The 144,179-nt window shown below is 38.8% G+C and overlaps 4 protein-coding genes and 1 long non-coding RNA gene across 5 annotated transcripts; 3 read left to right on the forward strand and 2 right to left on the reverse strand.

Moving 5' to 3' along the window:
• Positions 1–8,750: 8,750 nt before the first annotated feature.
• Positions 8,751–10,017, forward strand: LOC138912207 (uncharacterized; the record flags this gene model as incomplete). The annotated part of the gene is made up of 3 exons (XM_070212077.1): positions 8,751–8,835; positions 9,269–9,441; positions 9,484–10,017. Coding segments are annotated over exons 1-3 (792 nt in total), but the record flags the coding sequence as incomplete, so codon positions are not given.
• Positions 10,018–51,372: 41,355 nt separating this feature from the next.
• LOC123002546 (uncharacterized) lies at positions 51,373–52,172 on the forward strand. The gene is made up of 4 exons (XM_044392912.1): positions 51,373–51,394; positions 51,452–51,659; positions 51,738–51,850; positions 51,910–52,172. Exons 1-4 carry the CDS (start codon positions 51,373–51,375, stop codon positions 52,170–52,172), a joined length of 606 nt encoding a protein of 201 aa, XP_044248847.1.
• A 78-nt stretch (positions 52,173–52,250) lies between these two features.
• Positions 52,251–95,942, reverse strand: LOC138912208 (putative nuclease HARBI1). The gene is made up of 5 exons (XM_070212079.1): positions 95,798–95,942; positions 53,472–53,736; positions 53,013–53,412; positions 52,855–52,957; positions 52,251–52,797 (listed from the first exon to the last, which is right to left on the reverse strand). Exons 2-5 carry the CDS (start codon positions 53,709–53,711, stop codon positions 52,251–52,253), a joined length of 1,290 nt encoding a protein of 429 aa, XP_070068180.1. The 5' UTR covers positions 53,712–53,736; positions 95,798–95,942.
• On the forward strand, positions 57,379–61,750 carry LOC138912465 (uncharacterized). The gene is made up of 6 exons (XM_070213365.1): positions 57,379–57,688; positions 57,752–57,796; positions 60,946–61,113; positions 61,168–61,351; positions 61,410–61,512; positions 61,566–61,750. The coding sequence occupies exons 4-6, from the start codon at positions 61,317–61,319 to the stop codon at positions 61,728–61,730; spliced, it is 303 nt and encodes a 100-aa protein (XP_070069466.1). The 5' UTR covers positions 57,379–57,688; positions 57,752–57,796; positions 60,946–61,113; positions 61,168–61,316; the 3' UTR covers positions 61,731–61,750.
• Positions 63,802–64,565, reverse strand: LOC108054878 (uncharacterized). The gene is made up of 3 exons (XR_006412140.2): positions 64,368–64,565; positions 64,151–64,314; positions 63,802–64,100 (listed from the first exon to the last, which is right to left on the reverse strand). It is a non-coding gene; the product is annotated as an uncharacterized lncRNA (long non-coding RNA).
• Positions 95,943–144,179: the final 48,237 nt, after the last annotated feature.

The following is a 144,179-nucleotide window of genomic DNA, read 5'->3' on the forward strand; positions in this document are numbered from 1 at the left end:
AAACTAATTTGTAGCAACTGTCCAAAAGGGAAAAACTTTTAGCCGGCGACTTTGACATGTGCCCGAAATCCGATTCGGTGAAGTCCTTTAGCCTTAAGCCAAGCGGTCGCTTATTATCTGCCGCTAGGACGAACGCAGGCACGCATGGAAGGGGATACCTTTCAATGGTACAACTAAAGCAGATTAAAAAAGTTTCAAATTTAAACCGAGCAGTGTATTAATTTATTTAAGACCCCTAAATTATATCCTTTGATGTAAAGCATATGTTTTGTGGCCCAGGCTCGCCTCCCCTTTCCTGCCACATCCTACTTTTTTTTCAAGTCTGTTATGCTTAGCAATCCACACCCACAACCTCTTACTTTTGGCGTATGTAATTACATTTTTACCCCGTCCGCACACTCAAACACACACATTCGAAGGAAAGAAAATCTGAAAAAAGACACTACACAAAAAAACCTCGTGGACCACATTTAAATAAAAAACCTAAAAATTACACATGCTACAATCTTCTTAGTTCTTACAGCAAAGGCATTTTAAGAATCAACGATGCAAGTTCCATTTTTATACCCTATTTTAACTCGAAATTTATTAATCCTTTATTAACGTTAATTAAAATAATTTTTTTAATTTAAATTGTTTACTTACTTCTTTACATATTTAGATATAGTTTTATACCCGTTACTCTTAGAGTAATAGGGTATATTGTATTCGTGCAAAAGTATGTAACAGTTAGAAGGAAGCGTTTGCGACCCCATAAGGTATATATATTCTTGATCAGGGTCACTAGCCGAGTCGATATAGCCATGTCTGTCTGTCCGTCCGGATGAACGCTGAGATCTCGGAAACTACAAGAGCTAGAAGTTTGAGATTTCCCACACATATTCTTGGGCTTCCTACGCAGCGCAAGTTTATTTCAGCCGAGCACCACGCCCCCTCTAACGCCCACAATCGCCCACTAACGATTTTAAAATGTGTCTGCGGGCCACACCTTTAAAGATTTCGGAGAAGTATAAATGCAATTTTGTTGTATATATTTATACCTATCGAAATGTAGAAGACATTTTTCAAATCGGATCATTCATTAAAAAGTTATATATTAGATAGTCGGAACACAAACCCGACTAAAGCGTTCTCTCTTGTTTTAAATTATAATGGTAGCCACTATGTGTAAATAATTATTACAATGTAAAACTGACATTATTTTTGCAATACTATAAAAAAACAAGAGGGAACGCTATAGTCGGGTTGGTGTCCCGACTATTTAATACCCGTCACTCAGCTAAGGGGAGCGCGAACGCTGTACTCGGGTTCGTGTCCCGACTATAATCGTAGCTCAGCTAAAGGGAGTGCGAGGGAGATAGATATATGTAGAAATTTTGATTGCGTATAACTTTTTAATAAATGGTCCGATTTGAAAAATGTCTTCTACATTTCGATAGGTATAAATATACACCAAAAAATTGCATTTATATTTCTCGAAAATCTTTAAAGATGTGGGCGCAGGACCCATTTAAAAATCGTTAGTGGGCGATTGTGGGCGTTAGAGGGGGCGTGGCGGTCGGCTAAAATAAACTTGCGCTGCGTAGGAAGCCAAAGAATATGTGGGGGAAATCTTAAACTTCATGCTTTTGTAGTTTCCGAGATCTCAGCGTTCATACAGACAGACAGACGGACAGACGGACATGCCTAGATCGACTCGGCTAGTGACCCTGATCAAGAATATATATACTTTATACTTTATACTTCCTTCTAGCTGTTACATACTTTTGCACGAATACAATATACCCTTTTACTCTACGAATAACGGGTATAAATATTTTTCTAATTAAGCTCCGATTTTTAAGTTATGCAGCACTTGAGACTCGTTTGAGATATTTAAATATTTGGTATGAAACTTTTTGGAACATCTTGATATCTTTCAGAAAAATATTGAAAAAAATTTTTAATTTTTAAATTAAGTATTTTTTAAAGGAAATGGGTCGCGTTTATCAGAACAACATGATACCTGATCACTGAACACACATGATTACTACACACAAAAAAAAACTTGGTTACAAGTTTTTTTGACAATTTTTTTTTGTGAGTAATCATGATGCAAGAATTTTGCATCAGTGATCAAATACCAGGTAGCGTAAAATAGAACGCTACCTTTTCTTGATACATGATACATGACTTCTGGCATGTATCGATAGGCGAAATATGGACACTTATAAAATAACAATATAAAAAAACAAGAGAGAACGCTATAGTCGGGTTGGTGTCCCGACTATCTAATACCCGTCACTCAGCTAAAGGGAATACGAACTCGGGTTGGTGTCCCGACTAATAAACGTAACTCAGCTAAAGGGAGTGCGAGGGAGATATATATATAAATTTTGATTGCGTATAACTTTTTAATGAATGGTCCGATTTGAAAAATGTCTTCTACATTTCGATAGGTATAAATATACACAAAAAAATTGCACTTATATTTCTCGAAAATCTTTAAAGATTCTTGATCAGCATCACTAGACGAGTCGATCTAGCCATGTCCGCCTGTCCGTCCGTCTCTCAGTTTTCAAGCTATCGGGATAAAACTTTCCCAAAAGTCTTCTTTCTATTGCAGGTAGTATATAAGTCGGAACGAGCCGGATCGGACAACTATATCATATAGCTCTCATAGGAACAATCGGGGGAAAAAAATGTAATCTTAAAAAATCGATATAAAATTCATTTTCTGGTGGATTCTAATGATCATTAGCTTGTTTTTTTTGTCAAAGTACCATCTACCAGAATAAGTTATAAAACAATGATGTGTATAAGAAAGTTAAAGAGCAGTATATTACCTGTAAAATGAGTCATCGATGACCTCAGTCGGTTTACCAGAACTCGAGATAAAAAATAAAAAAGGGCCAAAAGCGTTTTTTACACCTAAAAAAAAATTGACACCATACAAAAAATTATAAGTGCCCAATTCTTAATCAGGGAGATGTACTTTACTGGAAAATTAAGGTTGCCTTCGATTAGGGTGAGGTCGATTTTATTTTGTAAACTAGTGTTATTTATCATTTATCACTGATCATGTTGTTCTGCTGAACGCAACCATTGTAGTCTTTTTAAAAATATTAATTATAAAATAAACAAGGAAGGAAGGTACATAAAAGCTACATTACGGTTAATTTTTTTTATATGTAAATATTAGGGTTGTTCCTTTAAAAGTTACAAGTTTTTAAATAGCAAGAATTTATTTTACTCTTTTGTAATTAAATTATTCAAAATAAAATAAAGGTCTTGTCTCGTATTTGCATTTTTGCTGTTTCATCGAACATGAGAAGGCTAAAGCGAAGGCATCCCGGCGATCCCTGGACAAGAGGACGTCACACGTGTCCTGAAGCAATAATTCTTTTTTGTATTGTTGATTCAATATTGTATTTAAAAAATAAAATTAATAATTATAAAAATTTGTTCATCGTTTTCATGTTATTTGTTCTTCATCGTACTTTTCGTTTTATAGCCATTAAATTGTCTATGAGTAACACTAAAAAAAAACTGTTTTCTCAATTTTATTTCCATAAAATTTTAAAAACGGCTTTTCGTTATGCAGGCTGATAGTATCGTGATAGTTGAAAAAACCTCGATATTGCCGCCGAAAGGCCCCCACTCGATAGTATCGATTGTTCCATCGATGTTTTCACAGCTCTACTACAAACCGTTAAGTCAGGCATATTGTAGTACAAATACCCCGATCGGCTAAGTAGAGTAGACCGGTCCATGTCCGAAGTTAGAGGAGCAACGCCTGCCAGTCGCAGCCGTAATGTGCACATATGTGTCCATGTATGTACATGTGTGGGCGTGCGAGCGAGTGTGTGTTTGTGCAGCGTCACGGAAATAATGAAATTATTAACACTTGAGCAACTTCCGGCTAAAAAACAAAAGCTCTGCCGCAACTACAGGAACGGCGAGGCAGCACACAAAAAACGGTACACACAAAAAAAATTTTCTTGGTAAAATTGACTAACAAAGATAGTTACGTAACTATTAAAATATTTGTTTTTGCTTTGGGTGTGTGGGCTTGCCAATTGTGTGTATTTTGTTGTTGTGGAATAACTATTTACTTAGTAGAATTGACAGTTGATTTTACCAAGTTTTTTTTTTGTGTGTAGATGCAACACAAAAAGCAAAAACATGCGAAATACATTTAATGGACGAAAAAAGGCATATAAACGGCCACAAAAAGGGGATCCATGGAAGGGGATCCAGAGAGTAGGAGCAGTCATAATTGCAGCCAAACTTGGCTTGGTCACGATACAGAGAAAAAGAGGACACAACACGAAAAGAAGAAAAGCAGCGTCGAAAAGGAGCTTCTGCATTTTGCGCCACGCAACAGACTGTAAATTTTTCAAGAAGTCGTAATAGAGCCGTTGGCATATTTTCTATAAACGAATCGTGGCCTTTCATAAATAACATGAAGAGTACGTCTGGATGTGCAAAACATAACAACAGCGGCAAAAAATCTGAAGAGCGAGGAAGTGACGACTGATTCATGCTCATGTATTCTTGATTAAATAAACAAGAGAGAACGTTATAGTCGGGTTGGTGTCCCGACTATCTAATACCCGTCACTCGGCTGAAGGGTGTGCGAGGGAGATGGATATATAATTTTTTTGGATTGCGCATAACTTTTTAATGAATGGTCCAATTTGAAAAATGTCTTCTACATTTCGATAGATATTAATAAACACTATAAAATTGCATTTATACATATGATGAGGTGGCCGCCAGACACATTTTAAAATCGTTTATGGCGATTGTGGGCGTTAGGGGGGCCGTGGCACCTCGATGAAACAAACTTGCGCTGCGTAGGAAGCCAAAGAAGACAGTTTAGAATTATGTTATCCTATAGAGAAATTGGTGCCTTTGTTGGCCCACTCCTCCATCCAAAAGGTTATACAAAATTATAACTCCAATGGCAGTATTCTATCAAAGGCTCTTTCTGGCCGCCCGCCCTTGCTAGGCATTCGCGAACAGAAGACTGTTGTTAAGTCTATTGACTACAGCAAATCAGGCAAAGCTTCAGAATCTGAAGCTCAGATCGAGGAAAATTTTTCCAAATCAGTTTCCGAAGAAACTGTAGGCAGTGTCATAAAAAAGGCTGACTTCCATAGCAGAGTCGCCCATAAGAAACCTATGATTTCTGAGGTCAATAGGCAAAAACCATTAACTTTTGCTAATGAGTTCATATCAAAGCCCCAAGAATTCAGGGTTCGGAATTTAACACACATGTTAAAAACATGAAAAATTGTATTTTGCAGTGTAAGCAAAATTGTTGACATGTGTGTCAAATACAAAAGTGTTAAAATGTGAAAAATAATTGTTAACACACACAGCTCACTTGTGTTTTTACGCAATGTGTTATTAACACGACGTATTTTTAAAACACAAATGAAAGTTACATTTCACTGACAATTACGAGACCAAGGGAAAATGAAAAACCAATATGGGCCATGAAATTTTTATATGTGCATATTTCAGTTCAACATACAATACTTGTAGCGCTAGGAAGAAATTAAACAAAAGTTAAATTAAATTTGACTCGTTAATGTCAAAAACTCATTCTGTTAAATACACGCTGCGTAAAAAACACGTCGAGTAAATAACACAAATGACATGTGTGTGTTATTTTTGTTTCTAACATATGTTTGATACAATTTTTTACACACAAGTCCATAACTTTTTTTGAACTTAACACTTTGACATTTGACATGTTAATAACACAAGTTTTTTACAGTGTGTGTTATTTCCCGAACCCTGCAAGAATTCTGGAATAAAGTCATATTTTCCGACGAAAACAAATTTTGTATATTCGGAATTAAAGGAAAAGTATTGGTGTGGCGGAAAAGCGGAGAAGCCATCAAAAAAGAAAATTTAGTTGGCACCGTGAAACATATAGGCAGCGGAATTATGGTGTGGGGGTGTACTGCGGCAAGCGGCGTGGGAAATTTTCCTTTTATCGAGACCATTATGGACGTAGGAGTCTATATAAACCAGCGGTCGGCACACACATACGCTGACATTTTGTTTTATATTTGTGTGAGTAATTTGCACTGGGCAGCTCATCGATGTGTGTGTGCAGACCGCTGTTCTACGTTATACGTGTGAGAGCAGCGCGTCGGCAGAACAAAACCCTATGCTCACTTAATAGGGCGCTGCCGACCGCTGATATAAACACTACACACAAAAAAAAAAAACTTGGTAAAATCAACTGTAAAAATTGTCAAACAGGCCCCAACCAGCAAAATTGTCAATTCTACTAAGTAAATAGTAATTTCACAACAACAAAATACACACAATTAGCAAAGACACAAACCCAAAGCAAAAACAAAATACACGTAACTATTTTAATAGTTACGTAACTATCTTTGTTGGTCAATTTTACCAAGCAAATTTTTTTGTGTGTAGCAATACCCGAAGCGACGTTGTCCGCTACTATTAGCAAAGCATTTATTGCTAATTATACCCGTTACTCGTAGAGTAAAAGGGTATATTGTATTCGTGCAAAAGTATGTAACAGCTAGAAGGAAGCATTTCCGACCCTATAAAGTATATATACTCTTGATCAGGGTCACTAGCCGAGTCGATATAGCCATGTCCGTCTGTCCGTCTGTCCGTCTGTCTGTCCGTCCGTATGAACGCTGAGATCTCGGAAACTATAAAAGCTAGAAGATTGACATTCAGCATGCAGATTCTAGGAGTTCCTACGCAGCGCAAGTTTGTTTCAAAGGGGTGCCACGCCCCTTCTAACGCCCACAATCGCTTATATACGATTTTAAAAATTTCAATATTTTGGAAAATTAAAAATGTAGTTTTATTGTGTTTATCAATACCTATCGAAATGTAGTATGTATGTATTTTTTAAATCGGACCATTCGTTAAAAAGTTACGGCGGATCAAAGTTTTTATCTCCATCTCCTTCGCACTCCCTTTGGCTGAGTAACGGGTATCTGATAGTTGGGGCACCCGACTACAGCGTTCTCTCTTGTTTTTTCATATATTCAAATTCAAATTAATATTACAGTAAAATCCTGCCTAACCATAATTAAACCAAAATGGTTTAAGCGAATAACGGATCCGCTCGCAGGATCGGTAGGTAAACAAAAAAAGAAGTGCCCCAATGTCGGCTGGAGATCAACAGCTGGAGTTAAATATTTCCGCAAATAAATTAAAAAAAGCACCAAAGGCTCCAACTCTTATGGGTGAAAACTGTGGGTGTAATTTTGGAGGCGACATTTTCCCAGGGCTGTGAACCACTCCGGAGCTGAACCACTCCGAACCGGAGTGGTTCACTTTTTTTTAGAAAACGAACCGAACCGTAAACCGGAGCGCCGAATTTTTTTATAATTGAACCGGAACCGAACCGGAACTTTTTTTTTTGATATTCGGTTCGGTTCACGAAAAATTTATTTTGTGCGTTCGTGTTTTTTTATTCAACAGTGTGGGGGGTTTTCTGATCATATTAACATAGAGTTTATTTACAAAGGGAAATAAAAATGCGCCAATTTTTGTGGCTATGCAATGACTGCATCTAACTCAAACAATCTAATAATATATAACTATCATCTTCCAAAACTTTTCGAGGTATGCCCACATTAAAATTACATGATTATACTCTTTGCCTTAACTGGTAAACACTTTATAAATCATAAATCTAGTAACTTTACTTATAAGTCTTAATGTTATGGTACATATTTCAATGAAAATACATGGAAATAAATGTTGACTTTATTATTTCATTAAAAAAAAATTATTTTTTTGAACCCTGGTTCGAACTTGAACCCTGCTCCGGCAAAAATAATATGGGTTCACAGCCCTGCATTTTCCAACAATTTTCTTCGTGCGCCCCTCGTCTTTAACACAATTTAAAAACAATTTTTTTTTTTAATTTTTTCAAAATATTTGATTTAGAATTGCATCTGTTAGGTGATCCGTTATTTCATCCTAACTTAATCATTACATACTTATGTAAATGCCAATTTATTGATTTGCGTGTGTCTCATTGCGTTTCTCACATGCAAATGTGTCGACTAAAAGTTTTTCCCTGCTTTCCTCTTGAAACCCAATCCAAAATTTTTTTAAAATCAAAACAAAAATTCATTGTTCATTTTATGGGTTGTCTACACACTTTGACTTAGAATTGCATCCATTAGATAATCCGTTCTGGTATCCAAATAGGAAAATTTTGATCAGGCATTTTCAAACCAGAAAAAAAAACATTGGCCGCCTCTCTTTCGCTTCAAATTTGAAAAAGTCCTTTCTACGATTCAGACCCAATTTTTTTCCAGAATTTTAGCTCGTATGGTTTGGGCTGGGGAAACATGACGCAAATCGATATCTACTCTTTTATAGTAATACTCGATTTTAAAGGACAATTTAAAGCTAAGTACTGAAGTATTGGGTCGGTCCTCAACAGAAATTTCTTTGCTTTTATTTATCCATGTTGACACAGCAGCACGGTCCAGAAAGGGCAGCATCCCAAATTGGGGATGACGGGAGGCAGAAAGCCGGCTGCCGATACGTCCGCCACAGATGCGATAGCACTAACGGCACTGCCAAGGCGATCGGACCAACCACTGGTGCAATAAAGCACACATACGCAGAAAGGAGGACTGCCGCTCAGACTCTGCGCTCACATGCAAGGAGCAACATCGCCACACCTTCGCCAGAATGGCTGAAGAAGGTAGAGTGGGCAAAGTTGGTGCTCTCCGCCCTGCTGCATGGACGCGGGTTGCTACCAAGGCAGCGTCAAGGTGGTGGCCTGCGATAGTCAGCGGTCGGCTGATCTATACAAGCAGGCGGCAAGTAAGCTCGGTGCGGTCTACGAGGGGGCGAATATTGTCGCACTTGCCTGGTGCGACGTCCCCAGTAGGCCCCGAGCCCGGATCTGGCTCCCAGCAGCTATGAAGGCCCCGGAGGACATGCTCTACATGCTGCAAGATTGCAATCCGCACCTCCCCACGAAGGACTGAAGAGTCGTCAAGGTGGAGGAGCACGAAGGGGACGTTAACCAGGCGGTTATGGTCCTGAACAAGGAGTCAGTTGCGCCAATAGAAGCGGCTCGGGGCAAACTGAACTTCGGTTTTAGCGCAGTGCAGATGAATTTCTACAAGGGCGATTCAAACGCTGCCGAGGAAGTAGAGGCGCCTGGAGAGCCGGAGGACGGCTATTTCACCAATTCCTCGCTTAGCAGGGAAATGAGAGCGCTGGGACCGGCAATCGACGAGGTGGACCTGAGCGACTCGGAGGCCGACGTTACTGTGGTGGAGGTTACAGCTGGGGTTGTCGCTAAGACTCCTGCAGATAAACCTACACTACAGTAAAGCAGCGTCCGCTGCTCTATCGCTTCGCCTGGCCAAGGGCAAAGCCGACGTGGTCCTAGTACAGGAACCTTGGGTAGTAGGAGGCAAGGTTGCTGGATTAGTACAGGAACCTTGGGTAGTAGGAGGCAAGGTTGCTGGACTAGGAACGAGAGAGTATAAGCTAATGCTTGACCCCAAAGAAGGTAAAATTCGAACCTGCATTTTGGCCAAAAGGCACCTTAATATATTTCTGCTTCGCAATTACAGCAACGGAGATAACACCTCAGTAAGCCTGGAGCTCCAGCACGGCTCCATTAGGCTGCTATCGGTCTATATGGCCTTCGAAAAGGAAGACCCCCCAGACGCGCTAGTCAGAGGACTGGCAAAGGAATGCGAAGAGCTCAAGACAGGTTTGGTAATAGGCTGTGACGCCAACGCCCATCACACCCAGTGGGGTTGCCCAAACAACAACGACAGAGGTGAGTCTCTCTTTGACTTTTTTCTTAACTCGAATTTATTCTTATGTAATAGGGGAAATGTCCCCACCTTCATAACCAAAGCATGCCAAACGATCATAGATCTAACGTTGGACTTACTGGTAAGTGCAGTCACAAACTGGTTCGTCTCAGACGAACACTCCTTCTCTGACCACAGATACATAGAAACTGACATAGAAAAACTGATGCTGCAAGGCTCAGGAAAATACTCTCCAAGACAGCCGCGCCCCTAGGCTATCTCCAGAAAGCAAATGGGTCTTGGTCAGACTCTAGTGACGAGTCCTTAGGCCTACTTCTATATGCTCACTTCCCAGGTAGCCAGCATGTAGGCCAACCCCCAGAAAGGATTGCCGGCGAAGGGATCAATCTAGATCTCCTCATATCAGACCGCAATATTAAATGGGCCATTCAGAGCTTCAAACCATACAAATCGCCGGGACCGGACGGGATAACACCGGCACATATCCAACAAGCAGGACAGCTGGCCATAAATTGGCTCAGCAAAATCTTCCACACCATTCTGGCAGAAGGGGAACTACCAACAGCATGGCGAGAAACAAAAGTGGTCTTCATTCCCAAGGCAGGGAAGGCCACCCACACCACAGCAAAGGACTTCAGGCCAATAAGCCTGACATCTTTCCTGCTAAAGAGTTTTGAAAGACTGATTAGCCCCCACCTGAGAGCCACTATCGACCCGACACAAATGTCAGAGGCACAACATGCCTACACCAAAGGTAAGTCAACCGAATCGGCGTTACACGCCGTGGTAAGCAGCATTGAGAAATCACTCAATAATAAGGAATACACACTGATCGCCTTCCTAGATATAGAGGGAGCTTTCAACAACGTGCTTCCCACAGCAATAACAGATTCCCTCACAGAGCTAGGGGTGGAGGCTCAATTGGTGGGGCTGATCCATAAACTGTTGATAAGCAGAATGGTTACGGCCGTACTAGGGGCCTCAACCCAGACTAGACTAGTAAACAGAGGCACCCCGCAATGAGATGTACTATCACCCCTCCTGTGGAATATCGCAGTAAATAAACTACTGCGAATTCTAGAAGGAGGGGGCTGCAAAGTAGTAGCATACGCGGATGATGTCGCTATCATCTTTAATGGTAAGTATCCACAAACACTGCGATCTCATGACCGCAAAGCTAAAAATATTATCGGACTGGACGATAAGAAATGGACTCGGGGAAAATCCCTCAAAAACGAAACTTGTTCTATTTACGAATAAGTACAAGATCCCCTCACTCAATCACTAAACAATTGTAATCTCTCTCTTAGCGAACACGCCAGATACCTGGGGTTGGTATTAGAAAAGCGGCTGAAATGGTGCCTAAACAATCAAGAGAGAATCAAAAAAGCAACCATTGCACTTTACTCATGTAAAAAGGCAATTGGGCTAAGATGGGGCATGTCCCCTAAAATTGTCAACTGGATCTACTCAGCGGTGGTCAAGCCAATCCTTCTTTACGGGGTGGCTCTATGGTGGACCGCTCTACAAAAACAATGCATCCTAACTTCTTTAAACAAAGTACAGCGAATGGTGGCTTTGTGTATTAGTGAAGCCTTTCGAACTACCCCAAACGAAGCGCTGAACGCGATCTTGAACCTCCAGAGCCTAGACCTAGCAGGCATGGAAAGGGCCAAATCGGCAGTTATTCGACTGAGGGGTACAGGGCAATGGAAAGCCCAACTCTATGGTCACGCTAAGATTCTTCAGCATGACAAATCGATACCGGCAAAAACGGATCTATTTAAAACCCGTGAATACAGTCACACACCCTTCGAGGCACTGATCCCAAGTAGGGAAGAATGGGATCGTGGCCGACCGGGCTCAATAGACGCAATCTGTTTATATACAGACGGCTCCAAACTAGACGGACACGTTGGTGGAGGCATATACTCCGAAGAACTAGAGATCAGGCAGTCTTTCAGACTTCCAAGCGGAAGTGCATGCCATAAGAGAAGCACTCGTCTGTATAAGGGACATAAACGCCCAAGACAGACACATAAACATATATACACTGAAAAAAAAATTCAAGTCAAACGGGATTGAATCAATGCGAAACGGGACTGAAAACAGGGTAAGCCCGAATATGCTAAAATTGATCCAAAAAAGATTGAAGTAATCCCGTAGTTTTGCAAGCCAAAATAGATTGAATTTATCGTTATTGAGTAGGCCGGGATTAATTCAACCCCGAAAATCGAGCTCGATTCTATCCCAAACGTACTACATTTAATCCCGTACAGGATAGTTTCAATCCCGGAAAGCGGGATAATTTTTATCCCAAACGTACTTGAATTGAGCTCGGCCGAGATTATATAAATTCCAATAAATCCCCAAAAACCCAAAAACCAATACAAAATTATGTTTTTATTTAATTTTTTTATTTTAATATTAAACATACTTGATTCTAAACTACATATCATTTTGTGGATATAAGCGTAAGGAAGGTGTTATTTGCCCTTGACTATCAGAAAAGGAGGTGTTTTTGGATATAATCTCCTCTATACGGTCTTGATAGTCGAATATTGTTGTTAGCTGAAGAAATGATCTTTCCTCCGCGCCAGCAAGGGTCACTTTTTTACTCCTCTTTCCACTGTTACTCGATTTGAATTGGGCTGAGAATGGTAAGCAGCAGTGGCGGATCCAGGATTTGGATGTGGGGTGGTGAGTTGTTGTTAAAACAAATTTGTTGGTCAATTATTTTCCATTCCATTATTTTTTCACAAGAGTGAGGCGCAATTTATCCCTTAGGGCCTTAACGTGGATTTGCGCATGTTAGTCAGCATTTTCAAAATTAAATCTTGACAATCTATTTATAAACGAAAATAAAAAACTAGAGTCAAAAAATGGTTTTAATTTTACAAAACAACGCCTTTACATGTTGAACAGCTTTGCCCATGAAAATGTGTATACTTTACCTCATAAACACTGTAATGCTTCTTCTGCTAATAAAGCAATTATTGTTGTATCGTCTTCGTCTTCCAGTTCATCAAAACTTAGCTTGGCCTCACTATTACTGGATCACTTTCCACACAGTGAACTGACTCTCGGACACACTGAATTCAAATAGCACTGATTTATTAAACGTTTTGAATTATTGACGTATAAGTCAAAGCAGTCTACACGAGAAGTTACCAGTTTGGTTCGATTTGAGTTGGGGGTCTTTAATTATCGGAAAATTAATGTTTTGGCTAAGGTTTTCCAATATTTACACATTTTCACATTTAGATGGCGCTACCTTATTAGTTAGTTTTTATTACTGTACGATGCAGTGCCATCTGTTGGAAAAAAAACAACGTTACTCCTTTAGACTAAAAACATTAAACGTGGTAGTAGTGTTTTGTAAATCATTTGGCTTATAAAAAAAAGCAGGTTTGTGAACAGTTTTGAATTCCTGTTGGGATCTTACAAAAATCTTTTTCAACCAACAAGTCGGATCGAATTTTATATGACAGCCCGGAATTTAATCCCGCTCGTATAAAAAAGTCATAATTTAATCTTTTTAGGATGACATATATCTTTTCAGACTTAAAGTACAAATTTTTATTCCAGATTCGGATAAAAAAGTATTAATACAATCTTTTTTAGGATAACATAAATTTCTCGGGCTTAAAGTAATCCCAAAAATACAAAATTAAACCTTTTTTATCCAAAACGGGATTGAAATTTTTGATCTCGGAATAAATTAAAATCAAGAATAAAAAATTTGAATTTAGCACGCCGTTTTTTTTGAGTGTAAAAGTATAAACTCTTTCGTTAAATCTTCCGGGTGAAAGACATGCTAATTATCCAAAATTTTCTAGGCCGAGAGATATAAGATAGGGGACCCCAAATAAGGGGAAAAAGAGATCATACGGTACCAAAATGGACCCACTGAGGTCTAAGTGTGTCAGACGTTAGTCTGGCAGCCGTTTCTAACCTAACCTAACCTAACCTTATCCATGTTGAAATTCGTCTGAACTTGATGCAAAAATTTAGCTCCAACTGCGCAATTCCAACTTGCATACGCAATCTGCAGATGTTCGGCGCCAAAAATCCTAACGGTAATCGCACAATCTTGCATTCCACTTTGCTTTAAAGTAGAGGTGGATAACTATCGATAGTGGCCGCAATCGATAGTCGACGATAGTTTTTTATACCCTTGCAGAGGGTATTAAGATTTCAGTCAGAAGTTTGCAACGCAGTGAAGGAGTGAAACTTTCCCAAAAGTCTTCTTTCTATTGCAGGTAGTATATAAGTCGGAACCGACCGGATCGGACAACTATATCTTATAGCTGCTATGGGAAGGATCGGAAAAAAAAATCGTTAACAAATTCTAGCTTCGGTGTTTTTTAAAATATTACCTTCTACTTTTGGGGATGTTATTTTTTAAATATTTCTGAATTTCGAATAAAATATTTTAAAAATCGTACGACTATATCATATAGCTGCCATAGGAACAATCGGAAAATTAATTGGAAACAAATTCTAGCTCCGTTGGTTTTTATTATATTCTCTCCCATTCTAGGATATGTTTTTTTCGAAATTTAACAAAAATCGGATGACTATATTATATAGGTGCAATAGGGAAGGACAGAAAAATTAATGTAAAAGCAATACAAAATTTAAAATTTTTTGCGATTTGTAAGTTAATAGGAATGATCTGCAAGGGTATGTATATAAGCTTCGGCTGGCCGAAGGTAGCTTCCTTTCTTGTTTTATTTATTTACGATTTTAAAATAAAAGAAAGAAACGAATACGCTTTATTTTAGCCGAGAGTTGTGATGAATGAATGTTAACATTTTTTTCTTTGAGCCAGGTTCGCCTCACCGGGCCGCCTTGCTGAATGTTCTTTCAGACTCCACGGACATAGCCGGAATGCAAAGATATTTGGCGAAATGGCAGGGAAATTCTGAAAAAAGAAGCGCATTATCGATGGCACCATTGATAGTGGATGCAATTAAAGCAGCGGTCGGCAGCGTCCTATTAAGTGAGCATAGGGAATTGCTCTGCTCATCCGCTGCCTCTCACGGACTCTGTAGAAGAGCAGTCTGCACACACACATCGATGAGCTGCCCAGTGAAAATTATTCACACATATATTAAACAAAATGTCATCGTATGTGTGTGCCGACCGCTGAATTAAAGCCTAGTACTCAGTACGACGAAAACTGCTAGCTAAGCATCGGAGCAAGCGAGAGGCAAATAAGTCGCTAACGCCTTTAGCCGGGGACAAAAACCAATGGAAAACTGCCTGTAGGAGTTGCTGCAATACATATCGCCATTCCAACAGCGAATTTAAAGCTTGCGACCCAGGTCGTCTCAACGTTTTGTAATACCGTTACTCGTAGAGTAAAAGGGTATATTGTATTCGTGCAAAAGTATGTAACAGCTAGAAGGATGCGTTTCCGACCCCATAAAGTATATATATTCTTGATCAGATCACTAGCCGAGTCGATCTAGCCATGTCCGTCTGTCTGTCCGTCTGTCTGTCTGTCTGTCTGTCTGTCCGTATGAATGCTGAGATCTCGGAGTTCTAGGAGTTCCTACGCAGCGCAAGTTTGTTTCAAAAAGGTGCCACGCCCCCTCTAACGTCCACAGTTTTGAAGCTATTATGAAAATAGTAACTGATATGTATTCGCTTCGTCAATACCTATCGATTGGCCAAGTAAAAAATTGCCACGCCCACGCTAACGCCCACAAACCCAATAAACGCTTAAACCTGGCCATCGCCTACATTTCCGCCTTTCATGACCAGTAGTACCAATATCTGGCGGTAGGTGGCGCAATACAATATACACAAGCGCCATCTAGGAAAATCTGCCTTTTTTTCTGTGGTCACTCTAATTCACATTAATGTGAACATAATTATGTTATAGCAAATTTTAAATTATTTGAAATGGGGCGCGCATTTTGTCTCTTTTTGCTCGTATACGTTTTTCACAAGTGCATTCACCTGCGCTAGAGAGAGTCGGAAGATGTGCTAGGCAGAATTGAAAGTTCTAGAAAGCTTCTTCTAGAAAGAGATCCCTGGGTAAAAATCGGGCGGCGAAAAACATATTTATATTAAGTTGTTTAGCTGAGTAACGGGTATCTAATAGTCGAGGCACTCGACTATAGCGTTCTTTCTTGTTTAAAATTGGCGCCAGTTGATTGGTTTGCTGAGAGTAAGAACATGCTACATGCATTGCGGATGAACTCCGAAATCTTCGGTCACACTAAAAGATTAATATTTTTCGACTAGTAAAACTCTTAGACGAACTGAGTACTGAGTACTATTTTGCTGGTTGGGGCCTGTTTGACAATAATTACAGTTGATTTTACCAAGTTTTTTTTTGTGTGTGTAAAAACCGATAGACACTTCTGGTATTTTTTTGGTATTTAAAAATGCCTCCATACGGTCCTTTTACCTGGCACGATGGGCTGATGAGCAAAATTACATTTACTAAGTACAATTTGCTCATTCATTAGAGCTGCAGTAAAATGGGATAAACTATTAAAGATGTATTTGGTGGTTGTTGATTGAATTATCAAACTTTTTGCGACTAACTAGGTGCTATAAACAAATAAGAGCAATAAATATTTCAGTGGCCTAGTTACTCTGTCGCGAACTTAAACTAAGCCTTTTAAGAATGTTCCAATGAATGAGCCGAACCATGGTAAAACTACACACAAAAAAATTTGCTTGGTAAAATCGATCATCAAAGATAGTTACGTAACTATTAAAATAGTTACGTGTATTTTGTTTTTGCTTTGGGTTTGTGTCTTTGCTAATTGTGTGTATTTTGTTGTTGTGAAATGATTATTTACTTAGTAGGATTGACAATTTTGCTGGTTGGGGCCTGTTTGACAATTATTACAGTTGATTTTACCAAGTTTTTTTTTGTGTGTATACAAGGTGGTCTCGTCAGCTCTGATGAGGACGTTAAATATGTTTACCTCTCTGTCTCTCTTAAGCGATATAATGAGATAGCTAGATAGAGACTGGCACAAATAACGTCCTCAAAAAAGGTCAGCTCTCGCGACTAAAGCACCTTATTAGTTCCACCATGAGCCGAACAATGTTGTTGAACACCCCCATAAACGCAGTAAATTAAAGTTAGGGATCCTAAAACCACTATTTGATACATATTTACAAACAAAGGAAAAAATATTTTGTTCTTCATTCTTCTTTCTAGTTATGGAATAACTTTAAAGGAGCATCGGATCATCATCCAACGCGTGTTTTTAGTAAGAATATATGTAGAAGCGCTTGTCGCTGGCCAAAATTAATTTTCAAAGCAAATACAAATAATCAACATGCCTAAAAGCAGGCAATAGTTTTGCTGGATATGTACTTATCAGTGGCTGTGAAACTGTGCACAAAGTTACTTAGGCTGCACTATGGGGAAAAATTCCGTTTTTTTGGCATAAACTCTAGTTTTAAAGATAGGGCCTTGAAAATTATAATATATACTCCTTATGCACAAATAGAATTTCGGTTTTTTCCATTTTTTGAAAAAACCTTACGGTTGTAAAAACACCACCCACAGCCACCCACCCACCACCTCCCCCACCTCAACCCCCTAAAAATTTGTAAGAATATTTTTTTTATTAATAAAAAACATTTTTATATAGATAACTTATGTAAGATATAATATTAATAAAATAAAATTTAATTATTCTCCATCGAAACTCTCTGAAACAAGCAAGAAAGTTAAAAAATTGGGTTTGCCATGCCTAGACACCAACTTCAATCATTCTTCTTCAGGTTCTGCTTCCAAATAAACACTATCCAAATCAAAGAAATTGATTTCACCATCTTCGTCTTCCTCCGTACTTTCAATATCGTTTGTAACATCGGAATTCATATGCAGCTAAACAGTGATTTATTGAAAAAGGGGCAAAAACGGGCAAAAAGCAATGATAACACCTGTTTCTTTATCATTTTGTTAATACATTTATATTACAACCTTGCGTCGATCGGCGTAGATTCTTAACTAAAGCTTAACAGAACACAATAACTTTTGTTAGTTTTCGGCTAACAGAGACATACACAAGACATTAAACAACAGGACAATGCAAACAGTTACAACACAATTTGTTTTGAGAAGTATTTAAGCATACCTTGACGTAAATTTTCCATATTTTTGTTTATTTTTTCGCCCTCTGAACACTTTGCACGACGATGGGAAACTTTGGAGTAAAATTAGCGCGCTTTTTTCTTAGAGATGAGCACGTTAATCGATAGACTTTGATAGGCTACAACAAATTATCGGTGGCACGTAAAATTTTTTTTTAAATTGTTCTAATAAGTTTAACCGTTTTACTATTAAAATAAAATATTTGTTTTTTAAATTAGTAACTTTTATTTTTTGCGTTTATGCCAAAAAAACGGACTTTTTCCCCATAGTGGGCTGATTAAACCATGCCACAGTGGTCGGGCTTGTATGGAGCCGCGGCCATAAATACTTCTAGATGTGCTATCGCTATGAAACTTTTACCAAAAATCTAGATAAATATTATAAATATATGTTACAAAAATTGGCCAGATCGAACCACTATATCCTATAGCTTCCATAAGAACGATTTTCTCAGTGGTTGCATTCACATGAAAGAGCAGTCATAAATTAATTCCTTGTAATCATAATAGGCTGAACTTTTTAATTTAAGCTATTTACAAACCTAGAACTGTAATACAAAAGTGTGGGAGTGATTACTTACTCCCACACCCACCTTCCCAAAAAAGTTATAACAAGCAAAACGAACAATAATAAAAAACTATATAATATTTAAATGGTTTCATCAAGTAACAAAAGTGTTGACTCTAGTAGAGTTGACTTTTCCTTATAATTTACTTTTCTTTGTCCACTAATAAATGGATCGGAACTTAAAAGCAGTCTGTTAAATAAGTTTGATGCGATCCTTGAAATTTTGCGTGTATGTTGGAGTCGGAATTTTTTAATGTCCTTAATTCTTGCTTCAGCGGCTTCTTCTGAAAGTTCTCCAATCGAAAATAAGGAATGTTTTATAATGTCAGGAGCATGCAGCAAAACTTTATGAACTGATGGGGGAAGATAAAACCAGGGGTATTTGTCAATCAGCTGTTTTGCGGTTTGAAGAGCATAGTCACCAAATTTTGCTGAATTTATCTTGTAGCCCGAAGATACCGCTTGCAACAAAGTTGGAACTCTGATAATTAAATCTTTTTCAATCCCCGTAATGTCGGCAGATAAATCAGGATTATTGAAAAATTTTCTGGCTGTGTTGCCATCATTTGATGTTCCACTTCCTCCAGCTCTTGGTTTATCCACTATTAGACCCATTTTGTTCCTGAACTCTTTTTGGATACATTTTTTTCTCAATAACATCTTATCTTTAGCCTCTTGTGATCGTATTTGCCATTTTTGTTCGTCCAGTCTGTATGATAAGTGAATAAAATATTCAAAGAATCGAATATACGCATGAAGTGGTGAAAGGCCAAACTTAAATCGCTCCTCATGAACTACTTTTTTTAAACAAATTTCTAGATTATTCATTTCTGTAGGCTTGGCATTACATATATAGCATTTTGTGGATGTTGTATCACTACAGACTTTACCATCAACCATGGTCAGTTGCAAAGAGTGTTCGATTTTAATTGTTCGATTTTGAATTGAAACCATGCTACAATTAAGCTGATCAATTTTGTTTTCGAAATACGCCTCTTCGTCAAGGCAAAGCTGAGTCGTCTCCTTTTTAAATTGGAACCGGATTGGTCGGCAATATCGTGTAGACGATGGCCGTGGATTCTTCCAAACAATTTTTGAATGGTCCGACTTTGAAACGAGTCTAAGGGGCACATATGATGTAACAAACATAGTGCTGTCTGCTAGGTCGCTATCCATCATCGTCTGTTTATATTCAGCATGACCCGTGCTGCCATCAAATCCCCACTTTCCGAACAAAATCAGATGATCATCATTGATATTGTTGATAACCTCAGTTTGAAGATGCAATATGCGTGTTGCAGTGTGATCCAGTGCTGCCATCACTCAGCTTGAAAAACAGGACAAATAAGCCACAAAAAACAGGAAAAAAAAGGACAAAAAATTTAAGAAAAGGACAAAAAAAAGGACAAAAGTAAATGTGCCTACATTTTTCTGTTTTTACCAATGGGTTATATATTTACTTAATATAAATGGATTTTAAATAAAATTTAATTATGTAATGATCTACTGCGCCCGACTCACAACCTTCTTTGTTTGATCATTTTACCATGGTAAATTTTTGTGCGTATACGTAATAATCTAAAATTATTATAATAACACTGTGCAGCATTTTTAGTGCTTTTTAAATTTACCTCGATGGATGCTATATTTTTGGATTCGTTACGCATTCCCAAGTTAAACTGCGTTTTCCAAAAAGTTCCCCGACGCAAGGATTCTTAGCAAAAGGACCTCAAAGTTCGAAAAATGCTGAAATTGGCCAAATTGGATAAGAAAAAATTGATGGTTATGGTTAGCAAAAATAACACTCAAAACCTTTTTTTTGAAAAAAGGATAGATTTCCGGATAGGGGATGTTTGAAATTTTTTCCGGATAAAGCCGTTAAAAAAGCCGTCAAGAAAGAGGACAAAATGGCAGCACTGGTGTGATCCAATCAATTTTGAAGTTCAACTTCTGCATGAGATTCGCTGACAACAATATTATCCGGATAGCTTTTTTGTATAGCACACAGAACTTGGTCATAGCTGGGCAACAATTTATCAGGGGTGTCACAGAAATCTCTTCCAACCGAAGACGGTTGGATTTTGCATTGATGCACGTAAGAACTTTAACGGATTTCGGTTGGAAATAATTTCTGTGACACCCCCGTATGTGATGTTTTTGAATTAATAAATGTTCGTATCATTAAATATTGGTTTTTGGTTAATTGACATTCCATGAAAAGTGCTAGTACTTCTTCAATTTTTATTTCGGAAACGGATTTATTTCCTTGGAAATCAGCCACCCGTAAAAGAGATGCAGCAGACTCATCTCGAATCGCAACCTCTGCAATTCGTCGGCGTTTCGTCCTATTTGAAACCTCAGAGAAATCCTTTTTGGGACGTCCACGAGATATATGGGAAACCTTTGCTGGTGAACAGCATTTTAGATCAATAGTTTGCTTACACTCAAGCCAATCAGAATATTTTACAAGAAAGGAAGCTAGCTTCGGCAAGCCGAAGCTTATGTACCCTTGCAGATCATTCTATTAATTTACAAATCGCAAAAATGTTAAATTTCTTATTATTTCACATTAATTTTTCGATCGTTTCTATCACACCTATATGATATAGTAGTTCGATCTTTTAAAAATTAAAATCGAAATTCGGAAATATTTAAAAATAGTTATATCCCAGAGTAGAAGGGAATGTAATAAAAACCAACAAAGATATAATTTTTTTCTCATTAATTTCAATTTAATTTTTTGACCGTTCCTATGGCAGCTATATGATACAGTGATCCGATTTAAAAAACAAAAAAACCGAAATTCAGAAATATATAAAAAAAAATATTCCTAAGAGTAGAAGGTAATATTTCAAAAAACACCGGAGCTAGAATTTTTTTACGTTTTTTTTTTTTTATCCTTCCTATGGGAGCTATAAGATATAGTTGTCCGATCCGGTTGGTTCCGACTTATATACTACCTGCAATAGAAAGAAGACTTTTGGGAAAGTTTTATCCCGATAGCTTGAAAACTGAGAGACTAGTTTGCGTAGAAACGGACGGACAGACGGACAGACGGACAGACGGACAGACGGACAGACGGACATGGCTAGATCGACTCGTCTTGTGATGCTGATCAAGAATATATATACTTTATGGGGTCGGAAACGTCTCCTTCACTGCGTTGCAAACTTCTGACTGAAATCATAATACCCTCTGCAAGGGTATAAAAATAAACGTTGATTCTGTTCGTTTAACGTTTTGCCAAAATAATGCGAGCTTCTTACAAATGTAGGATATTTGTTTTTTTAATTCCTCCACATCCAGCTCATATCCTGAGTTTTTAAGATCATTAATTAAAACATCCAGCACATTTTTAATTCTTTGGGGTTGAGTGCCGCATTCATTCTGCCAAATGCTAAAAATATGCTTTCGAGAATACTGGTAGTAGGTATTTGTTCCTAATAAAAGAATACATTAATAAAACGGCAAAATAATCTAAAAACATAAAACATATAACACACACACAAACTACAACTACAACTAAGCCACACAGACACATAACAAAAAAGATCTTCCTCCTAAGAAAAGGTTCTAAAATAAATGAGGTTAGGTTGCATTTTTTAATGCCACAAGTGCATCGGCACCTTTCGGCAGCTGGACAAAACATTTTTATAATCTTGAAATATTAATAAAAAACAGGATATAAACATCTTTGGGGGGTAAGCGGGGGAAAGAACTTAAAACTTTACCTAAAACATTGTAATCCACAAAATTTACGAACTAAATAGGACGCACACTTTACCACGTATTTACGCAAAACACAGCACAAGTTATTAATTCATGTAAATGTATAAACAAAGTACATACCGTTATGAACAATATCCATTATTTACAAATGCGGTTAAACCGTGCTTTATAATTTATTATAATTTTTTAAATTCACTCCGTTGCACTGCACTGTTGACAAATTGCAAGTAAGTAAGCACATTCCTCCACTTTACACTCCAGTGTTGGAGAGTCCCGTTAGAAATTAAAAAAAAAAAACTATTGTGTCGTAAAGCTTGGACAATCAGCTGATCATAAAACCGGTTTTCGCTGGAATATCTCAAAATCAATTTTTTGATTTTTGGCCTATGCACTATGGGAAAAAAGTCAATTTTTTTGGCATAAAATCAACTTATTTTACAAATTATTTTTAAAAATAAAATATATTTTGTGAATTTACATACCCTAATTAGCCAAGAACAGTTATCTAAGATTTTTTACTAGCAACACTATAAGGTTGATAAACGAACAAAGTCAGCTGTTTGATTGACTTTGTTGTGTGCGTAAATTAGTGAAAAATCTTTGCAAACTTTCAGTGCTTATTTTGTGGAGCAACAAAATGGTTTATTATTTCTGATCATGTCAAATCGTAGCAAAGGTATTTATAAATGTATCTTAGATTACATGTTTTGATTATTGTGGCTTGTTGTCCAACTGTGAACTGTTTTAAATGTGTATCTTTTTAGCTTAAAACTAACAAGTTTGTTTGTGTTCCGTGGTGTACAACTTATAAATGGCACAAAGTTGCAAAAAGGTAAAAACGCAAAGTTATTACCAAATGTATCCTTAATATCGCAAAACTAATCATTTTTGCAACTTTTTGCACGTTTCTTAAAAAAAATGACTTAAATCCAGCAACTTCTAAACATAAATAAAATATTTTTTTAAATAAAAAAACAATCTAAGTGGCTTTCATTAATCTTCAAAATTGAATTCATGGAAAGGGACAAGTCAAGTGAAAATCCTGGCTGCAAAGGACTCAAATTTAAAGAAGCTGGACCCCCGTTAAAGCTAAAATTGGCATCTGCTCTAAGATAATATTTCACTTTTCTTGTACATGACACCAATTTTTTTTTTTTGACAAATTTTAAAAATTAACGTAAACCGAAATTATTTTACCGTCTTACCAATACAAATACAAATTTTTTAAAATCCCTGCCAATTAATTTGAATATGCGGCGTGGGCGGTGGATGAAAACAATGGTCCGATTCAAAAAGCAACAAAAACCGAAATTACAGCTTTATCTTAATAGTATATATACAAAATTTCTAAATTGTATCTCTAAAACTAGAGTTTATGCCAAAAAAATAGACTTTTTTCCCATAGTGCTATGGCAGCGACCACTGTGCATTGACGGATTTGGTGCGATCCTTTTGCAGAAGTCCTTAGACGACGGTCACATGCATTCGGTATACTTTATGAGTAAAAAGACAAGCGACGCTCAACGAAAGTACACAAGTTACGAGCTCGAGATTCTTGCAGTCATCGAAGCTCACAAGTTTTAAGTATATTTGCTAGGCATTCACTTTAAAATCATAACCGACTGCAACGCCTTCACAAAAACTTTGGAGAAACAAAATCTTTGCACACGAGTCGCTCGCTGGGTCCTATTCTTACAAGAGTACGACTACGAGGTAGAGCATCGATCCGGAACGCGTATGAAACATGTGGACGCCCTCAGCCGTTACCCAATCATGACGATAGCTGACCAAAGTATTTCGATAGGCATTCAAAAAGCGCAGGAGCAAGATGATCATCTCAGAGCGATTTGCGACATCCTGTACGACGGAAAAGATTCCTATAACGACTACTTTCTCAAGGGCGGCGTACTACACAAGCTTGTCAACGACACTGAGTTAGTTGTGGTGCCCAAGGATATGCAGAGGCAAATCATCACGAAAGCTCATGAGAAGAGGCATTTCGCATCGAAAAAGGCCAAGGATCTGATTTGCGCAGAGTATTACATTCCAAGTCTAGATGAAAAAATTCACAAGGTAATAGATTGCTGCATCCCGTGTATTCTTAGCAATCGTAAAAAAGGCAAACAGGTAGGACTACTGCATCCACTGGACAAGGGAGACGTCACTCTACATACCTTTCATGTGGATTTTTTAGGTCCTTTAGACTCGACCAATAAAGACTACAAGCACATCTTAGCCGTTGTGGATTCGTTTACCAAGTTCTGCTGGCTGTACCCGACTAAATCAACTTCCTCAAACGACGTAATCACAAGTATGCGTAACCAAAGTGCAGTATTTGCCATCATCATTTCCGATAGAGGCGCTGCATTTACTTCGCAGGACTTCTTGAAGTATTGCGACGAGGAAAACATCAAACCCATCAAGGCGACCACAGGACTTCCACGCGTGAACGGGCAAGTCGAGAGATTGAACGCCACTATAATATCAGTTCTCTCAAAACTAAGCATTGACGACCCAACCAACAAGCACGTCGACAAAGTTCAGCAGGCGATCAATTCCACATTTGCTAGATCGATCGCTACAACTCCATTTGAGCTTTTGATAGGTTCCAAAATGCGTACCAAAGAAGACGTCAAGCTACAAGACTTGATCAACAAGGAGGCGATAGCAGCGTACAGTGACGAGCGAACCGATTTAAGAAGCAAAGCAAAGACTCAAATTTCGAAGGTCCAGGACGAAAAAAGAAAGACCTACAACTTGCGACGCAAGCAAGCCAATCAGTATGACGTCGGTGACATTGTCGCAATTAAAAGGACACAATTTGGCAGCGGCCTGAAATTGAAACCTAAATACTTGGGTCCGTACAAGATTGTCAAATCGAAGGGCAATAACTCGTACGATGTTAAGAAGATCGGCAATTTTGATGGTCCTATTAATTCCTCGACTTGTGCTGAGTATTTAAAGCGCTGGTCAACACCTGATAACGACGAAGATGCATTCGAGGCGAAAGCATAGCAGGAGGGCCGAAAGTGGGGTGTGTCTGCTTTGGGAGGTTGTCATTCCACAATAAGTTTACCCTAGACAACAACCTTTTTGAGCTAAACGAGATCAACGACGAAATGCAAGAACAGACGATATAAAGAAGTAAAGAAGAAAGACGAAAGACGAGAAGTAAGAGAGATCAAAGACGAACGACGAGAAGACGACAAGAACCAAGGAGGAGTTGAGTTCAAGCCTTTGACAAGAACGGTCCTAAGACGTTGGCCAGAAGACGAAAAAAGACGCGTGAAATTCAAATTTACCAGTGTTAATTTCTTTATACTATACTTAACCAAATATAAACTACAAATAAACTTAAATACACTCAGAAAAAAAATCGACCTGAATTTTAGAAAATCGCCATACTTTTTAAGCCAAAGGCAGCTCGCCTTGCTTTTTAGAAAAAATATTTCTAAAAATTAAAAAAAAAATTTCTTAAATTTAGGGTTAGTTTTTGCAAAATCACTATGGACGGCAGTCCATGTAGTGACGAAGCGCACCAGGAGAGTGTGCGAAGGCGACTACTATTATATAGCCGCAAAATTGAAAATCTGCTGTGATAGTCCGATCGTAATGAGTAATACACCAATCGAAAGGTATTGCAAAAACTTAAAGGATTGCATACCAAGACTTTAAGAAAATCAATTGGCTTGGGGGAGAGAGCGGTGAAAGTGAAAAAGTGAAAATTTCGAAATTTGGAGCTGTTGGGGCCGGTGGGGATAAATGCCCCCTCGCAATGTTTTAGTTGTATTCCTTTTGAAAATACCCGTCGAATGAGGGGTCATTTGTCGAAATCCGACGCTCCGTTCAAAAGTTATAGCCAAAATAAGATTTTCTTCTTCTTCCCAAAATGAAATTTTAATTCTGTTTGTCAGTTTGTCCACTTGTCCACTTGTCCACTTGTCCACTTGTCCACTTGTCCAAAATATGTTTTTTAAGTTCTGAAAATTTGATATGACGTTCATCACATCGATATAAAAAACTTTTGTTCTACCACTTTTGCAAAAACCCGCTAGTTTAGCGGGAAAACAGCTATAAATAGCTAAAATTCGGAAAGCCGTAACTTCTATACTACTAAAGCTACAGACTTGTGCTGCATCTCGTTTGAAAGGTATTTATAAATGCTATAAACGCCTTGTAAATGCAATTTGTGTAAATGAATTAGTTAAAAAGATATGAACAAAAGAAAATTTGTTTAAACTTTTTTTTTAGCTTTTTTTTAATTTTCTCAAAAACGGCTCTAACGATTTTTCTTACAACTTTAAACTGTATAGCCCTTGAGATTCCTTAAATTTTGGTATATAACACATTACTGTAAAAAGTCACGTTTAAAAGTTATTTTTATACGAAAATAGACACTTTTGCCAGCTCGAACAATTAACGCTCCCTGAGTATTGAATTTTGTGGGAGGGTATCCGAACTGTATTTTAGGGTCATGGAATCAGTAAATTTGCACTTAAGAGTTCCATATAGGAATCTTTTGTTCTACGACTTTTGGAAAAAGCCGCTACTTTAGCGGGAAAAAAGCTAAAAATGGCTAAATTTCGTTAGTTTTTAAGTTCTACACTATTAAAGGTACTGACATGTGCTATACCTCGTTTAAAAGGTATTTTGAAATACTTCAACGCCTTTTTAACTTAATTCGTTAAAATACAATTGTTTAAAAATAATGATTGACCAATTTAAATTTAAATGTTTACATTAGCACCTATGAGAGCAAAAGTAAACAAACAAAAACTTCTGATATCAAATAAAAACACCTCTAAACGAGGTAAAAAACTAGTGACGATCGCACCTTCAACGTACAAAAGTTCTGATATCAACTTTTGTGACGAAAAATGATTTTAGATGCGACTAAATAAGTGCGTTACCTAAAATTTATTCATTCGGACGCTACAACAAAAAACTTTCGTGTAGATATTAAATATTTGCTAAAGCGGGCCGAATGAATACATTTTAGGTCACGTACTTATTTAGTCGCATCTAAAATCATTTTTCGTCACAAAAGTTGATATCAGAACTTTTGTACGTTGAAGGTGCGATCGTCACTAGTTTTTTACCTCGTTTAGAGGTGTTTTTATTTGATTGAATAAGAAGAAGAAAAAAAAAATCGGGAAATCGGGAGTTATGCCGACCGCACCCCTCTGTCGGTGTGGGGTGTTGTTGTTGGGGTTCCCGTTTCTCAACTTATTGTTCTCTCCTCTATTTAAACACATGGATGACGTCACGATGTTTGTACACAAACACACTTTTAATCTTAAATTGTAACTGAAATAATAACTGAAATTATTATATTATTTATTAATGATAAACATAAAAATCAAATAACTTACTATCTTGAGAAAAACATTTGGGTCGCTCGCGGGATTCGAACCCCTTACCTCACAGTTTGCAGTCAAACACTCTACTTGCTGCGCCAGGGAAGCATCACGAGAGGCGCTGTACAAAGTACATTCTCATTCTGTTCTTTTGGGTTCTAGGTTTATAGTCTTTTTTTTCCATTATGTGTGTGTTAGTTTACCTAAATCCTTATTTGTATTAAAGTATACATATTAATGCGCAAAACAAAAAATAAAAAGACGCAAAAAATGTCCGCCTCGACGTGGGATCGAACACACGCTTCCGAATATAAGCGTAGAAAACAAATAAACCGCTCGCATTAGACCCCCAGGCTACCGATTGGGCCAATTTTCTAAAATGTAAGGCGATTTTTTCTAAGTTTGAAAGAAAAATTTCTGAATAACAGAAAATTTTTCTAAAAGTGGATAACAAGAGGAGTTGATCTAATCAGGGTAAGTTTTTCTCATTATTTAGAAAAATATTTCTGAAAAATAGAAATATTTTCTGAATTTCAAGGCGATTTTCAAAGTATGGCGATTTTCTAAAATTTAGGGCGATTTTTTTTCTGAGTGTACTTAAACGATAAACTTAAAAATCCCACATATATAGTATAAATATAAATAGTATAATAGTATAAATAGTAGCGACCATAGATGCCACAAGTGTGGAAAGGACCACCACACTTTACTATATAAGGACGACCGATCTTTTCTTTCGACGTTTGCCTGAGTCTGCAATCCTGAAGTTCTTGCTACTTTGTGCGTGTTTAAGAAATTGTTTAACAACGGTTAGAAAGATTTCAGCTCTATATTGGAAATTTGAACAAGAAAGAATTTTTCTTGTTTAAAAGGTGCCTTTCTAAAAAACCCTTTCTTGAAACAAGAAATTTAATTTCTTGAAGCAAGAAAGAAAGCACCTTTGAAACAAGAATCGCCTTTCTTGTTTCAAGAAATATTTTTTCTTCTTTTAATGGTGGGTTTCTAAAAAACCATTTCTTGTTTTAAGAAATTTAATTTCTAGTTTCATGAAATATTTTTTCTTGTTTTAAAGGTGCCTTTCAAAAAAACCATTTCTTGAAACAAAAGCAAGGTCACCTTTGGCAAAAATTCAAGAAAAAATTTTCTAGATTTAACGGAAATTCTTCGATTTTTTTTTATGAGTGTATGTCGGAGCGAGCCGGATCGGACCACTATATCTTAAGGCTCCCATAGGAATATTCAAACAAATATAAGAAAATTAATTGTAACTTTGTAGGAAGTAGGCGTTTTGATTTTTGACAACTTAAAAACAAAATTATCCTTGGAACCGCACTGAGTGAGCATTAAACTATAGGTGTTTGCTTTATCTGCAAGGGTATATAAGCTTCGGCTGGCCGAAGGTAGCTTCCTTTGTTGTTTTTTTTTAAAAAGCTAGTATACAATACTAAAATTAATTTAAAGAAAAAATGGCACTGGAAACTGAAGGCTTTCGGCCAAAAAATGATATTAAATCGTGTCATTGTTCGTTTTGTCTTTTATAATTTTTTTGGTGCGGGTGGAGTTTAGTAATTACTCCCACATTTTTATATTGCAGTTCTAAGTTTGTAAATAACGTACGGTAAACAAACCAGCATGTTAATATTACATAAATTGAATTTTTAATTGCCTTCTCATGTAAACGCAACCACTCAGAAAATCGTTCCTATGGAAGCTATAGGATATAGTGGTACGATCTGGCCAATTTTTGTAACATATATTTATAATATTTATTTAGATTTTTGGTAAAAATTTCATAGCGATAGCACATCTAGAAGTATTTATGGCCGCGGCTCCATACAAGCCCGACCACTGTGCAATGGAAGCGTCTGTGTGCACTTCTGTCTCGAGTTTGTGATTGTAAATGCTCAAAACTGGATTTGCGGTCAAAATCTACTTCAATTGGCTTACTGACATTTCTTCTTTGGGACCCATGACAAATTTTGTGTTGTTCTTCGTTAGATCAGTGAGAGGCTTAGAAATAATGGCATAATTCTGTATGAATTTTATGTTTTTCTTCGTTAGATCAGTGAGAGGCTTAGAAATAATGGCATAATTCTGTATGAATTTCCTGAAATAACCCGTTAAACCCAAGAAACTTTCTAGTTGCTTCAATGTTTGTGGTGATTTAAATTTGGCCACAGCATCTATCTTCTCAGGGGTTGGATAAATCTTATGATTTTCAATAATATGGCCGAGGAATTGTATACGTGTTTTTAAAAAATTACATTTTTTAAGATTCAACTCGAGACCATATTCTGAACAGGTGTCAATAACCTCTCTCAGGTTAAGCAATGAGCTTTCTTCATCCATAGCCGGTATGATGACGTCATCGATGTAAGGCAGAGCGATGCTTTTGCGAGTCAGCTCACGAAAAATTGCGTTAACATGCCGCTGGAAAACGCCAGGAGAGTTTGAAAGGCCAAAAGGTACCTTTAAAAACTGATATTGTCCACTTTGTGTGACAAAGGATTTGAATTTTCGGCTGGGCTCTGAGACAGGAACATGAAAAAATCCATTTTTCAAATCGATCGTGTGGAAAATCTTGGCATCTTGAAGTCTGTCCAGCTGATCGTCGAATAAAGGCAAGGGGAACTGGTCTTTAACGATTACCTTATTGATCCTGCGAAATTCGATGCAAAGTCTTGGAGAGCCGTCACGCTTTTTTACCATTACCACTGGGCTGGTGAACTCGGAGTCAGACACTTCTATGATTCCAGTTTGAAGCCATTCGTCAACCTGCTCCTCTACCAAACGTGTCTCAGCAAAAAGCAAGTGCCTTGGTCTGGCAAGTATCGGGGTCTCGTCCTTCAGGATAATGCGCATCTCGATTTTGGTGGTCTTCAGGTGAAGCGGTTTGTAGTTGTTTATGATTTTGCGTACTTCGTTTTTGGCAAACATACTTGCTTGCTCGTTGATATTAAGTTCGTTGGAATTCTCTACGACGTCGATTTTCATCACGTTGATTATATCATTTTGTTCTACCGGACTCGGCATCTTTCGCACTTGCAAACCGTCGCGATTGAAAATAATTTCAGCATGTAAACAGATTTCTTCGCCGACAATCAATTGAAAATCCATGCAACCGATTGGAACAACGTAAAAGTCCAAATTGAACTCGTTATCGTCAATAAGAATCTTCTCTTTGAAAAGTCCAACTGGATTTATTTTATTGGCTTTGCGCTCGCTACCGAAACCAATTAGAGACACACTACAGTTTTGCAGTCTCGGACGTTGTATACCGTTGTACAGATCTTCGCGAACCAGGTGGAATTTGCTTCCGGTGTCGAACAGAGCTACACACTTTTCGTTAGCTAGAACAACTTCTTTGCTTGTAAGATTACTTTTAGACCGCACTCGATGGGTGTTCACTTTGTTGCTCTCGGCTTTTTCGTTTTCGTTACAATTGCGCAAAATATGTCCGTACTGGTTACACTTAAAACATTTAGTGCCGCGCTCTTTGTTTTTGCAATTATTGGACAGGTGGCCTTTCTCACCACAATTGTAGCAAGTAGCCTCTTTTTTAAAGTTCTTGTTTGGTGCTGGCACTTTTTTGCTTTGAATCACGTCGTCGCTTTGCTTTGGTTTTTCGCGATCGTAAACTTTCTCACGTTCGTTCTTTGTGACGTAACATTTCAGCTTCTCTTTGAACTCACTGATATTTCTGGCACCGTATAGAAGAGTTTTGTTAATTGAAAAATCATCTATGCCTTCAATTACGTATTGAATCAAAACCGAATCACAAATATCACCGCGAATTGCCAGATCCTTCATTCGGTACAAGTAAGCGAAACTACATACACTCGTCCTTTGCGCGTTTGCTTTTGCTCAACTGCTCGTGAATTTGTTTGCTGTTCACAATAGTTTTGAATTCGTTTAGGAGAGCAATTTTAAGCGCATTCCATGTGCTCAAACCTCTCTCACTCATCATGAACAATCTAGCTGTTCCTTTCAGCGATTTTTTCGCGAATATCAACTTCTGAACGTTGTTCCAGCACATTATTAAAGCTTGTTCATCAAACTCAGTTAACCACGACTCGATTGAAATTGAGTTAGTACCGTCAAAGGTGCGAATCGAGTCTTCCACGTCGCGAAAACTAAAAGAAAATCTGGGTGATGCCACCTCGTTGCAAAGTTTTGTCGACTTCTCTTTCTCTGCACTTTTTGCAAAATTCGGGGAGTTTTGCATTCCGTTTTGTTCTGCAACAAACTCGTCGTTTCGTGTGGATCTGCCGCTTACATATACTTCGCCATCTTCGTCTTCGTCGTCTGAGGAATCAATTTCATTGTGTGCGAGAAGCTTTTTTTTCAGCAAATTGCAAAATATGTGCACACAAAAAAATTTTCTTGGTAAAATTTACCAACAAAGATAGTTACGTAACTATTAAATTAGTTACGAGTATTTTGTTTTTGCTTTGGGTTTGTGTCTTTGCTAATTGTGTGTATTTGGTTGTTGTGAAATGACTATTTACTTAGTATAATTGACAATTTTGCTGGTTGGGGCCTGTTTGACAATTATTACAGTTGATTTTACCAAGTTTTTTTTTTGTGTGGAGTCCGACGTCGTCTACGTTGTAGGTGATGTTCAACACATTGCAAATTGATGCCAGATCGCGTTCGTTTAGCTTTTCCTGCACGTACCTTTCCTTCGCTAAGTAATTTTCCGAGCTTTCGTCGAAGTCAAAACCGGAAAAATCTCGAAGTCGTTGGCGGTTGCCTCTATCACCCTCGTTCTCAAAAATGTATTTGTGGAAGGCTAAAATGTTCTTCTTTTTGCTTTTGCGCAAATTTTCACTTATGTGGTCATTTAAGCAGCTCATGGTGGTGAAAAATTAAATTTTAAGTCGTTAAATTAGGTTTTAAATTGTTACACACATCGTTTTTCGCAAATTTGGTACGTCTTCGATTTTTGCTAGTTTTCTTCGCGCGCGTCTTCGGTTTTTCTTTTCACTGGTTTTACTTATCCCCGGCGAGCTCCCAAATGTGGAATTTTTAAGTTTACCGTTTAAGTATTTAAGTTTATTTGTAGTTTATATTTGTTTAAGTATAGTATAAAGAAATAAACACTGGTAAATTTGAATTTCACGCGTCTTTTTTCGTCTTCTGGCCAACGTCTTAGGACCGTTCTTGTCAAAGGTTTGAACTCAACTCCTCCTTGGTTTTTGTCGTCTTCTCGTCGTTCGTCTTTAATCTGTCTTACTTCTCGTCTTTCGTCTTTCTTCTTTACTTCTTTATATCGTCTGTTCTTGCATTTCGTCGTTGATCTCGTTTAGCTCAAAAAGGTTTATGTCTAGGGTAAACTTATTATGGAATGACAGCCTCCCAAAGCAGACACACCCCACATATATACTATAATTATACACAACAAAATTGCATTTATACTTCTCGAAAATCTTTAAAGGTGTGGGCGCCAGTCACATTTTAGAATTGTTAGTGGGCGATTGTGGGCGTTAGAGGGGGCGTGGCGCTCGACTGAAATAAACCTAAACTAGGAAGCCAAAGAATATGTGTGAAAAATCTCAACCTTCTAGCTTTTGTAGTTTCCGAGATCTCAGCGTTCATACGGACGGTCAGACGGACGGACAAGGCTATATCGACTCGGCTAGTGACCCTGATCAAGAATATATATACTTTATAGGGTCGGAAACGCTTCCTTCTCCCTGTTACATACTTTTGCACGAATACAATATACCCTTTTTCTCTACGAGTAACGGGTATAAAAATATATAATCTATTAGTAATTCCATATTTAGTGTTGGAAAACTATTCACAATCACGAAAGACGAAGACAAAGGAACAGCACAACTAGTAAAAAGCGGCAAAAAATTTGTTTTTCGGCCAGTTCTGCCCTTGAAAAATTTATGAAGGTGTTAGTATTTTTTACGATTGTAGGACATCTGCAAATTTCTGCAGTCAATTTTAACACACATGTTACCTAAAACCCAGACGAATTGGCATACCAACAAATTGTGGAATTTTGTGGGATCATCACTAAATCCTTAGCTAAACATAAAAAAGACGTTCACAAAATAGACACAAAACATGTATTATTTCAAATTGATGTAACGAGAACAATTTAACAAGTACGATTATTATACACATCTCGATTTATAGATAATACCTTCAACTTCAAAATCCATATCACAGAATATTAATTTGGACACGAAATATGAGAAATACACGGTTTCAAAGTTTAATGTTGCTGCGAAAAATTAGTGATGCGCGCAGTTTTGCTTTGCAACTTAACACGTGCTCACGACTTTAGGTCGATTTTTAGAAAGTACCGATATTTTTCCAGAAAAGTCTGGTATGCCACGAAGAAGCTTGGGCATTTTAGAGAAAAGTTGCATGCCCTTTGCCCATTTTAGGTTCCGTCGATTTTTTTAATTTTGGCCTAAGGGCGCATCATATATATGTGCATCGTAATTTGATTGAATCAAAGCCTATGAGCTACTGAAGTAATTTGCTCACCTCTATTCTGACTGAGACGAAGCCGACTTAAACGATCAAAATAATGACTAAGTCGAATATGAAGCGCAAGCAAGCAGTGATTGAGCTCGGTTAAGCAGGAAAACCAGCCAGCGTTTCGATCAAAAACAAAAATCAGAGCCAGAGGCATTGCTTACATTGCGGTTCGATTGGGCATGTAAGAGCTGAATGTACACACAAAAAAATTTGCTTGGTAAAATTGACCAACAAAGATAGTTACGTAACTATTAAAATAGTTACGTGTATTTTGTTTTTGCTTTGGGTTTGCGTCTTTGCTAATTGTGTGTATTTTGTTGTTGTGAAATGACAATTTACTTAGTAGAATTGACAATTTTGCTGGTTGGGGCCTGTTTGACAATTATTACAGTTGATTTTACCAAGTTTTTTTTTTGTGTGTAAATAGGAGTCGAAATGCTCATATCTCAAAGAATTCTGCAACTTCAATGCACTGAATATCGACATGGAGGTAATGAAATGCATACGCTATATATGGGCCGTTCTTTACAAACCGAAAAAAAATTTTCACGTTTTAGATTTGCCTGAAACTTTTTTTTAACATGTACTATTTGGAAAATAAGTAATCATATTATATTTTAATATATGCGCCATATTGTTAGTTACAATCGGTTTTTGTAAAAAGTTGTAGCCATTTTTATTTTTGAAATATCGAATTTTTTTAACAAGGCCTCAACTTTTTTTTATGATAAAACGTAGCAGCAAGTAGGCTTACTCTCTCATTCTTATCGGATCATTATGGAATTCAGGTTTTCTCATCGATTACTAGTCCTCTAACAATGTTTAATGATTAAAAGTTAAGTTTTAGGGGGGGAGTACACTTTGAACGTCCAAAAAGTAAGGCATTTTCGTTAATTTGTTTAAGCAATAAAACACTAAGGGAGGGCAAATATGTTATAACCCATTTATTACTCATCCTTCGAACTACAATTTGTATTTTTTTGAACTCGATTGAAGTCTCCCCGTGGCCGGTGCACCTGGTCGCGTAGGCGTCCTCGCGCGAAAGTCGGAAAACGGCGTGGGAAAATACTTCTTCCCATGTGATCCTGGAACATAAATAGAACAAAATCCTGATTAGTAATGAAATTTGGGTTAGAAATACGTATTCCGATTTTTTTTAAATAATTTTTTCAAAAGTTGTGGTTTTAGAAGAAAAAAGTCAGTTTTTCACACTAAAAATGCTTACAAAATCGTGGATTAAAAATCCATTTTTGACAAAATCGAAAATGTGGATACGTATTTCTAAGCAGAATTTAATTCTGAACAAGAAAACCTAGGCGATATCCAAACTTGATGATAACTGGTTAGAGTTATTTCCCACGCTAGTTTGAAAAACACCGTTTCGAGATAAACGCGTTAAAAGATTCAAATGCTCTCTCAGCGCGCCGGTACATGTTTCAGGAAGTCGCTTCGTATTAAGTATTTTGACAATTTCTGAATGACAAAAAGTAAAAAGTCATTTTTATATCTATTAACAAGAAAGGAAGCTACCTTCGGCCAGCCGAAGCTGGCATATATACCCTTGAAAATAAAGTAATGCTCACTCGGTGCAGTTCCAGGGATTCCAGATTCAGCGTTTCTATTTTAATTTTGTTTATACATAAGTAGTCAAGAAAAAAAACGCCTACTTCCTACAAAGTTACAATGAATTTTCTTATATTTGTTTGAATATTCCTTTGGGAGCCTTAAGATATAGTGGTCCGATCCGGCTCGCTCCGACATATGTACTACCTGCAATAGAAAGAAGACTTTCGGGAAAGTTTCATCGCGATGGCTTTAAAACTGAGAAACTAGTTCGCATAGAAACGGACAGACGGACAGATGGACAGACGGACATGGCTAGATAGACTCGGCTATTGGTGCTGATCAAGAATATATATACTTTATGTGGTCGGAAACGTCTCCTTCTCTGCGTTGCAAACATCTGACTGATTTTATAATACCCTCTACAAGGGTATAAAAAACTACAATGTATTTTTTCCGTTTTTTCCTATGGGAGCTATAGGAAGGCGTTTCCGACCACATAAAGTATATATTTTCTTGATCAGCATCATTAGCCGAGTCCTTCTAGCCATGTCCGTCTGTCCATCTGTCCGTCTGCCCGTTTATTTGCGCTATCTTTGACATTTTTATACCCTTGGAGAGGGTATTATGATTTCAGTCAGAAGTTTGCAACGCAGTGAAGGAGACGTTTCCGACCCCATAAAGTATATATATTCTTGATCAGCGTCACAAGACGAGTCGATCTAGCCATGTCCGTCTGTCCGTCTGTCCGTCCGTCTGTCCGTCCGTTTCTACGCAAACTAGTCTCTCAGTTTTAAAGCTATCGGGATGAAACTTTCGTAAAAGTCGTATTTCTATTGCAGGTAGTATATATGTCGGAACCAACCGGATCGGACAACTATATCTTATAGCTCCCATAGGAGGGATCAAAAAAAAAAAACGTAAAAAAATTCTAGCTCCAGTGTTTTTTGAAATTTTACCTTCTACTCTTGGGAATATTTTTTTTTATATATTTCTGAATTTCGGTTTTTTTGTTTTTTAAATCGGATCACGATATCATATAGCTGCCATAGGAACGGTCGAAAAATTAAATGAATATTTATGGGAAAAAAATTATATCTTTGTTGGTTTTTATTACATTCCCTTCTACTCTGGGATATGACTATTTTGAAATATTTCCAAATTTCGATTTTAATTTTTAAAAGATCGACCTACTATATCATATAGGTGTGATAGAAACGATCGAAAAATTAATGTGAAATAATAAGAAATTTAACATTTTTGCGATTTGTAAATTAATAAAATGACACTAGTTTACAGCAGAAATGCTCCCCAGCAATTGATGGCAAATTCTGTTAGTTTTAGACCCCTAGATCACGAAAATATAACTAATTTTTTTTTCGATGGCACAGTTTTTTTTTAAGATTTTTTAAAGTTGGAAATGTTAAATTTCGGACTTTTTTCGAATTTCTTCTTATATCTCGCCAGATATGCACTCGATTGGGCCAGTTTTAGTTTTATTTTAAAGTCAATAGATCAGAGCTTTACTTTGCCATACAGATCAATATGATTGGATGAGTAGTGGCAGCGCAGAAGCTCGACAAAGATGAAAAATGTGTTTTTTGGTCGTCTGTAAGTCGGCTGTATATATCTTAAAAACTCGAAATAAATCCGTTGAAAAATCAAAATGGGTACAAACTTAAAGTTTACATCCTACCGAATAAAACAAGCCGGATATGGCCCAAATCCATGGAAAACTGGATTTATGGTGGATTTTTAAAGTTCGGATTTTTCCACTTTTTTCGGTTGACAGAGTCCAAATTTAAGATTTATCATTGGCGGCGACATGTAAACAAAAATGAGTGGTGACGGCAGCCGGGTCAAAAAAAAACTAAATTTTAAAGCTAGAAAATTATAAAATAAATTTAATTTCTGAAAATTCTTTTAAAAATATAAAATTGCTTGCGTTATGACTGTGAGTATTTTTAATTAAGTACTATCCATTTGGATAGTTCATTCTTATGAGAGAAGTAACCTTAATTTCAAAAATTAAATTCACTTTAATAATTTTCTAGCTTTTAAATAACTGATTTAGCTATTTAGTGACCCGGCTGCCAACACCAATTATTTTTGTTTACATGTCGCCGCCTATGATAAATCTTAAATTTGGACTCTGTCAACCGAAAAAAGTGGAAAAATCCGAACTTTAAAAATCCACCATAAATCCAGTTTTCCATGGATTTGGGCCATATCCGGCTTGTTTTATTCGGTAGGATGTAAACTTTAAGTTTGTACCCATTTTGATTTTTCAACGGATTTATTTCGAGTTTTTAAGATATATACAGCCGACTTACAGACGACCAAAAAACACATTTTTCATCTTTGTCGAGCTTCTGCGCTGCCACTACTCATCCAATCATATTGATCTGTATGGCAAAGTTAAGCTCTGATCTATTGACTTTAAAATAAATTTAAAACTGGCCCAATCGAGTGGATATCTGGCGAGATATAAGAAGAAATTCGAAAAAAGTCCGAAATTTAACATTACGAACTTTAAAAAATCTTTAAAAAAAAACTGTGCCATCGAAAAAAAAATAAGTGCTATTTCTGTGATCTAGGGGTCCAACACTAACAGAATTTGCCATCAATTACTGGGGAGCACACCAAGAATATTATTTTGTAAACTAGTGTGATCTGCATGGGTATATAAGCTTCGGCTTGCCGAAGCTAGCTTTCTTTCTTGTTTTTCGATCGTTTCTATCACAGCTATATGATATAGTAGTTCGATCTTTTAAAAATTAAAATCGAAATTCGGAAATATTTCAAAATAGTCATATCCCAGAGTAGAAGGGAATGTAATAAAAACCAACAAAGATATAATTTTTTTCCCATTAATTTCCATTTAATTTTTCGACCGTTCCTATGGCAGCTATATGATATAGTGATCCGATTTAAAAAACAAAAAAACCGAAATTCAGAAATATATAAAAAAAAATATTCCCAAGAGTAGAAGGTAAAATTTCAAAAAACACCGGAGCTAGAATTTTTTTACGTTTTTTTTTTTTTATTCTTCCTATGGGAGCTATAAGATATAGTTCTCCGATCCGGTTGGTTCCGACATATATACTACCTGCAATAGAAATACGACTTTTACGAAAGTTTCATCCCGATAGCTTTAAATCTGAGAGACTAGTTTGCGTAGAAACGGACGGACAGACGGACGGACAGACGGACATGGCTAGATCGACTCGTCTTGTGATGCTGATCAAGAATATATATACTTTATGGGGTCGGAAATGTCTCCTTCACTGCGTTGCAAACTTCTGACTGAAATCATAATACCCTCTGCAAGGGTATAAAAAACGTAAAAAAATTCTAGCTCCGGTGTTTTTTGAAATTTGTCCTTCTACTCTTGGGAATATTTTTTTTATATATTTCTGAATTTCGGGTTTTTTTGTTTTTTAAATCGGATCACTATATCATATAGCTGCCATAGGAACGGTCGAAAAATTAAATGAAAATTAATGGGAAACAAATTTTTATTACATTCCCTTCTACTCTGGGATATGACTATTTTGAAATATTTCCAAATTTCGATTTTAAATTTTAAAAGATTGAACTACTATATCATATAGCTGTGATAGAAACGATCGAAAAATTAATGTGAAATAATAAGAAATCACTATGGACGGCAGTCCATGTAGTGACGAAGCGCACCAGGAGAATGTGCGAAGGCGACTACTATATATACACGAAGAAATTAAAATCTGCTGTGATAGTCAGATCGTAATGAGTAATACACCAATCGAAAGGTATTGCAAAAACTTAAAGGATTGCATACCAAGACTTTAAGAAAACCAATTGGATTGGGAGAGAGAACGGTGAAAGTGAAAAAGTGCAAATTTCGAAATTTGGAGCTGTTGGGGCCGGTGGGGATAAATGCCCCCTCGCAATGTTTTAGTTGTGTTCCTATTGAAAATACCAGTCGAATGAGGGGTCATATGATAAAATCCGACGCTCCGTTCAAAAGTTATAGCCAAAATAAGATTTTCTTCTTCTTCCCAAAATGAAAATTTAATTCTGTTTGTCAGTTTGTCCACTTGTCCACTTGTCCAAAATATGTTTTTTAAGTTCTGAAAATTTGATATGACGTTCACCACATCGATATAAAAAACTTTTGTTCTACCACTTTTGAAAAAACCCGCTAGTTTAGCGGGAAAACAGCTAAAAATAGCTAAAATTCGGAAAGCCGTAACTTTTATACTACTAAAGCTACAGACTTGTGCTGCATCTAGTTTGAAAGGTATTTTTAAATGCTATAAACGCCTTCTATATGCAATTTGTGTAAATGTAATAGTTAAAAAGATATCATGTTTATGTAAAAAATCGCGTTTAAAAGTTATTCAGAAACGAAAATAGCCACTTTTGCCAGCTCAGAACAACTAACGCTTCCTGAGTGTTTAATTTTGTGCGTGGGTATCCAAACTGTATTTTAGGCTCATAGAATCATTTCAATTGTTTTAAGGAGTTCCAAATAGGAAACTTTTGTTTTACGACTTTTGGAAAAACCCGCTGCTTTAGCGGAAAAAAAGCTAGAAACAGCTAAATTTCGTTAGTTTGTAAGTTCTACACTACTGAAGCTAAAGACATGTGCTATACCTCGTTGAAAAGGTATTTTGAAATACTTAAACGCCTTTTTAACTTAATTTGTTTAAATACAATGGTTTACAAATTATGATTGACCAATTTAAATTTAAATGTATATACTAGCTCCTATAAGAGCAAATATAAACAAACAAAAACTTCTGATATCAAATAAAAACACCTCTTAACGAGGTAAAAAACTAGTGACGATCGCACCTTCAACATACAAAAGTTCTGATATCAACATTTGTGACGAAACATTATTACACTCGTCATTAAATACACTTTCTAAGATTTTCTCATTCGGCACGCTGCCATAGAAAATGCCTATGAAGGTAAAAAGGCTAAAATAGTATGCTAGGGCGGGCCGAATGAGAAAATATTAGAAAGTGTATTTAATGACGAGTGTAATAATTTTTCGTCACAAATGTTGATATCAGAACTTTTGTATGTTTAAGGTGCGATCGTCACTAGTTTTTTACCTCGTTAAGAGGTGTTTTTATTTGATTTAACTTTTTTGCGATTTGTAAATTAATAGAATGATCTGCAAGGGTATATAAGCTTCGGCTTGCCGAAGCTAGCTTCCTTTCTTGTTTTTGATTATTCCTACGGGTGCCATAAGATCCGGCTCGTTCCGACATATGTACTACCTGCAATAGAAAGACAACTTTTGGGAAAGTTTCATCGCGATAGCTTTAAAACTAAGGGACTAGTTCGCATAGAAACGGGCAGACGGACATGGCTAGATGGACTCGGCTACTGATGCTGATCAAGAATATATATACCTTATGTGGTCGGAAACGTCTCCTTCACTGCGTTGCAAACATCTGACTGAAATTATAATACCCTCTGCAAGGGTATAAAAAGGGAGGGTCGGGGATCGAACTCGGTCCTTTTTGTTCGGAGACAGAAGCTCTACAGGCTAGGCTACGTCCAACTGTTAATATTCATGAAATAAGTTTCTACTTGACTCTTTTATTCGGGCGAAACCAAAAAGTTGACATGTTAAGGAAAGAAGAAAAAAATGTAATCTGACAAGAAATGGAATAAGGTAAATTCCAAGTTTTACACTTAATGTTTAGGGAAACTTTAGGGCCATTACGCACCGCCTAAACGATGAAATACAATTTTTCGGTTTTCGCATAAATTTATTGGACACAGAAACCTACCATTTAAGATGCTGAGCTCAGTTGACCTTAAAAAAGTCCACGCTAACGTACATATGTATGTATGTATATGTAAAGATTTATCCTTTGCCGAGCAGCTGAAACGGAGCTTAAAACGCGTCCTAACATGTTAAGCCAAACGTGTTCGAATTTATGCTGGGTTAGTCAAAGACAAATTCTTTTCCTATTACTTTTGCACAACTGAGGGTTTTTTTGAACATATATTTTTGTCCGGATTTTTGGCATTTAGCTTTAGCATGTTAGGGGATTTAAGGCTAGTCTCTGTTCGCAGGCCCGCTATGCGGAGCACTTACTGGTAAATCCATTAGCTCACACACAAAAAAATTTGCTTGGTAAAATTGACCAACAAAGATATGTACATACAGTGGCGGACAAAAGTCTACGGACGACCCCCTTTTTGGGAGTTCACTCACTCCTATTGCTTTTACGGGAAAAGTAATAATGCAATTTTCTTCTTAATGTTATTAATATACAAAAAAAAAAATTTTTTTTAATTCATAAAAAACTTAAAAAGTTACAGACGAAAAACTTAAAAATGGCATTGACAAGTCTACGTACGATTTTTTACATAGAACTTTCAAAATTTTTGCTCAAAAATTACCCAAACCTGCTCTATAATTTGTATGCCCAGGCCTTATGGTGAAAACAATTGCCGGAAAGTATAAAACAGCAGCCAATTCTTAAGGATATGCGTTGTATGCTTAGGATCATTATCCTTTTGGTGGATCGAGATGGTTCCGAGACATTATTTGTCCACAGATGCCTTCAAATTATGATCAAATATGGTCTTATACTGAGAACGAACTATAATACCCTCGACGATGACCAAATTTCCTACTCCCGAGACTTCAACTGTTCCCCACATCATGTCACTCCCACCGAAGTGTTTTACGGTCCAATTTAGTACTGTTGTGGGAGTATGGTGCGAAAGTCTTGGTGTAGGGATAAGTTGAAGTCTCGGGAGTAGGAAATTTGGTCATCGTCGAGGGTATTATGCTTCGTTCTCAGTATAAGACCATATTTGAACATAATTTGAAGGCATCTGTGGACAAATGATGCCTCGGAACCATCTCGATCTACCAACAGGATAATGATCCTAAGCATACGGCGCATATCCTGAAGAATTGGCTGCTGTTTTATGCTTTTTGGCAATTGTTTTCACCACCATAAGGCCTGGGCATACAAATTATAGAGCAGGTTTGGGTAATTTTTGAGCAAAAATGTTGAAAGTTCTATGTAAAAAATCGTACGTAGACTTTTGTCAATGCCAATTTTAAGTTTTTCGTCTGTAACTTTTAAAGTTTTTTATGAATTTTAAAACAAGTTTGTTTTTTGTATATTAATAACATTAAGAACTGTTAGAAATTGCCACGTGGTATAGTGGATTATCCCAAGCAAAGAATTACGCAGCGGCTTTGTAGTTAATGGTTTAATCGTTATAATAGAACTGAACTCGTGATTGTACGAGTATACACACTTAAGAACAAGAGTAGGCAGCGAGAGGGAAAACATATGTTTAAAGCTCGCTGCTCGATATACATACATTCTTGTTATATATCAAGATATTGTTACCGAACAGATTATGTTATGCTTACTGTTAAATACAATTTCAACACTTTTGCTTAAGCTATACATGATCTGCGCTATTGGAATCTACTAGTCCAAGGGCTCTAACAAATTTACAATGCTTTTGCTTACATAAACCTTTTGTTAACAAATCTGCAACATTTTCTTCTGTAAATACATGTTTTAAATTTATTTCGTTGCTCTCAACTTTTTCTCTTACACACAAAAAAAAAACTTGGTAAAATCAACTGTAATAATTGTCAAACAGGCCCCAACCAGCAAAATTGTCAATTCTACTAAGTAAATAGTCATTTCACAACAACAAAATACACACAATTAGCAAAGACACAAACCCAAAGCAAAAACAAAATACACGTAACTATTTTAATAGTTACGTAACTATCTTTGTTGGTCAATTTTACCAATCAATTTTTTTTGTGTGTACATAATGAAACTTTATGTCTATGTGTTTGGTACGCTTATGATGGATCGGGTTTCTTGCAATATGATGAGAGCTGATGTTGTCTCCGAAGATAGTTATTGGCTCTTGGTTTGGCCAACCCATATCCCCCAGCAATCTTCTAAGGTATATTGCCTCTCTAGCTGCAGTTGACAGGGCAATATATTCCGCTTCTGTGCTGCTCAAAGCAACGACGCTCTGCTTCGTTGAAGACCATGAGAACGCAGCACCAGCCAGGAAGAAAGCATATCCAGAGTAAGACTTCCGGTCCAGTTGGTCGTTCGCCCACAGTGCTGCCATTTTGTCCTTTTTCCGGACAGATCTGCCCTTTTTTTAACGACTTTATCCGGAAAAAAATTCAAACATCCCCTATCCGGAAATCTGTCCTTTTTTCAAAGATAAGGTTTTGAGTGTTCTTTTTGCTAGTCGAAAGTGTATAAACCTGCTTTTATATGCTAAAACGCCGTTTTAACCATTATTTTTACAGTTCGGCACTTTAAAAATAATTCTTTTTACAAATTATCAAAGAGATGTATTGCAGTCGATGGACTTTCTTTATAGTACGATTTTTTCTGTAGCAAAAAAATGAGGAAAACACTTTAAAAAGTTCTCAATTTTTACTCTCAGCCTTTTTGTCAGAAAAAAATTTCATATTTGAACGACTCTTATTCGGGTTTGACGCAGATATTGAATTTTTTTGTATTACCAATATAGTTACTTGAAATGCTTTTATTTTTTTAATATTTAGATTATTACGTATACGCACAAAAATTGACCATGGTAAAATGATCAAACGAAGAAGGTTGTGAGTCGGGCGCAATAGATCATTACATAATTGAATTTAATATAAAATCCATTTATATTAAGTATATATATTACCCATTGGTAAAAACAGAAAAATGGAGGCGCATTTACTTTTGTCCTGTTTTTTGTCCTTTTTTAAATTGTTTGTCCTCTTTTTCCCTGTTTTTTTTTGGCTTTTCTGTCCGGTTTTTCAAGCTGAGTGATGGCAGCACTGTTCGCCCAATCCGCATCTGCAAATCCTATTACTGATCCTCCAGACTTCTTGTAGACAATACTCAAGTTTGATGTCCCCGCTAAATATCGCAACAAGTGTTTAGCTGCAGACTCGTGCTCGATGTGCGGATCAGTGTTACGCTGGGATAGCTTGCTTACGGCATGTACAATGTCAGGTCGGCTCAGAACGGCTAAATACATGAGAGAACCGATTAGTAATTGGTACTTGGTGATATTTACCTTAACGCAATCTGTATCCTTGCAGGTAATATGGAATCCAGCGTCTAGTGGTGTTGCTGCCGGTCGGCATGCTGTCATGCCATACTGATCCAACAAGCAGTGAATGTATCTCTGTTGGCAAAGAGTTATACATCCCGTATCGCCATCTCTGTTGATTTCCAGACCCAAGACCTTTTGACCACGGTGATGTCCTCCTCACTTGGGCAAATGATGATAAGATCATCCACGTATACGGCTATGTAGCTGTACTTGTTCTGACTTTCTTTGATGTATAAACAAGGTTCGTTTCTGCTTCTGTTGAATCCAATCCTCTGCAGGGCTTCATCTAATGTGCTGTTCCATGCACGTCCAGGTTGCTTTAGCCCATATATCGCTTTTCGTAGCTTTAATACACAGTTGGGGTTGCGATTGTCAACAAAGTTCGAAGGTTGTTTCATATACACGTCTTCGTGTAGCTCGGCATTCAAGTATGCGTTTGATATATCAACCTGATGCATATTCAGCTGCTTTTCTACGGCTACAGCGAAAAGCATTCGTAAAGTTTCATATCGGATTACAGGAGAATATGTTTCCCAGTAGTCTATACCAAACTGTTGTCCGCAACCTTTCGCTACCAGTCGAGACTTAAACCGTTCGATTTCGCCATCCTTGATTCTTTTGATGCGAAACACCCATTTTGATCCGATGGCCCTCTGCCCCTTGGGCAGATCTGTTAATGACCAAGTCCCGTTGGCCTCGAGCGCATCCATCTCTGCTTGCATTGACGTCTTCCAGTGTTTGCTGTACTGGCCAAACAGTGCTTCAACCGCTGTGTTCGGAGTTTCGGCGTCTTGAAGGCTGTTTATGTTGTTGAGCATTTGGAACTCCTTCTTCGGTCTGCCAGGGTTGCCCGTCCTATTTATTTTCGGCCTTCCAGGACCCCGACGAACTGCATTTTGTGAGGATATCGGCATATTTTCGTCCTGGTTTGGGACTGCCTCGCTGTGTACTTCATCCTGCTCATCAGGATCACTTGCGCTGACAAATATATCCTCCTCTTCGCCGCTGTGTGTAGAATCGCACCTTGGAGAGTGCTGCTGCTGGGCTCCCCTCTCTTCGTCCTCTGGAGTTGTGGATCCATCGTTGTTGGCAGCTCCTTGATCTACTTCCGAAAGACACTCAAGGCGAATGATATTTGAATCGAAGTTGGGTATTTGAGGACTATCATTTTTCTTGGCAAACTCACCTTCAACAAGTTTGACATCTCGTCGCACAATTATGCTTCTGCTCCCTGGGTCATACAGCCGGTAGGCTTTTGCTGCTTGAGAGTATCCTACGAAAATGTACTCTTTTCCTTTTGGTTTGAATTTTCCTCGTGACGTCAAGTCCAGGGCAAATGCACGTGAGCCGAAAATCCTGAGATGCTTCACTGAAGGTAAACGCTTGCTCCACATCTCGAATGGTGTTTTTTCGTCCAGTGATTTTGTTGGGCACCTATTTCTCAAATAGGTAGCTGTGCGTACGGTTTCCGCCCACAAAAATTCATCCAGATTTGCATGAATAAGCAAACTTTTTGCCATCTCTACGATGGTGCGGTTAGCTCGTTCAGCGACACCGTTTTGCTGGGGTGTATAGGGTACAGTCAATTGTCGTTTAATTCCGCAAGAGTTAAGAAATTCCGCGGATTCGTTGTTGACGTACTCCTTGCCATTATCACTCCTCAGCTGTTTGATTTTCCTTCCTTTCTGGCATTCCACGTAGGTCTTGAACAGCTTAAACTTCTCCAGTACTTCATTTTTCGCACGCATGAAGTAAACATGGATTTTTCTAGAATAATCATCTATGAATGTGACGAAGTAGCGGTTCCCGGCCAATGATTTCACATTCATGGGCCCGCAGACATCCGAGTGAATCAATTCCAACACGCTTGTTGAAATCATGTCTGCCCTTTGTGGGTGTGGTAGCGCACATATCTTCGAAATGTTACATGTATCGCAGTTAATGTTCGTTGGCACATGTTGAATATTAATCCCGGTCACTAGATTCTGATCTGCTATTTGTTTTAAACTTTGAAAGTTTACGTGGCCGAACCGATCGTGCCATTTTGTTACTAGTGTATTTTTTTTTGCCATGCAAACACTATCACTGTGCGAACTCATTTCGAATAAATACAAATTATTCCGCTGCTGCGCTTGTAGCAGCTCAAAGAAGCTGGGTTGACAAAAATGAAATTTTTTAAATTTGAATAGCGGAATCGTTTGCCCATCTTTTGCCCATGTTTGCCCACCAATTAGTTTTTTTTGCCCACGTCCAGTTTTCGAGATATAAAATTTCGAAAATTTTCGAAAATTTTCGAAAGTCACAAATTTTTGGAATTCGATTTTTTTTTTTAATCGTAAGAGAATCGTTTGCCCACGTTTGCCCACCTTTTAGAATTTAGAAAAAATTTATACTTCAAAAGTTATCTTAATTATAAGTTTTTCCTTAAGAAAAAATCGTTTGCCCACCCTTTAAAACTGAATATTTTTGGAAAAAAACGTTTGCCCACCTCTTAAAACTAAAAAATATTGACTGAACACCCTTTAAAAATACATTTTTATAAAAATTATAGTTTGCCCACCTCTTAAAACTAAAAAATATTCACTGCCCACCCCTTAAAACTAAATATTAATGAAAATAATCGTTTGCCCACCCCTTAAAACTAAAAAATATTCACTGCCCACCCCTTAAAAATACATTTTTATAAAAACAAACGTTTGCCCACCTCTTAAAACTAAAAAATATTCACTGCCCACCCCTTAAAACTAATTTTATATAAAAACCATCGTTTGCCCACCCCTTAGAACTAAAAAATATTCACTGCCCACCCTTTAAAAATACATTTATATAAAAACAAACGTTTGCCCACCTCTTAAAACTAAAAAATATTTACTGCTCACCCTTTAAAAATACATTTTTATAAAAACAAACGTTTGCCCACCTCTTAAAACTAAAAAATATTCACTGCCCACCCCTTAATACTAATTTTATATAAAAACAAACGTTTGCCCACCTCTTAAAACTAAAAAATATTCACTGCCCACCCCTTAAAACTAATTTTATATAAAAACCATTGTTTGCCCACCCCTTAAAACTAAAAAATATTCACTGCCCACCCTTTAAAAATACATTTATATAAAAACAAACGTTTGCCCACCTCTTAAAACTAAAAAATATTTACTGCCCACCCTTTAAAAATACATTTTTATAAAAACAAACGTTTGCCCACCTATTAAAACTAAAAAATATTCACTGCCCACCCCTTAAAACTAAATATTAATGAAAATAATCGTTTGCCCACCCCTTAAAACTAAAAAATATTCACTGCCCACCCCTTAAAAATACATTTGTCCACGTCCAGTTTCAAAAATATGGGATTTCGAAAATTTTCGAAAATCAAAAGGTTGAATTTTTCAAATTTTTTTGTATGGAATTGTTTGTCTATCGTTTGTCCACGATTGTCCACCCTTTAGAATTTTGAAAAAGTCAAAACTTTAGAAAATACAATGTGCATAAAGTTAGCAATGCAACTTTTGAAAATGCAAATTTTTTTCTATCGACAATTTGCCGTTATTTTTCCGTAAATTATTTGTGAAAGAACAAAATTTGCCGCTCAATTATTTCTAAAATTATAAGAAGTTCTGCTAAGTTGATATCAATTTCCAAAATCATTTTTAATAGGAATTTGCAGTTATTTATCCGTAAATGATTCGCGAAAGAAAAAATTTAGTTGCTCTTGTTTTAACATTTTTTTTTTTTAAACTTAATTGTTCTGAATTATTTGAAAAATTCAACCTTTTGATTTTCGAAAATTTTCGAAATCCCATATTTTTGAAACTGGACGTGGACAAAAAAACTAAAAGGTGGTCAAATGTGGACAAACGATTCCCATATTAAAAATTCGAAATTTTAATTTTACCCGACCCAGCTTCTCTGAGCTGGTAATCGGTTTAAAAACATTTTTAAATTAATTTTTAAGAACTGGGCAGTCAATATTTATTAGTTTTAAGAGGTGGGCAAACGTTTGTTTTTATATAAATGTATTTTTAAAGGGTGGGCAGTGAATATTTTTTAGTTTTAAGGGGTGGGCAAACGATGGTTTTTATATAAAATTAGTTTTAAGGGGTGGGCAGTGAATATTTTTTAGTTTTAAGAGGTGGGCAAACGTTTGTTTTTATAAAAATGTATTTTTAAGGGGTGGGCAGTGAATATTTTTTAGTTTTAAGGGGTGGGCAAACGATTATTTTCATTAATATTTAGTTTTAAGGGGTGGGCAGTGAATATTTTTTAGTTTTAAGAGGTGGGCAAACGTTTTTTTCCAAAAATATTCAGTTTTAAAGGGTGGGCAAACGATTTTTTCTTAAGGAAAAACTTATAATTAAGATAACTTTTGAAGTATAAATTTTTTCTAAATTCTAAAAGGTGGGCAAACGTGGGCAAACGATTCTCTTACGATTAAAAAAAAAAAATCGAATTCCAAAAATTTGTGACTTTCGAAAATTTTCGAAAATTTTCGAAATTTTATATCTCGAAAACTGGACGTGGGCAAAAAAAACTAATTGGTGGGCAAACATGGGCAAAAGATGGGCAAACGATTCCGCTATTCAAATTTAAAAAATTTCATTTTTGTCAACCCAGCTTCTTTGAGCTGCTTGTAGCACTATGTTTCCTTTTTCATCTTTGATAACAGCTTTGTATTTGTCGAACACTGTGAATTTACCGTAAGCAGCGGCTTGGCTTACTGATAAAAAATTCATGTGCAACGTAGGAACGAACAACACCTCTTCCAACCGAATGTTTACGTTTTCCGCGCAGAACACAACTGCGCCAAAACCCGAAGATTCTATATACTCTTCCGCCGCAAGCATTATCTTTGACTTCCTTTCGATAAATGTACTAAATAAGTTTTTATTGGAGCACATATGTGAAGTCGCACCAGAATCAAGACACCATACAAATTCGTTTTGTTTACACACACTTATATGCATTAAGCAGTTCGATTGCAGTTTTTCGATAGACTCACTATCTCGGCAATCTTTCGCGCGATGACCGATTTTTCTGCACTTGTAACATTTTCCATTAAACTGAATTTTCTCGTATTGTTTTTCGTCTTTGCTGGCTTTTCCGCGACTTTTGAAAACTGTACCCTTACTTTGTAAGTTGCGGTGTGCATATACCGCTTGATCAGTACGTTCTCTCTTATCTCTCTCTTCTTTTCTCGCTCCTTCTTCTAAAAGCTTTACCTTAACTGTATCGAAGCTAGGTAACTTGTCCCGAGTTTCGATTGCTACGACGAAACTCCCCCAACTACTTGGCAAATTGGACAATAACATGATGACCTTCAAGTCATCTTGGAGACGTATTTCAAGTTCGGCCAACTTATCGGTAGTTTCCGTAAATGCGTTTATATAACTGTTGACACTTTCACCGTTATGCAGATTTAGCCCCAAGAGTTTTTGATAGAGCTGCACCTTTTTGGCTGGACTGCCTGATGCATGAATTTCCCGAAGTTTCCGCCATGCCATGTATGCACTAGAGCAGTGCTTAATATGCATCAACTGTGTCGGCTTCACGTTGAGGATCAGGATCAGGCACACTCCGAATTGTCTAGGGGCTTAGTAATGCATCCACTTGCAATACTCCACAAATCCTGGGTGACGAGTATGCTCCGCATTGATATCGACCACACGTCATAGTTGTCTTCTCCCAATTTTTCTATTTGAACAGACACACTCATTTTGTTAACGAACCACACTTTACGATTTATTGACGTTTAACAAAAATGTACACCGTATTGAGTTCTCGAGATGACTTTGTCGAATCTCCGTATTTAAACCACTGTATATTGCCGGTTTTCTGGGCCCATAACCTTTGTTAGAAATTGCCACGTGGTATAGTGGATTATCCCAAGCAAAGAATTACGTAGCGGCTTTGTAGTTAATGGTTTAATCGTTATAATAGAACTGAACTCGTGATTGTACGAGTATACACACTTAAGAACAAGAGTAGGCAGCGAGAGGGAAAACATATGTTTAAAGCTCGCTGCTCGATATACATACATTCTTGTTATATATCGTTATGTTACCGAACAGATTATGTTATGCTTACTGTTAAATACAATTTCAACAAGAACAAAACTGCATCATTACTTTTCCCGTAAAAGCAATAGGAGTGGGTGAACTCCCAAAAAGGGGGTCGTCCGTAGACTTTTGTCCGCCACTGTATGTAGTCACGTCACCAGGGATCGCAAGTAAGAATTACTTTTTTAAAAAAATTGACAAATAAGTCTTATTTTTCAATTTTTATTATAAAATAAGACTTATTTGTCAATTTTTTTAAAAAAGTAACTCTTATAGGGTCTTCCCACAGAGCTCCATCCACCGTCTACCATCCGTTGAACGGATGGTCCTTAAGGTTTTGCCGTTCCGAAAATTTCCCAGTTAGTCCGCCATCCAATTTTAACGGACTTTGACGGGCTCTTTTATGCGATATTTAGGCGATGATTTTTCGGTGCAGCTCTGAATTCTTCTTCTTGACAGTGAGAAGTGGAACATTCACAGCGAAAATGTAAACAAGAATGGCAGGGAACATTTGAAAAATGGATGGCGCTGAACAAACAGGTATGCACAATAAAAGCTATTTTAATTTATAATTATTCATTGTTATTAATTTTGAAGTTGAAATTACGCGAACCAACACCGGCAAGCTGAGGTGGACTGTGAAGATGGAGCTCCTGCTGATCGACGTTTGGCAGGAGAACGTCGAGCAGTTGCGAAGCAACCGCAAAAATGTCCATATTTATATGGAGATGGCCCAGTCTATGATGGAGGCTGGGTTCGACATAGATTACAAAGACGTACGGACAAAAATTGAGAACCTGACCAAGTAGTACAGGTAACTTTTATTTGCAACCGTCGTTAATATATTCTAAAATAATTCCAATATGTTAATCCTTGCAGGCAGGAGAAAAATAAGTGGTGGCGCTCCTTCTTCGTGGCAGCACTACGAGTTGCTTCACTCGTTCCTGGGTGCATTCCGCATCCACAACACGGAGAAGTCCAACTTGGAGAACGAGAGTATGTCCCCAGACTTAATTTATAGTTTATTATTAACTAACATTATGTATTTACTGCAGACTGGAATAAATACTTTGTGGAGACATTGGATGAGGACCCCGAGGACAATGTAGCCTCTATCTGCAGCGGAAGCCAACGCTCAGGAAGCAATGGGCCCCCTGCAAAGCGCGCCAAATTAGACCACAAGGCCGAGCTTGTAGAGATAGCCAGGGACAGGCTGGATGAGCAGCGAGCGCAGACTGAAATAATGTCTAGAATGGCAGACAGCCAAGCTCAGTTCCAAACTGATTTGTTGGAGCTCTTGAGGTGTCAGAACAACTAGAAACAATAAGAAGTAGCTAATCAAATTAACATGAAGTTAGAATAAAACAAAATCAAACATATTTGTATTTAATAAACTTTATTTATTTATATTTTGGCAATATTGGGCGATAGCTGATCGCACTCTTTCAGCAGGCTGGCTGAAATCTGCCGACATATTGGTACGCAACGGTTGTTCGCGTAGGTCGCTGGCAGTCGGTTGCCAATTTTCATTAATTGTGCTGTTGTGCTCATTTAAAATATTATGCAAAATGCAGCAGGCAAGAATCACTCCATTATTGTTTTTATAATGGCTGTCTAAACCTTTCCCGATAAACCGGAATCTTGCCTTTAAATGGCCGAAAGCATTCTCTACAACTCGCCTGGCTTTAGAGAGATTGTAGTTGAAATTCCGCTGCTCTGCGGATGCAGTTGTGGAAAAGGGATATGGTTTCATCAGTGTTCGCGAGAACCTAAAGGCCGAGTCCCCAATAAGCAGCACTGGAACTTCTACGCCGCAAATTTCTCTGGTTTTCTCCTGAAGAAAAGGAGTAGAGACCATTTTTCTGGCCAGGCTAGACCTTTGGAAAATTGCAGAGTCGTGGCATCGCCCTGCAGATCCGATGTTAACGTAAGTGAATCTATATCTGTAGTACATATAAAATATAAGAAGACTGTTGAGCACTTAGAAAAAGGTAATTTACCTGTAATCCACGAGAGCGAATAGTACAATTGAGTACCAACCCTTGTAATTGTGATGGTCTATTGCTTCTGCTGCTGTCGGTTTAATTTCAATGTGGCACCCATCTAAAAAATGTAAATTGTTATAGCCATGAACTAAATTGATGAAGTGATGTCTTACCAATTGCTCCTAGACACTGTGGAAACCCAATTGCTTCGAACCCCTTGACACATTCATCAACTTTTTCTGGTGTTAGGTAGTCGGGAGACATAAACTCACTTCCTAGCTCCAATATGAGAGCCCCGCAAAATTCGTGGAGAATTTTGCACACCGTGTTTTGTGCCACTCCGAAAAGCCTTCCAACGGATCGATATTCCGAGGATGATCCCAAGGTATATAGGGCAATAGCAATCCTCTTTTCCAGAGGAATTGCAGCTCGCCAGTTTGTGTCCTTTTTAGCCAGAACTCCAAGCCGATCCACCAAGAACGAAAAGGTCTTCTTCTCCATCCGAAAGCTCTCTTTGAAAAATGCCTCGTTATTTTCGGGTATATCCTTTTCCCAAAATGTCCCGTATCGCTTCTGTTTAATATGAGACGAATAGTTTAACTTTGTTTTTAATAGAATTTGACAAAACTTACCACCATCCACACACGTCTTGGAATTTGATCCTTTCCTGAAAATATTGCTTCATACAGCTCCAATTCGTCATCATTCCACTCCTCTGCATTGACTGCCTTAAAAAGCTGTAGCAAGTTAAGGTTTTGCTGTTGAACAACAGCCAAAATAGTCGAGAAATTGTTCATTTTAATTTTAATGTCGCTCTTCAAGAACCTTTGTTTATGTTTTGATGAGCCACAGCTGTTCAGATCAGCTGTCATCGGATGGTAGATGGTGGATGGAGTTCTGTGGGAACACGAGTTTCACATTCGTCAAAAATCCCAACCGTTTCACACGGATGGACTCTATGGGAAGAGGCTATTACTTGCGATCCCTGCACGTAACTATTAAAATAGTTTGTTTGTTTTTTGTTTTTGCTTTGGGTTTGTGTCTTTGCTAATTGTGTGTATTTTGTTGTTGTGGAATGACTATTTACTTAGTAGAATTGACAATTTTGCTGGTTGGGGCCTGTTTGACAATTATTACAGTTGATTTTACCAAGTTTTTTTTTTGTGTGCAGGTAGTATAGAAGTCGGAACCGACCGGATCGGACAATTATTTCTTATAGCTGCCATAGGAAGGATCGCAAAAAAACAAAATAATTGTAGCTTGGGTTTTTATACCCTTGAAGAGGGTATTATGATTTCAGTCAGAAGTTTGCAACGCAGTGAAGGAGACGTATAAAGTACATATTTATATTCTTGATCAGCATCACTAGACGAGTCGATCTAGCCATGTCCGTCTGTCCGTCCGTTTCTACGCAAACTAGTCTCTCAGTTTTGAAGCTATCGGCTTAAAACTTTCCCAAAAGTTTTCTTTCTTTTGCAGGTAGTATATAAGTCGGAACCGACCGGATCGGACAACTATATCTTATAGCTCCCATAGAAAAGGTCGAAAAAAAAATCGTTTAAAAAAATTCTAGCTTCGGTGTTTTTTGAAATATTACCTTCTACTCTTGGAGATTTTATTTTTTAAATATTTCTAAATTTCGAATTAAATATTTAAAAAATCGGACGACTATATCATATAGCTGCCATAGGAACGATCGGAAAATTAATGGAAAAGTAATAGGAAATAAATTCTAGCTTCCTTGGTTTTTATTGTATTCTCTTCTACTCTAGGATATGACTCTTTTTAAATATTTTTGAATTTCAATTTTAATTTGATCAAAATCGGACGACTATATTAGAGCCCTGCACGAGTAGAGTTTAAAACAGCTCTGAGCTTGAGCTTGAGCTGTTTGTTTGTGACTTTGGAATCATAGGTCATGGGATCATAGAATCATCGAGTAAGAGATCCTCCCATGAGCCTATGATTCCAAGAGCCCTTTCAAACAGTTCGGCCCGAGTAGCTCATGTCAAAAAAACAAACCAAACAAACAGCCCACGTTATTCGAACAGAAATAGCTCCAAGGGCTTAATGTCAAACATTTACAATAAACAAATATACAGTATTTTATTTACAAAAAGAGAAAACGATTATAAGAGAATCATGGCCGACCGCCAGTACTTTTTTTAGCAAAAAATCGCGGTCCGTAGGGGGTAATTTTTTTTTTTAGCGATTCTTATTCACTAGTAGAAGCAGCAAAATAATAATCCTCGGTGGACCGCGATTTCTTAAGAATCAAAAAAAAGAAGAGACGGTTACAAGAAAACTATGGTCGACAAACAATTTTTTGGCAAACTGTTAAAAAAAATTGCGATCCATCGAGGGTAGCTATTTATTTATAGCGATTCTTGGGCGGAGAAACGTTTTATTATTTTTTAATTTTTAACAAAGATAATTGTTGAAGAGGACAACATATTAAATCGAGTTGATCTTAAGATATTGCGGTTGCATAAAAAGCCACAAAAATCCTTCATCCAAATTAATGCAAAATAAAAAAAAAAGGTTTTTTCAGCTCCGGTCGAAAAACTGAGCTACTCGAGCCCATGATTCCATGAGCTAATGATTCCATGAGCCCTTTGTTTTCGAACGAGTCGAGTAGCTCATTGTAAAATTTTAGGAGCTGAGCTATTCGATTTGAACATTTTTGTGAGCTGATTTACTCGAGCTGTTTTTTGAAATGGGAGAAAAATGTCTTCTACATTTCGATAGGTATAAATATACACAACAAAATTGCATTTATACTTCTCGGAAATCTTTAAAGATGTGGGCGCAGGACACATTTTAAAATCGTTAGTAGGCGATTGTGGGCGTAAGAGGAGGCGTGGCGCTCGGTTGAAATAAACTTGCGCTGCGTAGGAGGCCCAAGATTATGTGTGGAAAATCATAACCTTCTAGCTTTTGTAGTTTCCGAGATCTCAGCGTTCATACGGACAGACAGACGGACAGACGGACATGGCTAGATCGACTCGGCTAGTGACCCTGATCAAGAATATATATACTTTATGGGGTCGGAAACGCTTCCTTCTAGCTGTTACATACTTTTGCACGAATACAATATACCCTTTTACTCTACGAGTAACGGTTATAATTAATGGGAAATTAATTGGAAACAAATTATAGCTCCGTTGATTTTTATTGTATTCTCTTCTACTCTTCTACTCGGTTGGCCGAAGCCAGCTTCCTTTCTTGTTTTTTTAAATATTACCTTCTACTCTTGGGGATATTATTTTTTTTATTTTTCCTAATTTCGAATAAAATTAAAAAAAAAATCGGACGACTATATCATATATCTGCCATAGGAACGATCGGAAAATTAATGGGAAAGTAATCTCTAATCCAATAGAAATGAAGGGATAAAATTTGGTCAGTAGCAAATTCCACCCAGAACGGATTGACCTAAAAATCTAGACAAATCAAATTAATTCGTAAATAATTAGGCGCAGAGTGTGACAGAATGAGTAAGGCTTAGTACTCAACCCAACAAAAAGTCGTCCAAAACATAAAAACTTCATATAAAAAAAGTCACAAAATTTTTGGTGGCAAATTTTTGGTCGAAATTTTTGGACGGCAGTACTCAGCCTTACAAAAAAAAACTAAAAAAATACTTAATTGGTCGAGCATTTTCGGTGCTGTCACTTTCGGTGTTGTCACTTTAAGTTTAACCAAAATGAGTTCGCAACGCCGCAAGCGCATTAAAGGATTTTCAAGTGATGACTTCCAAAGTGAACGGGTGTGTTTTTTTCGCGCTCCGAATTTTTATTTGTTTTCGTGTTTACCTTTAGACGGTTTTAATTAAAACTTAAATATTCGGTCCCTAATTTGATTTATCATATTACTTCTTATATTTCGCGAGTGAATTTACTCTATTCTGTGCACAATCTCATTAAAACAATATCCAATTTTAATATTGTGTTCTGTGTTTTTTGTTTTTGTGATTTCTTTTGCCTTTCCTTTGTGCGGTGTCCGTAAAAGCTACAGTGCAGTTTGTGTTGTTGTTTTCTGCATTCGCATTAACTGCATTACGCTCCCGCACTCTCGCATTCTCTCTCTACTTTTCCCTCTTTCGAAATTTAAGGCGACGGAGTCGGTGCTCTTGCGGTACTTTTAACTGCTCGTTTGCAAATTTCGGTCCCTACATTTCTGTTTGGTACAGTGGGCAAAATATTTACAATTATGGATACTTTTGTCTGCTCTATTAATAATTGCCATCAATTAATCAGAGCTGATCAGTCAAAACTGACCTGTTGGCTGTGTGAAAAAATGGCTCATACCAAGTGTGCCGGCTATACTGGCCGAACCAGTGATGACCTTGCTAAGGGTCACAATTTACTTTATTGTTGTGATCCTTGTCTTCTAGTTGCGCAAGAGATGAGATCTTTTATGCGCCAAACCAAAGGCGGCTTAAAGAGTTTAATCAATAGTTTTGGTGTTGCTAGAGATAGTTTTCGCCGAGCGGATGATTTACTCTCAGCGCTGGACTCTCAATTTAATAGCCTTAAGCTAATTGACGAGTCTCCAAAGCGCAAAAAGGCCACTGGTGGCAGGCAGCCTAAGGAAAACACCCCGCAACCCCCGGAAAGTAATAAACAGAGCTCCACGACGAATCAGCTGTCGACCGTAGCAAATCACCAAATGTTGCTACGATCAGCTGCTAAAAAAGATTTGGATCAATTGGAATCAGATTGGAAGACTCCCCAATCAAGGCCAGTGTAGTGCGGCATCTTCATATTCATCTTCTACCCTATCTTCGTCTTCAAAAAACTAAAAACTAGCTTAATTCTTTCCTATCAGAATACGAGAGGCTTGCGCAGTAAGTTATCTAAATTGTATTCGGATAGTCTTTCTTTTGCTTCCCATATTATTGTATTTACAGAGACCTGGCTAAAAGAGGAGATCTTAAACTCCGAAATTTTTCCTGGTAAGTACACCACCTATAGGCATGACCGTCCATCCAGACGAGGCGGTGGTGTTTTAATTGCCGTGAACTCAACTCTCACGTCAGAAGTGGTCACATTTGAAGAAGGCTGTAGTTTCCCGGTAGTTTTATATATATCACCTGCTCGTATATACCACCTGCATCTGAATTTCCAGACTACTAAAATCATATTTTTGCCATACAGTCAGTGTCGAACAAACTGACCGATAGAGATCAACTTTTAGTTCTAGGAGATTTTAATATCCCGGGAACATCGTGGTCAACAGATGAACAATCAAATGTTTTACTTCCACTAGCCCAGCATGACTTTATTGAAGGCTTGTTAGATTTATCATTGTCTCAAATTAACAATATTAAAAATTCACTAGGTCGTTTATTGGACCTATGTTTCCTTTCAAATCCGGACCGCGTATTTCTATCCAAGATAGCACCTCTTACTCAACCTGAAGATCCATATCATCCGGCGTTTGAGGTTTCAATCGACACTGGTACTGTGATAGATGCAAAATCAGAGAAGTCTACTAAGCGACTACTTTGTTTTCGCAAGGCCGACTTTTGCATGCTAAACTCTTATTTATCTGCCTTTGATTGGTCCGATCTTTACTCATGTCATAATATGGATGATGCGATAAATATTTTTTATTCAACAGTAAATTCGTTTTTTAATTCTTGTGTTCCGTTGTACTATCCGTCAGTCTCCACCAAACCACCTTGGTTCAGTAAAGAGCTGACACACCTAAGAAACGTAAAGTCCAGACTATATAGGAAATATAAAGATACCGGTTCTCAATCTATTTTTTCTAGATACTTAAGCGCTCGCTAACACTAAGCGTAAATCCACAAATTATCCTTCCTCGCTATCTTTTGAAAACATTACAGCAACAACTGATCAGGCAATAGCCGATCTATTTGCTCAGTTTTTTCAAACGACATATTCTCCTTCATCTCACTGTACACGGCCTTATTCTTACACTGTATCCAAGTCGAACTTAATATTTTGTCCCGCATTAAACGAAAGCGCCCTATTAATTGATCTCCAAAAAGTCAAGCCCGTCTATTCACCTGGTCCTGATGGAATTCCCGGCTGCGTGCTTAGATATTGCGCAGAAGCCCTTTGCAAATCCCTTCTCAAATTGTTTACCTTGTCTTTGGAAACGTCTCAATTTCCTTCTATGTGGAAAGAATCGTTTGTGATTCCCCGCCACAAGAAAGGTGAAAAATTGGAAGCAAACAATTATAGAGGTATATCTAAATTGTCAGCTATCCCGAAGCTTTTTGAAAATATTATTACACAGAAGTTTTTAGCAAACTCGAGGTCATGCCGGCTTAGACTTCAAGAAGTCCAAGACGTCGGCATTATGCCAACACACAAAAAGGAGCGAAGAGGCTTCACTGTACATGCATGTTTCATGTAGTAGCCAACTACAATCATCAGCAGTGAAATCGCTGTCTTAGTCAACGATCGAAGTGGGTTACCATGTAAGCCGCGCTATAACTGGTTGGGAATTATAGCGTCGCCAGATCGGTAAACTTCGAAAAGCTGATCAAGCCCTTAGTGTGTGTTGGACTTTGTTCTGTCTTTGATCTCTATCAGAGTTCCGTGGCAGATTGTGAAGAATATGCATTACTGCATATTTTTAGGCTTCCATATAGCAGCCTTTTACGGCGTGTTGACCGTTTTTTGTCCAAAGTTTGGCTTTTTTGATACGACCTTTTTTCGTTATAGAGAAGTTTTTAGCAAACTCGAGGTCATGCCGGCTTAGACTTCAAGAAGTCCAAGACGTCGGCATTATGCCAATTATGCCATTATGCCAATATTATTACACCTAATTTGCAGCACCTATGTAGGTCAGTTATATCTCCATGTCAACATGGTTTTATGAAACGTAGATCAACAATTACTAACCTTTTAGAGCTCACTTCATTTGTGATAAAGGGATTCAAAAACCATTTTCAAACAGACGTCATCTACACTGACTTTAGTAAAGCATTTGACTCCGTAAACCACCTACTTCTGGTTAGAAAACTCGATTTAATTGGGTTCCCAGTTGATCTTTTGAGATGGATCACAAATTATTCAAAAGGCAGAACGCAAAGGGTACTTTTTAAAAATTCTCTTTCTTGTACACTCCAGGTTACCTCGGGTGTCCCACAAGGGAGTCACTTGGGGCCGCTACTTTTTACTTTATTCATAAACGACCTTCCATCAGTTATAAGTCACTCTCGTGTACTTATGTACGCTGATGATGTGAAATTATGCCTGCAGTACAAGGATACTTTTTGCCAGTCTGATTTACAATCCGATTTAAATAGTTTCCAAACATGGTGCTCCGACAATTCGCTGAATTTAAATGGCTCTAAGTGTAAGGTGATGACTTTTTGTCGTGTTACTCCTCAATATGCGATTTACACGCTGAGTGAGAGCACTCTGGACAGATTAGACCTAGTCAATGATCTTGGTGTTCTTTTGGACCCAAGACTAAAGTTCACTGATCACATTTCATCCATGGTAAATAAAGCTAGGGGTGCGCTTGGCTTTATTAAAAGGTGGTCTAAGGAATTTGATGATCCTTATATTACTAAGACCTTATTCATCTCGCTCGTCCGGCCGATACTTGAGTATGGATCACCCGTCTGGAGTCCCCAATACGGAATTCATATTGACCGTATCGAATCCGTACAAAATAACTTTATACTTTTTGCCTTGAGGCGCCTAAACTGGGATGCAAACCGCATTTTACCTTCTTATTCTAGTAGATTACTCCTAATTAACTTATCCTCCCTAACCAACCGTAGAACGATGCTTGGAACTGTCTTCATTTATAACCTTATTCGAGGTGAAATTGATAGCCCCGACTTGGTTGGACGACTTAACTTTTTTGTTCCATTCCCTTAATTTTAAACCACTGTAGATCTAACTATGACATGCATGAACCTTTCAGAGTACTATGTTCTGATTATAATAGACTTTATCCTATTATATCAAATTCTGCCTCTCTGCCTCTCCTAAAACGATTAATATTAAATTTCCTAGCACAGATTTAGATCCTACTTTTTTTTCCTCGAACTATATTTTTATTTTCTACATCGCGTCTATCATCTCGCGAATCGTGCCGTACGATACACGGCAGCGCCCCTCGGTCGGTTGGGCGGGAGGTGTGGCCGTAAGACTCCGCGCGAATAAAAAAAAAAAAAAAAAAAAAAAAAACTTGCTCATCTATTGCGTGAAAAACCATGGCTCAATTTGGGACCTCACTGGCGCTAGGCAGAATTTAATGGCGGAACTTTAGAAAAAACTGGTAAGTTATCATCAATAAGCACGGATAAATTTCTAACATTATTATTTTAACAAGTTACTGAATGCAAGGATGCGTGGACCTCTCTCCGAGAGAACTATAGGTACCATCGCAAGCAGGCTTCCCTACGATTCCGAAAAAGTGGTGCAGATGGCGGGGACGCTTTGGAGTCCCAACCAAAGGTGCAGTGGGAGTTTGGCGACCGCATGTCTTTCTTGCCCGACTTCTCCACAAAAAGAACGTAAGTCCTTTATCCTATATATGAAATACACACAACATATGATATACGATTTTTTTAGAACATACAACACCGATTTCACTGAAGACGACGAGTCCATTGACTTCCTCGACGATGAAATTTCAAGATGTAAGGGATCAACGCCGAAAAGCAGCTATGACTATGTGAGTAATATTTTAAAATTATCCGACTTTTTTAACCCCCCATCTATTTTTAGAAACAAAAGGCGACACCAGGCAAGGGAAAGCCAAAGAGCAATGAAAATATGGCTCTAGTGAAGATGCTTGGCGAATATCTAAAGGAATCTAAAGAAACTATTGATACCCATATCAACCATCAAAATCAGAAGGAAGTTTCACCATTCGCATCCGCGCTTGGCTAATGGGACAGCCTTTTGAAAAACATGCCATAGCCAACCGTTATTAAGGTTGGCAATCTGATTCACGAGGAATCGCTGAAAGCTTTAAGCAAGGATTAAATTAATAAAATTTAAAAAAAATAAAAAAAAATTAAAATTAAAACAAAAATTCCAAAAGATTATTTTTAATAACTTGGACTTAGGTTACTTAGGCTTATTTATTTTGCCAAGGACATAATCCTTGTGGAATGTTGACATAGTTCTTTACGCTATTTCTTACATATTAAGGATTCTTCCTGTACTCTGCCACGAAATTGAGTAAATTCAGCAGGCAAAGAATTAATTAAGTTCTGTATGGGCATCTTCTAAGGACATAATTGTGGAGTAAGCAACAGGCAGCGACAATTTTTTTAGCTCTATCTGGATGGCACAAAAAAGTTCTGTGCACGGCCATCCACTTATGGCTTAGTATGCCAAATGCACATTCGACAACTCTTCGCGCTCGGCTAAGCCGATAATTGAAAGCTAACTCTGCTTTAGTTAAGTTTTTCAAGCTATACGGCTTCATAATGCGCTTCGACAAAGGTAATGCATCATCTGCCACCAAGTAATATGGCACCATAACTTCATTTAGTTGCTTGTCATCTGGAAAGTCCAACTGGACCAGAAGGATGGCTTTGCCAAGCTTACAATGAGAAAATGCGTTCATATCTCCTTCACTTCCATACGCTCCAATATCCAAATAAGTGAACCTGTACACTCATAAAAATAATTTTCTACATTTTAGAAAATCGCCCTAAAAAAATTTTCGCCCTTGAACTAAGAAAAATTTTCTATTTTCACGACAAATTTGCCATAAATTCAAGGCAGGTGACCATAAAAAAATATTTTTAGGGTTAATTTTTCTATTTTTCTAATAATTAGGGCGATTTTTTCGATTTGCTTCGTTTTGACCTTTTCTAAATCCAACGGCGAATTGCCCTAATTTTTTTTTCTAAAATTTGTCTAAATACAAGGGCGATTCGCCTTAAAAATCACTCCAAAAGTGTGAAATTCGGTAGCCCAGCGGTCTAATCACTTGCGCTTTCAACTTTGCTATATGAGGACTAAGGTCGTGGGGTTGTGGGTTCGAACCCTGTGTGATTCAACTTTATTTTTATGTTTTTTTTTTTTTGTAAACGTTATAATACTAAGGACATTTTTTCGTCCGAATTTTAAATTAAAGTAGTCTTTAAACCTTAAAAACGTATGGGAGTTCTGAGTTAAAAGCATACTTTGTGTTTTCTGGCAAGAAAACGGGACTAATTGTCACAGTCGTCAGGAAAAAAATATACGGTTTAGTTGCCTTTAGTCAAATTATAACGTAGACCTCAAGAAAATAAGATGTCTGCAGAGTTTGTTCGTTGTCTTGCGCGATGGGTCTCTGGTGCAGCGGTAGGACGTTAGACTCTGAACCGAGAGGTCGTGGGTTCGATTCTCGGAGTGACCAAAAAAGTAAGTTGTTTTTTCTCCTCATATTTATTTCCCTAATTCGTTTACAAACATGATTTTTCAGTTCTAACGGCTGTGTTGTATAGATCGGGCCCCCCTCTTAACGCAGCTCCCATATAAGCTACACACCAATACAATAATATGCAACGGTGTCCTCCGCCGGTGTTGTTTAATTAAAGCAGTCCCAGTTCCCAGAATATACACGACTAAAATTCATGCTTCCCAAATTCAGTTAAGCATGCTCAAACACGATTTTTTTTAATTTGCATAATTTTTTAGGGCATTTGTCTTTAAAAACAGAAAGTTCGCCCTTACTTTTAGAAAAACACGACTTAAACTTAGGGCAAATCACCCTAAAAATAGGAAAATATTTCTCAATTCAAGAAAAATCACCCTAAATTAAACCAAATTTCCATAGGGATTTTTAAGAAAATTTTTCTAAATACACGGGCGAATCGCCAGCGGATACGATTTATGGGCGATTTTCTAAATCCACGGGCGAAAAGTCAGTTTTTTAGGGCGATTTAGGGTAAAAATTTCTATGAGTGTATTTAGCGTCACTAACAGCAAGAAGAAACAAGAAGAAAACAGTTAGTTAATACCAATAAGATATGTTCAGGTAATTAAAACTACCTTATAGTTAAAGAATACACTGCCACTTTGAGGTGGGCCATAATGGGAACATGTTTCCCGTCAATCGCTCCTACACAGTTAGGAAAATTCCACACATTTTCAAAATCCTCTGCATTTTTTAGCATTGTTTCCTTGGTCCAGGGGGGTACTTCATTTTGAAGTTTCTTGCATATTTCAGTGCACACCAAATCTATCAACGAACCTACGCGTTGCTTGCTTATTCGATAAGAAGAAGCAATATGACGTTGAATAGAACCCGAAGCTAGATACCTAGGTTGAATGTTTAATGAATAGTTCTAGCGATTTGCGGGACAACTTACTCAAGTACTAAGGCCAATTTTTCGTGGGAGCGAATAGAGTCAGAACGAGAAAACATTTTTGGAATAAGAATTGGCTCCAACTTCTTATACAATTCTTTGAAATGGACCAAACTCATATGAAAGTTTTCAAAAAAGAGCAACGGGTTTTGTGTTAAATCTTCAAACTGTGAAATAAGATATTTATAATGTAGTCTATTTTGTTTTTTGCAAATCTTACATCTGTTGTAAATCGTCCTTTCTTGAGACGTTCGGCCAAATAAGAATTAACCCAACAAGATCTAGGTCGCTTAAAATGGTCTTTGTCCTTGATAACTAATGCTGTAACAACAGTAGCTATTACAGCATTCATTTCTATTCCTTTTAGAAGTAAAATAAAAATTTTATTAGTTTTTTAGAATTTTTTGTTTTTGTTCAAGCTAATGTGACCGTATATTTAAACGCGGGTAATACCACATTATTCAACACCGGACCCTCAAGAAATAATTGTCTGAAAGTAGTATATTTTTTTGGGCCAAATTTTGTTAGGTTGAGTACTAGCCCTAAAACAAAAAACAACCCCAAAGTGCCCCAAAAATCGATTTGTTTTTTTTTTAATTTTTTCTTTTGCCATTTCTCTGTTATAAATGTTGCTAAAATGGTTTAAAAATGTGATGTTCATAATCTTATGGCATACCCGCAAATAACTGCATTAAAATTTCTTGGAGATTCAGCATCCTTAACCAAGTCCCCAATATTTTCAAATTTGGCTAACCTGATGTGACGTCACGCCTCCCCATATGTTTGTATGTATGTTCTGCTGGCGCATGTATGTATTTACATATGTATGTCCTGCTGTCGCAATTTAAGTGTGACCGCGCAAGGGGAAAATGAAAATAACACAGCCAACAATTTTAAAACGAAACTACCACACTCATAATACGTTTAAACTTCGCGGTTAAAAAATCGATTATATCGCAAATCTTTTCTTTTGCGCCTTTTTCTTAAGTAAAGCCTAGTACTCAGTACGACGAAAACTGCTAGCTAAGCATAGGAGTAAGCGAGAGGCAAATAGGTAGCTAACGCCTTTAGCCGGGGACTTTTCCCCCCTCGGTACTCAGTTGAGCTAAGGAAATAGTAAGAAAATACCAAATAAATACTAGATTTAGCGGATGAGTTCCGATGAAAGCCTAGTACTCAGTACGACGAAAACTGCTAGCTAAGCATAGGAGTAAGCGAGAGGCAAATAGGTAGCTAAAGCCCTTAGCCGGGGACTTTTTCCCACCTCGGTACTCAGTTGAGCTAAGGAAATAGTAAGAAAATACCACTAAAATACTAGATTTAGCGGATGAATTCTGATGAACGCCTTTAGCCGCGGCCCAAAGAATAAAAAATTTGATCTTTGGCTGTGTTTGTGCAGAAGCGGTGTGCCAATAACATATTATAAATAGAATGAAAACCCCAAAAACCAATGGAAAACTGCCTGTAGGAGTTGCAGCAATACATATCCTCATTCCAACAGCAAATTTAAAGCTTGCGACCTAGGTCGGCTAATCATTTTGTAATATTTCAAAATTGGCGCCAGTTAATTTGCTTGCTGAGAGTAAGACCATTCTATATGCATTGCGGATGAACTCCGAAAACTTCGGTCACCCTAAAATATTAATATTTTTCGACTAGTAAAACTCTTAGCCGAACTGAGTACTAGGCTGAACGCCTTTAGCCGCCGACCAAAGAATAAAGCCCAGTACTCAGTTCGGCTAAGAGTTTTACTAGTCGAAAAATATTAATCTTTTAGTGTGACCGAAGTTTTCGGATTTCATCCGCAATGCATGTAGCATGGTCTTACTCTCAGCAAACAAATCAACTGGCGCCAATTTTAAAATATTACAGAACGTTGAGCCTACCTGGGTCGCAAGCTTTAAATTCCCTGTTGAAGAGGCGATATGTATTGCAGCAACTCCTACAGGCAGTTTTCCATTGATTTTTGTGGTTTTCTATCCATTTATAAATTGTTATTGGCACACCGCTTCTGCACAAACACAGCCAAAGATCAAATTTTTTATTCTTTGGGCCGCGGCTAAAGGCGTTCATCGGAATTCATCCGCTAAATCTAGTATTTTAGTGGTATTTTCTTACTATTTCCTTAGCTCAACTGAGTACCGAGGTGGGAAAAAGTCCCCGGCTAAGGGCTTTAGCTACCTATTTGCCTCTCGCTTACTCCTATGCTTAGCTAGCAGTTTTCGTCGTACTGAGTACTAGGCTTAAGCCTAGTGCTCAGTTCGGCTAAGAGTTTCACTAGTCGAAAAATATTAATCATTTAGTGTGACCGAAGTTTTCGGAGTTCATCCGCAATGCATGTAGCATGGTCTTACTCTCAGCAAACAAATCAACTGGCGCCAATTTTAAAATATTACAAAACGTTGAGCCGACCTGGGTCGCAAGCTTTAAATTCCCTGTTGGAATGGCGATATGTATTGCAGCAACTCCTACAGGCAGTTTTCCATTGGTTTTTGTGGTTTTCCTTCCATTTATACATTGTTATTGGCAAACCGCTTCTGCACAAACACAGCCAAAGATCAAATTTTTTATTCTTTGGGCCGCGGCTAAAGGCGTTCATCGGAATTCATCCGCTAAATCTAGTATTTTTTTGGTATTTCCTTACCATTTCCTTAGCTCAACTGAGTACCGCGGTGAAAAAAGTCCCCGGCTAAAGGCTTTAGCAACCTATTTGCCTCTCGCTTACTCCTATGCTTAGCTAGCAGTTTTCGTCGTACTGAGTACTAGGCTTTAAACGTTAAATTTTAAAATATCGATAGACCTTACAGAAATCCCATTAAGCTGAATTTTACAGTCAAAATTTTCCTTAAAATTGCTTTTGTTTTTTAAAATGCAAAAGCCCGATCAGCAAACTATTTATTAGTTTTCAAATGTTGAGTTATCGACAAACTTTGGATTTGTAAAAAACAAAAACAAACAATAGGGGGATTCCCTAAACTGTTGAATTGCTGAATTGTTGAAAATGCAACAAAAAATTTCAGCAATTAAAGGAACGCCCCAAATTGGTGCCTGTTGAATTTTCAAACAACTGTTATTTGTTGAAAAGTTTCACGGAACTTGCATGTAAAATTTGATTTATTATTGCCACGACTTTTAAATAAAGGTGGCAACTCTGGCTTTTCAGCAATTCAATAAAATTTTCAACAGCCCCGAGACTGTTGAATTGCTGAAATTTCTGAAAGTTGACTTTGTATGGAACAGCTGATTAACAGTTGACCAAAGTTCAAAAATTCAGCAATTCAACAGTTTAGGGAATCCCCCTAATGATTTGCTCTGCTATGTACACACACACGCAAAAAATAAATATATCAAAAAAATGCGTATTTTACACACACAGCCATTAGATACATATATGCGTGTGTACGTTTGTGTGTGTGCATTGCAGCTAACTAAGGAATTGAGATTCGATCAAATTCAAATTCAAGATAAACTGATATCCTTTTGCTAAAAGAATATTTCATTTACATTTCCACAACATAAGACATTTTGTAACCGATTTTTGTGAACTAAAATTCAAATCGCATTGATAATATTAAAAGAACATTAAATATTCAAACCAATTGATTCTCTTGCTCTTTATTACACGTGCCGTGCCTCATATTGTTTAAACAAATTCAAATGTTTAAACAATTTGATTCACGGCTTCCCCGCCCACCTGCCTTCCGTATTATTAATATAATTCTAATCAAGGTAAAAAATTAATGTGAAAACAAAAATACTGAAACAAAATATCAATGGTAAAATGCAGTAATATGGAATTGCCTTTCTTGATGTCTTTTCTTAAATTAGTTGAATATATAAAGCAAAACATTGCTTCGCATAAATATTGGTTTCCCTTATAAGAGTTGTCTACATTGGATACCTTCTAGAAACCCCCATATTAGCTAAATCGCACAGTGTATTGCCTTTTTATTTACCTTTTCGTTACCTAAACAAAAATATTTCCTTTAACTTCATAAATCTTAGCCAAAATAATCATATTGGTTTTTGGAGAGCTATCTTTTAGAGAAAGATGTATGTTTAAGCATTGTTTTGGTGTATTTTTTAAGAAAACAAGCTTATTTTCTAGATTTACACGCTTATCGATTTAAAATTTAGTTACATGCTCAATCCAGTATGACATTCTATATTTAAACAATATGTTTTGGACAAAGTACTAATGCTGTGAAGAAAATTAGTGTAAGGATGTGTGTCGAAAAATTAATTTGTTTCTGTTCTGTGCAGCTGATAACTTACGCAAGCAATAAGAATTTTAGAAATTTTTTAGCAAGTTTTTTTTTATATATTTTAAGTAGCCTGCATAGGACAATATACTGTTGTTTTTGCGGAAAATAAGAAAAAAGTTATGATAAAATCTTTTCTCGGCTATAGGCTAAAAATAAGGAATTTGTAAATTTAAAATAAGTAGAAAATATAAAGGTACGCATAATTTTCAGTTTTAATTTCCGCAGGCGAAGCTTCGGGCTACACACCAACAAAATTGCATTTATACTTCTCGGAAATCTTTAAAGGTGTGGACGCAGACACATTTTAAAATCGTTTGTGGCCGATTATTGTCGTTAGAGGGGCGTGGCGCTCGGCTGAAGTAAACTTGCGTTGCGTAAAAAGCCCAAAAGCTTGTGTGGAAAATCTCAACCTTCTAGCGTTTGTAGTTTCCGAAATCTTAGCGTTCATACGGACAGACAGACGGACATGACTATAGTCATAGAAATTTTACGGTAAAATCGCCCTAAAAACAAGGAAAATCGCCCTAAAACGGGGGTCAATGGCGACTAGGCAACAAATCTAGGGCGAATCGGCATAAAAATAAAACCAAATAAAAGCAAAAAAAATCTATTACTTTTTCAATGGTGGGGGGGGGGGGGTTGTTGATATTTCCTGGGAACTGGACTCAACACACACACACGAACATCGTTTCAGATACTTTGTTTGTTGAATTTTCGCTATACCGGACGATGCCGTTGGGGGCAGGAGGCAGCAGACTTGTATAACCGCAGGTTATAACTGAAAAATCATCTTTGTAATCGAATTAAGGAGATATATATAAGGAGAAAAAACAACTTACTTGAGAAAAACATTTGGGGTCTCTACGAGGGTTCGAACCCACGGCCTCTCGAGTTGGAGTCTAACGCTCTAGCGCTGCACCACAGTCCGATCGCGCTAAGCAACGTACAAACACTGTACACATCTTACTTTCTTGCGGTCTAAGTTATACATACAAAAACTTGAATTTTTTGCTGGCCGGGATACTTAGGGCCGCTTCTTCGCATGCTTAACATAAATTAGTCTTTAAACTAAGAATTTCCATATGTATTTAGGGTTTTAAGACTACTTTAAATTTAACATGCGGACGAAAAAACTTAATTAGTAATAAAAACTGTAATAAAAAAAAAAAGTGTTGACCCACACAGGAATCGAACATACGACCTGTATTTTCAAACAGCAAAGCTGAAAGTGCGAGTGCTTAGACCGCTGGGCTACCCATTCTAACTCACTTGTTTTGACCTGTCAACTACACACACATGTACATAACATGTTTTACATGTATGTATCCATTTATTGCGTCATAAAATTTCGCCCTAAAAAGTAGGGCAAATTGGCCTTTTTGAAAAAACTAACCCTAAAAAATATTTTCCATGGCGATTTTTCGTATATTTAGGGCTAGCCACCCGTATAATAAGAAAATTTTTCGTATTTTTAGGGCGACTTTTCTAGTATTTAGGTAAAAATTTCTATGAGTGTAGATCCACTCGGCTAGTAACCCTGATCAAGAATATATATACTTTATGTGGTCGGAAACGCTTCCTTCTACCTGTTAAATACTTTTGCGCGAATACAATATACGCTTCTACTCTACGAGTAACGTATATATTAGCTCCTATGAGAGCAAAAGTAAACAAACAAAAACTTCTGATAACAAATAAAAACACCTCTTAACGAGGTAAAAAACTAGTAACGATCGCACCTTCAACATACAAAAGTTCTGATATCAACATTTTTGACGAAAAATTATTACACTCGTCATTAAATAGACTTTCTAATATTTTCTCATTCGGCACGCTGCAATAGGAAATGCCTGTGAAGGGAAAAAGGCTGGAATAGTTTGCTAGGGCGGGCCGAATGAGAAAATATTAGAAAGTCTATTTAATGACGAGTGTAATAATTTTTCGTCACAAATGTTGATATCAGAACTTTTGTATGTTGAAGGTGCTATCGTCACTAGTTTTTTACCTCGTTAAGAGATGTTTTTATTTGATAAATTACAGTACGTGAACGGAAAATTATACGTAAAATATATTAACTTCATAAAAGAATTTTCCAGTGACGACTTCAACGATGGTTGGCAATACAAACTGCAAAACTTTTGAAATTATTTGTGCACACTCATTTTGTGCGCATTTTCCGAAAATTTCTTCACTGCATTACTCAGTTCCCCTTTTTGTCTCCACGCTGCTATTTCATTTTCGAGTGCATTTTCCCGTTGGACCGAAGTTTCAAGTTTCAAGCTCATAAAAATGTTTTCTTGTTGTTTTTGTGTTATGTGCAGTCTGCATTTCCGCCCAGCTTTCCTTTCAGCCCCGCCCCGAAAAACTCTTTCGCTTGCATTTGTTTATCTTTTTATAGAACGACAATTTCGTAATGAATTTATTACAGTGGCAGGCAGCATGGGTTATGCATAACCGCAGCGGGAAAAAACAGTTGAAAGCAAACTTAAATTATCTTACAATACCGCAGAAAATGGCGCATATGAGCTGTAAAGACCCCCAATCTCCAGTTAAGCGAAACACGTTATGTTGCGATTTTAATAATGTTCTTTATTGGCCTTCCGCTCCGGCCGGCGTCACTGCAACTAATGATATGGCGTTGCCAACTGGCAAACTATCAGCCGAGCCTACGGCTGAGAGCGTGGGAGATTACTCTCATCCTCAGCGCCGCTCTCCGCTGGTACAGATCTCCACACCCCTTCCTTTTTCTTTAGACGGAGTCTTAGGTCCTCGTTTGGTATATCCTGCTTACTAGACATCGAATCCTCCTGCGCCATTGAATCCAACGTCTTCGAGGGTTCCTGTGGCCTTAAAGTTTCAGGTGTTGGCTGTAAAGAGATCGAAGATGGAAGATAGGGTTTGTCAACTTTGGCGATTTAGTCTCTACTATCTTTTTTAGGTGAGCAACGTTTCTGGTGTACGTCTTACCACCCCCGAATATCTGGACAACATTTCCTTCTCGCTTCGTAACCTCATAGGTTGTCGTATCAAATGTAGGCGTCAATTTGTGTGGGAACACTACGTTCTTTAGAAGTACTTTGTCTCCAATACGAATGTCAATACTTCCCGCGCTCCTGGATTTGTCTGCTAACAGCTTCCCTTTTTCTTTTTCCCGCAGATCTTTGTCTTTTTCCTCTGAGTCTGCCATTTCGCCAACAAGATCCTGAACGCCTGGGATTTTATCCCTAATCACCCTGTTGAACATAAGCTCCGTCGGTGGAGCGCCTGTGGTACCATGAGGTGTAACATTGTACATCAACATGAATTTCTGGATTTCTTTCCTGTAGCTGTCGTTATTTGCATGAGCTATCTTTAACCGTTTCACGAGAGAACGGTTCATGTTCTCCACTTCGCCGTTGGCTTGGGGCCAGTAGGGAGGTGTAGGCATTAACTTAATGCCGTTTGTGTCGCAAAAACTTTTGAACTCAGCGCTTACAAACTGCCTTCCATTATCTGTGGTTAGCGTCTCTGGAAATCCTAGACGTGAAAATATCTCCTCCATCTCGTCAATAACTGTTTTGGATGATATAGATCGGATTAATTTGAATTCGATATACCTTGAGTAATAGTCAATGAGAACCAATATATTCTCCCCGTTCGGCAACGGGCCCAAAAGATCTGTTGCTAGGCATTTCCACGGTCCATCCGGAAACGGGTGCCGTTTCATGGAGGCAGGCTTTGATGGCATTGACACAATAAGGCAATCTCGGCACGTTTTAACGTATTGTTCAGCATCTTTGTCCAAACATGGCCACCAAACCTTCGAACGAAGTCTTCGTTTCATGGCACTTATTCCCGGATGTCCTTCGTGGGCCAGGTTAAGGATTACTTCTCGCAGTTTTCGTGGAATTACTAACCGGGTGCCTCGCAGTAAGATATTACCCACTATCGACAGTTCCAGGCGAAACGGGTAATACGGGTTTGACAAGTTCGCTTTCCATGAGTCTTGATTAAGACACGCCATTGTATCTACTATCTCTTCATCTAAGATACTCATTTCGCTGACTTCAGATATGGAGAGCGATTTGGGTATGGATGTTGACAGTATGCGAAAAATATGCTCCTCTCCAGCCCAGTCATAAGGTTCAGCATCTGTATGTTGGCAAAGCCTCGACAACGAATCAGCAATATTTTCTTTTCCGGTTTTATATTTAACTTGAAAACGGTAAGATTGTAACCTCAGCAACCACCTTTCAATTCTAGCTGGGGGTCGCGATGTTGGCTTAAAGATCGCCTCTAATGGCTTGTGATCGGTTATTAGGTCAAATTGCAACCCAGCCAAATAGAAATAGAATTTCTCGACACCCCACACTAGCGCAAGGCTTTCCTTTTCGGTTTGCGAATATCTCTTTTCCACCGGTGAAAGGCTCTTGCTAGCAAATGATATAATTCGTGGGGTGTTAGCTTTGTCAAACTGGACTAGTACAGCCCCAAGAGCCACCGGACTAGCATCCGCTATTAAGCACGTTTTGTCTTTAGGGTTAAAGAACGAAAGTTTCGGTACTGCCGCAATTTTCCCTTTTAACGCTTGAAATGCTTCGTCCTGCTCTTTACCCCAAACAAACGGTTCATGGCTCTTTAATAGTTTCCTTAAGGGCTCGGTGCTGTCTGCTAAGTCGACCACAAATTTAGCCACGTATGTAGCTAGACCAAGGAAGCTGCGTATTTCTTCTTTATTTTTGGGAGCTCTGAATTCAGTAATAACCTTTACCTTTTCTGGGTCAACGTCAATCCCTTGATCAGATAAAATGTGACCTAAAAATTTTAGTTTCTGGGTTCTTAGTGTGCATTTATTTTCGTTCAACACAACATTATTATTTTCTAAAATTGTTTTAACCATTTTTAAGGCTGCGTCATGTTTTTCAATATCGCTTCCATAGACTATTATATCGTCAATGTAGTTTAAGGCATTTTGACAGGGAGATAAGAGTTCTTCCATTAACCTTTGAAAAATTTCAGGGGCCGAGTTCACTCCAAACATTAAACGTTTGTACCGAAACAAGCCACGGTGTGTTATAAATGTTGTAATTCCCCTGCTGGACTCGGCCAATTCCAATTGATGGTAGGCGTTTTTTAAGTCGAGCCTTGAGAAATATTTGGCGCCCGTAAGTTTAGTCATAAAATTATCAAACGTTGGTAAAGGGTAGTTTTCTCTTTGAATAGCTTTATTTGCTCGCCGCATATCTATGCAAATGCGAATATCCCCATCATCCTTAAAGGCAATAACCATCGGTGATATCCAGGCACTTGGGCCAGATACGGGCTCTATGATGTCCAAAGTTAGAGCTTCTTCTAGTTTCTCATTAATTTTTTCTTCCAACGCTGTCGGTACCCGTCTAATAGGTTGTTGGATGGGAGTAACGGATTCGTCTATCGAGAGTTTAACCGAAACATCACGTCATTTGGGAAACGGTTCCACTTTTTCAACTCTATGTACGTTTAGTCCCAGTCTTAAAACGTTGAGTTTAATAGCAGTATCACGCCCCAGCAAAGATTGTTTACTATTTTCAATTACGTAAAAAGTTGCAATCAGTTCAGAATCGTTCCGCACCGAAATCGGGGCTTCGAAAATTTGCAATACTTGGAGTAGGCGGTCAGATGCATAGGCTCTAAACTGGTTAACTGATTCTTTGCGAAGATTAAACATGGCTGCTTTTCCCTCACGCAACCGTTGCCAATCGGAATGGCTGATTAGGTTATACTTTGAGCCCGAATCAATAATCATGGCGACTGTATCACCACCTATTTTACACGGAATTTCTTCCTCGCCAGGCGGCTCATTTGCCACTCTGAACAGATTGGTAGGCTTCGAATCGATATGCTCATTTTGAGTCTCATTACTTATCAATTGTACCCTATAATCTCCCTGACGTCGCCGCTTCCGATCTGGTTCTTCCACTCTGAAGTTTGATTTTCTCACCCGTGTACGACATTTCTTATAAAAATGTCCGAGTCTATCGCATTTTCTGCACCGCACGGTTTTGGCGGGGCATTCAGCGCTATTTTCGCGATGTCCTCTTCAACCACACCTTCCACATTCCGTACCCATACCGTGCTGTACAATTTTGTTTATACTGTTTGAGATAGTTGGTGGGGCCATAGACTGCGTTTGTTTGTTAACTTGCTCGTCAATGTTACATATTTTTATGACCTCCTCCAAAGTTTGCTCATTTTCAAGCAACTTCTTTTTTAAGTCTACGGGGGCCCAGACATCGATGATTTTGTCAGTTAAACAGATCTCTTCGATTTGGTTCTTAGTCTCGCCAAATGAACACTTAGCAATCTGTCGACGTAATCTTAGTAAGAACTCCGTAAAGCCTTCGCCCTCCACCGGTGTCATCGATCGAAACAGGTGCCTCTCGAATGCGGAATTTCGAGGTGGTGAAAAATACTCATTTAGTTTGCTTACCAAGGGAGTAAACACGTCGTTCTTAGCCTCGTCGTCGTATGGTATTAAAGCGCCGGGAATGCTATACACGACCGCCTGAAGCTGAGGTCCACCCAAGTGGAGAAGTTTATTCCTTTTTTTGTAAACATTTGTGATCTCCTCCGTGTCCACATATATATTAAATGCGCGCAGCCACATTTCCCATTCTGTACGCCACAGCGCCTTGTCCATTGCCTGGCACAGGAAAGGTTTCAGCTCCGTCATGATTGTTTCTGAAATTAAAACATAAACCCCAAAATTTGTCCATCAAGATCGAGTTTTTTTTTTTTGTATTAATGCTCTCCTATTATATTTTTTTTTTTTACTTATTCCCTTTGGAATATAGCATTTATTGCGAAGCTATTACTTTCATTCCAATTTAACTTGTTTTTTTTTTGCGATCTCATTCCATTTGGAATAGACTCTCGGTTTTTTCCTCTCATTCCCTTTGGAATAGGCTTTTTTTTTCGTTCCTCTCATTCCATTTGGAATAGGCATTTCTCACTTTCAACTCCTTCCATTTGGCAAGGCTTTTTCAATCTGGCAATGCTGTTTTCTTTTCTCTTCTTTGACTTACATTCTTTGCACACTTTACGTTTTTGGTGATTTTATCGACTTTACGAACTTTTCCCTTGCAAAAGGTTATCACAAACGTAGCCTCCGGGTTTATCCTCGTCGCCAGTGTAAAGACCCCCAATCTCCAGTTAAGCGAAACACGTTATGTTGCGATTTTAATAATGTTCTTTATTGGCCTTCCGCTCCGGCCGGCGTCACTGCAACTAATGATATGGCGTTGCCAACTGGCAAACTATCAGCCGAGCCTACGGCTGAGAGCGTGGGAGATTACTCTCATCCTCAGCGCCGCTCTCCGCTGGTACAGATCTCCACATGAGCTTTTGACTGTTTAGGGCAGTTTTCTCAAGTCCCTGTTAAAGTCCCTGATAGCTATTTGTCCGAAAAACTTAAAGACCAGATAAACTGTTCGCAGGGGCAAATCGGTTTTTTCGACTCCTTTAATTTATCTGAATAAAAAAACAATTACAGAGTTGTTCAGACGAACACTGATAAATAAAGTATAAGATTTTATGAGCTCTGTCCATGTCATGTGTCAATATGTAAATCTATCTAGAGCCATAAACTATGATCTGTAATTGTAAACCCTACAAGGGAGCGGTGCTAGCACTTGTAATCTGTAAGTGCAGGCCACTTGAGCCTAGCCGAAAATAATCACTTGAGATGTCTCTCACGCTGCACCAAGGGTTCCTGTGCGGGGGTCAAATGATAACTCTCCCGCTCAGGCAGACGCGGCCTCTGCGTAGGACACAGATAAGATCAGAATAAGAATTTCATGTTAGTTTCCTAAGAAGGGACTTTGAAAATAAATACTCTGTTTTAATACAGAACTCAACTGAAAAGGTTGTTTTATTTAATTCACCCCTTTCAAGAGTGCTGTTAGCGCACAGAATGTGCTGTAAAGCCCAAAAAATGGCATGCTTTGATTATTCTATCAGCTGTTTCGGTATAATACAAAGGCAAAGTCAGCTGTGACTAATCTAACGCCCACAACCTTGAATTTTTTTATAAGGGGTCTGGCGCCCACACCTTTAAAAATTTCGGAAAAGTAAATGTGTGTTAATCAATACCTTTCAAAATGTAGAAGAAATTATTCAAATCGGAGCATTCGTTAAAATGTTATGCGCGATCAAAGTTTTATATCTTCATCTCCCTCGCACTTCCTTTGGCTGAGTAATGACTATAGCGTTCTCTCTTGTTGCATTTAAATTCTTAAGGGGAAGATACATGGGCCGTTCTTTTACAAACCGATCAGATTTAGCCAAACAAAAAATGGAGGGTTAAAAAAAAATGGTGAGGAACAGGTAATGAATTTTGGGTCAAAATTCGTCAAAAAAACATAACTAGGCCGACTTTGTCGCCGACGGAGCCGCCCGAAACGGAGCCAGAGAGGACAAATTTCTCTCTCTCAATCTCTCTTTCTCTCTGCGCTGGGGTAGAGACAAATTAGGCAAGCGCGATCGTGGCAAAGGGAAAAGAACAACAAGAGTGATTGAAATTGCAGATGTTGTTTTTTCCGCTCAGTATTATTTTCTATTTCTCAAAAGCAGGCGCTGTTTTTCCGCTTGGAGCTTGGAGTACTTGGACACTTCTATCACCGCCGCTGCCCAGAGGATGCAGAAGGTGTAGAGTGGGTGAGCTGGCCGAGGGCTCAAGAGTGGGATAGGCTAGGGATATTGTAAGAAAATAAAGTGTAACAACGTGGAAAAACAACAACGTGCTAGTAAAAATTCGGGAGTGTTCAAGGATAGTGCCTCACGCTACCGTGATAAAGGGTAAAGAGGGCTCGAGGATGAACTGTCCCACGGTTGAAAGGGCCTGCCTCCCTTCTCCGGAAGGCTTTTCCCCCGCCGAGATCGGAAAACCCTGATACACGTTTACTTATATTCCGAATAGTACACTCAGAAAAAAACGCATCCTAAATTTGAGCACGATTTATACTTGATTTCGGATAGTATTTTTTGGGCTTGTTTTAAGAATGAGAATGTTGGGCGTTCTTGAATTAAAATAAATCTTTCTTACAGCCAAAATAATCCGAAAAAGCGGTTGTTTCAAGAACATTATTTGATTAACAGGACCAAACAAGTACGATTTCTGATTAACCTAAGTAGCGCACGAAAATTCTTAATGTGATCACATAAAGAACTTAATTTCAGAATATAAGGCTTAAGTATTCTTAAAATAGGAATGAACTCTTCTCATTAATACTATATAATTCAAAAGTAAATATTATATGAACAGGTAGTGTTTGTGCTTAAATCAAAAATATAACATAAAGAACTTAATTTCAAAATATATAAGGCTTAAGTATTCTTAAAATAGGAATAAACTCTTCTCATTAATACTACAAAATTCAAAAGTAAATATTATATGAACAGGTACAGTTTGTGCTTAAATCAAAAATAAAACACACTTTTTATGTTTGCTGATGAATATGCTGCGCTTTCTTGAATAAAGAATAAATCATTTATAAAACCCAAACTATCCGAAAATGTTCTTGTTACTTGTTATACCCGTTACTCGTAGAGTAAAAGGGTATATTAGATTCGAGCAAAAGTATGTAACAGGTAGAAGGAAGCGTTTCCGACCCTATAAAGTATATATATTCTTGATCAGGGTCACTAGCCGAGTCGATATAGCCATGTCCGTCTGTATGAACGCTGAGATCTCGGAAACTAAAAAAGCTAGAAGGTTGAGATTTTCCACACATATTCTTGGGCTTCCTACGCAGCGCAAGTTTATTTCAGCCGAGCGCAACGCCCCCTCTAACGCCCACAATCACCCACTAACGATTTTAAAATGGGTCCTGCACCCACATCATAAAAGATTTCCGAGAAGTATAAATTTTGTTGTGTATATTTATATCTATCGAAATGTAGAAGACATTTTTCAAATCGGAACATCCATTAAAAAGTTATACGCAATCAAAATCTCTAATCCAATAGAATTGAAGGGATAAAATTTGGTCAGTAGCAAATTCCACCCAGAACGGACTGACCTAAAAATCTAGAAAAATCAAATTAATTCGGAAATAATTAGGCGCAGAGTGTGACAGAAAGATTAAAACAAAAAACGACCCCAAAGTGCCCCAAAAATCGATTTGTTTTTTTTTTTTAATTTTTTCTTTTGCCATTTCTCTGTTATAAATGTTGCTAAAATGGTTTAAAAATGTGATGCTCATAATCTTATGGCATACCCGCAAATAACTGCATTTAAATTTCTTGGAGATTCAGCATCCTTAACCAAGTCCCCAATATTTTCAAATTTGGCTAACCTGATGTGACGTCACGCCTCCCCATATGTTTGTATGTATGTTCTGCTGGCGCATGTATGTATGTACATATGTATGTCCTGCTGTCGCAATTTAAGTGTGACCGCGCAAGGGGAAAATGAAAATACCACGGCCAACAGTTTTAAAACGAAACTACCACACTCATAATACGTTTAAACTTCGCGGTTAAAAAATCGATTATATCGCAAATCTTTTCTTTTGCACCTTTTTCTTAAGTAAACGTTAAATTTTAAAATATCGGTAGACCTTACAGAAATCCCAATAAGCTGAATTTTACAGTCAAAATTTTCCTTAAAATTGCTTTTGTTTTTTAAAATGCAAAAGCCCGATCAGCAAACTATTTATTAGTTTTCAAATGTTGAGTTATCGACAAACTTTGGATTTGTAAAAAACAAAAACAAACAATAGGGGGATTCCCTAAACTGTTGAATTGCTGAATTGTTGAAAGTGCAACAAAAAATTTCAGCAATTAAGGGAACGACCCAAAATGGTGCCTGTTGAATTTTCAAACAGCTGTTATTTGTTGAAAAGTTTCACGGAACTTAAAGCATGTAAAATTTGATTTATTATTGCAAGCTACTGTCTAAAAGTGTTACCAAGGTAAAAAGAACCACAAATATGCTTTCTAAGTTAATTTTAACTTAAATAAATAATGCGTACTGGTGATACTAAAATGTTACAGAGTTGCCACGACTTTTAAATAAAGGTGGCAACCCTGGCCTTTCAGCAATTCAACAAAATTCTCAACAGCCCCGAGGCTGTTGAATTGCTTAAATTTCTGAAAGTTGACTTTGTATGGAACAGCTGATTAACAGTTGACCAAAATTCAACAATTCAGCAATTCAACAGTTTAGGGAATCCTCCTAATGATTTGCTCTGCTATGTACACACACACGCACAAAATAAATAGGGGAGAGTGGGGGAATTTCGTCAGCATTTTTTCAAAGCTATTTTTTGTCCATCTTGAGACACGTTATCATATTTCTATTTTTATTGTTGAATGCGGTTAGCACCAAGCTTTAAAATGTGACATTCCCTTATTTTTTTAATTAGCTTGGTGATTTATAAAAAAATAAAATGTAAAACCAATATACTGGGGCAATCTCACCACACAGGGGGGTAAAATCACCACACAACTGGGGAAATTTCGTCACCTGAAAAATGTAGGGAGTTTAACGCCTGAAAATATGCTACACTGATCAAGCGTACCATTTTTGTTGACGTCCTATATTTGTTGCTGCTGCTGGTAGTCTGTTCGTTAGCCAGCTCGTCAAATATAAAAATATGTATTTAAAATAGGTGCGAATTTACCCTTAGCGTAGGGTGGCGAAATTTCCCCAGACCGTACTTTTTTAGAAATAATTATTTTTCTTGCGAAATTAGGCGCGAAGTTAAAAATCACTGACGCAGAAATGCACATTATAGCACTGTGTATTATATAAAAAATCGTGTATCTTATTCCTTTTGAATTGTGGCATACAGAAAAAATTTCGTCGAGAACTAAATGTAGCTTTTGAACTGTTAAAACACATTTAATATTATAGCTTAATTATCTTGGCCTTCTGTGCAAAACAAATGCATTGGTTGTGTCTGGCCGTCTTGAAGGACTAAAACAAAAAAATTATATATTTTTACGACTTATGGATTCCGAGATATTGCAGGTGACGAAATTGCCCCTGTGACGAAATTCCCCCACTCTCCCCTATATAAAAAAAATGCGTATTTTACACACACAGCCATTAGATACATATATGCGTGTGTACGTTTGTGTGTGTGCATTGCAGCTAACTAAGGAATTGAGATTCGATCAAATTCAAATTCAAGATAAACTGATATCCTTTTGCTAAAAGAATATTTCATTTACATTTCCACAACATAAGACATACATACATAAGACATTTTGTAACCGATTTTTGTGAACTAAAATTTAAATCGCATTGATAATATTAAAAGAACATTAAATATTCAAACCAATTGATTCTCTTGCTCTTTATTACACGTGCCGTGCCTCATATTGTTTAAACAAATTCAAATGTTTAAACAATTTGATTCACGGCTTCCCCGCCCACCTGCCATCCGTATTATTAATATAATTCTAATCAAGGTGAAAAATTAATGTGAAAACAAAACAAGAGAGACCGCTCGATTTTTACCCAGGGATCCCTTTCTAGAAGAGCCTTTCTACAACTTTCAATTCTGCCTAGCACATCTTCCGCCTCTCTCTAGCGCAGGTGAATGCACTTGTGAAAAACGTATACGAGCAAAAAGAGACAAAATGCGCGCCCCATTTCAAATAATTTAAAATTTGCATTAACATAATGTGAATTAGAGTGACCACAGAAAAAAAGGCAGATTTTTTCCAATGCCATTTCCTAGATGGCGCTTATTGCGCCATCTACCGCCAGATATTGGTAATACTGGTCATGAAAAGCGGAAATGTAGGCGCTGGCCAGGTTTAAGCGTTTATTGGGTTTGTGGGCGTTAGAGTGGGCATGGCAATTTTTTACTTGGCCAATCGATAGGTATTGACGAAGCGAATACATATCAGTTACTATTTTCATAATAGCTTCAAAACTGTGGGCGTTAGAGGGGGCGTGGCACCTTTTTGAAACAAACTTGCGCTGCGTAGGAGCTCCTAGAATCTGCATGCAAAATGCCAATCTTCTAGCTTTTATAGTTTCCGAGATCTCAGCGTTCATACGGACAGACAGACAGACAGACAGACAGACGGACAGACGGACATGGCTAGATCGACTCGGCTAGTGATCCTGATCAAGAATATATATACTTTATGGGGTCGGAAACGCTTCCTTCTAGCTGTTACGAATACAATATACAATATACACGAATACAATATACCCTTTTACTCTACGAGTAACGGGTATAAATACTGAAACAAAATATCAATGGTAAAATGCAGTAATATGGAATTGCCTTTCTTGATGTCTTTTCTTAAATTAGTCGAATATATAAAGCAAAACATTGCTTCGCATAAATATTGGTTTCCCTTATAAGAGTTGTCTACATTGGATACCTTCTAGAAACCCCCATATTAGCTAAATCGCACAGTGATTGCCTTTTTATTTACCTTTTCGTTACCTAAACAAAAATATTTCCTTTAACTTCATAAATCTTAGCCAAAATAATAATATTGGTTTTTGGAGAGCTATCTTTTAGAGAAAGATGTATGTTTAAGCAATGTTTTGGTGTATTTTTTTAAGAAAACAAGCTTATTTTCTAGATTTACACGCTTATCGATTTAAAATTTAGTTACATGCTCAATCCAGTATGACATTCTATATTTAAACAATATGTTTTGGACAAAGTACTAATGCTGTGAAGAAAATTAGTGTAAGGATGTGTGTCGAAAAATTAATTTGTTTCTGTTCTGTGCAGCTGATAACTTACGCAAGCAATAAGAATTTTAGAAATTTTTTCGCAAGTTTTTTTTTATATATTTTAAGTAGCCTGCATAGGACAATATACTGTTGTTTTTGCGGAAAATAAGAAAAAAGTTATGATAAAATCTTTTCTCGGCTATAGGCTAAAAATAAGGAATTTGTAAATTTAAAATAAGTAGCAAATATAAAGGTATGCATAATTTTCAGTTTTAATTTCCGCAGGCGAAGCTGCGGGCTACAGACCCTGCTACACACAAAAAAAAGCACGTCGCCGTAAAATCGATAAGTCCAGGTAATTTTCTGGTTATTCCTACTCATATCGTTTTTACCTGAAATATTCATAAAATTTACATTAAATAATATCATTTTGCCGAATTCTCTCTCTCGGAGATTCTCTAACTTCGAAAAAGAGCGCAAGAATCAATATGGCGAGCAAAATGACATGAGTGGTAGCGAGAAAGACGTATTCGAAATTCGAACTGACGTACTTCAAGCATGTTTTCTCGCTCGCACTAGAATAAGTTTTGGTCAGGAATAATGCAAATTTTCGTTCTTACATTTTCGACCATATCACATTTACCTGGCCCCATATCAAGTTAAAAATGATCTTAAAAAAGGTCAAATTGACCTACGATTCATATCGATTTTTTTTTGGGTGTAGTATCTACATATATCAATCTCCCTCGCACTCCCTTTAGCTGAGCTACGATTATAGTCGGGACACGAACCCGCACTTCCTTTAGCTGAGTGACGGGTATTAAATAGTCGGGACAGCAACCCGACTATAGCGTTCTCTCTTGTTTTACTTATAATTAAACAATTATAAGATAATGCGGTTGAAAACATAGAGCTGGGACCCGTTACGGTGACTCCACCTTGCATGTCATTTCAGCAGATCCTGATTTTCGAGTCCTTTCAAATAGTCTAAAATATCAAAGTATTGGTATGCGTGTTGCAAGGAGTTTTGACCGAACTTAATGATATATACCTCTTTTTTTTTGTCTTTTAATTGTCTAAAAAATATGTGGTCCGGAGATTTTAAGTGTGCTAAACTCGTGTCCAGCTCATTTTGGAGGTTGCACAACTCAAAATATCGCCAAGGAAGTACGATAAAAGCGAATGGGGCAATATTAACAGTGGAAGTTGCTCTATTTCAGCACGAAGTTCGGTGAAAACAGAAAACAGAACAGTCGAAATCTCTAACGAGAAAGGAGATATGGCGAAAATACGATGGGCGAGAAAAGTGTGGTAAACTCGTGACCACCACTGTACATCACCCACCCATATGCTAAATTAAAGCAAATTGAAATAAGATGACAAACAAGAACGAAAAACAAAAGAGAACCTTATAGTCGGGTGCGCCAACTATCAGATACCCGTTACTCAGCTAAAAGGAGTGCGAGGGAGATGGAGAAATAAAACTTTAATCGCGCATAACTTTTTAACGAATGGTCCGATTTGCAAAATTATTTCTACATTTCGATAGGTGTTGATAAGGGGACGTGGCGCCACTGAAACCACCGAAAATTCCTATACAAAATTAACAGCTAAAAAATTTCACGACAAAAATATTTTTACACCTTTTAGTCGGAGAGTACTCAGTTTGTTAGATTCGTCTCCAAAAACTGTTTGAAATTTTCCCTTCTCAATATTTGTGGAACGTGTGGATCTTCTTTTTTTTTCTAGCTTAAATCGAGTAAAACTATAAAAGAGTAGATGTCGGTTTGCGTCATGTTCCCCCAGCCCAAACCATAAGACCTAAAATTCTGGAAAAAATTGGGTCTGAATCGTGTGTTAGAGGAGGTGTGCACTAAGAAAGGATTTTTTAAAATTCCGCTCCTAAGGACTCCCAGGACTCTCGAAAAATTCAAAATTGGTTTATTAAAACATCAATCATTCCCACAGCTTTCAACCAAACAAGTTGATATTTTTTTAAGCTTTGTTTGTGGAAATCTTCGAAAGCCCCGGTTGGGGCACTTAATTAATTTTTCCGCACCGATTATGCGATCGCATCCGTTTTTGTTTTAAAGTTTTGAGCTATGCCATACAATTAGTAAGGTATTTTTTTTTTTTTGGACCCACGGTTGATTTTATATGATCCTTTTTGTTTGCGGGGGTTGCGGAGGGCCTCTTTGGCAGCACGTTGTTTTTGTTTTTCGCAGCACTCACGAACGTCAGCAAAAGCAGAGCGAGAGAGTAGTGAGCAGAGAGAGAGTCATTTGAAGCGAAAGAGAGGCGGCCAATGTTTTTTTCTGGCTTAGAAACACCTGATAAAATTTGTACTATTTGTACCCATTAAATGCATAAGGAATTTATGTTTTGATTTCAAAAAATTTTGGATTTGGTTTCAAGGGGAGAGCAGGGAAAAACTTTCAGTCGTCACATTTGCATGTGAGAAACGCAATGACACACACACACATCGATAAATTGGCATGTACATAAGTATGTAATGATTAAATTAGGATAAAATAACGGATCATCCAATGCAGCCATTCTAAATCAGATATTTTGCAAAAATTTAAATTATGTTAAAGGCGAGGGGCGCACGAAGAAAATTGTTGGCAAATTTCGTCTCCAAAATTATACCTACTGTTTTCTCCAGCTGTTGATCCCCAGCCGACATTGGGGCACTTCTTTTTTTGTTTACCTAGCGATCCTGCGAGCGGATACGTTTTTCGCTTAAAGCATTGTGGCCGTAGCTTTTCATAGGTATTTGTGTGTTATTTTTTATATATTCTTTTTTATGTTTTTAAGGTTTTTGGGGGTTAGATCTGTTCGAAATAAACGGTAAAAAAGAGTATGAGTTTTTCTGTGAATTCGGTTAGCTAACCAAAATGATATAATTTGCTACTAGAACGGTGGAGTTAGGGTGGGAATAAGGTGAGGTTAGGGGTTAAGTTGCGATTAAAGAGGTATTACATATGTAGGTTAGGGTAAAAGTAATGTAAGGGAAGGGTGAAGGTGAGAAAGGTAAGGTTCGTTTCGACTTTAGTGAGGATAAGGACAAGGTGACAAACAAGTCGTACTAAAAAAAAAGTGAATTTAAAGTAAGTAAGTATAGTAAGGAAAATTTTTTTTCAGGTGAGACTAAAGTTAGGTTAGCTAAGAAGAGGAAAAACTGGTGCTAAGGTGGGTTAAGACTAGGAAATAGTGAAGACAGCATTAAGGTGCTAAAAAAGTGTGCCAAGGGTTAGAATAAAATAGGTGGGGTTAAGGTGAGGTAATATTAGGCTTAATGCAGTGTTAAGGTAAGGTAGGTTATGGTTAGAAGGATTAGAATATTAGTGCGTTTTAGGTGGGTTTACTGTTTAGCTAAGGTTACGCGGGATTTTACTCTGATATTAATTTGATGTAAAAATCAGCAATAGTGCTAATAGTAGCGGACAACGTCGCTTCGGGTATTGCTAGTCATATAATAAAATTTTATTTTGTTATTGAAGTCTCGTAAACTATATTACTTTCGATTTCATAAACTATTAGATTATTTTTAATTACTATTCTCCTTGGCTAGCACTTCTAAAGATAGATCGAATGTTTCATAGACTACTTAGTTTTTTCACGTTGTATACACTCTAAATAAAATTAACCCTAAATTCAAGGAAATCGCCCTATTTTTGTCTTCAAGACAAGCTCGCCCTAAATTTTAGGGTAAAATTTACCTATATTTTTGATTTTTTTCGAGGCAAGTTTTCTAAAATTTAGGGTTATGTAGTAAAATAAGGGTACAAATTTCTTAAAAATAGGAAATTTTCCTAAAAAATAGAAATTAAAAACAAAACGAAAAAACATGTTCAATCATGATTTATTTTTGTATATACGTTTATATTATGTACGCCTCCATATGTACATATGTGCATATACAGGCGTTGTGTGTCTTGTATATTGCGAATGTTAAAGGTTATGCATTTATGTATTTGCGCTTGGATTTCTTAAATAGCTGAATATAAACCTAATTGTTTTCGGTTTACCGCTTGTCATCAATAAAAAAGGAATAAAAAAAGTAAATAAAATAAATAATAAAAAAACATACAAAAAAAGAATTTAAAAAAAGTTTAAAAAAGTTTGCTCTGAGACTCGAACCTGCGCACTATGGGGCATTTGACCTGTTTTTTTTTGGCATAAATGTGTTTTTTACAAGTATTCAAATTTTTGAAACATTATTGGAAACGTATTAAGAATAGATCAAAATGAAATGTTACATACCGCAAATGTTAAGTTAACAGTCCAATGTTAAAATAACAGCTGTTAAAGTCAGGCGCAGCAAGCGAAAACAACGTGTTCATACTTTGCTTGATTTTGCAGGGCATATATAATTTAATATCTCTTCAACGACAAGACGTAGAACCATAAAATTTTAAGTGGATATTCATTAAAACTGTCTTTACTTTATGTTAATACTACTGTGATGCTTATTTCGTGAGTGTATTTGTAGTCTCTCTTAAAGGTTTGGAAAAAGAAAGTTCAACTTTGAATAGAGATTAGAAAAAATGTTGAAATTTGTTAAGCCTGTGTGTTGAATTATTTTAAAGGGGGGTCAATTCTCGATTTGGGACATCCAGTCTTAAAGTGCACTTTTTGCGACTTTAAGAGAAATTCAATTTTTACGGCACTGCCAAAAATGGTCAAATTAACACTTTATTTGTCTTCTTCTTGTTTTGTAAGATGGAATGTTAAATAAATTTAATGCGAAAGTCTTTGCCATGACATTATATTTGATTTGAAAACATTCCGCGTCTTATTTTCATGGAAAATATTTTTTTATACGGCATATCCAGTATTTGGCATACAAAAATGTCAAATTTTACAGGAAAAAGTCAATATCTCTTCAAAGCAAAAAGTTTTAAAAAAAATGTTTTTGTGTTTGTTTAAATTATTTTTTGTAGGCTTAAGAAAAAATTTTTTTTTTTTTAATAAATTTATTATAGTGTTTAATTTTTGCTCAAAAAGATGTATTTAATTATTATAAACATATTTCAAAAAACCAAACTCAAAAAAGTTGCTTTGTTTTGGAATGATTAATTAATACCAAAAAAACAGGTCAAATGCCCCATAGTGCTGCGTCGATTCGATTTTAACCAAGTGCTTTAACCGTCTGCGCTACCAGTACAGCCGCCCGGCAACTGACAAGTTCTGGAATTGAACATTTTGGTGTGCCAGAGCATGTGAAAACAGATATTTCTATTTTTAGAAAAACTTTCTACTTTTAAAAAAATGTTTCTATTATTTAGGGTTGGCTTAATTTTAGGGTTAGGGCACTAATTTTTAGAAAAGCTGTTGCCAAAATATTTTAATATTTTCGTTTGCCTTTCTATTTTTCAGAAAATAATTTCTAATTTAAAGGGCATTTTTTCTTGATTTTAGAGTGATTTTAGTTCATGGTAACAATTTGTTACGTACGCCTCTTCTTCATTTTATTTGATGGAGAAAGATACACGTAGAAAACAACCAGCGAATCTCAAGGCAAAGGGAGAGGGGCAATCGACAGATTGACTCACCGAAAACAAGCAAAGGAATGTGCAACTTGACGATCTTTTGCATGGCATACGGTCAGAACAACGACCGCGATCGACCTACTGGTAACCATACACCGGCAGCAGGCAAAGTGCATCAGTCGGGCGTTGACGCTGCATGTAGGGGAAATCATAGGTGGGAACACCTAAATAACCCAAATATCACGGGAGCCGAGAAAAAGCTCTATACTGGTATAAAAGACCGTTGCCGGATAGAGAAGGCAGACAGAGTTCACTCTGATCTCTGGTATAGTGCTTACACTACACTATATTCCAGAAGTCGCCAATGACGACAGCCCAGACCAGGAATCCTGAAGATACTCCTGTGCCCGTCGATGCACCACAACTCTCCTTGGAAGAAGTCAATAAAAGCCAGCAAAACATATCCCGAAGGAAGTCCTGTCAGTGACTGAATAAATCAGCGTCCTCGAAGGAAGTCCTGCTCGCCATTTATGAACCACAACCATCATTGGAAGGGAGTTTTGTTTTTGATGCCCGCAGACATATCCTGGGAGAAATCTTTCTGCCCACGATTTCAATAAGTGAAGCCTAGCTACAGCATAGCTTCTAACGACCAGCATCTATTTGCGATTTATCAACCAGCAAAGACTTCACCATGGGTGGAACCCATTCCAGAGCGGACCACAGTACGGCCAATGTGATCAACACCGTCAAAATAATCGATCACAAGGACGACATTCAGGATGTGAACCATAATCTAAAAATCGTCATCGGTATATTTGTTTTCATGGCCATCCTGAAGGTAGTCAAGATGTACAAGCGATCTGTACAAGGTCGCCGGGACCAGAAGCACGCCCTCGAACAGGCGATATGCCGAGTCTAATTAAAGCAAACAATAAAACAATAAACAGTGCAAAGAAGCCAAAACAATAAATGCATTAATTGCAAACAATAGTGCACCGAAACAAAAATAAAAAAGACAAATTGTGAACTCAGGCATTTATGAATGCAAGTGCAACAACAGCGAACGAAGTGAAGTGAGCAAGACATCGGAGACGCCGCTGCCCGCAACCCAACTCATCGGAGAAGACGTGTGCCGCCGTGGGATATACCGACATATCTACATAAACATACATACCTACATACATATATATATATATATATACATAAGTGACTGTGTTTAAGAACGAGACTTTTTTTTTTGTTGTGTGTTTTAACGATAGTGTTTGCACGTATATATATATGTTTCTAATTTCTTCAAAAAGCCCAGGATCCAGCGCGTCGAGATCTCATCGCCCAGGACCAGTAAAGGGGTAAGTTTGTCGGAACACGGTTCCTTTATCAACCATATATATATTCGTGCCTTTGTTTGACTATCTGAAAGTAAAAATTCCACTTTAGGCCTCCTCAAGGCATTACAATAGTTTACATCAATCAGTATACCCTTTTGGTTGTAATTTATATAATATAATAAAAAATTTACTTTTCAGCGGCGAGTATCAGCCTTGTGTTTGTATGAACAAGCACAAGCGCCCTCAGAGCGACGTTTGTAGTCGTGAATAGTCAGCAATTTGCTGACGTGTGCACCCTGTACGGGTGGTAAATTCGATACTCTCCGCTAACAAACTTTGTTGGTCAATTAGAATTAAATTCATATGTATTCTCCATAATAATATTACTCATAAACGGCACTAGCCAATATTTTATTTAATAAAATTATAATGTGAAAACGAACTTAAAATCATGAAGTGCTAAGTTTTCAAAAAGGGGGTGCTGACGCGATAAGTGGAGTAGGTGAAGAATAATGACATAACTTTTGACGAACAACCTTGACAAAAGGGGATCGTATTGCGCGGCCCGCGACGATCCATTTGGCACACGAATGTGTGACGGGGAGGGATTGTGGCCGAAACATTGCCCGATCATGCTACGATCAAGCGACAGCTAAGCTTGTGGGGCAATGTAGACTGATGACCGACGGACTTTATGGACGCTTACTATTTTTCAGGCATCTTAATATTTATTCTCGTTATGTTGGAGAGAAGAAAGTCTTACCAAGAACCCACCCCATCCGGCGAGCTTATGCCGGCAAAATTGGTGCCTGAACATCGGATGACTTTCCCTCGGCCCAAGTCCTTCTCGGGACTGGGGCACTAATATGCCCACGTAACAGAATTGGCGCCCAACGAAAGGATTTCATATTCTTTAAGGAATTAGGGTCAACCACCTAGATACATCTAGTATTTGGAATGGCGAACCTAGGGATGGCATAGCTTCCATTTTTTAAATGCCAGAAATGACTTGACTATATCTAGAGCAAGGGAGTTAAGTAATTTAATAGCAATGCTAGCTACAATTTTTATTATTTATTGTAAAGTTAAAGTCCACAACTTCTGCGACAGTCAGATTTGATCAGTCAGGAACTTGTCTCAGAATAGGGGGTGACTTTATACATGGTTTCCTTTTTAAAATCATAGATATCCTTTGTTTTATTATGGGTAAAGTTACTAAGAAAAATTCTTTAAAGTAAATAGGAGGTTTTCTTTTATAATACTATATAACTATGTGCCGACTGACCCTTTACTTTTTTAAATTAACGTAAATACAATTTAGATGTGCTTTCTGGCCGACGCTACACGACGTACTAGGCAAGGCCTGGTCGTTTGATAGGCTCGAGTCCAGAAAGAGCAGGAGCGCAGACGTTACGGTAACGCATTTAGCCATTGCGGTGCGGATCTATTGTGCGATTGTCGATCCAGGACAGAAAAGGTGGGTGGGGGAACTGACATGAAACGTAAAGCCGACGCTACACGACGTACTAGGCCAAGAGTTTGGTCGTTTGATAGGCTCGAGTCTTTACGGCATCCTTTGACATATTTGGGCGGGGGACGTATTTTAGTTTCTCTGGCCGACGCTACACGACGTACTGGGCTAGATGGTCCGGTCGTTTGATAGGCTCGAGTCCAGAGAAATAGGAAAACTGCTGTGGATCCCGAGAATGATCGGTCAGATAGCAGCAGGTTGTGGAGCCCGAGAATGATCGGTCAAATAACCTGATTTCCGACGACTGGCGGGAGGGGGATTTTATATATGATGGACGTTGATGCACTACGAGAAGTACAAACAAGTGGCCCAACGACACCAAGCACGTGCTTGTTACGCGCGGGGCCCTTTTGTAAATTTGGGCAAAAATGCGAGTTCGCGAGGAAGAATACATAAAACCAATAAAGACGGGACAAATAATAAAAAAAAAAAAACATGCAGTTAGGAGTGAAGCAAATGAGTTAAAATGTTAGTTTTTAATACCGGGATAGAAGTTGATGTGCAAATTAAATGATAAAGAACGTTATAGTTATTACATAGAACGCGAAAGGGCTCGTGCAGACCAAAATTTGATGTACATCGAGGTAAATTAAGAGGTTGATAATTACGTGTTAGTCTAACGGGAACATTAAAAGTTAGGCGGCTAACAAGTTCTACAGAATCAATATCACCTCTTATAAGATTATGCATAAAAATGGTACCCAGCATTTTTCTACGATTTGCAAGTGTGGGCAGATTAAGCAATAATAATCTACTCTGGTAGGAAGGTAGCCTTACGTTTTGATCCCAGTTCAAACTACGAAGGGCAAGAAGGAGAAATTTTTTTTGTACCGACTCTATACGGTCAATGTGGACTTGGTATTGTGGGCTCCAAACCGAAGAACAATATTCCAATATAGGACGGACAAGGGAGGTAAATAATAATTTGGTTATATAAGGGTCATCAAATTCTTTTGACCAACGCTTTATAAACCCAAGAACACTCATAGCTTTATTGACTGTCGACATTATGTGGCAGTCAAATTTAAGCTTCGGGTCCAGAAGAACGCCTAAGTCATTTACTGAATATATACGGTCAAGTGGCAAATTCTGAAGCGAATAACTTATAAAGGTTGGGGTAACCCTATAAAAGGTCATTACGTTGCATTTTAGGCAGTTCAAATTTAAGAGGTTATACTCACACCATACTTGAAAATGATCAATGTCTGATTGTAAGCCAAAACCAGACTCTATATTATTATAAGTCAAACAAAGCTTAACATCATCAGCATACATTAGTACACGAGAATGTGTTACAATAGAGGGAAGATCGTTAATAAACAAAGTAAACAGCAAAGGGCCCAAATGACTACCCTGAGGTACTCCAGATGTCACATGGATCGTTTTTGAAACAGCGTTCTTAAATATAACCCTCTGAGTCCTCCCATTCAAATAGCTTGAAATCCAAGTTAATAGATTACATGGAAAGCCAAGCAAATCTAATTTGAATAAAAGAAGAGAGTGGTTAACAGAGTCAAAGGCTTTACTGAAATCTGTATATACAACGTCAGTCTGCATTTTATTGTTAAATCCATTTATTACAATTGATGACAATTCAAGTAGGTTGGTGGTAGTCGATCTTCGCTTAACAAAACCGTGCTGACACGGTGATATTAGCGAGGAACATAAATGTTGCAAATGAGAAGTGATAATACGTTCAAAGGCTTTTGGAATAGCCGACAATTTAGAAATACCTCTATAATTCTGGGCATCCGCCTTCGCACCCTTTTTGTGAAGTGGAATAATAAAAGAATCCTTCCAGATAGTTGGAAAAACTGATGATGAAATAGACAATTGAAAAAGTTTAAGAATAGGTTTGCAGATGGTTGATGCACAAAACTTAAGCACACACCCAGGAAGTCCATCAGGACCGGGAGAATAAGTTGGCGTTGTTGATGTTAAATTTCTTAAGAGAGAACTTTCGGTAATTATAGGGGAAAAAATACAATTTGCCCTATTTAAGGGATTACGGTAATTTGATTCTGTCCATGAAGAAGAGCTATAAGTAGTTTGGAAAAAGTCAGAGAATAAATCAGCAATTTCAGAGTCAGTCGATGCCTCCATTGAGTTAAATCGAACCGATGAAGGCAAAGCTGATGACTTTCGCTTTGCGTTGACAAAGTTATAAAACTGCTTCGGGTCATTTGAAAATTCAAATTTACAGCGATCTAAATACATAGAATAGCAATGACTGTTAAGAACGTTAAAATCAGATCGAGCCACCACATATTTCGAAAAATCGGATGGCCTACCCGATTTTTTATACTTTTTATAAGTGTTTGATTTAAGATTTTTAAGTCGTTGAAGCGCATTTGTAAACCAAGGGGGCCTGTTTGGTTTTGGAGGAAGCCTATCAGGAACGCATTCATTAAAAAAAGTGTTTAGAACGCTATAAAACAGTTCAGTGGCACTTTCGATGTCCATACAGTTATAAAATTCTGTCCAATTATATTGAGAAATCATTAAGTTAAGTTTACTAAAGTCACATTTACGAAAACTTCTCATTTTAGTTGGAGAGACTAAAGGAGAGAGGGTATCAAGGTAGGGGAGGCAAATTGTCAATTCCATAGTTGGATGGTATCGGTCTTCTGGTACCACAAGAGCGTCAATTCTAGATACTGTGACTTCAGACGGATCTGAAACAAACACAAGATCTAATTGTCTATTTAATGAATTACGTATAAAGCTAACTTGCTGTAACGATAATTCTAAAAGGCCATCCACAAAGTCATGGGCGGATAAGGGTAGAGCGACAAGTGAGTCAGAAGGAGGGGACCAAGAAATATCCGGGAGATTAAAATCACCCAAAACAATCAAAAGGTCTCTATTGGAAAGAAAGGATAGAATAGATTTAATAGCTGCTAGATGTTGCTCATAAATTATAAGGTCAGAGCCAGGTGGAATATAGGAACATGTAATAAAGATAGACAAGGATTGGAGGGTAACTTTCACACCAACAAATTCAATGTCACTAGGGACATGAGAGTGAATTCTCTCAGAATTTAGGGTAGAAGTAACAGCAATTAGAACGCCGCCCCCCCTACGGGAAAGGCGATCAGTTCTGTAGGTATTAAAATTATTTGCAAGAACTTCAGAGTCTGTTATCTCTGGTTTCAGCCAAGTTTCTGTAAAAGCTAAGATATCGTCCGTAAATGCCGAGGAGTCAGCATAAAGCTTGGGTAGCTTCATGTTAAGTCCTCTAACATTTTGGTAAGCCAATAATAAACTTTTCAGTTTTTTGGCACCGTGGAAGGCCTATTATTTGTTCTTGGTTTATTAGGAACAAATTCTTTTATAACCAGATCATCATTAAGCCAGAAGCTTTCAGAAAGCAGTTCTTTAAACACATCAGGCGGAGCAAAAATTTTGAAAGACGATATCCTACGGGCGTATGAAAATCGAAATTGTTCAACCGCAATATCCTCAGATGGGAATTTTTCACGAATGAATTCCAAAACATCCTCAGATGTGGTATCAGGCGTAAATCTTGAAACAAATAGTTGCTTCCTATGTGGAACAACTGAGAGTTTCTTACGCCCCCCAGCAGCAGTCTGAACCTCACTCAGCTGAGAGCCAGAAGCGGCACCTGCTGTACGTCTGGGTACAACTGAGAGATTTTTACGCCCCCCAGCAGCAGCCTGAACCTCATTCGGCTGAGCGACAGAAACGGCGCCCACTGTACCTATGGGTATGGTCGGCACCAGATTGGTTGATTCCGCCGGATCTGGAGCCTGACATTCAGATACAGGGGCTACAGGGACAGGGACTACACCTGAACTAGCAGTATCCATTGGCACAGGTGGTTCACTTACCCCTGTGTCACCAGAAACTGCAGCAGCTACCAAGTTTGGATTTAAAGTGGATTCAACACTCGCCTTTACTGTCGTTGAGCTAGCTTTTTTGCGTTTGGGCGACTCGGTTAATAATTTTTATACCCGTTACTCGTAGAGTAAAAGGGTATACTAGATTCGTGCAAAAGTATGTAACAGCTAGAAGGAAGCGTTTCCGACCCCATAAAGTATATATATTCTTGATCAGGGTCACTAGCCGATTCGATCTAGCTATGTCCGTCTGTCCGTCTGTCTGTCTGTCTGTCTGTCTGTCTGTCCGTCTGTCCGTCTGTCCGTCTGTATGAACGCTGAGACCTCAGAAACTACAAAAGCTAGAAGGTTGAGATTTCCCACACATATTCTTTGGCTTCCTACGCAGCGCAAGTTTATTTTAGCCGAGCGCCACGCCCCCTCTAACGCCCACAATCGCCCACTAACGATTTTAAAATGGGTCCTGCGCCTACATCTTTAAAGATTTCCGAGAAGTATAAATGCAATTTTGTTGTGTATATTTATACCTATCGAAATGTAGAAGACATTTTTCAAATCGGACCATTCATTAAAAAGTTATACGCAATCAAAAATTATATATCTATCTCCCTCGCACACCCTTTAGCTGAGTTACGATTATTAGTCGGGACACCAACCCGACACAGCGTTCGCACTCCCTTTAGCTGAGTGACGGGTATTAGATAGTCGGGACAACAACCCGACTATAGCGTTCTCTCTTGTTTATTATTAAATTGTTCACATACGGAATTAAATCCATCATTGAGCTGTTTAAAAACTCGTGAAAGATTACATAGGCCGTCTCGAGTCTGCCTCATAAAGCTGCTCATCTCAACTGCCAAATCCCTGCAGTGCTCACATACCCACATGAGACCAATCCGCATTTCAATAAAGTCTTTAACTCTGCCAGTAAATCCTGCACATTTAGAATGCATCATTGCTTCGCAGAGCCAACAGTAAACAAAAGGGTCATTAGATGAAGTCCTACAATTTTTCTTAGTACAGATAGGAGTCATTATAAGAAAAATATGTTAGAGAATAAAGAGAATAAAATAAAAAGTATATAAAAGTATAAAAAAATACCTCAAGTAAATTTAACACTGGGATCAAATTCCAAAACCACAAAATCACAAAAACACAAACAGTATAAGAGCGCGAGATCGCGAATTAAATCGAAAGAGAGCGCGAGAGAAAAGTCTTCTATCGACTGAGCGTGGCTTGTGGGGCACCAAAAACAACTCAACGCACGAACAGTTAAATGTCAAGCAAGCAAGAGAGAGAGAGACTATGAGAATAGGTCTACAAGAAATTCGGCAGGTTCAGAGAGAGTGAAATTACAGTTATAATAGAGCGGCAGAGAGAGAGAGAGTAAGAGTAAGAGAGAGAATATAAGAGCCAATTTATAGTGTGCAAATTACACTAACAAAGCCAAGAAATTAAATAAATCAAATGGAAATGTTAAAATAACTATAACCACGTACCCGTAATCTGGGAGATCTATGAAAATCACTAACACGATTGTTAGGCTAAACTTTGTTAGTAAATAAACACAAAATACTTGCGGAAATAACACAATATAAAACAAAAACTCAGAGCACAATGGTAAACACAACCGTTCACAAGCGACGCTAAATCGGTATGAAATCGGGATTTTGGACAGACTTTTCTTCTAGGCACAGCTAGTTCCCATTGTAAACGTTAAAGCTGACTAGAAGGGGAGAAGAGCTGTTAGTTCAGTGGAACCCAGTTGTGTAGAAGCTGCTAATACCTCTAGTTAGGGATATTTGTTTTCTGTTTGTGGGGCTTAAATATCGGACGGATTCTTCACCAAAGAGATACTTAGTAATCGCAAAACAGCACCCCTCATTATCTTTGATTTTTATTCGCAATCCTTAGTCAGCCGTACTAGGCTGATAGCGCGTGTGAACAGTTAGTTAAACATAGACAAGTGTAAAGTGTGAAGACACAAGTGAACTCACAAGTGAAACAAGAATAACGAATCTTTGGCCCAAATGAAAGGGACAAAGAAGAAAGTGCTTTTCCAATCGACAACGGGAAGAGTTACCCGTTCAACAACAAGAGGAGCAAATTTAGCACCCAGGAGTGCAAGTGCCGACGCCACGCCGCGAAGAAACAGTTCTCTCGACAGAGACAACCTAAGTATGGCCCGCGAGCGGGAAGAGCAAGAAGAAAGTAGATCCATTGAAGACAACATGGATCAACTAAACGATACCGAAGGAGCTGTAGGGGGAGAAAATTTGCCCCTGGGTCAGCCAAAGGGACGCTCAAGTATGCTCCCGCAATATGAGCTCAACCCGACGAGCAGTTTAGAAGCTGCCGAGAGAAGAGAGCAGATAATGCGATCCGTGATTAAACAGAACAATGAAACACAGGCCGCCATGCAAGCGCAGATAGAAGCATTAAAGGCGCAAGTAGTGGAACTGCGTTCCTCTCAATCCATGAGGGTGGAGCAGCCGGTATTACCACCACCGAATCAGTTTCCGGCACACCCATCTGACAGCTTTTTGTGTTTCCAAGAGACGCCGCCTCTCGAACCGATATCGCAGGCCACTCTCAATAGCCAGAGACATCGGCTTCGAGATCACCGGCGCCCCGACAACTCCCAACACCACCAATCCCGAAATTACGGCCCGGACACAAGTTACCCACGACACCCCGAATACGACCAGAGCCCCGGATACCAGGCATCAAAAGGCGTTCGGCTAGACAAATGGAATTTGAAGTTTGACGGAAACAGCCGCGGTATGACCGTTGAAAGTTTCTTGTTCCACGTTGAACGGCTACAAGTGCTTTATCGGATAGAGCCGAGCCAAGTTTTCCGCGAATTCCATAGCCTACTGGTAGGAGCCGCCAGCAAATGGTATTGGCAATTGATGGAGGATCGAGCGGACGATTTAGACTTTGACTACTACTCGCTAACAACGGAAATGAAACGCGCTTTTTCTTCATCCGGGAGTGACCTCATGAAGATCAAAGAGTTGATGGAACGGCGACAAGGACAAAACGAATCTTTTAGCGACTATGTATCCGATATGCATAATTTGCATTTCCGATTGCAGAACAAACTAGAAGAGGACAAATTCGTTGAGCTCATTAAGGACAATCTAAATGCCCAGATGGGAAGCTTGTTGCTGACATCCCCAATTAGGTCTCTAGCGGATCTGAAGAAGGAAGGACTTAGAGTGGACCGCTGGTTACGGAGTAACGGCAGGGCCGCGCGAAGCAGGCCGGTTAGTGAGCTCGAGGATTCCCAAACGCCGCAGGATTTTCCAGACGCGGTGACTGTGGAAGAATTTAACCGGAAGCGAAGAGACAACCGATCAGGGCTAGGAAACGGACAGGGATGCCAAGGACCACTCCACGAATTGGTCTGCTATAAATGCGGCAGATCTGCGGATTTTTATAGAACGCATCCAAAAGAAGATCCCTGCCTTACTAGATTCCATGACGCCACTTGTAGAGTGTGTGAGAAGGTAGGAGACACCAGTCCCGCGGCTTTTCCGCGGAGTCCGTCAGGCCAGACCGGGACAGCCGGGCGGACCAAAGCAGTCACATTCCCGTAGAGACAACCACGCCCAGACAAATCTCTCCCCACAAGAGCCTAGAACAACGAGAGAGGGAGTATGATCTGGCGAGACAGCGTATCTTCCACGGCTCAGAAGATACGAACAACACCACCCGGGACATACGAAAGATGCACAAGCTATATGACACCAGAGCAGAATATCGCAAGCTTAAGCAGAAAGTAGTAGACACGGTAGTAAGCATACAAAACGATAACCGTTTCTTTGCCAAAACTAAAGTCGACGGAGAAGAAATACTAGCGTTACTGGATACAGGCGCTAGTGCGAATTGCATTGGCAGAGGGGCGGAAGCCTTCTTAAGGAACCGGACCCGGCCCATAAGAAAGCTTAGCGAAGAATGTGTGCGCACAGCTAGTGGCGGCGAAACTCGAGTAGTCGGAGCAATAACCCTACCCGTGGAATGGGAAGGAGAGACCAAGGATCTGGAATTTTTGATAGTACCAGGTCTGACACAACGTTTTTATTTCGGAATTAACTTCTGGGATACGTTTGGCCTAACATTCCTTGGTAAGGGGGGAACCGAGTTTGCAGCCATCGAAGCACCACCGGAATACGACTTAATGACTGGAGACTTGGATATGAACGACCCTCCTAAGCCCGAAACCGCTTACATGCCTCATCAGCTATCTCCAGAACAACACAGTAAGCTGAGGCGAGTAATTGAGACATACCCATCATGTTTGGATAAAGGTTTAGGAAAGACCAGCTTGGAGCAGCATGTAATAGAAGTAACCGACGAGGACCTGCCGATCAAGCAGCGGCATTATCCGATTTCCCCAGCCAAGCAAAAGCTGGTGTATGCCGAGCTAGATCGCATGCTTGGTCTAGGTGTGATCGAAGAAAGCAACAGCAGCTGGAGTTCACCAGTGACTCTAGTCCAGAAAGGCCAGAAAAATCGCCTTTGCCTCGACGCACGCAAAGTCAATTCCCGGACTATCAAAGATGCATACCCGTTGCCACACATCGAGGGTCTGTTAAGTCGTTTACAGGAAACATACTATATTTCCGCAATCGATTTAAAAGACGCTTTTTGGCAAATACCCTTGGAAACAAAAAGTAGAGAGAAAACCGCGTTTACAGTACCCGGCAGACCACTATATCAATTTACAGTCATGCCGTTCGGCCTGTGCAATGCAGCGCAAAGAATGTGCCGACTAATGGATAAAGTAATACCGGCGTCGCTTCGCGAGAATGTATTCGTGTACCTCGATGACCTACTGGTTTGTTCACCTACTTTTGAAAAACACCTGGATATGTTGAGACAGGTCAGTGACTGCTTGCAGAGTGCAAAACTGACAATAAATGTCGACAAAAGTAAGTTTTGCTATAGCCAGGCTAGATATCTAGGCTATGTAGTAGGAGGGGGATGCATACGAACGGACGACTCAAAAATCCAGTCAATCCAAGAATTTCCTCAACCAAGCTCTCCCAAACAAATGCGGAGGTTTTTGGGGATGACTGGCTGGTACAGGAGGTTTATTCAAAACTATGCCCAAACAGCGGCACCTCTTCATGATTGTTTGAAGAAAGACCGCGTTAAGAAATTTGAATTGTCCGAAGAGGCAATTAAGGCATTTGAAGAGCTAAAAGCGAACATGGCATCAGCACCTGTACTTGTCACCCCTGACTTTAAGAAACCCTTCACCATTCAGTGCGATGCATCAACAACTGGAGTAGGAGGAGTTTTGTTTCAGACTGATGACTCAGGCGGCGAACATCCGATCGCCTACATGTCAGCCAAACTGAACAAGGCACAGCGGAATTATAGCATAACAGAGCTCGAGTGCTATGCCGCCCTTCTCAGCATCACCAAATTCCGCGCTTACGTAGAAGGAATGCCGTTCAAAGTGATCACCGATCATGCTAGTCTAAAATGGCTGATGGGTCAAAAGGATCTATCCGGCAGATTAGCACGATGGAGTCTGAAGCTGCAAGCATTCGACTTTACCATCGAACATCGTAAAGGAGCACTTAACGTCGTGCCAGATGCCCTCTCGCGAGTGCATATGGACGAACTACAGAAAGAGAAGGCGGAAGAACAAGACGTACAGATAAACTTAGACTCACCAGCGTTCCAATCCCCGGAATATGTAAAATTGGTGCACGCAGTAACCCAGAATGAGGGAAAAATCCCGGATATGCAAACAGTGGACGGCTTCGTATACAAGCGGATAAGGTTCAGCTCGGGCGATGCCGTCGATGAAACTCGAGCATGGAAGCTTTGGGTACCCGCCGAGCTGCGATTTGATTTAGTCTGGAGAGCACATCATGCCATGACCGCAGGGCATGGGGGTTTGCACAAATCCTTAGCCAAGTTAAGACAGTTTTACTACTGGCCAGGGATGGCGGTAGATGTGCAAAAGGTAGTGAAAGAGTGCGAGGTCTGTAAGATCAGCAAGACCACCAACAAAAATAACCGACCACCCATGGGAGAACAAAGGGTCACGGAACGAGCCGGTCAAAGGTTGTTTATCGACTTTATGGGGCCGTATCCAAGAACCAAAACTGGGAACTCAGTGATTTTTGTATGCCTCGACCATTTCTCCAAATTTGTCTGGCTGCAGCCTATGAGACATGCAGTGGCGTCAGAGGTAGTCAAATTCCTCGAAACCCGAATTTTCCATCAATACGGAGTACCCGAGTACATACACTCTGACAATGGAAAACAATTTGTGTCTCAAATGTTTGCCGAGCTAATGACTCGCTACGGTATTCGACACGTGAGAACAGGGCTCTACTCCCCGCAAGCGAATGCAGCGGAGAGGGTAAACCGATCGGTGCTCCAAATTTTGCGGGCAACGATTGCATCGGATCAGCGAAATTGGGATACCCAGTTAAGCCGAATAGAATGTACCCTTAGGAGTGGCCGACACGAATCAATAGGCATGGAACCCTACTATGCCATGTTTGGGACACAAATGGTGACACACGGCACTGCATACCCAATCTTAAGGAAGCTGGGTGGAATCCAGACTGGAGATCCAGAGATAAGCCTACCGGATAAAATGGATCTGATCCGACAAAAGGTGAGCCAGGGGCTAAACAGGACCCATGAACGAGCAGAAAAGGCCTATAACACCCGTAGCAAACCAGTGGAATTTTCCGTTGGACAAGTTGTCTATCGAAAAAACTACCGGCAGAGTAACAAAGCTGAGGGATACAATGCCAAACTTGGCCCGAATCGAATTCGCTGTGTTGTACTCCAGCGTAAGGGCAAGGCGTTATACGAGCTGGGAAATGTCGGTGGGAAGAGTGTTGGCGTATTCCATGCCAAAGACCTCTATATCGCTTGACCCCCTGGGTGAAATCCGAGGATCGTCCAAAGTGCAAGAGAGGGAAAAGCTCGGAACGTCGGAATTAGACCAGGGAACATGGAATCCGGGAGAGCGACTCCGCTATATAACCCTCGACAAGAGAACTGCTGTCATTCAGCATGATGACGACCACCCTCGAGCAACTGCGGGAGATTACTGAGACCGCCCGTCAGGTGCAAGCCTTACGGGGGTCTATTCAAGAGTGGGACCACCGCGTGACGGTAGCCTCCCTCAAAATCAAGGAGTCGCACGACAGCATGCGTGCAGACTTCCGCTGTGTACAGCGGTTATGGGTAGAAATCCTAGAACTGAGGATGGTGGAGCCGACCCGAAGGATTAAGCAGAAAATTGGGCGCTGTAAAAGTTTGATCCGTCAGCGGCTCAACTATGAGGAGCGCCTCAAAGGATTACTACAGGGACAACAACAGGACCTTGAGCAAGCCCGGTCAACATTGCTTAAGCGACAGACCCAAGAGATGGAGCTGCTGGTTTGGTTGCACAAGGCAATCCTGAAGTTGGCGAGGACCAGTCCGGAGCGGGCTTTGCGGGCCAGAAGGGACCTGCTGGTGATTTTGTAAATTATAACAAACAAAAAAAAAAAAGGAAAAAAAAATTGAGAAATAATAAATAATAAAAATATAAATAAAAGCATTTGTCATCTCTGGGGGGGGGGGAAAATATAGTAGGCAAAACCTCGAGCGACACTGCGATGGTAATCCAATCGCAGAGGTGGGAAATTTTGCTTGGCCACAGCGCCTTATGCTCGTACACGGCAATACGATATATTTTTGTCTTGTCCTTGTCTTTGCTGACTACAGCGCATATTTTCTTTTTACAGGTATTAATTTTTGTTGTAACTTTTGTCTTTTTTTTTCAGGTATGTATGTATATGTATGTATGTTTCTGTCCAGCGACGGAAAGTTTTTTTCAGATAACCTCTATGCACAATAGTCCCCATCAAAAAAACCCCACCAACATAATTATCCGTATAGGCCTATAATTAATAGTTTGACAATAGCCCGGTTAGAGCAGTCGGATGAACATGAGACTCTTGGTGCAGGAGTGGGTCGAAGCCACACGTTTAAGGGCGCCTAAATAATAGAAAAAAAAGGAGAAACCAAGCACTTATTCGATGGTCGTACGAAGATTCCTTTTTGCGAAGTCATTCCATGCGTTTCCGCATCGATATCTTCGAGCCTGTTACGTACGCCTCTTCTTCATTTTATTTGATGGAGAAAGATACACGTAGAAAACAACCAGCGAATCTCAAGGCAAAGGGAGAGGGGCAATCGACAGATTGACTCACCGAAAACAAGCAAAGGAATGTGCAACTTGACGATCTTTTGCATGGCATACGGTCAGAACAACGACCGCGATCGACCTACTGGTAACCATACACCGGCAGCAGGCAAAGTGCATCAGTCGGGCGTTGACGCTGCATGTAGGGGAAATCATAGGTGGGAACACCTAAATAACCCAAATATCACGGGAGCCGAGAAAAAGCTCTATACTGGTATAAAAGACCGTTGCCGGATAGAGAAGGCAGACAGAGTTCACTCTGATCTCTGGTATAGTGCTTACACTACACTATATTCCAGAAGTCGCCAATGACGACAGCCCAGACCAGGAATCCTGAAGATACTCCTGTGCCCGTCGATGCACCACAACTCTCCTTGGAAGAAGTCAATAAAAGCCAGCAAAACATATCCCGAAGGAAGTCCTGTCAGTGACTGAATAAATCAGCGTCCTCGAAGGAAGTCCTGCTCGCCATTTATGAACCACAACCATCATTGGAAGGGAGTTTTGTTTTTGATGCCCGCAGACATATCCTGGGAGAAATCTTTCTGCCCACGATTTCAATAAGTGAAGCCTAGCTACAGCATAGCTTCTAACGACCAGCATCTATTTGCGATTTATCAACCAGCAAAGACTTCACCATGGGTGGAACCCATTCCAGAGCGGACCACAGTACGGCCAATGTGATCAACACCGTCAAAATAATCGATCACAAGGACGACATTCAGGATGTGAACCATAATCTAAAAATCGTCATCGGTATATTTGTTTTCATGGCCATCCTGAAGGTAGTCAAGATGTACAAGCGATCTGTACAAGGTCGCCGGGACCAGAAGCACGCCCTCGAACAGGCGATATGCCGAGTCTAATTAAAGCAAACAATAAAACAATAAACAGTGCAAAGAAGCCAAAACAATAAATGCATTAATTGCAAACAATAGTGCACCGAAACAAAAATAAAAAAGACAAATTGTGAACTCAGGCATTTATGAATGCAAGTGCAACAACAGCGAACGAAGTGAAGTGAGCAAGACATCGGAGACGCCGCTGCCCGCAACCCAACTCATCGGAGAAGACGTGTGCCGCCGTGGGATATACCGACATATCTACATAAACATACATACCTACATACATATATATATATATATATACATAAGTGACTGTGTTTAAGAACGAGACTTTTTTTTTTGTTGTGTGTTTTAACGATAGTGTTTGCACGTATATATATATGTTTCTAATTTCTTCAAAAAGCCCAGGATCCAGCGCGTCGAGATCTCATCGCCCAGGACCAGTAAAGGGGTAAGTTTGTCGGAACACGGTTCCTTTATCAACCATATATATATTCGTGCCTTTGTTTGACTATCTGAAAGTAAAAATTCCACTTTAGGCCTCCTCAAGGCATTACAATAGTTTACATCAATCAGTATACCCTTTTGGATGTAATTTATATAATATAATAAAAAATTTACTTTTCAGCGGCGAGTATCAGCCTTGTGTTTGTATGAACAAGCACAAGCGCCCTCAGAGCGACGTTTGTAGTCGTGAATAGTCAGCAATTTGCTGACGTGTGCACCCTGTACGGGTGGTAAATTCGATACTCTCCGCTAACAAACTTTGTTGGTCAATTAGAATTAAATTCATATGTATTCTCCATAATAATATTACTCATAAACGGCACTAGCCAATATTTTATTTAATAAAATTATAATGTGAAAACGAACTTAAAATCATGAAGTGCTAAGTTTTCAAAAAGGGGGTGCTGACGCGATAAGTGGAGTAGGTGAAGAATAATGACATAACTTTTGACGAACAACCTTGACAAAAGGGGATCGTATTGCGCGGCCCGCGACGATCCATTTGGCACACGAATGTGTGACGGGGAGGGATTGTGGCCGAAACATTGCCCGATCATGTTACGATCAAGCGACAGCTAAGCTTGTGGGGCAATGTAGACTGATGACCGACGGACTTTATGGACGCTTACTATTTTTCAGGCATCTTAATATTTATTCTCGTTATGTTGGAGAGAAGAAAGTCTTACCAAGAACCCACCCCATCCGGCGAGCTTATGCCGGCAAAATTGGTGCCTGAACATCGGATGACTTTCCCTCGGCCCAAGTCCTTCTCGGGACTGGGGCACTAATATGCCCACGTAACAAATTTTCTACATTTAAGAAAAACTTCCTTGATTTAAGAAAAACTTTAAGAACAACTTTCTTGTATTTAGAAAAAAAAATTTTAATGTCGATTTTCTAAAATTTAGGGTTAAATTTATTTTGAGTGTAAATATGAGGAACTTGTGGAACGAATGTTTTTGAAAGATAATATAAAGAAATTCATTTATTTTGACAGCAAAGTTGTGAAACGAAACTTTCAAAAATGAATCAAAACAGAGGTCCTCAAAGAAAGAGGCGCCAGGAGTCGTTTTCCCGCGAAGAAAAGAGATGCTTAATCAGCCAGGTTCCAGGCTCGTCAGCATCCAGTTCTTTGGGATCTTACCCACAAGATGCATTTAGATGTAAATGCTATGAAGAACGGCTGGAATTCCATTGCTACCATCTTTTTGAAGAAGAAAGTACAAAAAAACCACGGAAAGTCAGAAAAATTAAGCAACAGCATTGACTAACTTGACACGGAATAGAGACTATTCCCAAGGAAGTTTAGCTACTTCGGAGTTTACAAAGTCTTTTAGTGTGTTTCTTACACTCACTCGCATATCTCTGCGTACACCCCCAAAAAATGTCAAAATCAAACTTTGAACATTAATTGTTCGGCCATTTATGCATGTATTTTATTCATTATTTTTTTAAACAAAAATATAGTTTATTGTCTTCATTGACGTAGGAACATTAGAAATTTTCAACCGGGGGTTATATTTTATTTTTAATTCTAAACTTAACACTACGAAAAGGTGTACGCGCAAAAGTCTGCGTACAGTTTAGTATAACGTAAAAGAAGATCCTTTTCAGTAACTTGTTGGGTATCCTTTTCTGTGGAGTACCTCCGTAAGACGTTTCGGCATGGAATCCACCAGTTTTTTGGTCTCCTCCGTAGTAATTTTGCCCCATTCCTCCATAATTACTTCCTTGAGCATTTTCTTTGATGTTATTGTGTGCTTTCGGATTTTTCTCTCAAGGAGATCCCACAAATGTTCGATTGGGTTTAGATCCGGACTCTGGGGTGGCGTTCGCAGCTGATTTTTGACGTTATATAGCAGCCAAAGCTTTGTATTTTGGGCAGTGTGCTTTGGGTCGTTATCTTGCTGGAAGTAATATTCACTTTTCACCCCCAATTTCTCAGCACTTTGCTGCAAATTTTCTTTTAAAATGTTGATATATAGTCCTTGATCCATAATTGTCTCGATGAACACCAATTTTCCCACGCCGCTTGCCGCCATACACCCCCACACCATAATACCGCTTCCTCCATGTTTCACGGTGCCTACTAAATTTTCTTTCTTGAAGGCTTCTCCGCTTTTCCGCCACACCAAGACTTTTCCCTTAATTCCGAATATGCAGAATTTACTTTCGTCGGAAAATATTACTTTGTTCCAGAAGTCTTGAGGCTTTGAAATGTACTCGTTGGCGAACGTTAAACGTTTTTGTCGGTTGACCTCAGAAATCATTGGTTTCTTGCGTGCGACTCTGCTATGGTAGTCAGCCTTTTTAATCACACGGCGCACAGTTTCCTCGGAAACAGATTTGGAAAAGCTTTCCTCGATTTAAAGCTTGGCCTGATGAGCTGTAGTCCTCGGGTTAAGCTGAACAGACTTAACAATAGTCTTCTGTTCGCGAATGGTTAGCAGGGGCGGGCGGCCAGAACGAGGTTTTGATTGGATACTCCCAGTCGAGTTATAATTGTTTATAACCCTTTGGATGGAGGAATGGGCTCTACCAACAAGAGCACCAATTTCTCTATAGGATTTTCCGTCCAAAAAGAATTTTATGATCATTTTTCGCTCCTCAACTGAGATTTCTCTGCCTTTTTGTTCCATGTTGAAATTCCTCTGAACTCGATGCACAAAATTAGTTTCAACTGCGCAAAACCAACTTGCATAGACAATCTGCAGAAGATCGGCGCCAAAAATCCTATCGGTAATCGGACATTCTTGCATTCCACTTGGCTTTAAACAGCTGTACGCAGACTTTTGCGCGTACACCTTTTCGTAGTGTTAAGTTTAGAATTAAAAATAAAATATAACCCCCGGTTGAAAATTTCTAATGTTCCTACGTCAATGAAGACAATAAACTATATTTTTGTTTAAAAAAATAATGAATAAAATACATGCATAAATGGCCGAACAATTAATGTTCAAAGTTTGATTTTGACATTTTTTGGGGGTGTACGCAGAGATATGCGAGTGAGTGTATATATTTTGGGTAGTCGAGATAACGTCCCCGAAAGGCCTGAACTCGATTTACTTGCGTTGACTCGCCCACTACCTCCACATCTATTCTATTAGAGTACTCCTTGGGATCCTCGCGAAGAATACAATTTTGAAGCAAGCAACATGCCGTAACAATTTTTTGAGCTCTTTCCGGATGACAAAGAAGTGTTCGTTGAACTGCCATCCATTTAGCACTGAGTATTCCAAATGCATTTTCAATACACCTTCGAGCTCTGCTTAAACGATAGTTAAATTTCAGTGCTTCTTCTGATAAGCTGCGACCTTTATAAGGCTTCATTATGCGTTTGCACAATGGAAATGCTTCATCCCCAATCGGAAAATATGGTATTGGTGCCCCATCTTATCTTCAGGAATGGGACAACTTAAAAATTAAATAACATTTCACTTTTAAATACACTAGTCGGCATAATTATTTCACTTTTAAATACACTAGTCGGCATAATTATTTTGACAAATTTTAAAGTTAAATCTTCTCATATTTTGAACTTATAATAGAAACATTTTGGCACCTATAGAAAGAGCACTTCAATTCCGTTTAAACACACAAAAAACAAGAAAGGAAGCTACCTTCGGCCAGCCGAAGCTTATATACCCTTGTAGATAAAAGAATACTCACTCGGTGCAGTTCCAGGGATTCCAGATTCAGCGTTTCGATTTATTTCAATTTTGTTTTTAAGTAGTCAAGAATCAAAACGCCTACTTCCTACAAAGTTACAATGAATTTTCTTATATTTGTTTGGGAGCCTTAAGATATAGTGGTCCGATCCGGCTCCCTACGACATATGTACTACCTGCAATAGAAAGAAGACCTTCGGGAAAGTTTCATCGCGATAGCTTTAAAACTGAGAGACTAGTTCGCATAGAAACGGACAGACGGACAGACGGACAGACGGACATGGCTAGATAGACTCGGCTATTGGTGCTGATCAAGAATATATATACTTTATGTGGTCGGAAACGTCTCCTTCACTGCGTTGCAAACATCTGACTGAAATTATAATACCCTCTACAAGGGTATAAAAATTTGGTAAAATCAACTGTAATAATTGTCAAACAGGCCCCAACCAGCCCCAAACAACAAAATAGACACAATTAGCAAAGACACCCAAAGCAAAAACAAAATACACTTAACTATTTTAATAGTTACGTAACAATCTTTGTTGGTAAATTTTACCAAGCAATTTTTTTTGTGTGTAGTAGTTGTCGTGGCACTTCATAAAGCTTGCACCAGCTGTAACCGACTTGTGGATGTTCGTGGGGTAAACAAAAATCATTGGCGTGGTGCTTAATGGAGAAATGGTAGGGCGCAGTTCGTTCGACTGCACTTCATTATTTTGCTCATTTCCTTTTAACGACAATATCAATGGCTATTTTACTTCATTGTCTCGCATTGTCTATTGTTCCAGCTGCGTTGCCATTTTATTTGATTTTCAATTACGTTTAATTAATTAAGTGCAAATGCGTTGACACACCAGTCCTCGCCGAGACAGACGAACACAGCGGTGGTGCAGGCCCTGTAACTGAGACTCAATGCAGTAAATGACGCGTAAAAGAATTGTTCAATGTTTTGTGAGCGTCAGCATATCAACCTATTTAAGTGAAACGAGCCATTTCATTACACACCCGCATTTGCAGAGCCGTGTCATGTTAACGGAAATTATTATTAATTTTATCAAACAAAAACCACCTCTTGACAAGGTAGGGGACTATGTACGCTTAAGGGCCGGTTTCTCGAGTGCCGGCTAACATTTCTCGAACAGATAAAGTCCCTGCTAAGGCGTTTTGGCTTTCTCGAGCATCAATGTGAGAGCTAACTTTGACAGGGACTCGGAGTCCCTGTTATAGGGTCTTCCCTCCATCCACCTTCCACCATCCGTTGAACGGATGGTCCGTAAGGTTTTGCCGTTCCGAAAATTTCCCAGTTAGTCCGCCATCCAATTTTGACGGGCTCTTTTATGCGATAGTTAGGCGATGTTTCCTCGGTGCAACTCTGAAGTCTTCCCATTGACTGTGAAAATTGAAACGATGACTGCGAGAACAAATCAAATCGATGGCGGGAACAAATTAAATATTGCCTCGGCTCATTGTTTTTGGGTTTTTTTTAATTATTTGTAGTTTGTTATGAGCGGTATAAAAGAGTAGATGTCGATTTGCGTCATGTTCCCCCATTCTGGAAAAAATTGGGTCTGAATCGTGTGTTGGAGGAGGTGTGCACTAAGAATGGATTTTTTAAAATTCCGCTCCTAAGGACTCCCAGGACTCTCGAAAAATTCAAAATTGGTTTATTAAAACATCAATCATTCCCACAGCTTTCAACCAAACAAGTTGATATTTTTTTAAGCTTTGTTTGTGGAAATCTTCGAAAGCCCAGAGGATGAGCCCCCACCGACTTCCGGTTGGGGCACTTAATTAATTTTTCCGCACCGATTATGCGATCGCATCCGTTTTTGTTTTAAAGTTTTGAGCTATGCCATACAATTAGTAAGGTATTTTTTTTTTTTGGACCCACGGTTGATTTTATATGATCCTTTTTGTTTGCGGGGTTTGCGGAGGGCCTCTTTGGCAGCACGTTGTTTTTGTTTTTCGCAGCACTCACGAACGTCAGCAAAAGCAGAGCGAGAGAGTAGTGAGCAGAGAGAGAGTCATTTGAAGCGAAAGAGAGGCGGCCAATGTTTTTTTCTGGCTTAGAAACACCTGATAAAAATTGTACTATTTGTACCCATTAAATGCATAAGGAATTTTTGTTTTGATTTCAAAAAATTTTGGATTTGGTTTCAAGGGGAGAGCAGGGAAAAACTTTCAGTCGTCACATTTGCATGTGAGAAACGCAATGACACACACACACATCGATAAATTGGCATGTACATAAGTATGTAATGATTAAATTAGGATAAAATAACGGATCATCCAATGCAGCCATTCTAAATCAAATATTTTGCAAAAATTTAAATTATGTTAAAGGCGAGGGGCGCACGAAGAAAATTGTTGGCAAATTTCGTCTCCAAAATTATACCTACTGTTTTCTCCAGCTGTTGATCCCCAGCCGACATTGGGGCACTTCTTTTTTTGTTTACCTACCGATCCTGCGAGCGGATACGTTTTTCGCTTAAAGCATTGTGGCCGTAGCTTTTCATAGGTATTTGTGTGTTATTTTTTATATATTCCTTTTTATGTTTTTAAGGTTTTTGGGGGTTAGATCTGTTCGAAATAAACGGTAAAAAAGAGTATGAGTTTTTCTGTGAATTCGCTTAGCTAACCAAAATGATATAATTTGCTACCAGAACGGTGGAGTTAAGGTGGGAATAAGGTGAGGTTAGGGGTTAAGTTGCGATTAAAGAGGTATTACATATGTAGGTTAGGGTAAAAGTAATGTAAGGGAAGGGTGAAGGTGAGAAAGGTAGGGTGAAGGTGAGAAAGGTAGGGTGAAGGTGAGAAAGGTAGGGTTCGTTTCGACTTTAGTGAGGATAAGGACAAGGTGACAAACAAGTCTTACTAAAAAAAGTGAATTTAAAGTAAGTAAGTATAGTAAGGAAAATTTTTTTTCAGGTGAGACTAAAGTTAGGTTAGCTAAGAAGAGGAAAAACTGGTGCTAAGGTGGGTTAAGACTAGGAAATAGTGAAAACAGCATTAAGGTGCTGCTAAAAAAGTGTGCCAAGGGTTAGAATAAAATAGGTGGGGTTAAGGTGAGGTAATATTTTCCGACCCCATAAAGTATATTGGCACTTCCAAAAAAAAGTCCACCAAGCCAAAAACCTTGAAACTTGAATAAAACATATTTCCACATGATTTTGCCCCGATATTAGTTTCTAATTAGTTGGATACTGAGCTTAACTACAAATTTGGAGTATAGTTTGATTATTTTTATGACAAACCCCACCAATATACGCAAAAATCAGTTTTTGGCTATTTTTTTTTTATTTTTTGGACCTGTCTTCTGTTGTTAATTTATCCATTAGGAATGCTAATATGTGACATTTTTATACCCTTGCAGAGGGTATTATGATTTCAGTCAGAAGTTTGCAACGCAGTGAAGGAGACGTTTCCGACCCCATAAAGTATATATATTCTTGATCAGCATCACAAGACGAGTCGATCTAGCCATGTCCGTCTGTCCGTCTGTCCGTCTGTCCGTCCGTCTGTCCGTCTGTCCGTCTGTCTGTTTCTACGCAAACTAGTCTCTCAGTTTTTGAGCTATCGGGACAAAACTTTCGCAAAAGTCTTCTTTCTATTGCAGGTAGTATATATGTCGGAGCCGACCGGATCGGACAACTATATCTTATAGCTCCCATAGGAACAATCGGAAAAAAAAAACTTTAAAAAATTCTAGCTTTGGTGTTTTTTGAAATATTACCTTCTACTTTTGGGGATGTTATTTTTTAAATATTTCTGAATTTCGAATTAATTTTTTAAAAAATCGGACTACTATATCATATAGCTGCCATAGGAACGATCGGAAAATTAATGGAAAAGTAATAGGAAATAAATTCAAGCTTCTTTGGTTTTTATTGTATTATCTTCTACTCTAGGATATGACTCTTTTTAAATATTTCCGAATTTCAATTTTAATTTAATCAAAATCGGACGACTATATCATATAGCTGCCATAGGAACGATCGGAAAATTAATGAGAAATATTAGAAAATTGAACATTTTTGCGATTTGTTAATAAATAGGAATGATCTGCAAGGGTATATAAGCTTCGGCTGGCCGAAGCTAGCTTCCTTTCTTGTTTTTACTGAATGCTTCATTTACATGTTAAACTATTAAGTTAAAAGCAAAACATCCGGCAATTTAGGGATAGAGGTAAAGAAATCCGCTTTACAAAACAGTCGGAAAAAATGTCTCGAGCGAATGTGGTTGAAACTGCATAAAAAAAACGGCAAAGAATTTTTGAGTAAAACCAAAAGCATTTCACAGCGACATGTTTGAACAACATTCTAAAAAAATCGCATTCAAATATTCCATCAGAATTCGCTAATTTCTGGTGTTGTATGAACTTCCCCGAAATCCACTTCTATTTTTGTCCCGAGCGAATACGGCAGTTTTTTACTGATATCTTAAAAACTAAAAGTGGTACAAAATCAAAATTTTTACCAAAAATAGAGCTTGGGAAGAGTGAAAAGAAAAGTCCATAATTAAAATTAAAATCAATTGTTTTACATTTTTTTTTTCAACTTTAAAGGTGTGCAAATGTCCCGAGCGACATTTTGGAAGTGCCCGTATATATTTTTGATCAGCATTACTAGACGAGTCGATCTAGCCATGTCTGTCTGTCAGTCTGTCCATCCGTCTGTCTGTTTCTACCAGGGAACGAAAATAACTGTTATTGTACATTTTTCATACAAAACAAGAAAGGAACCTAGCTTCGGCCAGCCGAAGCTTATATACCCTTGCAGATCATTCCTATTTATTAACAAATCGCAAAAATGTTCAATTTTCTAATATTTCTCATTAATTTTCCGATCGTTCCTATGGCAGCTATATGATATAGTCGTCCGATTTTGATCAAATTAAAATTGAAATTCGGAAATATTTAAAAAGAGTCATATCCTAGAGTAGAAGATAATACAATAAAAACCAAAGAAGCTAGAATTTATTTCCTATTACTTTTCCATTAATTTTCCGATCGTTCCTATGGCAGCTATATGATATAGTCGTCCGATTTTGATTAAATTAAAATTGAAATTCGGAAATATTTAAAAAGAGTCATATCCTAGAGTAGAAGATAATACAATAAAAACCAAAGAAGCTTGAATTTATTTCCTATTACTTTTCCATTAATTTTCCGATCGTTCCTATGGCAGCTATATGATATAGTAGTCCGATTTTTTAAAAAATTAATTCGAAATTCAGAAATATTTAAAAAATAACATCCCCAAAAGTAGAAGGTAATATTTCAAAAAACACCAAAGCTAGAATTTTTTAAAGTTTTTTTTTTCTGATTGTTCCTATGGGAGCTATAAGATATAGTTGTCCGATCCGGTCGGCTCCGACATATATACTACCTGCAATAGAAAGAAGACTTTTGCGAAAGTTTTGTCCCGATAGCTCAAAAACTGAGAGACTAGTTTGCGTAGAAACAGACAGACGGACAGACGGACAGACGGACGGACAGACGGACAGACGGACAGACGGACAGACGGACAGACGGACATGGCTAGATCGACTCGTCTTGTGATGCTGATCAAGAATATATATACTTTATGGGGTCGGAAACGTCTCCTTCACTGCGTTGCAAACTTCTGACTGAAATCATAATACCCTCTGCAAGGGTATAACAAGAAAGGAAGCTAGCTTCGGCCAGCCGAAGCTTATATACCCTTGCAGATCATTCCTATTAATTAACAAATCGCAAAAATGTTCAATTTTCTAATATTTCTCATTAATTTTCCGATCGTTCCTATGGCAGCTATATGATATAGTCGTCCGATTTTGATCAAATTAAAATTGAAATTCGGAAATATTTAAAAAGAGTCATATCCTAGAGTAGAAGATAATACAATAAAAACCAAAGAAGCTAGAATTTATTTCCTATTACTTTTCCATTAATTTTCCGATCGTTCCTATGGCAGCTATATGATATAGTCGTCCGATTTTGATTAAATTAAAATTGAAATTCGAAAATATTTAAAAAGAGTCATATCCTAGAGTAGAAGATAATACAATAAAAACCAAAGAAGCTAGAATTTATTTCCTATTACTTTTCCATTAATTTTCCGATCGTTCCTATGGCAGCTATATGATATAGTCGTCCGATTTTGATTAAATTAAAATTGAAATTCGAAAATATTTAAAAAGAGTCATATCCTAGAGTAGAAGATAATACAATAAAAACCAAAGAAGCTAGAATTTATTTCCTATTACTTTTCCATTATTTTTCCGATCGTTCCTATGGCAGCTATATGATATAGTAGTCCGATTTTTTAAATAATTAATTCGAAATTCAGAAATATTTAAAAAATAACATCCCCAAAAGTAGAAGGTAATATTTCAAAAAACACCGAAGCTAGAATTTTTTAAAGTTTTTTTTTTCCGATTGTTCCTATGGGAGCTATAAGATATAGTTGTCCGATCCGGTCGGCTCCGACATATATACTACCTGCAATAGAAAGAAGACTTTTGCGAAAGTTTTGTCCCGATAGCTCAAAAACTGAGAGACTAGTTTGCGTAGAAACAGACAGACGGACAGACGGACAGACGGACAGACGGACAGACGGACGGACAGACGGACATGGCTAGATCGACTCGTCTTGTGATGCTGATCAAGAATATATATACTTTATGGGGTCGGAAACGTCTCCTTCACTGCGTTGCAAACTTCTGACTGAAATCATAATACCCTCTGCAAGGGTATAAAAATCACGCACTTAGAAGGGTCCTAAAAATTTTTTAAATACGCCACAATTTTTATTAGCCATTGTAGTTTACAAATCCGTAATGATTTTTATTTTTTGATTTTTATAATAAAACTCAAAAAATAACTGTTATTTTTTGATTTTTATGAATAACAGTTATTCCTTTGACATTTTTGAAAAAATGAAATAATTAAAAAAAACATGATACCCGTGCTTTTTATAACTTACTAAAAATTTGTTAAAAAAGGCAACCGCGCATATTTTATACCTATATTTTTTTAAAATTTTGTTTACCCACAAAATCGCCATAAATCAAGTTTGAGTTTAATTTTTGATCACGACGAATAACTGTTATTTGTCAACTTTTATTATAAAACTCAAAAAATAACAGTTATTCTTTGAGTTTTACTTTACAAATCAGAAAATAACTGTTAAAGTGTGATTTTTAAAATAAAACTTATAACAGTTACGTTCCCTGGTTTCTACGCATACTAGTCTCTCGGTTTTTAAGCTATCGGGATGAACTTTTTCCAAAAGTCTTCTTTCTATTGCACGTAGTATCGGACAACTATATCTTATTACTCCCATAGGAAAGATCAAAAAAAAATCTAGCTTCGGTGTTTTTTGAAACATTACCTTCTACTCTTGCGAATATTATTTTTTAAATATTTATGAATTTCGAATAAAATTTAGAAAAAATCGGCACACTATATCATATAGCTGCCATAGGAATGGTCGGAAAATTAAATGCAAATTAATAGGAAAAAAATGATTGCTTCGTTGGTTTTTATTGTATTTTCTTCAACTCTGAGATATGACTCTTTTAAAATATTTTCGAATTTCGGTTTTATTTTATTAAAATTGAACTACTATATCATTAGCTGCCATAGGAACGATCGGAAAATTAATGAAAAATAATAGGAAATTGAAAAATTTTGCGATTGTAAATTAATAGGAATGATCTGCAAGCTTCTTTTCTTGTTTTAACATAGGATGTGTATAGGCAACTAGATGTGGGCAAAAGTGAGGTACTTTTAGGGTCTTTGGTATTTCGGAGTATTTTTTGTATATTTCGGTATATTTTGTATTTATTTCCTATCGTTGAAGGTCCATCCCTAGTCAAATGAACAACACAAACAACAAACACTAGATGTCATTACTCGATATTTGGAGTTTACCCAGTGGAAACACTTTTTTGGAGTAATTGGGTTACTGGCTCACTCGATAGGTTACCCCACATAGGGCCGGTTTCTCGAGTCCCTGTCAAAGTCCCTGATAGCTATCTGTTCGAAAAACTTAAATACCAGATAAACTGTTCGTAAAAGCAAATCCGCTTTCTCGACTGCTTTAATTTATCTGAACGAGAAACAATTACAGAGTGCTGTTAACGCACAGAATTGTGCTGTAGAGCGCAAAAAATGGCGTGCTTCGATTATTTCATCAGCTGTTTGGGAATAATTCAAAGGAAAAGTCAGCTGTGATTTCGTTTCTTCTTCTTAGTTGGCTCTGGGAAATCAGCTGTCATTCTATCGAGCCGAAAACGCTTAACAGGGACTCCGAGTCCCTGTCAAAGTTAGCTCTCACATTGATGCTCGAGAAAGCCAAAATGCCTTAGCAGGGACTTTATCTGTTCGAGAAATGTTAGCCGGCACTCGAGAAACCGGCCCATAGTGTGACTGGACGATAAGTTTTGCGGACATATAGCTATTAGGGACCATGACACCAGTCCCAAATATTTTTTGTTAGGTAAAAACAACAAAAAAATTATTTTGTCTTTGAAAAAAAGTCACAGCTACAGTTTGTGAGATATTCAACTGAAACTTCATGATTTGTCAAAAACTTAGCAAATTCTAAAGCCGCCTTTTTAGCAATAGAAAATGCGGATTGATTCTGGAATGAATGTTATGAGTATATAATTTGAATTATCTTAACTTAGACTCGAAGCGCATACTCCATAAATATTTTAATGGGCCGCACTTTTGTATTGCCGAAGCGTAGTGCACCATGGAATGATGTTTGGGCTTTAAAGCTCCATACAATTGAGTGTACAAAACATTATGTGATTTTACACACTCCTTTACTTTTGACAAATCTTCAGGTACTAGCTCTGGCTTAAATAGTAAGTCAACAATTTTTCATAAAAGGGGGATTCCCTAAACTGTTGAATTGCTGAATTGTTGAAAATTCAACAAAAAATTTCAGCAATCAAGGGAACGACCCAAAATGGTTCCTGTTGAATTTTCAAACAGCTGTTATTGGTTGAAAAGTTTCACGGAACTTAAAACATGTCAGATTTGTTTTATTATTCCTAATTAAGGGAACGACCCAAAATGGTTCCTGTTGAATTTTCAAACAGCTGTTATTTGTTGAAAAGTTTCACGGAACTTAAAACATGTCAGATTTGTTTTATTATTCCTAATTACTGCAAATTCAGCAAAATTTTCAACAGCCCCGAGGCTGTTGAATTGCTGAAATTTCTGAAAGTTGACTTTGTATGGAACAGCTGATTAACAGCTGACCAAAATTCAACAATTCAGCAATTCAACAGTTTAGGGAATCCCCCTAAAATAAATATTAGTTGCCAGTCAACATTATTCTAAGGAGTTTGATTGATTTCCGGCTTCGATTTCACCATAAGGAAATAATTGTTTTCTATGATTAAGAGTACTTAATGTTAGAACTTTTGTTTCAATTAATTTCATAATAACTTTGCACACATCATATTTTGCCACCCCTTCAAATATGTCGTGCATAATATCAAAACTAAATCTTTCAGTTACATGAAAATTGTCTAAATCATTAAATATACACTTAGAACTGACTCCCGTCATTTCGAGCAAATCCTGCTTTGATCGTTTGCAAACACGACAAAATCGAGTCGAGTTAAGTGAACGAACAAACTACACCTAATGAAGAATAAACTTTAACTGTTTTAGGTCCTGTCTCAACCAAAATGCCTTGTTCTAATTTCTTCAGCTTTTTAACTAATGGATAAGTAGTCGTTTCTATTCCGTATTATTTTATATCAGCTGTTAAAATAAACGCAGCTGGAAATATGTCCTGGTCTCCTTGTGTCGATCTAATTGCCCTAGTTCCTGGTGATCAAAACGATTTTGTCGACGGTCTTATTGACTTATCTCTTGGTCAAGTTATCTCAATTTCCAATGCGAATGGAAGATTTTTAGATCTTATTTTTGTGTCTGACCTTTGTGATGCTATTGTCACACGTACTTTTTCCAATCCACCTATTGCAAAAATAATACCAGGATCAATTGTAGCTACTCCTACCAGCTACCCCACACTGACGCCATTTTCAACCCTCTAATTGATGGAGCAGAAGTTCTACGTAGTCTATCCACGATTAAATTATCATTCTCTGCGGGTCCCGATATGGTTCCAAGCTGTGTCCTCAAACATTGCGCCATACCACTTGCAGTTCCATTAACTATGATTTTTCATAAGTCGATTGCTACTGGCACATTTCCATCTATGTGGAAAGAATCCTTTCTTATTTAGCTTCATAAAAAAGGTAGTAAATCTGATATCAGCAACTATCGCGGCATAGCCAAACTTAGTGCTGTTCCTAAGGTATTTGAAAAACTTATTTGCGATCAACTGCAACACCAGTGTCGCTCCTTAATATCCTCTAAACAGCATGGTTTCACAAAGTGCCGGTCTACAACAACTAACCTGCTTGAGTTTACGACCTTAATTAGTCAAGGCTTTAAATCCACAATGCAAACTGATGTAATCTTTACTGACTTTAGTAAAGCCTTTGATTCGGTCAACCATGAGTTACTGCTCCACAAGCTCCTCCTCCTCGGATTTCCTCCAACTCTACACACAAAAAAATTTGCTTGGTAAAATTGACCAACAAAGATAGTTACGTAACTATTAAAATAGTTACGTGTATTTTGTTTTTGCTTTGGGTTTGCGTCTTTGCTAATTGTGTGTATTTTGTTGTTGTGAAATGACAATTTACTTAGTAGAATTGACAATTTTGCTGGTTGGGGCCTGTTTGACAATTATTACAGTTGATTTTACCAAGTTTTTTTTTTGTGTGTACTGGCATGGCTTCGTTCTTATTTAACAACTCGTACCCAAAAGGTCCAGTACAACAGCATTTATTCAAAAGCTGTTTCCGTATATTCGGGTGTACCACAAGGCAGTCACCTCGGTCCTTTACTATTTGGCTTATTTATCAATGATCTTCCTCAAGTAATTGAGTTCTCCAAAGTACTTATGTTTGCGGATGATGTCAAGTTGTGTATGCATATGACCTCACCTAGTTCCTACATGCAGCTCCAGCTCGACTTAAATAACCAGATAAATACCAGATAAATGTAAATCCATGTCATTTTATCGATCCAATCCATATATTTGTACATACTCAATAGATCACTCTGCACTTGAACGCATTGATACTGTTCTTGATCTTGGTGTCCTATTTGACCACAAGATTTGTTTTAATCGCCACGTCAGTACCATCTTCAATAAAGCTAAATGCTTATTAGCATTCATAAAACGCTGGTCTAAGGAATTTTATGACCCTTTCACCACTAAGCTCCTTTACGTCTCTTTAATTCGTCCTACACTTGAGTACTGCTCCAGTGTTTGGTCTCCACAATATGAGCACTATCAAAATATGATAGAATCCGTCCAAAAGCAATTTCTCCTTTTTGCACTACGAGGCTTAAACTGGGAGGAGGGACGCCGTTTGCCTTCTTATAGAGACAGGTTGCGCCTCTTGGATCTACCTACCTTAAAGGATCGTCGGACCTGTTATGGTGTGATATTACTTCACAAACTCATCACTGGCGCCGTCGATTCACTTGATCTGTTAGCCACCCTCAATTGGAACGTTCCTTGCAGAGCTACTCGCCGATTCCGTCCATTAGCACTTCCTGTGTGCAGGTCAAACTACTCCCGTTTCGACCCCATCCGAATCCTATGTGATAACTAGACATCGGATTTTAGGTAAAAACATATTTTGAACGAGCAGTCCAAAATTTTTTTGGATTGCATACAAATTTGTTTCATGTAACGTAGATCATTTTGAAGGCGGCATATTTTTGCAAATTTAACCTTTTTACATATCTTCCACCTAAAAGCATATTTCGGAATATGTCAACCTTTTTTGACAGTTTTGCCCTTTTTTTGCTTTGAATATATGCCTTTAAGTAGGCGAACTGAAATTGATACTGTTAAAGTCAAAATAATTTCATAGTCGTGTGCCTTGTGATTGAGAATTTAAACGAAAAATGCCGAATCCCAATAGAAAGGATAATCGCCTGAAATGGTTGGAGGAATTTCCAACGGAAAAGCTGGTACTATTGGAAGAAAAAATATATTGCGAAACATGTAAAAAAAATGTAAGTGTTTGTATTTAGTTCTCTTTACTTGTTTGCTTTTATATAAATGTTTTCCACTCCCGAAGATTACTGTAGTGAAGAAATCACAATTACAACAACACATTCAAACCATTTTACATATTCATAATAAGAAGAAAACTGAAAAACTTGACAACCACGAAGGGGAAGACAATTTTCAGTTTGAACTGTGCCAAGCAATGGTAGCCGCTAACATACCATTTAATGCACTTAGCAACACAACATTTAACAACTTTTTAGATAAATACACTAAAGAAAACATTCCGAGCGAAAGCACAATAAGAAAAAATTATTTGGACAGGTGTTACCAACATAAAATGGATGAAATCAAAGAGCACATAGGAAGCAATAAAATATGGATCTCTATAGATGAAACAACCGATAAAGCCGGAAGATTTATTGCAAATCTTATAGTGGGAACACTAACTGAAAACGAAAGAACTACGCCTTACCTAATAGCTTGCAAGGAAATTCAAAAAGTAGATAGTTCGGCGATATCAAGATTTGTAAATAGTACATTGAACAGTTTTTGGCCAAATGAAATGGAGAACAAAGTAATGCTGTTATTGACAGATGCTGCAGCATATATGATTAAGGCAGGTCAGCACCTTAAAATATTTTATCCAAACATAATTCATATTACTTGTTTGGCCCACGCTTTACATCGAATCGCGGAAACTGTTCGATTGGAATTCCCAGATGTGAACAAGTTTGTGTCGAGTGTTAAGAAAGTATTTCTAAAATCACCATCCCGATCGAAAAAGTACAGTGAGAGTCTGGATATAATGCTACCACCTGAGCCAGTTGTTACGAGATGGGGAACATGGATTGAAGCTGTTATATTTCACGCAAACCACTTTACAGGAATAAAATCGGTAAGCATTCCAAAAGCAAGTCAATGTAAATACCTAACAATTTATTTTGGCCCAGGTTCTAGAGTCTTTCGATCCAAACGATGCGGACTCGATAAAAGTAACCAGGGAGTTGCTTACAAATTCGGACCTTCAATCAAATTTAATGTTTATTAGGAAATACTTTGAAAAACTTCCAAATTACATAAGTGCTCTAGAGGAATCAGGGATGACATTAAAACAGGGGATGGAAATAGTGGAAAAAGCTAAAATGTTGTTTCAAAAAGTTCCAGGAAGAATTGGAAAGGACATTCAAGAAAAATTTCGAAAAGTGTTACATCGAAATCCAGATTTCACCCTAATTGAATCCATTAGCACTTCGATAAATAATTGTACATTCTCAGTTCCCAACATTACAAAAGAAAATGTCGTTAAATATACCAATTCACCATTGACATCATGTGACGTAGAGCGGAGTTTTTCAGCATACAAATTAATACATTCAGAAAAAAGGCAGAAACTTACTCCGAGTAACATGGAAAAACTTATAATTATATACTGTAAACAAAACTATAACTAACTTTCTCTTTACAGTTTATAAAATCTAAATTCTACCCAAATAACAAAACAAAAACAACCAAAATTATATGTAAAAACACAAAATTTACCTCCTTGGGCCAATAAAAATTTTTGTAATACTTTGTTTCCGTTTAAAATTTTTTTAAATAAACCACTGACTCGTCATTAATAAAAGAAGCCATCTTTTCAATTCTATGAGCGAAAAATAAAACCAAACCTTTTTTGACCTTTTTTGACCTATTCAAATAGGTTAAAATAGTCTTAGCATATTCCTTAACCTTCTTTGACCTAAAAAAAGGCATATTTTTGATATGCCACCATTTACTGAAAGCCTGTATTTTTATAAGTCTATTTTAAAAATTTCAAATTTTTTAGACCACAAACAAAAAAAAACCTAAAATCCGATGTCTAGTGATAACTAAGGTGTGTTTCAAAATTATACGACACCAACACACTTATTTTTTGAAAGTTTGTAGCGTTGTTGTTGTTTATAGAAAGCGAAACATTTAAATGCAGATCGAAAGAACAATGTATGATGTGTACGAAAAAAAATACTACGCGTCCTTGATCCTCTTTTTAAGGACTTACCGCTAATTTTTCGAAATATAGTCTATTTTTTGACATCGATTTTTTCCGGTTCCAATGATCAAACTTAACCGAAATTTTTTTCTGGTTAAATATAAACTAAAAGGTTCCATTTTGAGAGTAATCCAGCCCAAAGGTCCATTCCATCTTCAACCCATACATAAATATTGAATATGTCTCTCTACACCCAGAGAAATGTGGGACTATTTTTTAGGTAACGTATGACCTAAAAAATTTAAATAGACTAAAATGTCAGATTTAGGTAATGGGTTACCTAAAAATATTAGCATGTGGACTATCTTCCTACTTTTTAGGTAAAGCTAAAAAGATTTTTAAGGCCATCGTAACCTTAAAATTGGTCCATAAGACCTAAAATTTAGGAATAATTTGAAGTCGATTTTTACTCACAATTTAATACAAATATTGGTCCCTAATATTAATAAACAAATTATTCATTTTTTATAAGTTTAATATAAAACAAATTTATTCGACTTTTCTTAAAGCTAGTGATGGAAAAGATTCAATATATAAAATCAATACCTATGTGGACTATTTTCCTACTTTTAAGGTAATAGTGCCCTATTCTAAAAATAGAATTAGCCTGTGCCCTTAGAAGCAGGCTTTGGTTTTGCCGCAGGGCCTTTAAGTAGGTCCGTAGACCAGAGGCTAGCCTATTGGACTCTCGCGCAGAAGACCCGGGATCGATTCCCACCGAGGACCAAATAAAATGATTATTTTTTCAGAAAGATAAAATATTTACTTATCCGAATAAAACAATATAAGCAATTAAAATAAGCAAATATGTTACTATCAATGGTAAAAATGTTAGCTTTCTTAAAAATACCTAATATTTAGGTAATTCTGACCTAAAAATCTAGTTCACTAGCCATTTTTTGAGGTAACCATTACCAGAAATAAATTCAAGACTGCGTAGAAAATATAGTCCACATGGACAACATTTTAGGTAATGCATGGCCTTGGCGCGTTTTTCTGGCCATGTTTCCTAAAATTTTAGGTAATTAGGCCCCTTTTTAGTCTATTTTGTTTTCTGGGTGTACACCTTAAAAAAGTAGTTTTTCGAAGTCATATCCCACAATTCGTCTTAACTTTTGTCTGGTCAATATTCTTAACACCTTTTAATCAAATAAGAATCCTGTTTAGTTCATTACGTGCACGAAACACATCTCCAAAATAATTTTTTAATGAACTGCCTGTTTGTAACAAAACCTGTTTTATTCCAAAAATATTTGATTTTAGGCGATACTTTCTGTCCAAATGCAAAAATTTGTTCTTCAAAACCTTAATAAACTTTCCACATTTCACGATTGGAACATTTGAAATTCGAACCCCAGTCTGCGCCCCCTTAATGAAATCCCATGCAGAAAACACTCAAATTCGTATGAAAAAATTTGGAACAAACTTTAAAGTGGCGCGGACTGGGATCGCATTTTAAATGTTCCAATCGTGAAATTTTTGCATTCGGACAGAAAGTATCGCCCAAAATCAAATATTTTTGGAATAAAACAGGTTTTGTTTGTTCTTATTTGATTAAAAGGTGTTAAGAATATGTTACTATCAATAGTAAAAATGTTAACTTTTTTTAAAATACCTAATATTTAGGTCATTTTGACCTAAAAATCTAGTCCACTAGCCATTTTTTTAGGTAGCGATTACCAAAAATAAATTCAAGACTGCGTAAAAAATATAGTCCACATGGACAACATTTTAGGTAATGCATGGCCTTGGCGCGTTTTTCTGGCCATGTTTCCTAAAATTTTAGGTAATTAGGCCCCTTTTTAGTCCATTTTGTTTTCTGGGTGTATGTAACAGCTAGAAGGAAGCATTTCCGACCCTATAAAGTATATATATTCTTGATCAGGGTCACTAGCCGAGTCGATATAGCCATGTCCGTCTGTCTGTCCGTCCGTATGAACGCTGAGATCTCGGAAACTATAAAAGCTAGAAGATTGACATTTTGCATGCAGATTCTAGGAGTTCCTACGCAGCGCAAGTTTGATTCAAAAGGGTGCCACGCCCCCTCTAACGCCCACAATCGCTTATATACGATTTTAAAAATGTCAATATTTCGGAAAAGTAAAAATGCAGTTTTATTATACCCGTTACTCGTAGAGTAAAAGGCTATATTGTATTCGTGCAAAAGTATGTAACAGGGAGAAAGAAGCGTTTCCGACCCTATAAAGTATATATATTCTTGATCAGGGTCACTAGCCGAGTCGATCTAGCCATGTCCGTCTGTCCGTCTGTCCGTCCGTATGAACTCTGAGATCTCCGAAACTACAAAAGCTAGAAGGTTAAGATTTTCCACACATTTTCTTGGGCCTCTTACGCAGCGCAAGTTTATTTCAGCCAAGCGCCACGCCCCCTCCAACGCCCACAATCGCCCACTAACTAACCACTAACGCCCTGCGCCCACATCTTTAAAGATTTCCGAGAAGTATAAATGGAATTTTGTTGTGTATATTTATACCTATCGAAATGTAGAAGACATTTTTCAAATCGGACCATTCATTAAAAAGTTATACGCAATAAAAATTTATATATCTATCTCCCTCGCACTCCGTTTAGCTGAGGTTCGAATATTCGTCGGGACACCAACCCGAGTACAGCGTTCGCTCTCCCTTTAGCTGAGTGACGGGTATTACATAGTCGGGACACCAACCCGACTATAGCGTTCTCTCTTGTTGTGTTTATCAATACCTATCGAAAAGTAGAAGAAATTTTTTAAGTCGGACCATTCGTTAAAAAGTTACGGCGGATCAAAGTTTTTATCTCCATCTCCTTCGCACTCCCTTTCGCTGAGTAACGGGTATCTGATAAACAAACTACTGTTTAGCATAAGAAATACTAAAATTAGATTTGTACTAAATGTATATTTTAATTTAATTTAAATTGATTAGATGATTAAAAATAAATAGCTTTTATAAGTTTCAAAAGTACTTTTGGTGTGAGTTTGACTTTTAAATGTCACTCTTTTCGAAATGGCGAGGTTTTCAAGAAATTTTGGCAGGCCCATTTGGGTCAAATCACAGAATCGATCGAAACTTTTTTGGATATACTTCCGTTTAGCTCCTACCCCCAATTTTTTTCAATCTTTCCATATTGACGTGTTTTTGGGTCCTGATTACGGGAAAAATAGCCAAAGTTGGCGCAAATAACGGGATCTTGAAAAATAACGGTAAAAATCGTAAAATTTTCGTAATACATCGAGAGACATCGATATAAATTTTGACACACCGATACAACATGAAGCTTTCGTGCGATATATCGGGCAGAACAACATGATACCCGATCACTGATGGATTTCTTACGTTAGTTTTGCTGAACGCACGTGAATACTAATGCCCTCTGCTCATTATGGACGCGTCGCGTTTGCATCCATTTACCGTTTAACGCGCCCAAATCCCATACAAAACTTGTTAGCGAGGGGTGAGGAGGGGAGGGTGGAAAATTGTCGCGTTACAGGGCTGGAAAGTGAAATTTGTGGTATTTTTAAGCAGTATTAACCAGGCATGAACATTTTTCTGGACCCGAAACTGATAAGAGGCTGATAAGAAGCGGGAAATATTAAAACCATTTATTGTTGATATATTCATGAACTTTATTTCGTATAGATTGGTATTTAATATATCATATATGCCAAATGATCTGGCAATAGTTCAGTATTCCGAGGATGATCCAAGCGCATAAAGGGCAGTAGAAGTTCGTTTATACAATGCAATGGCACGGCTAGAAAGGATCGGAAGCGAAATATTGGTAGTTGCCCGCTTCATGATCTTGACGTTTGCTTCGCGTGCGCCATTCGTCTATTAAGGCGACCTCCTGGTCGCATTTGAGCGCAGGTGCAAAATCTGCTTTGACCATAGATGGCCATTCCATATTGAAATTCAAATTCCATATTCAAACACGTTGACAGGCGACTGCTGGAACAGGGCCATCTCCCTCCTTCTTGCGCACGATGTCCTTGTAGGCGTTTCAGCCCCGTCTCAGATTCTGTTTAGTAACGTGCCGCTGCAGAAGCTGCAGCTACTGCTGTCGCGGGTCGTGTCAAAGAATTATTTAAATGACTGTTCGGATCTATATATATGAACGCCTTCTGCAGCAGATCCTTTTGCTTTCTGCCGTAATAAATGCTCAAGCAGCATAACGTGGGATGTTGTTATTGCTTTCATCATTGCAGCAATGTTTCCACGCTGTTCAAATGCTGTTCTGCGATTATAATTACCAATAACAAATTATTTAAATCCATTGTTTACTTCAGCTCGCAAATGACAATATCAGAACAGCTGTTTTCAGACGCGTTTGCCAATGGAAACACCTCACGTCCGCCTATCGCGTTGCCAATCGAAAATACACAAAAATACCGAAAAAACCGCATAGTGGAAAAATGCCTTAATCATGATGCAAGAATTTTGCATCAGTGATCACGTATACACACACAAAAAAAAAACTTGGTAAAATCAACTGTAATAATTGTCCAACAGGCCCCAACCAGCAAAATTGTCAATTCTACTGAGTAAATAGTAACTATTTTAATAGTTATGTAACTATCTTTGTTAATCAATTTTACCAAGCAAATTTTTTTGTGTGTATGTTAATACTAGGTCTATGCTCAATAAATGGATGTTTTGGTACCATGTCTTTGGTCAATGACATGACTTATAAAAAGGATTTCTTCTTACCCAATTTAACTTTGCCTTCACACATTCTCATAAGTTTGCGGGCATTCATATGTAACTTTTTTTGACGAGCCCCATGCCCTTGTAAATGTGTTTCGCATTTCGGCTAGGATTTTTTTTAAGAGCATGTTTTATAAATTTGTTTATTGAAACATTATCCAACTATTAAAATATTCGCTATTATTTTAAGCACGTGTTTCAGTTTAGTTTTGGCCCTGATAAGATTATTTATGCTTTGTGATATAACATTTTGGAAGGAAAAATGGGCCAGGACTCTGTGTTATCCTTCAAAGTTTATGCCATTCTTAATGAAGATGATTCAAAACCTAACCAATCCAACCGGTTTTCTCGACCGTTTTCCATTCAATATGTTTCTTTTTTGAATATTTTTCTTTTCCGACTTGGAAAATTTTCCACATGTCCTTGTATTGCCAAATGGTAATCAATTTGATGTCTGGATATCAGGAGATGTTAGTTTTAGTCAAATCTCATAAAATATATCCTTTATACACAAGAATATTAGCGCATCGTAACGTTTTATTTAAAGAAAACGGAAGTGGTGCTATTATTTTTTTCGGATTTTTTTGACTTTTTTTCTTAAAATCTGAAAAAATTATATGTAGACAATATTTTCGTTATCCGTATCAATTTTTTCAAATAGGTGGAATACTAATCAAGATAATAAAAAACACTTCTTATATAAAAATCCCCGTTTTCCACATATTTCTTTAATATTAAGAACCTGTGACGAAGTGGTGCTATTATTTTTTTCGCAACTGTATATATTTCGAGACATCAAAAAAGGAAAAAACAATATTAGAAAACGTCTGCCCCTTGCGGGAATCTAACTCTCATCAACATCGCTGATCAACGCTTTAACCAGCACGACCATAGACCGAGTTGAAAATATTGGACAGAAAACCCTTTTCGACTTTTAAATGTTGTTGGCCCTAGATTATAGAAATTACAATAATGAAATTTTGTCGAAAATGTGTTGCCACGTTCTCGCACACATACACACAAAGCCCACTTACACTTATGCATTGTGTACTCAATATACGAAACCTAAAAATAGAACAAGCTCATTCCCCTTTCCCCTTGCCAACAACAGTGCGAACAGAAAGTCAGAGTTATGCGCCCTCTGTATAATGTATACTCTTTGGTTTTAGCAATACGTTTAATTTGGTGTATTACTCATTAAGATCGGACTATCACAGCAGATTTTAAATATTGTGCGCTAGGACTGCCGTCCATAGTGATATATATTCTTGGTCAGGGCAAAGAGAATATAATATCTTTGGTCAGGGTCACTAGCCGAGTTGATATAACCTGTCCGTCTGTCTGCCCGTATGAACGCTGAGATCTCGGTTTTTTGTTTCAGCCGATGGCCACGCCACCTCTAACGCCCACAATCGCCTTAAACGATTTAAAAAGGTGTCTGGCGCCAACAACTTTACATTTTTGGGAAAAGTAAAGTCGATGCAAATTTATTATGTTTATGAATACCTATCGAAATGTAGAAAAAATATTTAAAATCTGATCATTCGTTAAGAAGTTATGCGCACTCATTTAAGCTAAGTAACTGGTACCTGAAAGCAAAGAGTATACATTATATAGAGAGGGCATAACTCTGACTTTCTGTTCAAACGTTTGTCGGCAAGGGGAAAAGGGGGAAAGGGCTTGTTCTATTTTTAGAATTCGTTTATTGAGTACACAATGCATAAGTGTAAGTGGGCTTTGTGTGTATGTGTGCGAGAACGTGGCAACACATTTTCGACAAAATTTCATTTTTGTAATTTTGATAATCGAGGGCCAACAACTTTTAAAAGTCGAATAGGGTTTTCTGTCAAATACTTTCAACTCGGTCTATGGTCGTGCTAGTTAAAGCGTTGATCAGCGATGTCGATGCGTGTTCGATCCCCGCAAAGGGCAGACGATTTCTAATATTGTTTTTTTCTTTTTTTGATGTCTCGAAATATATATACTTTTTTTTATTATTTTAGTTAAAAGCTAAACAATTATTTTATATTTCTTTTCTTGTAGATTAACATCTTAAGATTATACAAAAAAGTTTTAAGTCAATCTAAAAGAACTTTGGAAGCTAGGATGTAATTAGTACTAGTAAAATTTTTCTAAAAAAAATAATTTTTATTTTGCACGGCTTAATAAAATATTTAAAGTAAAAAAAAAAAATAAAACTTCCCAGGGCGGGTTTTTTCTATTCTTAAACGAAATGTAATTTTTGGCGGAGATACAGTGAACACCGCAAAACGTCTTTTTAAAGTGCTCTATACGTGTTTTACATATGACATGTTTTTCTCGAAACCGCGTTTTTAAAAGTCCGTTTTTAAATTTGTCGCATATTTTTTTGCATAAAAAAACCCGCCACCAGGGAATCGTTTTTTTTTTAAACTTTAAAAATTTTTTTGTTAAGCCCAAATTCAAATTTTTAAGCTGAAAAACGCATTCTTAACTTTGGAAAATCAAAAAAAAATTCTTAAAATTAAAAAAGTAAAGAACGGGCTTCCTAAGGGCTGGTTTTTTTTTAATTCTTAAGCGAAATGTAAAAACAAATGTAAAAATGGAAATCCAATAATTTTTGGCGGTGGTAAAGAAATTATTCGATGTTATTTAAATAACATTCAATAATAAACAAAAGGTTTGAATTAAATCCATCTTAACAGTTTTTATAAAAAAAAAAAACAAAAAAATTACAAAATAGAAAAAAAACAAAATACTCTTAAAAAACAAAAAAAAAAAACCCCGCAAGAAATTGAAATTCTACAACGGGATTCGATCCCCGTACCGCTTAGATTGGTAGTCAGATGTCTTATCCACTGGGCCAAATGGCTAGCAGTGCTGCGGCCGAATAGATTCCAAGTAGAATCGAGCAGTGCGGGTTCTACTGTTAAAATGCGGGTTCCACCGCTAGAACCCGCCATACGACAGACTCTTTTGTATGACATGTCCTCTCTATATATTTATACTCTTTGCTGAAAGTCAGAACACCCGACTATAACGTTCTCTTATGAAGATTACGTTCCCCTTATACGATTTTTGGTCTCCCAAATCCACCCAGCCTAACCCAAAACAGTTTGAATCTGACCTTTCATTAAAGCCATTTTCCTCGCACTCCCTTTAGCTGCGTAACGGGTTTCCGGACTATAGCGTACTCTCTTGCTCTTACCTAAAATTGTAGGCCATTGCACTATGGTTTTTTTCCGTTTTTTTTTTGGCATAAATTCTAATTTTAAACATATTGAATTGATACTTGGTTTGAATACATTTTTTCAGATCCTATGATGACCTACCAAGTTTCAAATGATTTGGGGCACTATTTCATATAGCTGCCATATAACCGATCTGGCCGATTTGCCCCAACTTTTTTGTTTATCAAGCTATTCACACAAAAAAAAACTTGGTAAAATCAACTGTAATAATTGTCAAACAGGCCCCAACCAGCAAAATTGTCAATTCTACTAAGTAAATAGTCATTTCACAACAAAAAAAAACACACAATTAGCAAAGACACAAACCCAAAGCAAAAACAAAATACACGTAACTATTTTAATAGTTACGTAACTATCTTTGTTGGTCAATTTTACCAAGCAAATTTTTTTGTGTGTTGCTTTGATATTTGGTTTTTATACATTTTTAAAGCTCCTAAGATGACCTACCAAGTTTGAAATGAATTTAAGCACTATTTCATATAGCTGCCATATAACCGATCTGGCCGACATGCAAAAAAGATCCATTAAACAATTTTATTTCTTATTTTCTTTATATTTAATGAGAAAAAAGATCACATTTTAATATTCATCTCCATTATTAGTGCTTCATTCTGAAAGTAAATATACATTTTACAAAATTTTGTTGTTGTTGCTGCAAGTGTTAACCAGCTTAGCACGACTAAACACATATTGTACTAGAAAATTTTGATTTTTTCGAAAACGTGTGGATTTGGACAAAGAGAATTAGTTTCTCATTAATCTGCACACTTTGGTTAATAGATTCTCGTTTACAACTTTTTGCAACACTTTGGCCATGCAAAAGTACTGATCTACGAAACACAAATACACTTGTTAAGCTCGTTTTAAAAATAAACATAAACAAAACATGGTTCAATTGGACAAAAACACAAAACAACGACACAAACATTGGTAAACTTTAGTTTTAAATACCTGGACTATCGTTATCCATATTTATTCATTAAACTTTTTCGTAAACTTTTGCAACAACAAACGATCAAAGTCGCACAATTTTTCTCGAAAATTTCATACAAAAAAGGTGGTACATAATTGGCTGACTTTAACAGCTCGCCAGCAGAACAGTGTTGCTCCATATGTTAAAGTTACATATTTTTCATCTGTCTAGGGTGTTTAAAAATAAAAAATAAAAAAAAGAAGAGAGAACGCTATAGTCGAGTTCCTCGACTATTAAATACCCGTTACTCAGCTTAACAACTTTAATATAATGTTCTTCGCGCGCTCCATTTCAAATAATTTACATTTTGCATTCACATATTCCAAATTAGAGTGACCAGCTTTTTTCCAGCACCAGCAGGAGTGTTGAACACGCGGCGACGGCGCCATCTATGGCACTGAATTGGTACTGTTTGTACACAAAACTGTGGGCGCCACGGCTTTTTGCGGTTTGTGGGCGTTAAAGGAGGCGTGGCACCATAATAAAATAAACTTGCGCTGCGTAGGAAGCCCAAGAATATGTGTAGAAAATCCCAACGTTCTAGCTTTTGTAGTTTCCGAGATCTCAGACGGACAGACGGACATGGCTAGATCGACTCGGTTAGTGATCCTGATCAAGAATATATATATGGGGTCGACAACGCCTCCTTTTAGCTGTTACATACTTTTGCACGAATACAATATATCCTTTTACTCTACAAGTAACGGGTATAAATATAAGATAGAAAACAAACAAGAAAGGAAACTAGCTTCGGCAAGCCGAAGCTTATATGTATACCCTTGCAGATCATTCTATTAATTTACAAATCGCAAAAATGTTAAATTTCTTATTATTTCACATTAATTTTTCAATCGTTTCTATCACAGCTATATGATATAGTAGTTCGATCTTTTAAAAATTAAAATCGAAATTCGGAAATATTTCAAAATAGTCATATCCCAGAGTAGAAGGGAATGTAATAAAAACCATCAAAGATATAATTTTTTTCCCATTAATTTCCATTTAATTTTTCGACCGTACCTATGGCAGCTATATGATATAGTGATCAGATTTAAAAAACAAAAAAACCGAAATTCAGAAATATATAAAAAAAATATTTCCAAGAGTAGAAGGTAAAATTTCAAAAAACACCGGAGCTAGAATTTTTTTACGTTGTTTTTTTTGATCCTTCCTATGGGAGCTATAAGACATAGTTGTCCGATCCGGTTGGTTTCGACTTATATACTACCTGCAATAGAAAGAAGACTTTTGGGAAAGTTTTATCCCGATAGCTTGAAAACTGAGAGACTAGTTTGCGTAGAAACGGACGGACAGACGGACATGGCTAGGTCGACTCGTCTAGTGATGTTGATCAACAATTTATATACTTTATGGTGTCGGAAACGTCTCCTTCACTGCGTTGCAAACTTCTGACTGAAATCATAATACCCTCTGCAAGGGTATAACAAAAAATTGACTTTATGCAAAAAAAAACGGGAAAAAAAAACATAGTGCATTGGAATTTTTTTAGGTAACTTTGTTTTCTGGGTGTGGGCAACTAAGTTTTAGTCCGGCTTCCAAATTATAATTACCTGAAGGTCTGACTGAGCTGTATATCAAAACGTATATTAATTCAATTCACCTTTAATGGTTCTAATGATTTGACCGCATGAGTTAAGTGAACTAAGTGCACTTGCTATTGCAGCAATTGTACAATTCAATATTATTTACTTTGAACAATTAATCATGCTTCTATGTGGGAAAGCCTATTTTGAATCAAGCAGTAAGATACGGCATCGCACAAATTTTCGGTTTTCGATACATATAATTTGGTTTCTTACCGTTTTCAAATTATAATTGAGCCGCTGGCGGCGGCAACTGCAACAACGAACAACTCGAGGGAGGATTGGGCTCGGATGATGTATTTATTGTCCAGCCCGGGGACTTCCTCTCGATGTGTGCGTGTAACAACGTGGACATCAAGTGCCGTCAAGCACAGCGATTGCTTAAAATTAAATTTATGCCCAACGCTTTCAATTGAGGCCCAGCCCAGCCCGGCCAGGCGGCCGACCGAACAATAGCTGGAAATTAACAGCCATGAAAGAGACATTCGGCTTGTGGCCTACACAATATGTCCGGCTCTGGCTCCGGCTCTGGCTCCAGCTTTATTTTCCGACCGGGTCCGGCTCCGACATGAGCTCAGGCTCTGTCGCTCTGCCTGCGGGTACAATAAGTCAATGTCAAGTTTAGTGAGTGCTGTCGCTGGCACCCGAAATTCGTTCACTTTTTCGGGCCTCTCCTTGAACGGAGTGCACGCTTAATTAATGTTGCAGCAGCGCAGGCGCCGGACCCAATCCGTTTGCAGCTGTTGCTCGCCCCTGCTTCATAATTATGGGCCGCCCTGGCTCCGGGTACGGCTCATCTGCTGTTGCTGGCACGCTATAGTCCGGCCCACAGGCGCGGGAAATTTATGCATCGCTTTCTTTTGTGACCGGCTACCGAAGCGCTTTCATGTTTATCGGGTGCATTGAGTAATGTTGTATTTTGCCCCATGCGAAAAGGACAAAATTCCCGACCGCGGACAAAAGGAATAATTGGTCGAATTTCAACCCTATTATGGTAGGAATATACACATGCATACACCCTGAAAAAATACGCTAAAATGGCCTAGAACTTGGGTAAAATTTACCCAAATTCGGAGCTATGCATGTTGGGGTGGGCTGATTTGGGGGTTTGCATCAGGTCCCCCCAATCTATGGACAATTGCCAATATTGCCAAAGCATAGACCCATTACTGATATTCCAGATAACACACTAAAAAAAAAAAGTCTAAAATTAAGAGAAATATTCTTAAATTAAGAACGTTTAGTTATAGGAATTAGTCAAGACCGATTGTTCTTATATTAAGACAGAATGTCCTTTAATGAAGAACACTTATTGTACACAAAAAACTCTAAAATCATGAAAAATGTATCTTCATCTAAGAACATTATCAATGGTATAGAATTAAGACTAAGTATTCTAAATTTAAGAGTATGGTAAGCGAAGAAGAGATCTTCTTTTAAGATTAAAACAAGAGGGAACGTTATAGTCGGATGCCCCGACTATCAGATACCCGTTACTCAGGTAAAGGGAGTGCGAGGGAGATGGAGATAGAGATAGAAAACGTTGATCACGCATAACTTTTTAACGAATGGTCCGATTTGAAAAATTTCTTCTACATTTCGATAGGTATTGATAAACACAATAAAACTGCATTTTTACTTTTCCAAAATATTAAAATTTTTAAAATCGTATATAAGCGATGGTGGGCGTTAGAGGGGGCGTGGCACCATTTTGAAACAAACTTGCGCTGCGTAGGAATTCCTAGAATCTGCATGCAAAATGCCAATCTTCTAGCTTCTATAGTTTCCGAGATCTCAGCGTTCATACGGACAGACGGACAGACAGACAGACGGACAGACGGACAGACGGACATGGCTAGATCGACTCGGCTAGTGATCCTGATCAAGAATATATATACTTTATGGGGTCGGAAACGCTTCCTTCTACCTGTTACATACTTTTGCACGAATACAATATACCCTTTTACTCTACGAGTAACGGGTATAAATACTTTACTAAGAATATAAATTCATTTATTCATTTCATTACATTCTCAACAATAAGAAATTAATTCTTACAACAATATTCAGTCATACAAGTTGTTTCTGATATTAATTAATTACACTTTAAGATTCATACTTCAGTCGTAAGTTTTTGTTTTTAATATCGTGAAAGTCGATTTTTTTTGTAAAACAGAGTGTTGGTTGACTTCATACTTAGAATAAATAAAAACTAAAAATGTATGCCAATTGTTTTGTTTTGTAAATTAAGATACATACAAAAGTTTTTCTCCACTCAAACAGTTTTTCTCTGAAAATTAAATAATATTTATATATATATATATAAATAGATATATTTAATATCATCCCAGTCCATGTATTTTAAACTTTCAAATGTTATATTTGCTTCTAAGAAAAAGTAGTATAATTTTTAACAGCTAAGCAACAAAGGGAGAAGAAAAAAATGTGGTATTTTAAAATGCTTTTATACGGTACTTCCTGGACCGATGAGCAATGAGCAAAATTTAATCTAAAGAGTACAATTTTGCTCATTCATTAAAGATACTGAAAAATGGGATCAATAACACCCCAGCGGGAAAGTGAGAAGTTGGTTTTTGTGTTCTTGAAATCCTGTTCCTTTTCGCAGGCGGCGGTGTGGGGATAGATAATTTCTGAGCGTTAAATGGGGGTGGGTTTCTGAGTAGCATCAATATCAGGCCACTTATGCGCTGTGTGATTTCTGTGGCACTACGATTATAATATTTTTTAACAAAAAAAGTACCAACTTATAATATTTAAAAATCCTATGATTTACACCAAAACCAAAAGACTTGTTCTCACATTTAGTTTTAATTTTTAGTAATTTTAAAATTCGTAGAAAAAATATTAATAATTGTTAGTCAAAAAAATTAAACTATATAACTATTATCATAATGTCTACAATTATAATATTAATTTATTTTACTCAACATTTTTCAAATAATAATAAGAATGAATGTGGGATTCAACAAAATTATAGAGAAAAGCCACGGTAAGACGATTAAAATATTTGATCACATTTATCAAGGTATTACATTAAATTAAAAAGAAAACTATTATTGTTTTTTACATTTTTAAACATTTTCTGTGAAATAAAATAATTTGATCGTCGGATCGTGGCCTAAGCCATTTTTAAGTGTTGTTAAAATATAAAAATTCGTGTTGGTGGTATTGATAACACGAAAAATGCCTAATATACCTATAATATTTGTAACTTTTAATGATTACGGTCCCTGAAAAGTATTGTTTAAATGCAGGGTCACATCATTTTTAAATTTGTTAGAAAAAGTGAAAAAAAGTGAAAATAGTTAATTTTAATCTAAAAAACAATAAAAAGGTGAGTGATAAAATAAATGTTGTCTTTTTATAATCTTTATTTCAGCGTTACAAAAGTTAGTATCACAGATATTTTCGCCATTAATAAATATACGCCTCCGGATGCTATCTTCAACACAAATTCTGCATTTCAGTGACACTTGAAATCTTTTTAATCTTTACCAGTGGTAAATGGTGTGAGGTTTTCATTAAATGGTTGTATAAATAGTACTTCAGTACTAACTTAGTTGTTTAACTTGTAACGTAGTTTCCTGGCTGGGATATGGCTCAGTCCGGCCAGGGTCGCTTACAGAAAAATTTATAAGTTGGGGACTTTGGAAATTTTTGTAGAGGGTGAGCCGACTCAAAGGTGGAAGTTGTCGGGCGCACGTTAGGGTTATGTAATCGGGCTCGTAGGGGAAGATTTTGGGAAAACAACCGGGTGGGTCGTCGGTAATGGTACACCAGTGGGAGCAGAGGCTTGGCGCCTGGCTGCGATCCCCGAAGGATGCACGTGGGGGTGGGTAGTGCTACACTAGTGGGAGCAGAGGCTTGGCGCCTGGCTGTTATCACCCAAAAATGCACACGGGAACCGGGAAATAGTACACCAGTGGGAGCAGAGGCTTGGCGCCTGGCTGCGATCACCGAAGGGTGCACGTGGGGGTGGGTAGTGCTACACTAGGGGGAGCAGAGGCTTGGCGCCTGGCTGCGATCACCCAAAAATGCACACGGGAACCGGGAAAATGGTACACCAGTGGGAGCAGAGGCTTGGCGCCTGGCTGCGATCACCGAAGGGTGCACGTGGGGGTGGGTAGTGCTACACTAGTGGGAGCAGAGACTTGGCGCCTGGCTGCGATCACCCAAAAATGCACACGGGAACCGGGAAAATGGTACACCAGTGGGAGCAGAGGCTTGGCGCCTGGCTGCGATCACCGAAGGGTGCACGTGGGGGTGGGTAGTGCTACACTAGTGGGAGCAGAGGCTTGGCGCCTGGCTGCGATCACCGAGAGATGCACGTGGGAATGGGTAGCTAGACGCTAGTGGGAGCAGAGGCTTGGCGCCTGGCTGCTAGCACCCAAAATATACACGCGAATGGGGTTTAATAGACACGCAGGTTTTCAAGTTTCGGATATAATATTTATTGAATGAGAACCTATGGGTCCCTGCCTATACCGCACTCCTTGATTTAACGCTACTCACTCAGACAGATTCGGTCAACACGAAACAAAACCCAACGTTTCTTGGCGGCAGATAAAGCTGCTATTCGCTGCTTCTGGTGGCGGGTTGTTGTATCCAGGGAAGGCGCGAGACAAGCACGATGGCACGTGGTTCAAGAATCGCGAGCACGTGGTTCCAAGACGAGTCGGTACTGGTTGTCGCGGCGGACTGGGGTCGCGAGCGATCGCGTGTGGTCTCCTTCAAGCTCTGGTCACAACTGACTTCTCCTTGTCCCAGTTTTAAAGCCGCGGCCCAAAGTTATCCTCCTTTCTTCATTCTCGCTGCTTCTGCCCTCTGCTCGGCATGCTACTGTGGTCTCGCTCTTACACTTACTGAGTGTTTCGTAGATAACTCTCTGGAAAGTTCTGTCTCGATCTGCCGCCTTCGTTGATCCAGTTCGGTCGCTCACGCTGCTCTATGCCTCCGCTGCTGCTGTTCCCTCTCTCCGCTGCTGCTCTCTCGTTTCTATGCACCCCCCCACACCCTGCTAGCTAGAGATGGCCGTGGTTATCTTAATAATTATTTATTTATATTATGGTTCGGGAACAACTGGAACTTCATGTTCTTAAATTATAAGGAACTTTGCGTGTTTTTTGTACGGCCAATTCGGGCCGTTACACCCCCCCTTTACTTCGCCGGACGAACAGAGACGGTGACTTCGTTCTTGGTGTTTATCCTCACCCGGTAGTGTTGTCCGTTTCCCTTTTCCAGGACCCGGATATTGCGGCGGTGGTTTTTAGCCACCCGCGCCTGTAGTCTCTCCACGACGTGTTGCGGCAGTTGGTGCTGTTGCGCCGGGTGTACCCTCCAGTTCGCTGGGATGGGAATCCATCCGCTGTGCTTCATCCGGTCGGCTATGGGTCTTTGCTGGTGGGACTGACCGGGTCCGTCTGGGGGTACGGAGTTCGGTTCCTCGGTAGCAGCGCTTGCGGTGTCCTCTGACTGTGCCTGCCCGATCCTTTGGCGTCGCTGGGCCTCGGCTGAGGTGCTGGGCATGTTGTCGTCCACTTCCAGGCGGAAGCGCCGTATTGGTTCGCCTTCCGGGTGAATAAAGTGGGCGACACATCCGGGGATTGTGTTGTCGCGGCGAACTACCTGTTGGGGCGGCGAGTTACCGCCTGCGGTGTCCTCCGGCTGTGCCTGCGCGATCCGTTGGCGGCGTTGGGCCTCGGCTGAGGTACTGGGCATGTCATCGTCGACTTCCAGGCGGAAGCACCGTACTGATTCGCCCTCAGGTTGAAGGACCCGGGGGGTGCTTCCGGCGATGAGGCTGTCGCAGCGAACTCCCTCTTGAGGCGGCGAGTTACCTGGTGCGGGCATAACAGTCCCGGGTTCTTGGAAACCCTCCCAGGATCCATAAGCCGGTGGTGGATCATCGTCTTCTTCGTCGCTGATGTCTACCACCTCAACTGAATACGGCTGGTGTGGGGGCGTGTCCTGGTCGTCGGTGTTGCTGAGGTCCACTACTTCGACCGTCTCGAGTTGGGCGGAGGCCGGAACATGGTCGGTCACTACTTGCATGGGACTGATCGGGCGCATGTTGAGGTTCGGGAACCTGTCCGTTCGCAACGGTACCTCTTCGTCGACGTCCATTTCTACGTCGTTCGGTTCGGTCTCCCTGACCAGCGGCTCACCATTGTCATCGAAACCTTCCAGGTAGCGTTCCAGGTACTCGATGGTGTCCGCGCTGAGTTCCTCGCTGATAGTAAGGGGCGATTCACGAAGTGCTACTCCGACAGGTACGGGAAGTGTATCCGTCACCCCTTCGAATAAGGCTCGTTGGAAGTCGAGCTCCTCGTCCCCAGTTTCCTCCGGCAGTTCGACGATCCTGGCTAGGGTGCGACGAGAGGTCCGGGTGCGCCGGCGGTGGCTGCGGTGTGACGGGTCGCGGTGGCGTCCAGGCATGTTGGCTTAAAATGCTGTTAAAAGTATTACTTTAACTTATGAACCTACCTAGCTAATCTTGGGAGTGCGGTGTAAAACAGTTTGCAGATCTTACAAGTTAAAGTTACAAGTTTACTAGATAACTACCCTCCCCAAAACCTGGTTTACTTGATGGTGTCTTGGGCGTCTTCGAGTTCGCTGTCGATGTCATCCTCGTGGAAAACCTTGAGGTCGGCCAGGCCGGCTGTTCGCCTGCGCTTGGTCTTCGGGTCTTGGAGACGGATGATGTTTTGCGCTATGAACTTTACGACTTTAAATGGTCCGTCGAAACGTGGGGCCAACTTGGCCGCAAATCCGTCTGCAGCCTTGGAGAGGTGATGCTGCTTTAGGAGGACCAGATCGCCTATTGCTGGTCGCCAGGCGCGCCTTCGTAGGTTGTAATGTTTGCCCTGGTTCTCGCTGGCCTGTTTTGTGTGTTCCAGAGCTGCTTTAAGAATCTCCTGGAGATGTGTAGCCTTGTCGGCGGGTGTCACGGGTTCTCGACCCAAATGTGGAGTGACTTCGTGGTAAAGTGAGCCCGGCAACCTTGGCTCCCGACCTTGAAGTAGATAGGCGGGGCTGAATCCGGTGGTGTCCGAGGCGCTAGAGTTGATGGCGAGACTTATCTCGGGCAAGGCTGCGTCCCAGGTCTTCTGGTTCCCGTCGATATATTGCGCTATCATCGTCTTGATGGTCCTATTGGCACCCCGAATCTGGCCAGGATTCGTTCGCGGAATGACCGAGACAGAGATGCTGTAGTCGCCTTGCGAAGTGGAACGAGTTCAACCCACTTGCTAAAAGAGTCGAAAAAGACCAGCAACATCGTATTGCCGTGGGTAGATCGGGGCAAAGGTCCCACGAAGTCGGCGCACAGCGTGTCAAACGGCTCTGTTACGAGCCGGGTGAACATCTGCCCAGGGGGTTTCAGCTGGCTGGCTTTAAATTTCTGGCAAGTTTCACACCTGCGAACGTACTTGACTACGTCGCGAAAGAGGCCAGGCCAGTAGTACCTCTGCATGATTCGTCTGGCTGTTTTCCGGATCCCCATGTGGCCAGCGGCGGGTTGGTCGTGACACTCCTGCAGGATACGCGCTCGAAGGGGTTGTGGCACACACAGTTTCCAGGGAATATAGTCTTCTTCTTCTGGCCGGTTTCCGAAGCGTCGATACAGCTGCTCGTTCTCTTGGACGTACTCTGGGTAGTTGGCTGGTTCCTCGGCTATCCTCGTCAACATCTTCTTTATCCAGGTGCCATGGCGTTGTTCCGTGGTGGCTTGTTGAAGTCGTTCCAGAGGTTGCCTGGAGAGCGCGTCGGCGACAATGTTTTGGTTTCCTCGGCGATAGTGCACGTCAAAGCGGTATTGTTGGAGCTCTAGGGCCCAGCGAGCTATGCGTCCCGTAGGGTTTTCGATGGCGTTAAGCCACTTTAGCGCTAAATGATCAGTGACTACATCAAAGTGGTATCCTTCGAGGTAGCATCGGAATTTACGCACGGCCCACACGATTGCCAGGCATTCTTTTTCCGTCGTGGAATAGTTACCCTCTGCCGTTGACAGCCGTCGACTGGCGTAAGCAATGACACGCTCCCGGCCTTCGATCTGCTGCGTCAACACCGCTCCGAGTCCAAAGTCGCTTGCGTCGGTCTGCACTGTGAACTTTTCCTCGAAATTCGGGCAAGCTAGGACGGGTGCTTCTGATAGCCTGGACTTCAGTTCTTCGAATGCTTTCTGTTGGGCGGTGTCCCACGTCCATTTTTGGTTCTTTTTGATTAATTTGGTCATCGGTTGTACAATGTTTGTGAAGTTTGGTACAAACCGACGGTACCACGATGCAATGCCAAGACACCTTCTTAGCTCCTTGATTGACGACGGTGGCTTAAGTTCTTGGATAGCGGCTATCTTATCTGGGTCTGTGTGAATGCCCTCCTCACTGATCTGGTGTCCGAGGTACACGATGCTCCGCTGGAAGAATTTGCATTTGTCCCGGTTGAGCTTTAGATTAGCTGTGCGCAGTCGGCGAAGTACCTCACGTAGATGCTGCAAATGTTCTTCGAGGGTTTTGCTAACGATAATAATATCGTCAAGGTACGCAAAAGCATGGGGGTCCATATCTGGTCCGATGACTCCGTCCAATGCTCGCTGGAATGTTGCTGGCGCCGAATGCAGTCCGAAGGGCATGACCTTCCAGTGATACAGGCCTCGGCCGGGCACCGTAAAAGCTGTATACTCCCTACTGCCGGCCGCCATCGGAATTTGCCAATACCCGCTCTTTAAGTCCAGTGTGGATATGTATTTGGCATTCCGTAGCTTCTCTAGGATGTGGTTAATCCGAGGTAGCGGGTACGCATCGGGAATAGAGCGAGCGTTCAGCTGCCTGTAGTCTACGCACATGCGGACGTCCCCCGTCTTCTTGCCGACAAGCACGATTGGCGCACTGTGTGGACTCTTCGATGGCTCTATCCTACCGTCGCGCAGAAGCTCGTCGACCTGGTCATCAATGATCCGTTGCATCGCTGGATTTTTGGTGAAATACCGCTGCTTGATTGGGCGGTCGTCCCTCATAACGATCGTGTGCTCCGTGATATGGGACACGCCTGTAAGTCCGTTGAACAGGTCCAGCTCGTCTTCCAACTCTTTCCTGGCCGCATGCATACTCTCCTCGACAACGATGGTGGTTGCTCTTGCTGATGGTACCTCGACGGTGTTGGCCACTGCTGTTGTTCCCGGTGATAGCCTAAATGGATTCCTCTGTATAGCTCTTGCGCACGGTGGAGGAAGAATATCGCTACTCTGACTCGTGGTGGTTCTCTGGGAGGCGACGGTGTTTGTGGTTGCTGGTTCAGCTGGGTGTTCCACTGGCAGTGCTTTCGGTGGAGATACGACGAGACGTTGCTGATCTAGCCGTTCTTGTCGTCCTGGTTGTACTGGGCTTGCCGTGGTTGGCGGACTCAATGCGGTGGGCGGGGCTGGTCGCCGCTGCGCCGTTGGAGCTGGACTTGTTGCGGTTGGCGGGGCTGGTCGCCGCTGCGCTGCTGGACCTGGACTCGATGCGGTGGGCGGGGCTGGTCGCCGCTGCGCCGTTGGAGCTGGACTTGTTGCGGGTGGCGGGGCTGGTCGCCGCTGCGCTGCTGGACCTGGACTCGATGCGGTGGGCGGGGCTGGTCGCCGCTGCGCCGTTGGAGCTGGACTTGTTGCGGGTGGCGGGGCTGGTCGCCGCTGCGCCGTTGGAGCTGGTATAACGGGCAGTAGCGTAAGGCTCACCTGGTTTATTTCAAGGGTGGCTTTCGCTTGACTGAGAAAATCCATTCCCAGGAGTACGTCGTCAATTGTAGTGGGCAGTATCAGGACAAGCATGCCTACCTCCTGGCCTCCCAAGCCAATGGTAACACTGAGGGCCTGGGTGACCTCTCTCCTGCTGCCGTCGGCGAGGCTAAGCTGGGTGATGACCGCTCGCTGATTTTGTTCGGTCCTGACCAACCCAGCGACTCTCTCGCTGATGAAGGTGCGCGTGGCTCCGGTGTCGACGGTGGCACAGAAAACCTGACCTTCGATGGATACTGATGCCACTATCCGGCCCCTCTCACACCGGAGAGCGGGATTTATTGTTGCAGAGGGGAGGCGAGCGCTGTCTCCGCCTGTTCCCTGGGTGGGCGGAGGCGCTCTTCGTTTCCCGTCGGTTTGGCACGGCAGCAATCGATCGTTCGTGTCCCTCGGCGGCCGCAGTCCCAGCAGAACAGGACCCGTGCGTTCCTGCATTCCCTGCTAAAATGTCCAGTCTGCGCACAGTTTCCGCAGGCATTCCGGACGTCGATCCTGGGCTCATCTTCAATGCGGCGATGGGTGACTTCGGTTGACATGGGTACTAGGGCGTTGGCTGCCCATGATCCCTCAGTGCGGGGCTCTCCTGGTGCTTGGTTCGCTGGAGCTGGGTTCCTAGTAGTCGGCATTTGCGAAGTCCTCGATGTCGACATTAGCTGGGCGTACCTGCGTTGGTTTCGGTCCCGGGTTACCTCGAAGTTTGTCACTAGCTGGGTCAACTTTGTCAGAGTGTCAAACTCGTGCCGTCGCGTGAAAAGTTGATATTCTGGGAGGAGGTTTTCGTATATCCGGTTTAATTCCTGGGTCCCGTCGTAGCGGGCTCGGCGCATCATCAGGCGTAGGCTTAGAGTAAAGTCCTTGAAGCTCTCCCCTGGTCGTTGGGTCTTGGCCCGGATCTCGTCCTCCAGAGTTTGAAAATAGCGTGGCGGCAAAAAGAAATCCAGAAATTCTGACCTAAATTCCTTCCACTGGGCTTTCTGTAGTTGGCTGACTCGAAACCAGTCTCCGGCTCGGCCAACTAATATGCTAGATAGCACCCTTGGCAACTGGTCCTTCTCGATCTGGTAGGCGTCCGCTCGCTCCTCTAGTTGCTCCAGGAAATGTAGGGGGTCGCCAGTCTCGCCATTGAAGAAAACGCCCCATGTCCGTAGCTTATCCGCCAGGCCGAACTGCAGCGCTCGTTCGCTGTCTGTTCGCAGAGAGGATCCAGGCGTTCCGGTCGCGCTGCGTCCAAGTGATAAATGCCCGCTGGTCCCGGCTGAGGGAACTTGTAGCAGGAGTTTGCCAACCTGTTGCTCCATCTTCCGCTGCCTGTCATCCACGTCACAGTCCGAGTGGTTCGGGGAAGGGTCACGTGAGTGGTCACGGGATTTGGCTTTGTATGTTAGCTCCAGCTCGGCTAAGCGCTCCAACCGCTCCTTGGGCAACTCCGCCTGGTCCACGTATGCGGACATCCGTTTCCGTAGGTCCGCCAAGGTGCCTTCTGGGGTTAACCCAAACTCCTTGAAGATGTCCTCCAGTTGCTCTTTCTTGACGTCGTAGATCCACTGCTTTCCCATAGTGTGTGGGCTCAGCGTGAGGACTTTGGTGAAATCTGTGGTTTAACTTAGCGCTAAAATTCTGGCGTGCGGCTAGTGCAAGGTGATTGAGCAAGATGTGGTGATGGGTGATGCCCTACTCAGCATGCAGTCGGACAGAAATTTTCCTAAGGTGGCTATCGAGTTTCTCTTTCCGTGACAAGGATTTCCCGGGCTCGGACAATGGTAATGTGACCCCTTCGAGCTCAAATTATCTTATTCCAACTGGAAAAATTCTTTTTTTTTTTCCAAAAAAAATAAAACTGGTGACGTTTTAAGTCACGAAGGATGTAATCCTCTAATTATCCTGATTCCCTGTTAGTCCCTGTTCGGGCGCCATCTGTAACGTAGTTTCCTGGCTGGGATATGGCTCAGTCCGGCCAGGGTCGCTTACAGAAAAATTTATAAGTTGGGGACTTTGGAAATTTTTGTAGAGGGTGAGCCGACTCAAAGGTGGAAGTTGTCGGGCGCACGTTAGGGTTATGTAATCGGGCTCGTAGGGGAAGATTTTGGGAAAACAACCGGGTGGGTCGTCGGTAATGGTACACCAGTGGGAGCAGAGGCTTGGCGCCTGGCTGCGATCCCCGAAGGATGCACGTGGGGGTGGGT

This window comes from Drosophila takahashii, chromosome 2R (assembly GCF_030179915.1).
Source record: "Drosophila takahashii strain IR98-3 E-12201 chromosome 2R, DtakHiC1v2, whole genome shotgun sequence".
NCBI classification, from domain to species: Eukaryota; Metazoa; Arthropoda; class Insecta; order Diptera; family Drosophilidae; genus Drosophila; species Drosophila takahashii.

Bases quoted from the DNA above. Each gene is read 5' to 3' on its own strand.
- LOC123002546 (XM_044392912.1), top strand. From the start codon at position 51,373: ATGGATGGCGCTGAACAAACAG. The intron at 51,660-51,737 runs GTAGTACAGGTA...CCTTGCAGGCAG, and splicing joins AAAATTGAGAACCTGACCAA to GAGAAAAATAAGTGGTGGCG. The intron at 51,851-51,909 runs GTATGTCCCCAG...TATTTACTGCAG, and splicing joins GTCCAACTTGGAGAACGAGA to ACTGGAATAAATACTTTGTG.
- LOC138912208 (XM_070212079.1), bottom strand. From the start codon at position 53,711: ATGACAGCTGATCTGAACAGCTGTGGCTCATCAAAACATAAACAAAGG. The intron at 53,413-53,471 runs GTAAGTTTTGTC...CATATTAAACAG, and splicing joins CAAGACGTGTGTGGATGGTG to AAGCGATACGGGACATTTTG. The intron at 52,798-52,854 runs GTAAATTACCTT...TATGTACTACAG, and splicing joins TTCGCTCTCGTGGATTACAG to ATATAGATTCACTTACGTTA.
- LOC138912465 (XM_070213365.1), top strand. From the start codon at position 61,317: ATGTCTTTCTTGCCCGACTTCTCCACAAAAAGAAC. The intron at 61,352-61,409 runs GTAAGTCCTTTA...CGATTTTTTTAG, and splicing joins GACTTCTCCACAAAAAGAAC to AACATACAACACCGATTTCA. The intron at 61,513-61,565 runs GTGAGTAATATT...ATCTATTTTTAG, and splicing joins CGAAAAGCAGCTATGACTAT to AAACAAAAGGCGACACCAGG.